The 144,179-nt window shown below is 26.8% G+C and overlaps 21 protein-coding genes across 21 annotated transcripts; 6 read left to right on the forward strand and 15 right to left on the reverse strand.

Moving 5' to 3' along the window:
* Window positions 1-17,784: 17,784 nt before the first annotated feature.
* Window positions 17,785-19,594, reverse strand: OCT59_001290 (uncharacterized protein). The gene has a single exon (XM_066139454.1). The coding sequence runs from the start codon at window positions 19,558-19,560 to the stop codon at window positions 18,148-18,150; it is 1,413 nt and encodes a 470-aa protein (XP_065988856.1). The 5' UTR covers window positions 19,561-19,594; the 3' UTR covers window positions 17,785-18,147.
* A 1,245-nt stretch (window positions 19,595-20,839) lies between these two features.
* Window positions 20,840-21,889, reverse strand: OCT59_001291 (uncharacterized protein; the record flags this gene model as incomplete). The annotated part of the gene is made up of 5 exons (XM_066139455.1): window positions 20,840-20,879; window positions 20,958-20,965; window positions 21,282-21,424; window positions 21,518-21,535; window positions 21,871-21,889. The coding sequence occupies 5 exons, from the start codon at window positions 21,887-21,889 to the stop codon at window positions 20,840-20,842; spliced, it is 228 nt and encodes a 75-aa protein (XP_065988857.1).
* A 1,561-nt stretch (window positions 21,890-23,450) lies between these two features.
* OCT59_001292 (uncharacterized protein) lies at window positions 23,451-23,910 on the reverse strand (the record flags this gene model as incomplete). Its single annotated transcript, XM_066139456.1, has 2 exons — window positions 23,451-23,621; window positions 23,743-23,910. The coding sequence occupies 2 exons, from the start codon at window positions 23,908-23,910 to the stop codon at window positions 23,451-23,453; spliced, it is 339 nt and encodes a 112-aa protein (XP_065988858.1).
* Window positions 23,911-24,161: 251 nt separating this feature from the next.
* Window positions 24,162-24,551, forward strand: OCT59_001293 (uncharacterized protein; the record flags this gene model as incomplete). The annotated part of the gene is made up of 3 exons (XM_066139457.1): window positions 24,162-24,171; window positions 24,271-24,428; window positions 24,519-24,551. The coding sequence occupies 3 exons, from the start codon at window positions 24,162-24,164 to the stop codon at window positions 24,549-24,551; spliced, it is 201 nt and encodes a 66-aa protein (XP_065988859.1).
* Window positions 24,325-24,537, reverse strand: OCT59_001294 (uncharacterized protein; the record flags this gene model as incomplete). The annotated part of the gene is made up of 1 exon (XM_066139458.1): window positions 24,325-24,537. One exon carries the CDS (start codon window positions 24,535-24,537, stop codon window positions 24,325-24,327), a length of 213 nt encoding a protein of 70 aa, XP_065988860.1.
* Window positions 24,552-31,931: 7,380 nt separating the features above from the next.
* Window positions 31,932-36,018, reverse strand: OCT59_001295 (uncharacterized protein; the record flags this gene model as incomplete). Its single annotated transcript, XM_066139459.1, has 8 exons — window positions 31,932-31,956; window positions 32,028-32,367; window positions 32,527-32,703; window positions 32,779-32,837; window positions 32,918-33,335; window positions 33,567-33,890; window positions 34,671-35,059; window positions 35,600-36,018. 8 exons carry the CDS (start codon window positions 36,016-36,018, stop codon window positions 31,932-31,934), a joined length of 2,151 nt encoding a protein of 716 aa, XP_065988861.1.
* Window positions 36,019-44,897: 8,879 nt separating this feature from the next.
* OCT59_001296 (uncharacterized protein) lies at window positions 44,898-45,689 on the forward strand (the record flags this gene model as incomplete). Its single annotated transcript, XM_066139461.1, has 7 exons — window positions 44,898-44,911; window positions 44,991-45,047; window positions 45,131-45,141; window positions 45,262-45,319; window positions 45,395-45,451; window positions 45,525-45,583; window positions 45,664-45,689. The coding sequence occupies 7 exons, from the start codon at window positions 44,898-44,900 to the stop codon at window positions 45,687-45,689; spliced, it is 282 nt and encodes a 93-aa protein (XP_065988862.1).
* A 4,080-nt stretch (window positions 45,690-49,769) lies between these two features.
* Window positions 49,770-51,491, reverse strand: OCT59_001297 (uncharacterized protein; the record flags this gene model as incomplete). The annotated part of the gene is made up of 1 exon (XM_025316160.2): window positions 49,770-51,491. The coding sequence occupies one exon, from the start codon at window positions 51,489-51,491 to the stop codon at window positions 49,770-49,772; it is 1,722 nt and encodes a 573-aa protein (XP_025181299.2).
* A 6,947-nt stretch (window positions 51,492-58,438) lies between these two features.
* On the reverse strand, window positions 58,439-59,853 carry OCT59_001298 (uncharacterized protein; the record flags this gene model as incomplete). Its single annotated transcript, XM_066139462.1, has 4 exons — window positions 58,439-58,819; window positions 58,893-59,306; window positions 59,384-59,637; window positions 59,706-59,853. The coding sequence occupies 4 exons, from the start codon at window positions 59,851-59,853 to the stop codon at window positions 58,439-58,441; spliced, it is 1,197 nt and encodes a 398-aa protein (XP_065988863.1).
* Window positions 59,854-65,942: 6,089 nt separating this feature from the next.
* Window positions 65,943-66,240, reverse strand: OCT59_001299 (uncharacterized protein; the record flags this gene model as incomplete). Its single annotated transcript, XM_066139463.1, has 2 exons — window positions 65,943-66,146; window positions 66,217-66,240. The coding sequence occupies 2 exons, from the start codon at window positions 66,238-66,240 to the stop codon at window positions 65,943-65,945; spliced, it is 228 nt and encodes a 75-aa protein (XP_065988864.1).
* A 3,454-nt stretch (window positions 66,241-69,694) lies between these two features.
* OCT59_001300 (uncharacterized protein) lies at window positions 69,695-71,649 on the reverse strand (the record flags this gene model as incomplete). Its single annotated transcript, XM_066139464.1, has 7 exons — window positions 69,695-69,785; window positions 70,043-70,309; window positions 70,933-71,029; window positions 71,125-71,154; window positions 71,239-71,383; window positions 71,448-71,482; window positions 71,559-71,649. The coding sequence occupies 7 exons, from the start codon at window positions 71,647-71,649 to the stop codon at window positions 69,695-69,697; spliced, it is 756 nt and encodes a 251-aa protein (XP_065988865.1).
* Window positions 71,650-71,733: 84 nt separating this feature from the next.
* Window positions 71,734-72,285, reverse strand: OCT59_001301 (Splicing factor 3B subunit 4; the record flags this gene model as incomplete). Its single annotated transcript, XM_066139465.1, has 5 exons — window positions 71,734-71,742; window positions 71,821-71,940; window positions 72,010-72,071; window positions 72,163-72,181; window positions 72,247-72,285. The coding sequence occupies 5 exons, from the start codon at window positions 72,283-72,285 to the stop codon at window positions 71,734-71,736; spliced, it is 249 nt and encodes an 82-aa protein (XP_065988866.1).
* A 717-nt stretch (window positions 72,286-73,002) lies between these two features.
* Window positions 73,003-74,187, reverse strand: OCT59_001302 (uncharacterized protein; the record flags this gene model as incomplete). Its single annotated transcript, XM_025325427.1, has 1 exon — window positions 73,003-74,187. One exon carries the CDS (start codon window positions 74,185-74,187, stop codon window positions 73,003-73,005), a length of 1,185 nt encoding a protein of 394 aa, XP_025181302.1.
* Window positions 74,188-75,465: 1,278 nt separating this feature from the next.
* Window positions 75,466-76,759, forward strand: OCT59_001303 (uncharacterized protein). Its single transcript, XM_025325428.2, has 6 exons — window positions 75,466-75,566; window positions 75,651-75,726; window positions 75,813-76,006; window positions 76,078-76,150; window positions 76,238-76,477; window positions 76,549-76,759. Exons 2-6 carry the CDS (start codon window positions 75,652-75,654, stop codon window positions 76,639-76,641), a joined length of 675 nt encoding a protein of 224 aa, XP_025181303.1. The 5' UTR covers window positions 75,466-75,566; window position 75,651; the 3' UTR covers window positions 76,642-76,759.
* Window positions 76,760-86,360: 9,601 nt separating this feature from the next.
* Window positions 86,361-88,524, forward strand: OCT59_001304 (uncharacterized protein; the record flags this gene model as incomplete). Its single annotated transcript, XM_066139466.1, has 14 exons — window positions 86,361-86,396; window positions 86,820-86,837; window positions 86,905-86,983; window positions 87,090-87,120; window positions 87,201-87,220; window positions 87,298-87,326; window positions 87,389-87,425; window positions 87,495-87,513; window positions 87,671-87,687; window positions 87,766-87,799; window positions 87,938-87,950; window positions 88,044-88,068; window positions 88,202-88,371; window positions 88,456-88,524. The coding sequence occupies 14 exons, from the start codon at window positions 86,361-86,363 to the stop codon at window positions 88,522-88,524; spliced, it is 597 nt and encodes a 198-aa protein (XP_065988867.1).
* Window positions 88,525-95,810: 7,286 nt separating this feature from the next.
* Window positions 95,811-96,122, forward strand: OCT59_001305 (uncharacterized protein; the record flags this gene model as incomplete). Its single annotated transcript, XM_025331852.2, has 1 exon — window positions 95,811-96,122. The coding sequence occupies one exon, from the start codon at window positions 95,811-95,813 to the stop codon at window positions 96,120-96,122; it is 312 nt and encodes a 103-aa protein (XP_025181306.1).
* A 6,653-nt stretch (window positions 96,123-102,775) lies between these two features.
* On the reverse strand, window positions 102,776-103,504 carry OCT59_001306 (uncharacterized protein; the record flags this gene model as incomplete). Its single annotated transcript, XM_066139468.1, has 5 exons — window positions 102,776-102,841; window positions 102,919-102,972; window positions 103,051-103,159; window positions 103,375-103,402; window positions 103,492-103,504. 5 exons carry the CDS (start codon window positions 103,502-103,504, stop codon window positions 102,776-102,778), a joined length of 270 nt encoding a protein of 89 aa, XP_065988868.1.
* A 4,516-nt stretch (window positions 103,505-108,020) lies between these two features.
* On the forward strand, window positions 108,021-108,399 carry OCT59_001307 (uncharacterized protein; the record flags this gene model as incomplete). The annotated part of the gene is made up of 3 exons (XM_066139469.1): window positions 108,021-108,150; window positions 108,231-108,279; window positions 108,354-108,399. 3 exons carry the CDS (start codon window positions 108,021-108,023, stop codon window positions 108,397-108,399), a joined length of 225 nt encoding a protein of 74 aa, XP_065988869.1.
* Window positions 108,400-122,633: 14,234 nt separating this feature from the next.
* OCT59_001308 (uncharacterized protein) lies at window positions 122,634-123,525 on the reverse strand (the record flags this gene model as incomplete). Its single annotated transcript, XM_025316161.2, has 1 exon — window positions 122,634-123,525. One exon carries the CDS (start codon window positions 123,523-123,525, stop codon window positions 122,962-122,964), a length of 564 nt encoding a protein of 187 aa, XP_025181308.2. The 3' UTR covers window positions 122,634-122,961.
* Window positions 123,526-129,360: 5,835 nt separating this feature from the next.
* On the reverse strand, window positions 129,361-130,884 carry OCT59_001309 (uncharacterized protein; the record flags this gene model as incomplete). The annotated part of the gene is made up of 2 exons (XM_066139470.1): window positions 129,361-130,516; window positions 130,622-130,884. The coding sequence occupies 2 exons, from the start codon at window positions 130,882-130,884 to the stop codon at window positions 129,361-129,363; spliced, it is 1,419 nt and encodes a 472-aa protein (XP_065988870.1).
* A 5,325-nt stretch (window positions 130,885-136,209) lies between these two features.
* On the reverse strand, window positions 136,210-137,655 carry OCT59_001310 (uncharacterized protein; the record flags this gene model as incomplete). Its single annotated transcript, XM_066139471.1, has 1 exon — window positions 136,210-137,655. The coding sequence occupies one exon, from the start codon at window positions 137,653-137,655 to the stop codon at window positions 136,210-136,212; it is 1,446 nt and encodes a 481-aa protein (XP_065988871.1).
* Window positions 137,656-144,179: the final 6,524 nt, after the last annotated feature.

The raw sequence follows: 144,179 nt of genomic DNA on the forward strand, positions 1-144,179 counted from the left end.
CACGGGTTTCTGCAATGTAATAATATTACAGAATTTATTTTTGAATGCTAAATAAAAGAAATCATTATTCATTAAAGGAAGAGATACTTGATTATTTTAATAATCAAAATAAAGAAATTTATAATTGGTTATCTTAACAATCAAGATTATAATTCAATTTTTTACTTGGAATTTATAGTTTTATAGAATCAAAACAATTGGAAATAGTACGATGGTATTTAAACTAGTATTTATTAATATTTTGAATAAAATCATATATTGGCACAATATTTTGTTAGCTATTGTTATAAATATGACTATAGAACTTTATGAAATGATTCATTAACTTTTGGATATTTTAAAAGGGCAGCCAAGAAAAATTTGGCAGTCACACAATGTGTATAGGTCATCATTATAGCAATGTATTATTTAGTACTCTGAGTAAATTCAAACCTTTCTTTTTACTGGCATAAAAAAGTTGCAAAGAATGGAAATAGAGAGATATTAATCTTGGCTATTATTATAAAGTTGGAAAGGTGTTAAAAAAGAAAAAGATATAGATAAAGCAATTGGTATAAAAATCTGTAGAACAAGGGAATAATAAATATGCTCAAAATTACTTAGAAGAATTAATGAAAACCAAGTAATTTATGTAAATTCATTTGTAATCTATTTATTAATAAATCATTTTTACTATAAATATAATGTAAGTGTTTTAAAAGTTCAGGTTTGAGGTGTATTCGAATCCAACTTGTGTGTAAAAGTCATAACTTAGACTCAACTTGATCCAATTATAGCCTGATTCAGTTTGACCCACCAATTTGTATTTAAATAAAAAAATTTAAATTTTTAGTTAAAAATATAATAAAAATATTCAGGACAGTATTGATTCATCTTGTGTATAGTAGAGTAAGGAATAATTTAACTATTGTTTGCTTTAGTCAGATTAGCTTTTTTGTAAAGCTAATAAAAATTTTGCTATAAATAGGTGCACGCATCTACACATACATTATGTGTGTCTCTACTTTGACACTACCATTCTGAAAAAATAACTTCCAACATTGTATCCTTGGAAAAAATACCATACAGGTATATTTTTCATTATATATGCTGCTAATGTTCTTCACAAAAATTTTGTAGATGACTTTTATCATGATTTTTGAGTTTGTAATAAAAGAACTTATTATATATTAGCTGATCAAAAAAATCTAATTTTTTTGGGGTGAAAAATATGATTTAGCATAATATGTTTCCTATTAAAAATAACTAAATAATTTCAAATTCAAAGTTTTTTGTATAATTTCTTTATTACTGACATCCCATTAATGATGTATGAATTCAGCTATGTGTTTTCTGATTTGCCAAAAATGAAATTCTAAGTATTTAATAATAATATTTGTTCTAGTTGAATCATTAAATCAATTTTGCACTTCAAGTTCTTAAATTGCTAATAGCCACAAATTTACAATTAATCAAAAATTCTTAGCATTATATGCAGCTTATCTGCAATATAATGATATAAAGTATGGCAAGCCGAGCTGGACTAAACTATCAGGCATTGGGCGGGTGAAAAATCAAGCATGGATTGACAAAATGTTACACCGTGCCTGACATCTTACCTGTTCATGCTTGATATTCATCTGTCCGTGCTTGATATTTATCTGTACGTGTTTGATATTTTTATCTGTTCATGCTTGATGTTTATCTATCACGTGCTTGATATTTTTATCTGTTCATGCTTGATGTTTATCTGTACGTGCTTGATGTTTTATCTGTACGTGCTTGATGTTTTATCTGTACCGTGCTTGATGTTTATCTGTACGTGCTTGATATTTATCTGTACGTGCTTGATATTTATCTGTATGTGCTTGATATTTATCTGTACGTGCTTGATGGTTTTATCTGTACGTGCTTGATAGTTTTATCTGACCATGCTTGACATTTTTATCCGTCCGTGCTTTATGTTTTTATCCATCTGTGCTTGATATTTTTGTCTGTCTGTGCTTGATGTTTTTGTCCAACTGTGTTTGATTTAATCCAACTATGTTCGATAATTTTATCTTTGTCAAAAATTAGTTTCTTTGTCAGCACAGGGTTGATATATTGTCGGTCATATGTTTTTAAGTTTAGCATAGTTTTAAAAAAAATTTTTTTTTTTTATTGGCTTTTTTTTATAAACAAATTTTATAGAGAATTTTTATTTTTAATATAGGCAAAGGCTTTGTTTGGTAGAATTTCTTTGGGAATTTTTTAATAAGATTTTTTTTGATAAAAAATTTCGTTAGAAAATTTTTTTCATTGATAGGGACATTTCTAAGTTTTTTTTTTTTGATGATAATTTCGGAGAATTTTTTTTAATAAGATTTTTTTTTTGACATATACTTAATTTGTTGGAACAATTTTTTTTTTTAACAGGAGAGATTTTTTTTTTTTTGATAGAGAATTTTATTAGAGAATTTTTTTTTTTTTGATAGAAATTTCATCATAGAATTTTTTTTTTAATAGGTAAGATTTTTTTTTTTTTTTTTGATAGGATCATTTCGTTAATAATTTTTTTAACAGGAGATTTTTTTTTTTGATAGAAAATTTTGGTAAAGAATTTTTTTTTTAATAGGAAGGAAGTTTTTTTTTTATAGAAATTCTTTTGAGAACATTTTTTAATAGGTAAGAATCTTTGAATTTTTTTTTAATAGGGAAAATGTATTTTTTGATGGAAGATTTTCGTTAAAAATTTTTCTTAATCAGGGATATTTTTTTTGATTGAGAATTTCATTAGAGAATTGTTGGTTGAAAAGCCTTTTTATTTTTTTGATGGAGAATTTTGTTAGAAGTCTCAATAGAAAATTTTATTGAAAATAGTTTTTTTTTAATAAGGGTATCGAGAATTTTGGCTTGAAATTTTTTTTTAATAAAGAATTTCATTAGAGATTTTTTTTTTTATAAAAAATTGATTGAAAATTTATTGGAAAATTTTTTATTAAATTTTACAATTTTAATAAATTTTTACTCCTCTTCATCTTCCCATCACTTCTTTTAATCTTCCATCGCTCCTTTTCGTCTCCCATCACTCCTTTTCGTCTCCCATCACTTCTTTTCATCTCCCATCACTCCTCTTCGTCTCCTATCACTCCTTTTCGTCTCCCATCACTCTTTTTCGTCTCCAATCGCTCCCTTTCGTCTCCTATCACTTCTCTTAATCTTCTCATCACTTCTTTTCGTCACTCATCACTCCTCTTAATCTTCTCATCACTTCTTTTCGTCTCCCATCACTCCTCTTCATCACCCATCACACCTCTTTGTCTCCCATTACTTCTTTTCGTCTCCCATCACTCCTCTTTGTCTTTCATCACTTCTTTTTGTCTCCCATCACTCCTCTTAATCTTCCCATCACTTCTTTTTTTTTATCTCCCATCACTCCTCTTTGTCACCCATCACTTCTTTTCGTCTTCTATCACTCCTTTTCATCTCTCATCATGTCCTATTTCTCCTTTTTGTTCCTATCACTTCTCATTACTCTTTTTTACTCCCTTTCATCTTCTATTACTTTCCATTACTCCATTGTTATTTTATTTTTTTTTCCTTGATCATTGTAATTTACTTATCTTTTTTATTTATTGTTATTGTTTCTTTTATTTGTACATTTCAATAAAAATAAATATGGTGATTTTATTCTTTAAAATCGTAAATAGACTTAAATTTTAATATTTGTAAATAAAATTTCATTAAATAAGATTATTTTGAATAAATATGTTTGCAAAAAAATTTTTTTAAAAAATATCTTTTTAATAATAACCGATCAAAAATTAGATACATATTTGAAAAAAAAAACCCAGGCGATGATCGCCCTGGCGATATTTAGCAATCCCAATTTTTATTTATATATATTAAAAGTATTTAAAATAGTAGATTTTCAAAAATGTTTTTATGCCAATTAATGATAAAAAGAAGAAACACTGCAAACAAATTTCTGCTATATACTTTTCTTAAAGTTAACATTATTAACTTTTTAATTTATGTCGGCTCATGCGGAGCTTTACTAGTATATAAAATTTGCTTAATTTACTATGCTACTTAGGATTCTATCATAGTTTTTTTTAATTTTATCTTGATCTTATTAATGTAATTTAGTATTTTTTTTAATTTTATAAAAAAAGATCTCTAATGAAATTTTTTATTTAAAAAAAAAAATTTCAAGCCAAAATTCTCGATACCCTTATTAAAAAAAAAACTATTTTCAATAAAATTTTCTATTGAGACTTCTAAGAAAATTCTCCATCAAAAAAATAAAAAAACTTTTCAACCAACAATTCTCTAATGAAATTCTCAATCAAAAAAAAATTTCCCTGATTAAGAAAAATTTCTAACGAAAATCTTCCATCAAAAAATACATTTCCCTATTAAAAAAAAAATTCTTTACCGAAATTTTCTATCAAAAAAAAAAATCTCCTGTTAAAAAAATTATTAACGAAATGATCTATCAAAAAAAAAATCTCTCCTGTTAAAAAATTAAAATTCTATGATGAAATTTCTATCAAAAAAAAAAAAATTCTCTAATAAAATTCTCCGTCAAAAAATACTTTCACTTATTAAAAAAAATTCCCAAAAGAATTCTTTATCAAGGAAAACTCCCTCCTATTAAAAAAAAATTCTTAACGAAATTCTCTATCAAAAAAAAATCTCACTTGTTAAAAAAATTTTCTAGTAACGAAATTATCTATCAAAAAAAAAATCTTCCCTATTAAAAAAATTCTTCAAATAATTTTCTGCAAAAAAAAAAAGAAATTCTCAATTAATTCTCTATCAAAAAAAAAAAATTTCTCCTGTCACAAAAAATTGTTAAGTATATGTCAAAAAAAAAATCTTATCAAAAAAAATTCTCCAATAAAATTTCTATCAAATAAAAATTTTTAACGAAATTATCATCAAAAAAAAAACTCAGAAATGTTCCTATCAATGAAAAAAATTTTCTAACGAAATTTTTTATCAAAAAAATCTTATTAAAAAAATTCCCAAAGAAATTCTATCAAACTAAGCCTTTGCCTATATTAAAAGTAAAATTCTCTACAAAATTTGTTTATAAAAAAAAGCCAATAAAAAAAAAAAAATTTTTTAAAACTACGCTAAACTTAAAACATGTGACCAACAATATATCAACCCTGTGCTAACAAAGAAACTAATTTTTGACAAAGATAAAATTATCGAGCATAGTTGGATTAAATCAAATACAGTTGGACAAAAACATCAAGCACAGACGGACAAAAATATCAAGCACAGATGGATAAAAACATAAAGCATGGACGGATAAAAATGTCAAGCATGGTCGGATAAAACCATCAAGCACGTACAGATAAAACCATCAAGCATGTACAGATAAATATCAAGCACGTACAGATAAACATCAAACACGTACAGATAAAACATCAAGCACGTACAGATAAAATATCAAGCATGTACAGATAAACATCAAGCATGAACAGATAAAAATATCAAGCACGTGATAGATAAACATCAAGCATGAACAGATAAAAATATCAAGCACATACAGATAAATATCAAGCACGGGACAGATGAAAATCAAGCATAAACAGGTAAAATGTCAGACACAGAGTGACATTTTGTCTAGCCATGCTTGATATTTTATCGCGCAATGTCTGATAATTTTGTCCAACTCGGCTTGCCATAATAAAGAAATTAGAAAACTAAGGCTGATAGTGATTTTACTAATAAATGATGGTTAAAATAAGCTGATTCAATTAATTCATATGATTTTCAATAGTGTAATCTTTATTTTTGTTACCAATATTTTTTTAAAAAATTTAGCATTATTTCTTATTGAAATGATAGATGATGGCAAAATAGAATATCTGTAGTTTTATATATTTCTTATTATATTTACTCTTATATATTTACCAATAAATTTCATCTTCTTCTTTTGGTATTAAAGAAAAGATATAGTAAGCCTACTTCAAAGAACCATTCTAATCTATTGTAGTATTTATTATAAATAGTTACACCAGCTTAATTTTTAAAGTTCACTATGTAACTTTTTATATATTTTTTCATTATCCTACAAATATGATATCTGGATATCTATCTAATTGCCTTTTACCTCTTCTATAAAACCATAATTAGTAATTTTATAGTTATTAAATATGAAACATCATATATATATGACTTCCTTTATATAAATCTTATGCAGCCAGTAACTGGTAAGCCTTTAATTGTAGCTAAAGTTGTTGGGATATCATCTACAGTTTCACCAAAATAAAAGATTCCTTAAAGTATTGAGAGAAATCTTTACAAAAGAAAGGAACCTTTCAAAGAAAAAAATTGTGGATTAAAAATAAAGCTTAATTGTTTTTTTACAAGCCTCCATAAATTTTTTTTTGAAAGCCATCATAATTTTTTTTTACAAGCCCATAAATTTTTTTTTTACAAGCCCTTATAAATTATTAATATTTCTATATACTGTGATGAAAAAATGGAAAAAAGGATAATTTGGTAGCATCAATAAACTTATATATTTCTTATTGTATTTACTCTTATATATTTACCAATAAATTTCATCATCTTTTGGTATTAAAGAAAAGATATAGTAAGCCTACTTCAAAGAACCATTCTAATCTATTGTAGTATTTATTATAAATAGTTACACCAGCTTAATTTTTAAAGTTCACTATGTAACTTTTTATATATTTTTTCATTATCCTACAAATATGATATCTGGATATCTATCTAATTGCCTTTTACCTCTTCTATAAAACCATAATTAGTAATTTTATAGTTATTAAATATGAAACATCATGAATATATGACTTCCTTTATATAAATCTTATGCAGCCAGTAACTGGTAAGCCTTTAATTGTAGCTAAAGTTGTTGGGATGTCATCTTCAGTTTCACCTTTAGTATTAAAATAAAAGATTCCTTAAAGTATTGAGAGAAATCTTTACAAAATAAAGGAACCTTTCAAAGAAAAAAATTGTGGATTAAAAATAAAGCTTAATTGTTTTTTTACAAGCCTCCATAAATTTTTTTTTGAAAGCCATCATAATTTTTTTTTACAAGCCCATAAATTTTTTTTTTACAAGCCCTCATAAATTATTAATATTTCTATACTATACTGTGATAAAAAAAATGGAAAAAGGGATAATTTGGTAGTACCAGTAAATCAAGCAGCAAGAGTAGGAGAATTACCAGAATTACCAAAGGAGAACAAGATCCAAATGATTGGATTAGAGAATTTGAAGCAATATTTACAGAAATAAGCAATATTATTGGTGAAATTAGCTGAGAATATTTTATATTTTTCATCAGTTAATTGCTGGATTATTTTTATGGTCTAATGAGAGATATAACAGAAATCAGTTGGTATTCTTCTGGAGAATTTGTAGTCTTTTTTTTGTAGTATTTTTTTTAGTGACTCTTTCAAGAATATTGACCAGTCATTTCTATTTTATTTTAAAAAATCCTTCTTTATCTTAATAAAGGCTACTTCTATATATCTTAATAGCCTTGGTGATGGGACATCATACAAATTATAACAGTATTATTTTAGGTCTAACTATTTGGGTATTTTTTTTGTATTTTAAAGCTTATTGAAATTATCATTTTTCAGAGCATGAGTTCATTAAATATCTCCTCCAGCATCTAGTAGATAGGTATATTATAAATAATAAAATCATATCTTGAATTATTCTGAATCTTTGGTTTTAATGTCCAAGTATCTTATTATTAGTCTTTTTTAATAAAACACATGATTGATAATCTGATTGTTGTTATTTTTGCACAGATTTTTTGGATTTATATTTCTTTTCATGATATTTTTATAGTATCACTTGGCTGAATTCCATTTCATCCTTTATTACATTTGTGATTGGTAATGTGTAAGCTACATTATTACCTTAATCAGTATAGCAGTACTTTTGGTTTTAGTACCTGTAGAGTCTATAATAAGAAATTCAAAGACAGCAGATGCAGTTTTTAAAGTAAAGCTATATATGAAAGATAGGAATACAGAACACCCTGATATTAAAGATGAAGCTTCAGAATCTTGGAACAAATTCATTGGAATTAATATCATCTTCCATACCCTATTATTAAAACCTGCATATTCAAAATCAAAACCCTTATCACTTATTACTATTGTTTCCTTAGAGATAGTTTTCTTCCAGTTCTTCCATGAAATAGTTTTTTTTAATAATAGGAAAGGAGCTGGAACTTTACATTTCATCACTGTGTTAATAATAGTATTGATAGATTAGGCATTATTTTAAATGTTCAAGTATAAACTTGTATTGGATTTCTAATTTAATATAAAAAGTTTGCTTTGTCTAACTTCTGTATTAAAAATTAAGAAACTAGCTGAAAGTGTGTTTGAAATAGCTGTAATCTTTCTTAAATATTTTCTTTTTTTAGAAATCTTAAATTACATAGGTTCTGGGCATTTATTGATAAAGTATATTTGAAATAAAATTTTCAGTTATTGCAGAAATTGCAAAAAATTTCCTGTATATTGTTTTCATTAATTTGTCAATATTTAACATGACTATTTTTTGCTACTATTTTTATTTTTTTTTATTGTTTTTATTATTATTTTCTCAGTCCATTTTAGTTCTTCAGTATGAGTAAAGTCTGATTCAACTGCATCACCTTTAATTATTTGAAAACCTAAAGAATTTCATAACTGAATAAGAGAAGCATCCAAAAGGATGATTCATCATTACTTGGAAGAACAAGAAATGGATGCGTATTTGAAAAATTGTGGTAGTGTATCTGTTTTCACCTTTCTTCATCTTCCATTTTCTTAATATCTGATTTTTTTATTGTCTTTTGTATTTTAATTTTTTTTTTATTTAAATTATGACTTTGGAACTCTTTGTAATACTTGTTATTTTTTGTTAGATTTTAGCTTCTATTTAACCATTAATAATATGGAAAAAATTGTTGACCATTTAATAATTGGAATATAATTTTTCGTCAGTTAAAATTTTTTGCATTAACATAGAATTCTTATTCTGGTTGTCTTTTTACTAATACTAATAGTGCTAGTTGCCTTTTTGTCAAAACTAGTTGTTGTTTCATTGTACTGGTTATCATTATGTGTTATTTTTCCTATTATATTGCTTTATTGTATTATATAATAATAACAATAAAAAAATATTATATTTATAGTTACTATAGTTCAAAATTAAGAACTGAATTAATATAAATATAAGAATAATATAAATTTAATATTTTTTTTTTTAATATTTTTTAACTCTAGTTAAGTCCCAATATGCATTTACTTTTTGTTATTTTTGAAGAATATTATTAATAATAATGAAAATGAAATTATCATCATTAATATTAGGAAATGATTCTAAAGAAAGTAAGATCTTGTATTACTTTTTCATCAATTTGTATTCATTATATTTACTGTGTCCTCTAATAAATTTATGTGTTGTGTAGTCTATTAAGAATTTTATCTTGAATTCTAACTTTTCAAATTTTTTTTATTTGCTACATTTATATATAACTCAGGATCTTTTATAGTTTACATATTCAGCCATAATTTTTTCATAATAATCAGTCAGAACTAGAGTAAAATTAGATTTCAATGAAGCCAATACTTTGTGTTATTTTGCTTTTAAGGCTTTTTGATTTTGTTATAAAGTAAAGGAGTGGTAACAGGTATGATGATAATAATATTAATAAAAAATATTTGAAAGTAAAAATTAACTATCTACTTCACAAATGATTTGGGCATATGGATTTTCTTAGATGAAAAATATTAATATTAGAAAATTATAAATCTAATATTAGTTATTATAAATCAAAAGTCAAAAAAATTACATTTTTAACTTCAGGGTGAAGATTGATAAATGCAGGTTTAGGCTTATTTTTTCTTGTCCATATTTCTTTTAATCTTTTCAATTAATTTGTTTATCTTGAGTAGTTTGTAAATATTTTGTTTAGCTTACTTTTTTAGAATTTCTGACTTGTTAAAATTTTACAGGCATGCACAAAATAAAGTATTTGGGAATTTTTATGTTCTATTGTATAAATACTAACAAATATCATCATATCATAATGCAATGGCTTTTTCCATAATTACTTTTTACTTGTTTTGAAGTTATCCAAATCAGTTGTTTAAGTCTAATAATTCTATTTCTATATTTAATGAATATTGCCATTTACCATTTGTTGATGGCCTCTATTCATTTACTGAAGTTTTTGGAATTTGATTCAATTTGGAAAATTTTTAATTTACATAAAGATTGTTCCATAAATGCATTATTAGCAGATATTATAGCTTGTTTCACAATTACTTTTAACTTGTTTTGAGATATCCAAACCAGTTGTCTAAACCAAATATTCCAATTTCCATATTTAATGAATATTTCCATCTACCATTTGTTGATAGCCTCTATTCATTTACTGGAATTATTTTAAACAATTTTTGAATCATATTTCTTGTTTTCGGAATATGATTTCAATTTGGAAAATTCTTTGTTGAAATGAAGATTCTTCCATAAATGCATTATTAGCAGATACTATATTTCTTTTAACTTATTTTGAGGTATCCAAATCAGTTGTTTAAACCAAATATTCCAGTTTCCATATTTTATTGAATATTTCCATCTACCATTTATTGATGGCCTCTATTTATTTACTGGAATTATTTTAAAAAATTTTTGAATCATATTTTTTTGTTTTTGGAATATGATTTCAATTTGGAAAATTCTTAATTGATATGAAGAATCTTCCATAAATGCATTGTTAGCAGATGTAATAGTTTGTTCATAACTTGTTTTAAGGTATTCAAAACAGTTAAATATTTCAGTTTCTATATTTAATGAATATTGCCATTTACCATTCGTTGATGGTCTCTGTCCATTTACTGGAATTATTTTAGAAATTTTTAAATCATATTTTTGCTTTTGGAATATGTTTTTACATGCTTCTATTATACTTTATTCTTCATAGTATATTAATAAAATATTTCTTCAGTTTTTTTTTATCTTTTATTGAGTTCACCTTCTTCAGTTATTGATGATAATAAAAAGTTATTGTTGATAATATATTAAATTTCACTGAGTCATAATTCTATATGCCTTGCATAATTATTATTAGCTAGAATTTAGAAATTCAGCAGATGAATCTCAAAATGGTGTTGATTATCTAATGATTAGATATTTTTTCAGATCAAATTTGAGGATAATTATAATACCAGTATGCTAAAAGGCTGGCTGATGTTCTAATATTTTGTCTTTTTACAGAATATTCTTAATTTCACCTATTGCTTCTTTCTTAGTTCATTAAAAATGGAATTATAAAAAATGTTGTAGTTATCAAAAATGAAGGATGAAATTCTAATTTCTTTTGGTGTTTTTATATTATATGCACTATTAATATATCTTTATCTAACAAATAAATCACTTTTTCCAACTCCTTCTATGTGAATACTTATTTCTATAAGGTAAGTAATTCTTAGTTAAACCTTTCATAATGATAGTAATATCATTTTTCGTAAATATTGATTTTTCATAATAAACATTAATATACTTTAGATATTTAATTAAAACCATTAATAAACGATTTTAAAATTTCAGCAATGTTTATTATAAGAAATTAAAGAATTCTAAATACTTTATGAAGATTTTTCTTAGAGTCATCATTATCAATATAAAGTTTTCTTCCTTAATTTTAATTGATGCATGCATATTAATTATAATATTGTGATTATTTTCTATCTCAATTATACTATTATTTCTCCTTTTTTTTTCTATAATCATTGATTACTTAATAATAAAATAATTTTTGTAAACTATTTTTAAATCGTTATTGTTCATTACTAAATTCATTTAAAGTTTAAATTTTTTAAATTCTTACTTTATATTGATGTATTATTTTTAGTATGTTGGTAAAATATCATTTTTAAATATTATCAATAAATAATTTAACCATATTATAATATAATAATAAGATTTGTGAATAAAAAATAATCATTATGAAAATATATAATTATTAGGTTAAGGGGAATGATTTTTCAAAGATATTAAAGAAATCAATGAACAGTTAAGACTTAAGAGAAAGAATTCTAGATATAAAGAATAGCAATAACTAATAAGTTATGATTACTAATTTTCCATTGAATTTATAATTTGCTAAAATTACTACTATAATTAAAGTTTTGGTAATTATTAATGCAATTCAATTTGATTAAAATTTGAATTTTTCAACTTCTGCTGTATTACCATATATAGTAATAATGTCATAAATAATGTATAATTGTACCCTGCATCAACATAATGAAATATATTTCAACAATATAATCAGTCTAGTTCACCAGCCAGAGTATATGAATTTCTTTTTAAGGGATGATCAGTTTTGACTTTTGAATGTATTTGTAAATTTAAAGAGTTCTTACTTCTGGTTATAAACTTGTACTATAACAAATCTAATGTTTGATAGTTAAACTGACGGTATAGTTACTAATAATTTATCAACTATTTAATGTTAAAAATGAGTAATTAAGAAGTAAATAAATAATTTGATTTTAAAACTTATGAGTTCATATTATAGTTTTTCTGCAATTTTTGTAATTTCTGGATGTTTTAGTATTTCTTGTAATGTATCATTAAAACAGAATAATAATTTTCTCCTAAATGTGTACTATTCTTTTATGATCTCTTATATATTTAAATTTAGATAATTATTCTCCAACTGCTAATGATTTATTATTAATTTGAAGAATGAAATCTTAATAATTATTCTGCTATTATTAACCTTCTAATATACTATAGTGTTGGATAAAGCTACTTTTGTATCTTCTTGGTAATTTAGATGATAAAGAATTTTTTTTAAAGAAATATATTTTTATAAAATAATTCAGCTTTTTTTATCCAATTAATTTAAAATCTATTGTATAATGCATTTTTTCCCTAATGAACCTTTTCTTGTCAATTGTATATTGATTTCTATCTAAGTGTGGAAGATCATGAGCAATAAACAGTAATGCGTATTTGACTTTATTTAAAACCTTATCTGATGATATATTCTAAAGAAAAAGTTCTTCAATTTTTAAATGAAAGCTTAATTATAAAGATGTGATATCTAATAAATGAAAAGTAAAAATGGGACACCTATAAACAGAAGAAAATGTGACTTTTAATGAAAATATAGCGAACAAATGTTTAAAGATGATAAAGAACCAAATTATATAAATAAAAATTGAGTTATCTATTAATATAGTCATATTACTATTTTAATATAGATGGTGATAATTATAAATATGGTAATATGGTAAATCACTGAAGTATCAAGTGAGAAGAGTTGATAATTAAGAAATAACTTAAATGTATAACTAAAAATTTTTTAAATTAAATGATCATTTAAAGATTATTGATTGTACAATATAATTGCATAAAATTTTAACAATCCTATATCAGAATATATTCTTTATTACTCTTTTCAAAATCAATATATTGATATTCTTGATTAATAAATTTAGTATTTATTTGCATATTGTTAATGTTTAATTCCATGACATTTGCGTTCAAAAAATGGATAGTTTTTGATTGAAATACATCCACCTGATCCATTTGTATTAAAAGTTAACAAGTTTAAATAATTTATTTAGACCAAACAATCATATACTTCTATATTCTTCTTATTAACATAAAAATATGATTAAGTGGATTTAGTGTGAATATGAATAAAGTGAATGTTTATTATTAATATTGATTATTTGAATAAATTACGATTAATCATAGTTTATCAATAATATGTTATTATTAAATTATACAAAAATTCCACAATCAACAAAAATGATTAAAAATAATTTTGTTAGACCATCACGGCTGTAGCTTAATCTTTGAAGAGAATCTATGATAAGAAAAATAATTTTTTATTTTATAATAGTGCTAAGGTGTATTTGGAATTATTTTTATGCATAAGGTATTAAGTGGGAGAACTTTTTTATTTTAAGAATAAGTTAATTTGCTGAAAAAATTTTTTTTTAATAATAGAATATTAACTTTTCAGTAAAATGGGTGATTGAATATAAGCGTTGAGTAGGCGTAAATTTTTTTAAGTTGAATAAAAACAAAGGGTTTATATATACAAAAATGTGGCAGAGCTAAAGGTGACGCGTGGCGCAATTTTTTGGGCAAAATTCGGGCTATGCAGAAACAGGGCTTTTACCGAAAATGTGTCACACGGTAATCCCCTTATTTGCTAGTCTAATTTACAAAGAAAGTTTTTAATAAGACCCGAGATATATATAAAGGGTAGGGCAGCGAGTACGTGTATCTTTAACCCAAAAAATCGTGTAGATCTTTCCTTTTTAGATAATTTCTTTAGATAATGCCAGCCAAAATTTTATTACATATTTAGTAACTGACTGAGATTAGCATAATTTCGGTCCCGAAAAACAATTTACTGAATCACTTGATCTTTACATATATATTTCGGGTTATATAATTATTACATACAAGTCTCAAAACGCTTTATAATATATGATTTAATTCCAAAGTTAAATTGAAAAAAGCAAAGCCCACTTCAAATATCTGATGACGTCAACATTTTAATTTTTATATAGTATATGCAGTATATACGCAGTATGTTGCTGAAAATTAAATTCAAATTACACATATTACACAGCTTTAAGATATAGTTTTTCTAGTTTATTAAGGCTGATCTTTGTATCGTTTCTTTTAAGTATATGTGTAATAAGATAATTTTTTCACAGAAGAAATTTTTTTCATAAACATTTTGATTATTTCTTTTGCCAGGATTTTTGACTTTTCTAAAAACATCAATAATCACTTGACCAATCGCATGAATTGACAAAGCTTTGTAAAATGATACATAGTTAAATAATAGATTTTTTGAGATTGAGTTGAATTAAGAATTCTCTTCTCAAGCAAATGACTTTTTGAATCATTAGGAGGAAAAATGATCAATGTATTAAGAATTGCCGGTTTTACTTTCAATCGGTGCCGACCTAGGTAATCGACTTGCCAATCCAAATATTACACAAAATTCTAACAGAAATTTCACACCAAAGACGATTGACTAATAAGCAACTTTATTTTTCTCTAAATACTCAAAAGTTTCATTAGGGCAATCGACAGGAAATTTACAAGATATCTTTAATATTATAGATATAATAAAACAAGAAAAAAATTTAAGGGTTTCATTCAAACACGATTTACACTTACCCGCCCGTGTTGCACTATTTCAATCGCTTCATTGTAAATTTACTAATAGAGATAGTATTACTTTACCGAGTGTGATATTTACTGCAGATCAATTGTTTACATACTTTTGAATTGAGGAATAAAAGGTCTAGGCCAGTCCACTCTTATTCGCATACTAGGAGCGTGAAAAATAGATTTACTAGATTTAAGCTTAACTCTAAAGGTGAAGCATTGTAATACAATTTTGTAAATCGTATGATTTAAAATAATACGTTTTTTATTGCTATGATTTACATGAAATAAGTGAGTATTCAAAACGTTCAAATGTTTTTGGCTAACACTAATAATTGAAAAAGATTATAAGCTAGAACAAATATCTGATTTAACTTTTGCAGAATTTTATTCATTAGACACAATATAAAATTTTAGAAACAATATAGTATAGCAACTCTTACTAGTTTACAACGAGTTATCTAAGTTTTTTCGTAGCGAAATATCGTCGATTCGGCGGTTCTATTTTTATGTTTTCTGATATTAATTCTTGACTATAAGACAAAGACGTTCTTTTCTCAGTTTTTCGTTCCGGTGTGGTTTCTAACTTTAATTTCTTGGATTATAGCTCTTTAGTAGCGCGGGATTGAAATCATCCATTTTTTTTTTAAGAGACGAATTTCGCATGGTAACAAATTCCGATTTTTGTATCATTTAAATTTGTTAAAATTTATAACTTTCTTACTTTTTTAAAAAAAATGGGATCAGGATTTAATTAAAGGGTTTAGGTTTCTTGATGTATGTTTCGTTGTTGCAAAATTTTCAATTTTTTTAATTTTTTTTGTATAATTAATTGCTAGTCCGCATGTGGGCGGTGCAGATCATTTTAAGCATCAAAATTAATTTCCGCGGAGTTATTTAACTTAGAAAACTGAAAAATTTGAAAAAATCGCAAAAAAATCAATAATTGCTTAAAATTAGGTAGTTTTTACAGGTTTTTGAAGTCATTAAATCAAATATAAAATAAAATCCGTATTTTTTCAATTAATTTTGTTTTAAAGAATATATTAATACATATGTAAAAGTATGTAAATATAAAATTTGAGGCTTCTAGCCGGTACTTTTATAAGGCAAAAAAAAGTGGCGCAAATTTATTCAAAATATTGCCAAATTTTGACTAATTAGCAATGTTTAGTAATATTAAATACTTGAATAAAAAAGATATAACCTCAAGGTTTTTTCAACAAAAATTTTAAATAATTTGATTAAAAATTGATCGACTTATCTATGGGGGAAACGCAGATTTCATATGTAATTTTGACTTGTTCAATTTATAGATGGATTTTTAAGATTTTGAGTTTTATAAGAATCACATTAAACATTTGGATAAAAAAAATCAAATCTCAAAGTCCTTTTAATAAAAATTCAATGGGAAACGCAGATTTCAAATTTGCGGTAATTTTTCTATTCATCACATGCGGATCGGCAATTAAATCATTAATACATTTTATTAGTCCGAAGTCCGGATGTCCGTCCGACACGTCAACAATGGGGGTCTTCACAAAAAACGTGATTGAGATTGAGATTGAAATTTAGTATAGAATTTCAATCTTACTAACATATTAAGATTGAAAATTCTATATGAAATCTCAATCTCAATCTCAATCACGTTTTTTGTGAAGACCCCCAATAAAACCTTAACAGCACTTCGAACTTAATAATGGTTTCCGTTCCCTAGTATTTTATTTTTATTCATCATAATATTAATTCTTTTTACTAATATACTTAATATGATGCCGTCATTCTGAAGATGGCGATAATGATTTAATTTAAGATTGTTCAAAAACGATAATTTTGTAACATCAACATTAATTTAGGTTTTTAAAGTGTGAATATTGATACTCGATAGTTCGATAGTTTTTAATTTATCAACTAAATAATTTACCGAATAACTTAAATTAATGTTACACCATAATACATTATTGTATTATTGTATAAATACAAGACCGTTGTCCGTGTGAAATGGATTCACCCACATACAAATTTATTAAAATCAGGTGATTTCACCGTAATAAATCACACGTAAAAAATTTTGTATAAAAAAATTTTTAATTTGAGTGAATTTATATATAGTTTTAATTAATTGAAATTTTATTATAATCTAAAATACATTTATTATGAATGGAAAAATCTATAATCTCGTTACATCATATTATGGTTCATGAGATTTTACAGACTCTTGATAACCACCACCACTGAAATCAAAAATAATTGAGATTGAAATGAACCAAAGATACTTACTTGGGTGATTTCTTCTTGAGTTTCATTGGGTTTCTTTTGGATTTCTTCCTTGGGTCTTTTCTTGGATTTTATTTGGGTTTCTTTTTGGGTCTTCTTGTGCTTCTTTTCTTTGATTGGAGGAATGTCAAAAAAAGGTTATCCGTTATCTGATAAACAAATAAACAAAAAAAAATTTAATCAGGTGATATCACCTACGGTAAAAATAAGTACCTTTATAATCTTATTATTTTACCTTTCAATTTGCAAGATACACATGGTACAATGGCTAATAATTTAATTAATAAAAAAAATCATTGAGTTCAATAATTGAATGATCCAATTATTGTAGATACTTTCTGGTTATAAGTTATTTATTGAATTTTATTAAATAAAAAAAATAAGTATGGAATTTTCAAATAGTATTGTACATTCTATACAATTTCTGGGTACTGTAGTATACTAAAGAAAATTATACCATAAGTTAAATATACTAACTATTCCCCTCTCATTTACGTATAGCGTTCGTATATAACTTTAGATGGGAGGGATACTTTATATACATACTAGAACTATACAGAAAGTTTATGAATAATATACTGTTCGTCGTTTTATAGTTATATTAAATATATACTGTCATCGATTTGACAATTATTAATAGCTTATACCTTAATAATCAAATGAAACTTAATAACTTATTTCTTAAATATGTAGTATTTATAGTTTCAAAAATTTATGAATAATACCAAGCTTTTTATATTTTTCTATCACTTCCATATTTCCTTCTTTAGCCTCTAAACTATTTTTACATCCCCTAAAAATAAAAGAAAACGGTCTTTGTGGTACACGATTTTTCCAATTAATAAAAAATTCTTCTAAATCTTCTGGAGTTAATTTTGAACTTGAATTATAAAATAACTTTAACCTATAAAAATTTTTTGGTGAATATTTTGCCAAAGATTCCAAAAGATCTTTTTCTTTTAACAGGTCGTTATCATGTCGAGTCCCAATACTTTCTAATTGTTGACAATTTTTAAGAATTAAATTTAATGTTTCAATCTTACCAAATAAAATAGACAATAATTGAAGATTTTGACAAAATTTAGCTATAGCTAAATTAATCGAATCATCAGAATTTTCACAACTAATATAAAATTCTTTTAAATTTTTTCCATTATTTTCTAAGAATTTAATTATTACATCACTTTCTGGATATGCACATAAAAATTTTAAAATTTGTAATTGAGGCAAAATAACATTCTGTAACTTATCACTGAGTTCATGAAAATAATCTCTATTCCGAAACGTTAAAACAAGTTCTTGTAAATTTATGAAATTAGTAATAAATGATAATGGCCCATTCTGATAATATTCTAATTTTAATTTAATTAAGGTATTTGAATGATTTGTTAATGAAGGTATGATATCTGTTTTCATATCTGTAATATCATGTTTTAATCTTAATGATAAACATTTTAAATTATTTTGTGAAGAAATTAAATCATTTAAATCACTTGAAATTGATTTTTTAAATTCTATTGTTAATGATTGAATATTGAAACTTATTTGAGATAATTTATGAAAAAATGAGAATTTAACATTGGAATTACAACTTAATTTTGAAAGTTTTTTTAAACAATCTTTTGCTTTAGGATAATGTAAAAATGATAAATTTATAGTGTTGGAATTATTGGTATAATAATATAATTTTTTCAAAGGAATTTTTTTCATAAACATCTTCATAATTTCTTCTTCAAGATATCTTTGACTTTTAAAGACATCAGCAATCATTCGAACAATTCCATGAACTGAAAGAACTTTACAAAATGATGCATAATCAAACAATGAAGTTCTTGAGATTTGACTTGAATTAAGGATTCCCTTCTGACGTAAATATTTTTTTGATTTATTAGGAAGGCAAATAATCAACATATTAAGAATTGATTTTTCCACTTTCAATCGATGTTCATAACCAACAAGGTTAATAGTCCAAATATTCCTCCACAATATTCTAACAGATATTTTACACCAAAGTCGATTAACTAATAAGCATGAATGTAAAGAGAATTTATCTTTCTCTAAATACTCCAAAATTTCTTTAAGACAATCAGCAGGAAGTCGAGAGGCCATTTTAATAATTAGTAGTAAAAAAGAAAATGTGTCCAAAATTTTTATTCCCAAATGTGAGTTGGCATTTACGCCTTTACGCCATTAGTAATCGTGCTACAAACAAATTACTAATAAATATTCATTTAATTTGCCTGTTAACTACAATTGTACAAATTAATGTTGTTTGTGTTCAAATGGTATTAATTGGTGTTACTAAAATTAATTTGCAGATCAAAATAATCTTCCTCCTGTTATCCTGTTATATTTTTTTTAATTAACTTTATAAATAGTGATGATAGGCGGTTTGCTCGGAAATGTTGATTATGTTGCCGCAGTAAAAATATTTCAATGTTTTTTACACAATGTAAAAATTCAAATAAAATTATTAATTTATAAGTAATGTTCAATAAAAGCTAATGCTTTTTATTATTCGATTATTTTTTTCTGTTCGCATTATATCAACGCTTAAGATTACAGATAAATCTACATGTAACCATCATGGACGAAAATTCAAGTGAAACCAATGTTACACAATTATGTTGTTGAAAATATTACATATGAAAATCCTATTACTATTTTATGAATGTAACATTTCTAAATTTTTAATTTCTAGTATTTTTTTTTAAAAAAAATACGATAAACATGCTAATAACATGTTAATAAATTATTATAATGAAAAATCCTCAAATTTATAATCATGCACGATCATTTTAAGGAATATTACAGCCGTTTTCAAAATGATTGATGCTATTTATTTATGATTAAATATTTGAATACCAATATTCGTCTAGTTTTCGTTCATTATTCGTCCCGGTTTTCATCCGGTTTTCATCCGGTTTTCGGTTTTCATTTTTTTTCATCCAAACATAACAGCATCAACCATTTTGAAAACGGCGATAAAATTTAAAAGTAATATAATAGTAAATTACTAAATTACGATAATAGAATTTTTTAATTTTTTATTTGCACACCTCAGATGAATAATAAGTATTTAATTATCAATAACGCTAATTGCTAAGGAAAAATCGACTAACAAAAGAAAAAAAAATGAAAAAAAAATGAAATGATAACCTACCCACTTTCTTAGTTCAAGAAGCTGAAATACTATGTCATACTAATTTTATAAAATTATTATTTATTTATATTATGATTATTAGAAATGAAAGATGGGATCGATAATCTGCAACTCACAATAACGTTATCCATAATTTCGCAAATTGCAGATAACTATAGTATTGCTTCAAATCCACAATATCACGATGCAATCTGAAAGTTCGTTCTGGAAAATTACGACATACGGCTATCTTTCAACTCTATTACAAATAATACGGTATGCAACACTAATCGAAAGGATTTTTTAAATATTTTTAATCGTGTATCTATTATCTACATGAATTTAATTAAATTATTTTATTTACTTATGACACTTTATTACTCTTAACGCGTTAGGTTTATAGTAAAATTAACTCTTTATTGGGTAGATATGACATATTAATAATATAACTAAAGTTTTCCGCCTGATTTCCATTAAAGTCGTGTAGGTTTGATATTAAATCTTAGAATATAAATGTATACGGTATTTCCACATAACAGGCTTGCTAAAGTTAACTGTAATCACGTTCGATATTTTTTAAGAAAAGAACATGTAATAATAAGATTTTGAATTACCGAGAATTTCACTAGGTTTAGATGATGATGGCGATGAAGGAAGAAGCTGGGTAAATAACCTAAGAATTATATACGATAACGAGCCGACCGGGCCTGAAAAAGTTTATCCCAAGCATTCTACCATAACAAGCTATGAAATCGTGTCCATCTCTGATGCCTGAAATGTCGTAATTATCATCAGAGTCATCTTCATCAACATCCCAAATCTCTAATTTATCTGGACAAGGAAAAATGTATGTTTCACGCCTTTTCTCGGTCAGAAGAATTCAGTGTATTAGAACATAATGCACTATTGGATGCGTTAAATTACCCTGTGAAGGGTTTAAGTCTTTTCAAATATGATCAACAGTATTACTAATTCGAGACTACGAATTCATCATGCAAAGCTCGATTATTTTTCGATCGATAACCCTCTATCCTCGCCCTCTTCTTCACACCATTACGCAGCGTTTGATATTCCGCGGACTTCTTGGACCAAAGTCGAGAAAGTCACGGCCACTAACCTTCTGCTTTCACATTATTTCCAAGTCATCGTTGTCAAGTCCGCTAACGTGAGCTCGTCATTTCCAGTAGCAGTAGTTGAAGCAGGCGTATTAGTTTCAGACAGTGCTTTTATAGGCTATTTGGCTCAGATAAAAATGTGTTACGTTCGGAGTGATTGACCGATGTGGAATAGAAGCATTTCTAGGGATTTTATGTCGCACAGACATTGCATCATCACACGACATTTATCGAGTATTCATCAAGAACAGTATCAATGCTTTATTTTTTTGCTGGAAGCTGGTTTATAGTATACAAAAGACCAAAATATTCCTAACGATCAGGTGCGGATGTTGGGATATCTAGATAGACTATAACATGAATGTCCTTTTCAGGTATGTCCTTGGAAAAACATTCGGAAATCTTAGACATTAGGTTCAACGCTTTCCATTTAGGCTCGTAAGTATTGCTTTAACACTGTGTATAGTTAACCGAATTTAGTAATCGGAATATTATCAAATAGGGGCGCATATGCTTTTTTAATTTCCTTTCGGAGTAAATGAATAGGTTCCTTGTCGTCAATCCTAACTATAACGATATGTTGAACCCGATATTCCCGACCAAATCACTAGGAACAGTAAGACAATTAAGTAGGATTACTGGCATTTTGTTTTTCCTAAATATAAAGGTCCATAATGAATGGATTTTCATTTGTATGGATGCAAAGAAGCTTCGAAACATTTTTCTATTAAAATAACATGTTCGTATACGCACCTTATTTTTTCGCGGGAAGGTTGACTGAACTTCTACAGTTATTGGCACTTTATATCTCATTACTGTAGTCCGCCAAAAATAAAAAGACCGAACGCCGAAGATAAGGAAGATGATTATCATTACCATATGATGCTTGAAGGTTCATGAAATTGGAAACTTGATTTCTTTTAGTTTAGCGATCTCCCCTGCAAGACTCAAAGTTGGATAACTCGTGTAGATCTCGGAAATTGCGAAGTCCTCAGCCCTTCGTAACATATGCTTTTGACGTTAATATTAACTTATAGAGTAGGCCCCGTGTCGCAACAAAGCATTTTCACATTCCTCTTGTGTTTGTTTGTATGGGAAAAAAGATAGAGGTATGGTTTTTGATTATATGCAATTAATATATCGCACGGAAGTTACACAATTTGTGGCTCAGCAAAAAAAATCTTCCGAGATGATGATCACCGCTCTGGTTCAACGATGACTGTACCATTGCATAAGTGAACGTCTCTTTATCGTCTCTTCGTTAAATCCAAATTGTTAATACTAACTGACTAAAAATTTCCTTTAATGCGGAAATGTGGTCGTGATTAGTTTTTGTCAAAGAGTTTGATTGGTTTCGCTTGAACATAAGGTACCCCTCTTCTGCGATAATTGACAATAGCGTAATTTTGCGCAGGAGAGGTATTGTTTCTAGGACAATGCCTTAAAGCTTCGGATGCAATAGTTATAGCGTTCGACAAATTTGTAGCTCCATGTGTTACCACTGCATACAGCTCCTATATTTCGTAAATATTGAGGGAGTAAATCGTACTTATTTAGAAATGCGTGGAAACATTTAATACCAGGGCAACCAGGCGTACCGGGATCTTTTAACTGCCCAGATGAAATTGCATCTTGTATCCATTTAAGTAACTGTTTAGCTATTTTTTTTCCATTGAACTAAATGCACTCGATGTTTCACATAGCCAGTTACGCTCCCAGCAAGAGCCTGTAAATCAGGTTTGCTAGATACATCGTAGCCATCTTTCCTTAACCGATTCTAACGCAAAATGGTCTGGATAATTAATTAATGCCCTCATTTTGCGACGTAAGCGCTCCTCTTTTTGGTTTTCATTAGCTACACGGGTTGTATTAGGATCTAACGTAGCATAAGTTATTTTTTCTGAAGCGTTAAGCTTGATATATATATATATATATATATATCGTAATTCTCTTCGAAGTCTGGAGAGGCGTGATGAGGCAGAACTAGCACTTGAGGTAGGCTGATTCAACTAAGACTTTGCGTATTGCTTTTACTTCCATTTCACTAAGATTGTCCTGAACAATACGCCGAACCAATTTTTCAATACTCTCTTCTTGCGAAACTTGACATACATTCACCGCACCTCCTTCCCGATTCTGTACTCTTTTCACTCTGTCTGTTAGAAGTTCAAGTAATTTAGATGCAAGTTCATCAGGGCTCATTCCCGAATGAAGCTTATGGTCTTCAACAATCTAATTCTATCGATATAACCTAATACCATGTCCGCAATTGTGACCTAGATTATACCAGTACAGGGTTATAGTGTGTAGATAAAACTTCAATTCGAAAAATATTTATGCAGGCTGGTAGGCAAAATGGACGTGCTTACCCTCGTCGCACTCATTAGCATACTCGAGGAGAATGGTATGATGTGGTGAAGAGGCGATCAATTGAACGCTTCCACATTTTTTTGATGGTCGAAGGTGCTGCCAACTTTTTTTCCATTCCAGATCAGTCTTTCTCGTACAGTCATATCCATATATCCTCGGGGGTCATCTTCAAATTTTTTCGCTCATTCACAGGTTCGGTTTCATCCTACCGCGCTAGTGTGTTGCGCTTATTTTCGTCCTGGATAGTTACGAACCTATCGGTGTCCCCACCGAGGGCGATTTCCCTTTTTCTGAGACGCCCTTCGCAATGCGCTCTGGCTGGGATGATTGTAGGCGTGAATCCTGTTGAGGTACGACTTCTTTACCTTTTTCGGGCGTCTGAGAAGGTTCGGGATTGGAATTGACCACAGGCTCAGGTTTTGCAACTGTTTGTTCGTCAGTTTGAGGAGGTTCATCCATTCCAGAGGTGCTAGATGTTGACGCTATCTGGATTTCTGGCACGTACTTCCGCGGTCTTGTTTTCAGGTAAGTCAGTTTGTAGAGTGTCAGAGAATTCTTTGATATCGCCCTTCTTATCTATATTATAAAAATAAAAATAAAATCTTTTCTTTTATTGACATCATTATTTTACACAATTTATTACACAATTTATTTAGATTTGTTGTAACTAATGGTTTATTAGATTATGACATTATGTGATAATCTATCTAATTAAAATCTATTTGTCATATTTAGATTACCCTGTATAAATAACTTGAATTGTGTAACATTGAAAAGTGTGATATTCTTGCGTTCGTAATTAATTAACTGACTATCTTTAAACTAATACATTTCCAGTTAATTAAAATTTTAACTTGATTTTTTTTATTCTGATGGATTAATACTAACAAAAAAAAGTATAATTTTTCTTATTAATTGCATTTATTTGCGGTCATTTCCGCTCTCTTAGTTACCACGAACCAATAATAATTTTTTTTTATTTTTCAGTTTTTACCTTAACTACCTTTTTAGTCTTTTTTTTTATTAATTTTTTTCTCTCTTTTTATCATTATTGTTTCTTTTGGTTAACTTAACTTTTTGCTTTGTTTATCAAATTTTTTTTAACCCAAAAAATTTAGTTTATTCTTTTTTTTTGGTTTGGGTCAAGACTATAGAACTATGTCCTACGGCTTTTTCGATGTTTTAGTGAGATTTTTTTTAGTCAATGATATTGTTTCTGACTAATAAATTTGTGAAAATTTTTTTTGATATTAACGAATTTTTTTTAGTGAGATTGTTTTTAATTATATAGATATTTTGTAATTAAATCTATAATAAATTTTTGATAAATCTATATATCTAAAAAAACTATATAACAAAAAAAATTTGTCTGACGTCTCTGCATAACTGATAATAATTTGAATTGTGTAACTTGAAATCCCATGCCATATAATTAAAACCCGTGACATGCCTCCACCTGATCTATTTATTCCAATCAAATACAATTTCAGTTAATAAAATTTTACCTTAATCGGAATTTTTTTTTTGATTATTAATTTTAAATTTTTCGTTTTTTTTCAAACTGAAAAAAAAATTTTTTCCCTTTCTTCTTTCGGTTTAGTTTTTTTCTTTCAAACCGAAAAATTTTGTTTTTTCTCATTCTTTCCCGTTTAGGTTTAATTTTTTTTCCCAAACTGAAAAATATTTTTCGGTACTTATTTTTTTTCAGATTCCTTTTTTTTTGAAAATTTTCCTTTTTTTGAACCGATTCTTTCTTTATCCTTTTTCTTCCCCCAAATTTATTTTTAATTTTTTTTTCTTTCAATTTTTTTTATAATAACATGTAGAAAGATGATTAAGATTTTCAATTAAATTGAACGCTGGATAAATAGTTTGATTTTCAAATTCATAAAAATCAAAAAAAAATTGATATTTTTACAATATTTTATAATTAATTAATTAAAGAAATTCTTGATTTAATAATAGACTATTATAACCAAATCCATATCCGAAATTCTCTAAATAATCACCAGATTTTTGAATAAAAAATTTAATTCAAATGGTTTAGTTAAATTGATAATTTATCGAATAAAAATGAGTATCAAAAGAATAATAATAAATGAAATGAGCAGATTTCTAATATTTAATTGTTCAAATATTTTTCCTAAGTTGATTATAAGTTTAAAATTGACGTAATATAAAATAATAAGAGATAATTATAAAATTTATAATTAATTAATAAAAATATTTGTAGTATTTTCATAATATTAAAGTTTTTTCAAAATACTTCTAAAAAATTAATCAATTTTTATTGATAATTATTTTTTCACAATTCCTAATTCATCCGAATTTCACTCTACACTCAAACATCAAATCATTAATATAAATAGCTACATTATTTAAAAATAATTTATTATTTATATCATTCTAATATTATAAATATAATTTAATACATATTTTTTGTTACCTAATTATTACCATATTAAATTTAAAAAAACTCATTGGTCCCGGTGCGAAGCAACGGGTGACAGCTAGTTAGTAATTAAAATGTTTACAATAACTCGTGATTTTTCATATGTTCTAAAGTACTGTAAGAATCGTTCTTCTAAAAATAGGAACTTCTAAGCCATATTTTTTAAGCCATATTATGCTAAGCCTAGTGTTATTAATCTGGTTCAGTCCAACTTGAGGCCAAGCTTGTTAAAATCAAACTAGATTATATTGCATCAACTTGAAATTACAAGTTGGGTTCTGAAATCCAATAGGACTACTAATTGGGTCAATAGAAACAGAAACCTCAAAAGCTAATGGGTTTTGACTGGCAATAATTTTTGATGTTTATTATTTTTATATAAATTTATTCATTTATTATCCCTATAATAAATTCTTCAGAAAAATAATCACGTGTCTGGGTTTCTTCGGAATAAAAACTAATTTATTCAGTTGGAGTTTTCAAAAATTTTTTTACATTTTTATAACCATTAAATTAAATAACTCTAATAGCAAAGTCATCTTAAAATGGTTCTAATGATTCCATAAATCTTTCTTAGATTCTATAAAATCTTTTTATAAAGTTAAAATTTATTTATTAGAATCATTTCCTTTTTTTAATAAAGTCAGAGGTCATTTTTTATTTTACTGAGTTTCTAAAATTCTCTAATAATATTTGAACAAACCTATCAATCTAGTACTGTCCAGTTCTCACATTATACTAAGCCTATGCTAAGCCATAAGCTCATAATATGCTTAAAGTATAATATGTTAAACAACTATATTATGCTTATTCTGTCATACTACACTAAGCCATATTATATGTCTAAGCCATATTGTGCATATTGTGCATATATTAGTAGCTTTTTCAAAAATTTGTTCATTCACATTTGAAAAATTTGTAAATGATAAGTAACAAGAAAAATTAGTATACTTTAGCAAAAATTCAATGAACTCATAATCCCAGTCAAAAGTATTGGATCACTTTAAAATTATCACAAAGTTTACAAATTTTTTATTAAAAAATTAATATTTAGTTGGATAACCATTGCTATCTATTATACTTTTTACTAAATTTTCTAAAATTCCTAGTTCAATTTCCTCCAGAACAACCATTAATCAAGGTTTTTTGGATGTGGAGCATATTTTCCAAATCAACTCATTAATAAAAGGCAGTAGATTATTTTTTAAAATCTCGATATATAGAACCCATTATTTTGCTAGATACTTGAATTAAAGGTCCAATCTTATTTTTTGTAAAACACCCAAACCTTGATTTCCTGATTTAACTGTAGAAATTACAACTTACATCATATTTTCATGAGCAAACCAGCAATTATAAGCATCATTTTGGAACAATAAAAAATGATTCCATATTATTGTATCCCACTCAGAATCCAATAATGACACCATTCTAACTTTTTTCTACCAGCATGACCATAAAAGCCTTCAGCATGTAGGGTTCACTTTATAGTACTAGAACTTACTGAAGTTATTGATGCCTCATTGAATTTTCTATAATTTCTAAAGATTGTTGTCTATCCTCTTTAATGATTTTTACAAGATATCTAACATTTCTCTTGGTGGTATACCAGACCTAGGAGTATTTGAAACTTGATGTTCTGTTTTATATTTCAATAATATTATGTATAATTGTCTTAGGATGGTCAAGAATATCTTTAATACTTCATTCACTATAATCACCTTTCAAGAGGCCATTCAAATTCACTAAGTTTGGCATTAAAAAAAATATATATTTGAATATTATTAGAGGTCTGTAGCTATGTGCAATTTATGTAATGATAATCATGTGGTTCAATACTTTTGGCTTGGTTAGCTAGTAAAGGCTTGGTTAGCTACTAATTGATTATAAACTTTATAATAGTTATACCAAACAACAACTGAGAGAGTGTAAACAAGATGAAAATACCCAAAAAGCACATGTTAATTCATATCTGTCAATTAATCCAAGTGATAAGGATTTTGTACATACTTCACTTTCCAAGAAATATGCAAGTTTACATATACGGAACCATAGTAATTATAAATGGAGAAAAAAATATGCTATGACAATATATGACAAAGATATTTTAAAAGTGAAAAATATTTATGTGTTACAGTTAGAAATGTTAGCTAAAAACACAATGTATTACAGTAATGGCTACAAGATATGAAAAAATTGTTTAAGATAAAAAATATTCAGCCATAGTTGTTATTTTTTACATGAGATTCTATTATATAATAAGCACACCAATTGCAGCCATATTATAATCTCTCAGCAATTAACACACTCACAGATATATTTAATAATTTTAATGAAGTTTAAAAAGTTATTTATTTAAGGAAAAAAAAGTATTAGCAGTGAAGAATTTGTAATGAAATCAACCTTCTATTTTAACCCTTAAGAATAATAAGTTAGAACTTCAGTTATCTGATATATTCAACCTATAAATTTTAACTACATTGTCATTTATGTTCAATATTAGAAAATTTATAATTGTGAGGTTGTTATTACATCTGGTAAATGGTCTTTCAAGGGTTGTTTAAACAAAAGGACAATTAACTTTGATTCTTAATTAAATAATAATACATTAATAATAAAGATAATAAAAACAAAAGGACCCATGTTATGAAAAACAACTGGTCATTTTTGAAAATAGTATTATTAATTACACAAAAGAAACCTAATTTTGTATTGGCAAAAGAAGCAGCAAAAACAAAATATGAATTATGGTGAATAATTTCCAGATAAAGATACTCTAGAAAAACAATTAGTTAATTGGAGAAGGAATTCCACAAAGTGAAATCAGCCAATCAATAATTACAAAGTTATCAGAATATAGACCAACAATTTAAAGAAAATAATAACTTACAATAACTTAAGAACTTGAAGTTTTAGTTCATTCTGGTAACAAATTACTTTTATTATATTTGACAACATAATAAGGATTTAACAACCTTCAAGAAGCTATTCCAAATGAAAATGAAAATCATTATATATTTATTATATTTATTATAAGAATCCTCACAAATTGGATGCCATTTTGGTGGCTATCAACATTTTACATGACTTAATAATAATAAAGAAAGCTAAAGCTCCTAAATATTGCTGTGTAGGAAAATTAGTTGTAAAGTATTACCATAATAGCTTGAATCCTTTTTTGTAGATATCAAAAAAGAAATAATTAATTGAAAATATCTTTAAAATATTAGAAAAAGGTTTTTACAACCAGAACTAAATCAAGATATCAAGATACTATTTTAGTTCACAAATTCATTAAAAAACTTAGTGTATCAAGTGAATCAAGTAGTTAAGACAACTATTTAGCCTTTGGAATCTGATGATAATTGTTACCAAATAACCTTTATTATATCCAAAAAGATTCAAAAAACATTTGAAAATTTTATGTTAATAAGATCACACAATAATTATTCAGTTCTTAATAATTACTATAATGGGAATTCATATTATAATATGATAAATAATAATGAATTCTTAAAGAGAAATAATTTGTGTTTAAAAAGAATTTTGTTATATATACTGAACCCAACCAGACTATTTAAAGTGCAAGTTTAAATGTAAATGTTATAGCATATTATTGTGATACAATTATAAAAACTCCTATATTTAATATCCAAATCCCAAATATCTTAACTATATAATATAAAATCAATATAAACTAAAATTACAAAAGAATTAATTCTAACGCAAAATCATCAGTATGACAATAACTAGCAATACAATCAGCCTGACCAGCAGCAATGAGGACCTGGATAATAAATATCAGTAGGATCATCAGAATGACAACCAGTGGGTTCTTCATACCAATCAGATTGATGGCCAGCAAGATGATTTTTAAATAATTTTTAAATTTGAACAGTTATATATAATGAAATTTGATAAACAAACTTTCTAATTGCTGACCAAAAATTTCCATTTACATATATACTTGTAATATTATAAAAAAAATACATTTTTTTCCCAAGAATTCAATTGAATTATTTTAAAGTTTAACTGCTTCAATCTTATCAGATACATATAAAACTACTGTATTTCTGAATATTTGGATTTCAAAACTGAAAAAAATATAAAAAATACGTTTTCTCTTAAATCTAGCAAAGGCATAAAAGAAAATATCTGATATAAATTCAAAATAAGCATATTGTCTCGAAGCTCTCTCTTAGAATATAATTATTATATATTGAATACTATTGAACAAACATTTTTTTTAGTATCATCAGTTAAAAAATTATTTAATATTCAATTATGGCCAGAAAAAAAAAAATTTCTTTTTTAATATCAGACAAATTTTTTTAGTATTTCATTAAGTAGAAATGTCAAATAGTCAAAGTATCAAAACGAAAAATTTTTTTTTAGTATCAAAATAATATTTGGATTAGCTAATTTTTTTCAGTATTCCATTGGAATCAGCCAGATTTTTTTTGAATTACATTATGGATGTAGCTGATGTCTCACTATACAATATTAATACTAAAGTTTATTAATAATGTTGTTACGTAGTAAAATTAATTTATACATCACTCTTAAAAAGGAATTAATTAATAAGATTAATTGGAATGTGAAATGTGTATATGGAAGGATAATTAAAGATTTAAGAACATTTTATAAGATTGAGTATACAAACCACCTAATATAACCATAACTCTAACTCTTTCTAAAAATTATAATCCAAGAATTCAGTTTACAAAACCAGCCAATACGAAATTTTACGAGACAAGTTATCAGAAACTTATGAAAAAGAAATTATTTAATTACAATGCAATATTGGTAAATCAGAAAAATTATAGTTTAAAAGGTTAGATTACAAATATTCTTAGTATAACTAGAATTCTTAATAGTACTCTTAGCATAGATATTCAAAATTTTCTATATTACAACTAGGATTCACCTGTTAACTACGTTAACAGTTAATGTTTAAATATATTTATATTAAATTATAATAAAAAATTTTTATTGAAAAATTTCTGGATAAACAACATTATAAGTATAATTAATTAAATTTGCATTATCTCCTAATTGTTTAATAATAAGAATTTTTAAATTTTTTCTTGATGTTATTCTTGAACATGCAACATATAATTGCCCATGAGAAAATACAGGAGTTGGAAGATACAAACCAACCCAATTTAATGATTGTCCCTGGGATTTATTAATAGTCATTGCAAATGCTGGTTGTACTGGAAATTGACGACGTTTAAGAGTAAAAGGAAAATTAGTATTTGAAGGTGATAAAGTAATACGTGGAATAAAAGTATATAATCCAGCATGTTTTCCAGTAATAATTTCTGCTTCAATAACATGCTTTTGAAAAGAACGACAAATTAATCTAGTTCCATTACAAAGACCATCAGATGGATTAAGATTACGTAATAATATAATTGGAGATCCTATTTTTAATGATAATTTATGAGGAGGAAGTCCTCCAATAGTTAAAGAATTAAGAAATTCTATTGGATACTGATGTTCTGGATTTGTTTGTTCTTCAATTATATCAGCACTATAATATTCAACTGCTTCTCCAGGAAACTGATCCATAATAATAGTATTAACATTATTAACATCAACATTTTTTGGAGTAAGTATAGCATGTTCAACCAAATATTGAGGATTAAAATGAGTTGTAAAATTAGAATAAATAAAATTAATAAGATCATTAATATTTTGTGATGGTAAAATAATATCATTAGGAAGTCGAATAATATTATTTTCTAATCCTCTAATAGTAGGGATACGTCCCTCTCCAACTTTAAGTAACCATTCAGCAAATTCCTTTTGTTCAGCAGCATCAGGTTGATTTTCTGTACGAAATAAACGCATATTAATCTTCAATGTTATTAATTTTACATGAGTCCATAAAGTTGATCTTCGTAAGCAAGATCCTACAATATCTTCACGATTTCCTTTTATTACTACTGGAAGTATTTGACGAAAATCACCTCCAAATACTATAACTTTACCTCCAAATGGTTTTTCTTCTAATAATGGATCTATAGCTTTCATAAGATCTTTTAATGTTCTATCAACAGCTTCAAATGCATATCTATGTGTCATTGGAGCTTCATCCCATATAATAAGTTTTGCAATTTGTAAAAGTGAAGCTAAATCTGAATTATGTTTTATAGAACAGGTAGAATCTTCATGGATATTAATAGGAATTTTAAAACAGGAATGAGCTGTTCGACCACCTGGTAAAAGAAGTGCAGCAATACCTGAAGAAGCTACAGCAAGAGCAATATCTCCATTTGAACGAACTTTTCCAAGTAAAGTACTATATTATATTATTATTAGTATATATATATATTGTATTGTATTATTAATAATTAGTAAATTAAAATAAAAAATGCTTACTTATATAAAAAGGTCTTTCCAGTTCCACCTGGACCATCCACAAAAAAAATATCAGAAGTATTATTTTCTACAGCTGTAATAATTTTTTTAAATGCAGCTTGCTGATCTATATTTAAACGGGAAAAATTATCTTCAGTAGATTTTGCAAGTTCTTCAATTTCATATTGTTGTTCTTCTCTAATTAAACGATTAGTATTTTGTTCATTATTAGGAGAAATAGTTGGAATAGGCATATTTGGAAATTCACTAAGATTTCTTCCATATTTACTTAAAATAGATTGCAAATGATAAAGAGCTCTATTACGTATATCATCTGTAAGTTCTAGAGTCATATTTCCAGTATTTTGACGAACTTGGAAAAGAATATCATCACTAAGAGTAGAAATATGTGTCTCCCAAAGTACTTCAGGTCTTGTTACTTCACAAAATAAAAGTAAAATAGCAAATAATTTACGTAATTGTATTCCAGTTTGTATTTGTTCAGCTTCCTTTAAACATTGATCCCATTCTTCATCATTTTGCAATAAGCCTAAAGCAATACATGCTTCTTTAAAAGAAGAATAAATAATTCCATTTACTGTACGAAGATTTTCAAAAGAAGTAGCACCACAAATAATATTAAGTAACATTCTTAAATAATATTGTTCACCTGCTGCAGGATGAACAAAATTCATACGACCAATAGAATCACCTCTTTGTCTTGGTTTCCAAATTTTAGTTTGATTATTATAAACCCATTGAATAGGAAAATCTGCATATGTAGTTTGTTTTGCATTTGGATATTTAGTGTTAGCATCAAACCATGCAGTAAGAGTAGATTTTTCTATAGTAGAACGTCTAATTATATCTTCTAACCGTTCATCATCTTGAAATAATACCATATGTTGACCTGGAAGATGAACACATAATTGTATAACATCAGGTTTTTCATTATGTAAACGATAATGAAATATTCTCCATGAAGCTTCTGATGCTGAAATATAGCGAGCATCAAGATATAAATTTATTTCATCATTCACAATTTCTACAGTAGCACGATCATGACCTTTGTATACATATTTAAAAAGATATTTTATAGCAGTAATTGATGAACAAATTTCCACATTAATATGACAATTATATTTGGTTGTAAGATAAGGATTATATGGTACTACCCAACGATTATCTAACTTAATTTTATTTACTTCTATAGTTTGATTGTCATTTCTTCGTCTATAAATAGGATAACCATCTTCATTTTCTATAGTATTTTCCTGAAAATTTCGTGGATATCTTTTAGAGCATTTTCCATCTTTCATACATGGAGCATTTAAATTAAGTATACCACATGGTCCATGCATCATTGTTTGCTTAACAGTGTTAAATGTATCAGGATTACTATTTTTATTAGGAATTTCAGCTGATATAATTGTATCATAATCTGCAACAGTTTTGGGTTTATAAGTTTGAGCAAGAATAAGAAGAACATGAGCATGTGGTAATCCACGTTTTTGAAATTCTATTGTATATAAATAAGCTAATACTTTTCCAAAAATATCTTCTTTTAAAATATCATTAAATATTGCTTTTAATTTCATATTAAATATACGACTAATTAAATCAGGACGATCTTGTGCAGTTTGACCCAAAAGAAGAGCATTTTGAATTTCAGGCCATTTTGGATTGCAAGTTATTGTAATAAATAAATCAGGTTTTCCAAATACTCGTACAATAGCCATTGCATCTTGATATAATTTATGCATTTGTCGAGGACCTCCAGTAAAACTTGATGGTAATATAATTCGTTGTCCTACATTTGTTGTTCTATCACCTGAAATCATTGCATCTTGAATTCCATTATATAATTCTGCACGTATTCGTTTTTGATTAAATCTTAAATAATTAAGACGTGTATGTTCTACTATTGTATACATATCAACAATCCATTGTTGAAAAAGTCGACCAAAATAATGTAAAGTTGTTGCTTCATTAGAACGACCAATTTGAAGTCGATAGGCAAAATAATTCATTGCAGTAACATATTTTTCATCTGTTTCATCATTATCACTATAAATTTCTAATACTTCATTATTATTATCATGTATAGAAATATTATCATTTTTATTATATATAGGTATTTTAGGATGCCATCCATCTTCACCTCTAGGAAACATAAGAACATAATGAAGTGGTGTATAAGCACAATGTAGTTCTGAAATTCGCTTTATATTACCTTCATGTGGTTGCAATACAATATCTCGATTTTGGTGTTCTATTTCTTGTCCATTACCTATCATAATAGCTGCAACTTCTGATGCATTTGGAGTATTATAACGTCGAGGATCCTTTGTTCTATTATTAGTAATTACTAATTTTAAATCTAATGAAGGATTATGTTTTAACAAATTTCCAGCTTGACGAAATTGATTAACATATGGATTAATATCATGTAACATTTGTTGTAATTCTCCAAGAATCATAGGATCAAGTCCAGGCATTATATTTAATCTATTTTGTATTTCATGATCAGTATCATAAATATATATTTGAGCAAATTGAGGTTGGGTTTCAGAATTGGGTAATAAAGAACCAATTCTATGATACATTTCTCCATGAATACGAAAAGTATAAATACCACTGGTACCAGTAATCTGTTGGTCAATTTTTGCTCCTATTGATGTAAAAGATAAAGCAGAATTATACATTCTAATATTTTGTCTAAATGTACATGAGCGTGGATCAGTTCCAGTAAGAAGTGTATTAAGAGGTGATGGTAATTCTTGAAGAAAAGGAAGTATTACTTTGCCTCTTGCACAGCAAGTACTAAATACTGGTAATTTTACTGATTTATTAATTCTTTCATCTAACCACATCATAGCTCCACACTCATTACATTTATAAGTCATATTACCTAATGTATGATGATGTAATCCAAGAGAAATCCATGGATAAATACGTGCTTTTGGAATTGGTAATAATTCAATAATTTCATCAGTAACTTCTTTTGTTCTTTTTGATGATGCTGTATTTTCTTTTTCAATTCTCCTTTTTCGCTCACGATAAGTTCGTTGACGATCAGCCTGAAGTATTTTTTGACGTTCTCTAAGCATTTCACTATTCATGTTATTTATATTTTAAAGTTTAAATTAATATAAATTGTAATTTTTTTTGGTTTATTTAAATAAATTTAATATATAATATATATATGATATTAAAAATTTGATTTTTTTAAATTCCACTTTATTTATATTTAAATTTAATAATTAAATAAAAAAAATTTTAAAATTAAACTTTATTAATATAACTAATAAACTTAATTTTTTTGTTTTACATATTTAGAATTTAAAATGGTTTTTTTTTTCTTTATAATCCTAAAAAAAATGCATAAATGGTCTTTTTTTCTTTATTCTTTATAATCCTAAAAAAGATACATAAATTAAAGTAAGTACTGCATTTATAGAAATCAAACAATTTTTGTTAAAATAAAAATTGGCCTCAGAACACTTAGGTTACCAAGATTTTCAACCTTAAGAATCAAAAATGCAATAAGTGGGTTGAGCTCTTCCGGCGGGGTCTACCTCATTAGAGTGTCCCTTAGGTCGTCAGCCATTAGCACCCAACTGCCTATGACCCAATGATACATCACCACTACCTTCCGATACCACAAGATCCCAAGTATTACATAGGAGCACGGCGCTTTCGCTATGTGCATACCCTGCCTCCATGATACGGCCTACCATATAGAGGTCTTAATGGTGCATTTCATCAGCGGGCCAAAAAACCCTCGAATGATCCCCCAATTACAGTAGTACCTTGTAATCTGCATATAGTTTCCGTTTTGGTCGGTTCCCACGGGTGAGTCTTTTTTCATTTTCATTGTTTCTTTTTTTTATTTGTTAAAGAAAAAATGAAATAAAAAAGAAACGGAGTTAAAAAAAAAGGAAATTTTTTTTTGTAAAACGAAAAGAACAGCCGATAAGGGAGGAAAAAAAATGTTTTTTTTTTTAAACGAAAAGGAATGGCCGATGAGGGGACAAAAACAAAATAATAATTTTTTTTTAAATGAAAGGACCGAAAAAAAACAAAAAATTAAAAAAAAAGGATTTTTTTTTAAAAAAAAAACGAAAGGGGGGGGAAGTTAAAATGAAAGGACCGAAAAAAAAACAAAAAATTAAAAAAAAAGGATTTTTTTTTAAACGAAATGAATGACCGATGAGGGAGGAAAAAAATGTGTTTTTTTTTAAAAAAAAAACGAAAGGGGGGGAAGTTAAAATGAAAGGACCGAAAAAAAAACAAAAAATTAAAAAAAAAAAGGATTTTTTTTTAAACGAAATGAATGACCGATGAGGGAGGAAAAAAATGTGTTTTTTTTTAAAAAAAAAACGAAAGGGGGGGGGAAGTTAAAATGAAAGGACCGAAAAAAAAACAAAAAATTAAAAAAAAAAAGGATTTTTTTTTAAACGAAATGAATGACCGATGAGGGAGAAAAAAAAATGTGTTTTTTTTTAAAAAAAAAAACGAAAGGGAGGGGAAGTTAATTTTTCATAAACGGAAAAAAAAAAATCTGATTTAATTGAACTATTCGAAGTGATTAAAAATAAGTACTTACTTTAATATCCCGCACCAAATACACAATATACGCCAAAATTTTCTTTGTTTTACGGGTTAACGAAGACTCCCTAATATTAACGAAATAGTTTAATATTGTTTCCATTCTCGGCTCTTCGACAATTTCGGCGCTTTGGAATTTAAGGTGAGTTCTTGTTTTTCGTTCTCTTTTTTTTCGTTTTCACTTCGTTCTAATTTCGTTTCTTTTTAGGTCCTGGTTCTTAGCATTTCGGCTCTTCGGTTAATTATCTAATCTATGAACTAACCGCGGAGAATCGGGATAATCAAACTGCAATGTTGAAAATGTTGGAGAAAGAAAATTAAAAAATTCTGAACGTCTTTAGAATAGGCTGATTAAGAGATCAAATACCATATAATAAACACCATCAACATGATTAAGCGTTTCGGTCCACCTTTCATAGAACGAAGGTACGTCTTTTTTTTCGTTCTTTTCGGTCTTGTTTCGTTCTTTTCGATCTTGTTTCATTTTTTTTGATCTTGTTTCGATCTTGTTTCATTCTAACTTTTCTCTGTTCTTAGGTCCCGGTTCTTTGACAGATACCACCGGATAGCTGGGATTATCTATTCTCCAGACCAATGCATTCGATAAAATATACATACCTTTATCACCAGGAATAAACTCCTTCGAAGGATAAAGCTCTACCTCACCATCCGGATTCACCCACTTATACATGTGATTAATTAAATTAATAAAGTAAGTTTACTACTCTCATAATATTATCAACCACATGTATACCTGTAAATAAAACGTAGTAAGAGAGCTCTTCGGTTCGAAGGTATGTCCTTTTTTTTCGTTTCTTTGTTATTTCGTTTCTTTGTTGTTTTCGTTTCTTTGTTTTCGTTCTTTTCGTTCTAACTTTTCTCTGTTCTTAGGTCCCGGTTCTTTGGCATTTCGGCTCTTCGGTTCGAAGGTATGTCCTTTTTTTCGTTTCTTTGTTGTTTCGTTTTTGTTCTTTTCGTTCTAACAAACTCTTTTTTTCCTCTTAGGTCCTGGTTCTTTCTTCAACAACTTCGGCGCTTTGGCAATTCAGTTCCACATTTCGGTTCTAAGGTGGGTTCTTTTTTGTTTATATTTGTTTTCTTTTTCGTTTTCGCTTCGTTCTAACTTATTTCCTCTTAGGTCCCAGTTCTTTCTTCGGCTACTTCGGCACTTTGGCATTTCGGTTTCACACACAGGTGGGTCCTTTTCTTTTTTTTTTTGTTTTCTTTTTCGTTTTCTAAATTATTTCTAACTTCTTTTTCTTTTCTTCTTTTTTTTTTGTTTACTTCTTTCAGTTCTTCTTTCTTTTCGTTTCTTTTTCGTTTTTTTCACTGCGCTTTTTTTATTTTTTTTTTAAGAAAAAGGAGAAAGAAAATGACTAAACGCGTAATTATTTTTGACGCGTTATATATACATAAATATCAAGATCGGTACTTTTGCGCACGATGTGGTCACACAATTGTAAATGGTTAATTTATGTGGGTAGTCTAAACATAACGCCCACGTGATTGCAGTGTTTTTAAATATTTAGATTATGACTAAAAGTTAAAACTTATTATTAAAAATTATTCAACTAGAAAAAATTGGTTACATAGCTATAAACATGATGAATTCTGATCTGAAATCACAAGGCAATTTATAGAGCTACTTAGTACCACCAATTCCCAAGTTTGAATTATTTGGAACACTATAATATTATTTTACTGTATTAGTTTAATTAGAGCAGATATATTTCAAAATCAGAATAGTTAAGAAATATTAAATTCTTAAAATAGTCCATCAAATGCAATTACTCAATGGTCACTTGTAAACTTTATTTTTCAGATTCTCCTTTATCAAATTTTTATAACATTCTTTACAAAATGATCCTATAATTTGGATGCTAAAAAGACCACCTCAAAGCATGAATTAATTCACATAAAATGCTAAAACATGAATCTTCTCTGTATATAGCTATATTGAATGAATCCTTATCCATTTGGCTTATTTTATAGAAAATGCTTTAATACTATTATTAAAATACTATAGCAAATAAGGAACAACCACTTACTTCACACCAGATTGGAAAATATATAAATGAGTTGAAAGGAGAATCAGAAAGGACACATCCACACTTTACCAGCATTTATATTCTGATGTGATCTTTAACTGAAGTAAGGACAATAGCTTATCACCTCCATTTAAAAAAATTTTTAAACCTGTCAGAGCTCTTAAAAGCCTTCAGTAATTTTGAAGTTTTTTTGGTTTGCTAGTGGTGATTAATTTTTTTTCGTATGTGGTTTGCCGGGCAGTAATTAAAAAAAAATTTTTGTATGTGGTTCACATAAGATTATTTACATCATATACATGAAGATTCTAATTCTTTAAGATATTGAAAAATCAAAATTGAATCAATCCTTTTACTTGGATACTCAATATGCTTAATATACTCAATATACTGAATATATGATACAAAAACATGATATGAAAAAAATTATGAAACAAAAAAGTTGTTAAATTAGTAAATTATATATTTATTATTATGTATGGTTAACAGTATTGTATATTAGTAATCACTTCAATCCAGAATTTTATACAACTGATCATAAAGTGGTATTCATGGAATTCTGGACTAACAACTTATTTAAACAACACTTTAATGCCAAACGACATTAACAAAACCGACAAAACATGATTTTCATGTAGTATATTCACTAACTCTTATTGATATAATAGAATTGATCACAGTAATAATAAAGTAAAAGTAGAGAGATTGAAGGATTGCATTATTTTTTCTTAATGCTTAATGAAAAACATGTTTCATTTTGAATATGACAATATAATAATAAAAATAATAAACCAAGTTATCAAATAGAATATATGAATAAAGTAGTAAACAAAAGTAAAGAATGAGTTAGGAGTAGAACAGAATAATAAGAGAAGCAAAAGGAGATTGAAAAAAGGAGGAATAATGATTTTGGAAGAATTAAAAGATGAAAGTTTATTTTAAAAAAGAATTTGGATGAGGTGGCTGAGTAATATAGAAAATTTTTGAAGATAATGAAATTCAAAAAGGAATGGTATAAACAATAAGAAAATTAAGGATAAAAAAAGAAAATAATCAGTGGTGGTTGAGGAAAACAATGATTTTAATTTCTTCAAAAATTTAAATATATTTATTTCTTTGGATAGTCCTTTATAACTCTTAACTATCTAAATCAGACATTATTAAATATAAGCTCAACAAAAATATAAAAATGAATATTTTTGTCTTTAAAATATAAAAAAATCAAGGTTTCAATTTAATGATGAGAAATGAAGTTATATTAAAGAGCTTTATAATAAAAAATTAGTGAAACCATAGAATATTATTATAAAAAAAAATTATTTTTAAAATAAAGCAAGTCTTACTTTAAGGTATTTTTAATACTAGATTAAGTAATGGTAGTAAAATCACAGCTTATTATTTTAACCTAAATGGAGCTCTAATAAAAGTTAATAGACCACTTTCACACAGAAATATGTTTAAAAGTTATTTGAAAGTCATTATAAGGCAATTCCACAAATTGGTGGACATCAATAAGAGAAGATTATATTAATAAACTTGCTCTTAAATACATGCAATAATAACTAACATATCTTCAAAAATAAAAATGAGGAAAATAAGAATAATAACAAGGAAATTAGGAAATAAAGAAATTACAGCAAACAATTAACAATATTTTAAAATAATAATTATGATTTTAGTAGTTTATAGTTAGTTATATAAACAGAGTATGATGATAAAGAACTGATGGACACATCTTCACAATAATACTGATATCAAATACATACACATACATGTATGTATATGTACTACAAGAAGGACAAGCCACTAAAGATTTTACCTCTGAAGGTTTTTGCAAATTAGCAGATTTTTTAGTAAATATCATGGCTCATAAACTTGCAGTTACTTAAGCCATGAAAACAAAAAAAAATTGAGAATTTAATTGTTAAGTCAGTATAGTCGCAATATTGAGTTATTTTCACTTTTATGAACATCTTTAATATTCAGGATCTGTTAAAAATAAATAGTGAATTTATTGTTTAGCTTGCTTATAACCTTTTAATCTCACCTTTTTGTTAGCATCTACCTTTCTCTTAACACCACCACTCTTGTCTTTACCTGACATTGGTACATTTTATTGATGATTATTATAAAATCTTCTATATAATGTTATGTCATAATTCATGTTGAACAAAAAATTTTAATTTTACACCATGTTATTCATGCAGACAAGCTATTAAGGTGTGCAAGGGATAAATATTCAGAATTATTAAATTTAGATTAATATTTGCATAAAACTGATAGATAAATTTGATGAAGGAAAAAAATAAAAGCTAACACAAGAAGTCTTTGTATAGAAAATACCTTTAGATCATAGGAAGATGTTGAAGAAATAAAAAGCACAAAAATCCACTCCTAAACTTTGATAGTAAATGAAATATGGATCAAAAAAGGGAATAATGTTAAATTAGTTGAATATAGCTTATTCAATACATTATATTAATCTGGACTTACAAATATATGAAGAATGGTTTCCCTCAAAAAATTTCTTTGTTTACAACAATTTCGTATAGAAGAAGAAATGTACAGTAAGATCTTTGTAACATAAACCTCAATCAGGGAATGGTATTGAAGACCAACAATTGATTATGACTCTGTTGGATATCAATCATATAGATTTCTTATGTCCTAATTTGTCCCTTAGATTTTCTTTAAAATATGAACTTTAAGAACAAATCATTTACTTATATTAATTGTATTAATTGTAAAAGAAATTCAGAATAAGTAATAATTAATGATAATAAATTGTATATTAATATAACATAAAATCGTTATCATTATTAAAAATTGGATAATTGGAAATTTTTTTCATAAGTGTTTAGTAAATTAGTAAATTAGCAAGAAATCAAGTAAATTTTTTCTTTTATAGATCTTTAATTTATTTTTTGAGACAATTATAATAAAACAATATTTGTAACTACTGTATAAAATAAATTATTAATTTTAATTAAAATCTTAATCATATTTAGCTTAACAAGTTACATAAAATATTAAAATCTTAAATATATATATATACTGTATATATTCTTCTAAATTCCACTCATAATTGCTGTGATTGTTGTCATGTTGTGACTAGGGATGGCAATGGTCGGTCATGGTCGGTTATCGGTCGGTCATAACCGGTTATGGGTCTTTGACCGACTGACCATTTTTGCTGACCGTTTTTCTGACCGTTTGACCGACCGTTTAACCATTTTTTTTAGTGAATTTAATTAAGAAAAAATGTTAAAAAGTTTTTTTTTTGATTAAATCCACTAACAAAAACATTCTACAACTTTTTTTATTGATTCAGCTCATAAAAAAAGTGTTAAATGAATAGGGTTGGTTAAATGGTCGGTTAACGATCGGTTAAACGGTCGATTAAACGGTCAGTCAAACGGTCGGACAAAACTGGTCAGTTAAATGGTCAGTCAGAGTCTTTGACCAACCAATATCAGTCACGGTTATTAACCGGTCATGACCAGTTATGACCGTAACTATTGCCATCCCTAGTTGTGACCCCATTTGAAGTTTTATCATCAGATAATCCTTCATTATATAAATATTGAATTACACTTTCTATTCCTCCAAAGCTTATTTATAACTATATAATAGAAAAAAAAAATTGAAAATTAATTAGAATCGATACTTTCGATATATTTACATATTTTTGTTTATTTTATTTTTATTCAAATTACTTGCCGGAATGATAGCATGGTGAACCTATTAATTGAAAATCACTATATTACAATTATAATTAAATCAAAAAATGTAATTTTTTTTACCTTTAAAAATATGCAAATGTAATAAATAATAATAGGCGTACATTGTAAAATAAAGACTAAGATTATAAGTTAAGACTTTTTTAAAGGTTCTTCTTTCAATATCGGTAATTTTATTAAACGAATTTGAAATGGATAAATTGTCGTCTTTAACATCGCGAATTACTTTTACTACATCTGCGTAACAAAGCATGATAGTTGTCAATGTGGTGAATATAACTAATGACAATATAAACCAACATTGCTACATTATTGTATCCAACTTTAGTACCGCACCTAAAAAAATTACAATGTGAATATCTTCCACGTAATGTTTTATAATATATGACATAATTATTTGACGTACGAGATCCAATAGATCAATAGGCGTTTGGGAATTATTAATGGTATGAAAATAATTGGAAGCCAAATTTATAATCATATTTTCCCAAAGTCAAATGGTGTTACAATAGATATACTAGCTGCAACCTATTAAAATAAATTCCGGTGATTAAGTTTCATGTATAAGATTCAGATGCTACCAGATTTATTTTATTAAAACAAAAAAATTTTACCAATAATATATTTGGCAAAATGAAGATTGTGAAAAACATTCCAAGGATTTACAAAGTAGAAATGGCCATGAAATGGTTTCGTTCTTATTTATGAATTCTGTTCTCTTTGAAGCTGCATATGACTATATAAATTGTCGATATAATTTAGTTTAAAATTTTAAAATCGGAGTTAATTTGATAATTTTGACAAAATTTTAAAATTTTATCAATTAGGCCGTTCCAACTTGATTATTTGTTTAACATCCACCACCCCCCTCTATTTTTTTAAAAATTTGAGATCTAATAAACACATATTATTAAATACCCCCTCCCTCTATTTTTGAAAAAATTTAAAAGCTAATAAACATATAATGATAAATAATCCCTTCTGAAATTTTCAAATTTTCCTATGTTTATTTATTGAGTTTGTTTAACTTAAACCCCCCTCCTCCCTTAATTTTTTCAAAAGGCCTGGATGTTAAACAAACAATTAAGTTGCAACAGCCTAATACTTACGAACTCCATTAAGATGGATGACGAATATAAATATAAGGATAATAATTATTATAAATACCATAAAGACTGCCATTAGAATAATTGATATCATGAATAAATTTTATTTAGTACCTGTAATTGCTATATAAAATGGAAACCTAAATGATAATAGTCCTCCGAAAAAAATCCGATCTGATCTGGATCCGCAGATTTGATCTGAGTCAGATCTGGTTCAGTTTTCAAAATTCTGATCAATTTCGGATCGGATCAGATCATAATACAAGAAAATCTGATCCGATCTGAACAGATTCGGATCAGATTTTTTTTTAAATAAAAAAACTTTTCCTGGACGAACGGACGAAGCCGGACGACCAAGATTTAAAAGAACGAACTAGGTAAGTTCATTTCTTTTTTTTTTGTTTTTTTTACTTGAGGGAACGTATTTAACGGTTCCCTTCTTTTTTAGTAGGAAGCCTGGATGAACGAAGCCTAACGACACGACCAGGATTTAAAAAAAATGAACGAACTATGGTAAGTTCGTTCCTTTTTTTATTTTTTATTTTTATTTTTTATTTAAGGGAACGTAATTAACGTTCCCTTTCTTTTTTAGGAAACCTAGACGTGAGATGAAGGAACGACCAGGATTTAAAAAAAAGAACGAACTATGGTAAGTTCATTTCTTTTATTTTTATTTTATTTTTTTTACTTAAGGGAACGTAATTAATGTTCCCTTTCTTTCTTTTTTTTTAGGAAACCTGGACGTGAGACGAAGGAATGACCAGGATTTAAGAGAACGAACTATGGTAAGTTCGTTTCTTTTATTTTATTATTTTATTTTTTATTTAAGGAAACGTAATTAACGTTCCCTTTCTTTTTTTTAGGAAACCTGGACATGAGACGAAGGAACGACCAGGATTTAAAAAAAAAGAACGAACTACGGTAAGTTCATTTCTTTTATTTTTATTTTATTTTTTTACTTAAGGGAACGTAATTAACGTTCCCTTTCTTTTTTAGGAAACCTGGACGTGAGACGAAGGAACGACCAGGATTTAAGAGAACGAACTATGGTAAGTTCGTTTCTTTTATTTTATTTTATTTTTTTTTACTTAAGGAAACGTAATTAACGTTCCCTTTCTTTTTTTAGGAAACCTGGACGTGAGACGAAGCTGAACGACCAGGATTCAAAAAAAAGAACGAACTATGGTAAGTTCATTTCTTTTTTTTGTTTTTTTTTATTTTTACTTAAGGGAACGTACTAATTAACGTTCCCTTTCTTTTTTTAGGAAACCTGGACGTGAGACGAAGCTGAACGACCAGGATTCAAAAAAAAGAACGAACTATGGTAAGTTCGTTTCTTTTTTTTGTTTTTTTTTTATTTTTACTTAAGGGAACGTAATTAACATTCCCTTTCTTTTTTTTTAGGAAACCTGGACGTGAGACGAAGCTGAACGACCAGGATTCAAAAAAGAACGAACTATGGTAAGTTCATTTCTTTTTTTGTTTTTTTTCTTTTTACTTGAGGAACGTAATTAACGTTCCCTTCCTTTTTTAGGACAAGGACCAGATCCGAACCAGATTCAGATCAGATTCAAATCAGATTCAAATGGATCTGAACCAGATTCGGATCAGATTGAACCAGATCTGATCGGATTCAGATCAGATCAGATCTATTAAAATAAAAATCAGATCGGATCAGATTTAAGCTGAATCCGGTCTGAACCGATCTGTTAGGAGCACTAAATGATAATGATATATTACTATGACCATATTTCTGTTCTTAAAGAACCTGAAAACTCAAGGAATTAATAACTAATGGAATAATCATTGCAATGTAAAAATTGGTTTTAGCGCCAAAACCATAAGATGAATGTCCTTGAGATTTACTTATATGGTTGATAATAAATTTTAAATATTATTTGATATATATATATATATATTAAAATAAAAATGAATTTATTATGATCATATTTGACCCATATCGTTATTTTTATCTTATCATTTTTTTATTTTTATGATATCTATGAGATGATGATAATTACTAATTGGCTTTTATATATTGTTTATGTCCAAAAAAACTGTGAATTATTGTTCGCTGTGTTACATTAAAAGAAGCTTACATTTTCTACATAGTAATTAATCATTTGTATATAATTATTTTGATGGTTAGTGCGAGAATTTAAAGTTGATACGATTTTAATATAAGTAAAATTTTTTTAATTGGTTAATAAGATTCACTTGATCACCATGAAGTTTGAAAACCCTAAAAATATTATAATAATAAATTTGTAATATTACAAAGTAATATTACAAACAAAGGGAAGTCAAAGCGATTGTAATTAATTTTATTAAATTAAAAATTTAACTTGTCGAAATGTTTAAAAAAATTCTGTTGAGTCGAGACTTTAGAACTTTACAGAATTGGTCGCTACTATGCCACTTGATACTAAAAAAGATTATGCAACGAATCACAAAATTATTTATTGAATAAACCTAATGAATTACATATATAAATATTTAAATAACGTAATTTTTAAGTAATTTGCTTTTTTAGAATAATATCAAGTAACAAAAAAATATATTTGCAACCATTCAAATGATAATATTATATAGCATAAGCAAAAGAGTTTTTCAGTCAGACAAGTATTTTAACCATAACCTCATAAATTATTCTACAAGGATTAATAAAAGAGTTTTTCAGATACTCGTGTTAAATCTAAGTTTACTAATTAAACAATGATTTCATACATATATTTATCTCAGGCTGGAGTAACAAGAAAACTTCACCAATTAACATTCATCATTTTTGGTCACCAGATCTAAAATTTATGTTAATGTTATTTTTCTAATGGTAATACTTATTAAGTAAGGATAATTAATGCAAGTAATATAATCTTTCATTTACAGGAGTCATCTGCCCTAAACGAATAAAACTTGAGTACATATTGTATGCCAATTTTTTAATGGCCAGAAAATAATTAGGAGTCACTTTTATTGAATAATTCTGCAATAATCTTTCTAACAGCCCTCACAATACGCTGAATTCAAAAGTCCATAAAAAAGTATGTATTTTTCTGAAGATTCGTGCAAGAGTGAGAGTGAATCAAACTATCTTCTCCGGAAGAATGTGCATCTGTTACCGAAATATATCAGCAAGTAAAAGTCGACGGTTGGTTAAAATAAGTCGTATAAACACCAGGTTATCAACGGGATTCTTACTCAATACTACTTATCCGGTATTGTTCGTTAAGAATCGTTAAAATAAACAACTACAAAATACGATAATGATAACACATGTCAAGTAATAAATGAATATTATATCAAAACACACAGAAACAACAATTATCGATACGAATCATACGATGTATAACAGTTTTTATTAATAATCGTTATGAAGTGATAGGTAGTATAACAAAGCAATAATAAATGATGAAAGGTGGTAGGAAAAGGATTTCTACTATAACTGATAAGAATACAACTTATAGTACTGACTACTTTTATCAACGAGTTGGTGAAAGGTATTTATATCTATTCTCCATCTCTTTTTCCAACACCATCTATTATCATATCAAAATCTAATCTACCGATATGTTTTAAACACATAACGGAACATGTTTCATTGTAATATGGCTGGTTACTATAATAGTGATAAAAATAACCCATTATAAGCCCTTCTTTTAATAAGTCACGAATGACAATTTCTATTAGCTGATTATTATTAATCAGGCTATCCTTCATTGACTCTTAATATAGATCTTATACACTAATAATCTTTAATAATACAAATGTAGACAATAAATAAAATAATATAATATAAAAATAATATAAAATAATATAAACAAATATGTGATAAAAATAATTATTCTATCGCTACATATGTAAAAATAATAATAAAAATAATAATAAAATTTATAAAATAAAGAATATTATCTATATGGCTAATTTAATGTACACAACCTGCGGTCACAAATCGTTATGTAATGATAGAAATCGACATGGACACAAATTATATAAATGTCAGATAACGTTGGACATCGGATGCACATTTTATCGCATAACACATCTTATCATGAAGATCACGAAAATTATTAACATGAAAGCCATCATAATACGGCTCTCGCGCCCAACAATGCTATAGTAACTTTTGACCATGAAATTTTTTTTTATATCTTTCAATATCAAAACATAGTACTTTAGCAAACAATTTAGTTAGCCATTCTTTCTTTTTCTTGTATGTCAATTTTTCAATTTATCTACTATTTGCGCTAAATTTACTTGGTAGTGCAGAACGAAAACAAGGAAATATATGTGTATTCTAAATAAAATGAGTTCAAATTCTGGATAGTTAATAATTTTCATAAATGGAACAAACATCATATGCACAGTATCGCTTCTATAATTATACCGTACCATGCTGTAAACGATGTTACTTTTTAATCTCTACGATAATCAATTTTACCAATAGTGTCAAATATAATTCCAGTTTTTTCGATTTACAAAAAATCAAGTGAAAAACTTTTTGTTTATCATAAGTATGTCGATAAAATAAAAAAATAGAGTATAATACTTAACTTTTCCTAAATTTAAAAAAACATTAAAATTTTGATATAGTTGATATTTCTTATTGAAATTTAATTTATTCAAACATTTCTTTTTCAGCAGGCTTTCCAATAAATACTAATATTAAAAAAATAAATTGTGTACTCTTTTAATTTATTTATTTTTAGATTATATAGATGGGTCTATTCAAGGATAGATGGTGGAGATGAGTACCATTGAGTTCAAAATCATTGAATACAAGACACAGATGAAATATCCCTTAAAGATCAAACAGTATATTGTATAATCATATAAATTGATCAATGCTTGCACGGTTGCACCACCCCTTTCTAATTGATTAACGTTAATCGACTAATTAACCGATTAAGAGTTTAAACCAGTTCAAGATTTCTGATAACAATATAGACTTCGCTACTCATGATAACTTTTAACATGGATAAGCATCCAACTTAGAGTTAGAAACGGCAAATATTATAGACAACCTGATAATTTTATTCGGATAAAGATCGCTCTATCAGGATTTCTGTTGGTAATTTATTCTTTAAAAAATAATTATATCATACACTTTTACAATTTCCTATTTCTTTTTCGTGTTCATTTAATTCATTCTTTCTTCGGATTTCTAGTCGTCACCAGTGTTGGAAATTTAGAATTTAGATTATTTTATAAGTACAGAATTAATCATATAAAAAGAGTGTTTTTTTTTAAACCCAATAATATTTATTTAAATTTACTATAAAATTGAATACAAAATGAATAATATATAATAATTCCCTTAATAGATAATACAGTAAATATAAATTTGAATATACATTATACATATGACATATCCCTAATACATCTCATCTATAAATTCATAGGCTTTAATATATAAATCATTATATTCTTTAACTTTAATATTATATGATTCAAATTCCCTCAATTCATCTGTCATATTAAACAACTCACTTTTATACTTATGTATAATATATGTACTTACTTGGATTTCTATATATCCTTCAATAGCTAAATATTCAACCCTTTTTTCTTTCATAATATATTCCTTTATATATGGTAAAATATCATCAAATAAATTAATAATTCTGAATAATAATTTCTTAATAGAAATATGTTTTAAATTTTTTAAAAATACATCCCAAATATTTTTTCTAATCTGAGTATTAAAATATAAATTCAAATATTCTAACTTACAAGGAAGAACATGTGCTAATCTTAAAAACATTTCTATTGTAGATTCATCTTTTTCATTATGCGGAATTAAAACATATATAGAAAGATAATTAAGGTTTTGACCGAAAATATTGACTGAATCTAATGCAATATGAGTTTTCTGAATACTAGTCGTATATATATCAAAAAATTTAATTCTCTTACAATAATTATTAATAAATTCTAATGCTCTATATTTTAATACATCTTTTACATTTGAGCTAAATCCAATATTTTCTAAATATTCCCCAAAATTTTGAAATAATAATTGCATTAATAATACAATTTGTAAATTTCTATTTTCATCACTCATGAACAAATCATGTTCATCCTTTATAAATAAAGATATTAATTTAAATGGTTTGTTAAGATCAATGATTTGTTGAATAAAATTAGAATTAAAAATAAGACATTCAAGTATATGAATTGATTCTAAAACATTTAGTTGTTCAAATGCCTCTTTTATATGTAATATATTCCTAAAATTAATTCTATAAAATATGATTACCTTTAAAGGTTTTGAACTATTAGAATCACCTATGATATTATAAAATGGTATAATATCTGATGAAAATGGAAGTGTATGTTCATTTATATATTTAACATGAGCAAAAATAATTTTTTCAAGATTTCTTTGTGAATTAATAATTTGTGATAATATAATGTGATTATGTTTAAAACTTTTATATCCTGAAAATCTAACATGAAGTGATGAAATTAAATTGCAATGATAATAAAAACATTTTAAAAATTTATAATCAAATTTATATTTTACAATATCTTCATTAAAATGAAGTTTTAAATTTTTTAGTTTACTAATGAATTTTGGATTTTGTAAGATTAATTTAAAAATAGAATTAAAATATTTTCTACTCTCAAGGTATTTATAAGCAATTTCAATTTCAAAAGTGTATAATTTAGCTTCATTTTCGATAAATATTTTAATTAATAATAAAAAAATACGTCCTTTTGAACAGGTAAACATTTTGTTAGCTTCAATCCAATTTACAATAATGGAATATATGTTTCGTGTATTTATACATTTTATAAAATTGGAATAATTAAATAATGTTTTTGTAGGAAATACATTATTACTAATTCCACATCTACTTAATTGTGCTTTGTCTTTTTCATTTATTTTTTGTAAGTAAATTTCAATAAAGTGAAAATTTTTAGGATTTTTCATTGAAAACGGATCTTTCCATAATAATGGAATCGCAATTTGACACCAAAATTTATTAACTAAAATACATGAACGTAATGTTGGAATGTCATCCCTAAAATATTGAATAATATCATCTGTTAATTCGGGAAGATTTCCTAATAATACTTTTGAGCATGCCATATTGCAAACGAAAGAAAGAAAAAAGGGAGGAGTTTTTTTTTGAAATTATTAAAATTAGGGTATATTTATAATTATTTTCTTGATATATATGGCGATCAGGTGTCGGCATTTCGGCTATTCCATTCCATTTATAGATAACAAGGAATCATCATTTAACCAATCGGTTTTCAGAAAATCGCAAATGGTTAATTTATTAATTTATTCAGCTGCGAAAAATTCATATGATTTGTGCAAATTTATGTCGATCATTATGATACCCTCCTGGCCTCCTTAAATAATACTCTTTATGTGAACAATAACATATTAATACATGTATATACCCCAAAGTTACATAATTTTTTACTTTATTTAACCACACCAAATTTACATTTTCTGCAGTCATGTGATTTAGTTATATTAATTCATAATTTGTTTAGAATCTTCCTTGCTCCTCCTACCATCATCATAGTCTTGAAAAAATATTACCTTGATTTCAATGGAATAGATAGATGTTCAAATCCAAAATTCACAAAATCCCAAGATAGTAACAGATTTTTATATGTTGTATGTGGAATGAATAATGATTGTTATGTTGAATAAAAATAATTTATCTATCGAACGCGAAAAAAATCATTGACTTTGTTCCCTAATTTGTTTAATAAAATGGTATATATAAGTTTTGACAAATTTCATTAAAAAAAATAAATAAATAAATAAAGAACAAAGAATAAATGATATAAATTCATCAAATTATGTAAATTATGTACTAAAATCTGATTTTTACTGAAATGTAATTTTTAGACGAAAAACTTTAAGCAACTATTATTATTATTTTATGTACTGTACTTTCCTTTCTTCAACTATTAATTGGCTTGATTCTATAAGGGATAGTGCCATTATAAATAAATCCTTATTATTAGTATTATAATAATTTATGATGATAATAAGATATTTATGATAATAAGATATAGTATTTATTATATAAATGAAATTATTATTATGCAAAGATAGATATGCCTGACTCTTAGTTGCACTTGGTGAGTTTATAGAATATTCGACAAAATAAATAAATCTAATGTTATTTTTTGTTCTTAACTGTTAATATGTTTGCAATTATCGTAAGAGATATTGTTTATGGCTGTTTTATTATTATAAACAAGAGAATAGGTTATTGAACAACTAGAAGCAAGAATAATTATAAAGTCATAAAAGTAAATTTTCCTTTATAATATTACATAATACATTTTATTAAATTTGGATACTATTCAACTAGTATACTTTGGATACAGTGAATAAGCTTTTTTTTAAAAAGTATATTTTATTTTTATTAAATTATTAAAATTTATATAAATAAATTCATATTTCATAGAGTTAAATTTTTGCTTTAATCTATCTAATTCTATTAACATTGCATTATTTACTTTTATTGCCTTATAAAAAATGTTTGTCTGATAAATATTCGGAATGGAGTCAATTTTCCGGACATTTGCACGAATCGCACGCTATTATTCAATATTTGTTACAATTTAACACAAGATGCGGAGATTGGGAATTTTTAACCACATAAAAAACGTACAATATCATGATGAATGTCCAATAAATGACAAGTAAATGTTCGGAACGGGGTCGATTTTCCGAACAAAAAATCGAACAGTATTTGGACAATATTTTTTTAATGGGTTGCATCTTAGTCAAAAGAGCAAATTTATTTCTACTACAAATTAAAATACAATTAATAGATATCACTATTCCTCATTCTAACTTTATATTCTATACAGATGGATCAGTTAAATAAATTTGCACAGTCCAATGTTTGCTTTCACCTTTCATAACGTTATATATAGTTGTCTATAATTGATGATCCAAAATATTAGATCCCGAATTAAAAAGTCATTTTGTTTCAATTTCCTACATGGGCTAACTACTGGAGGTTTCAGACGTTAGTTATAGCCTTATAGGTAGTAATGCAATTTGCTGAGTCTGTGAAAGATAGTGCATGTGCTGTTGTATGGTAATGTGATTATTGCTGTTAGATTACCGGCAATGCAACGATGACAAATACAATGACATAGCAAATGAACTAGTCAAGGCTGGTTCGAGTATTAAAGACCCTATTCATTAGGTCTCATACAATGGAACAATGTTTATGTAATTGACTATAACATTAGAAAATGGAGTAACACCATCTGTCATACAAGCTCGAATTTTCACATCAGTTAACAATTCTACATTAAACGTCATATCCTAGAATATAATATAGATTGGTATTATACCAAACGATGGATCAATCACAACCCTTTTGACACTCCAACGAATGATATACTCTCATCCCTACAAAGTTCACGTATCAAAAAGGCCAACTTTATTTATCCGACGGCTGGCATACTTCAACGTAATTATCTACGACTCTATCCATCAGGACCAATACTTTGCATAGATTGTACACAACACCTGAAACTAATGATTATGTTGGATTATGCAACCATCATTATAACAAAATTTGGGACATTTTACGCAAATTCAAGCCTATTTTGAAGGACATTAACTTTAAATATGCCACTGACTAAACTTTTGACCTACATAGTGTTCCGAAAGGGTCGGGTCAAACCCGGGTCATTTGACCCGACCCGTGTTTAAAATCTGAATCAGGTTTATCATTATTTGACACGAGTCTTATATTCAACCTGACTCGTCGGGTCAGGGTCACACCTTTGCTTGACCCGGGTTGACCTGGGTTGACCCAGGTTTAATCAAATATTTATATTTAAAATATTTATAAACGTTTACATTACACGATTTTTAATTTCTAACTTTGTTTGTGTATAAAATGAGTGAAGCTGAGAAATTAACTCTTGGAAAGCGAACTTATTTAAGAAGTCTATAACACTTGAGCAGATCGAAATCAAGATGTTCTACTATGATGGAAGATATATGTTTAATAATAACTAGTCTATTTTATTAGATTTTATTAATTGTTATGAAAATATACTAGTTAAATATAGTAAAGTATTCACAGTTTCACACCTAGCAGCAATGGTAAGAGATTATATTGTAATCATTGAATAATATTAAAATTGGTTAAATTTTTTTTTTACCTGTAATTGAAAGTGTTACAGTTGAAGATTTTTTCTGGAGGAACCGGCCAAAAGAAGCAATCTAAAACCAAATACAAATCACGCGTTATATGTTTGAAATCAGGCTGGGCGTAAGGAGGATTTAAAAAATTATAAAATATCTGAAAATTTTATTTGGACCCGGGTTATCCGGGGGTTAAACTATATCGGGTCAGATCAGAGGTCGGGTCATGTAAATATTAACCCGGGTATTTGTACGGGTTGGTTTTTATACTCAGGTCAAGTTCGAATACATCCTCAAACCCGACCCGACTCGACCCTTTCGGAACACTAGACCTACATCATCGTATCAACAATTCAACGTTTGTTGATACTATCAATGTCTTTACAGCATCCAACAATTTGTCAAGTGACCACCTTGTTTATTTGCTTCTTTACAATTTAATCCCAGCAGATTTAACTGCCCTATTTTACAATTATATAGGTAAAAGTCGTCTTCGAGACGCCGCCTTCAAAGTATTTATTACCACATTGATGCAAGAAATTAACACATCAATATGGAACGAACGTTCATCTAAATTCAAACAGTGGGAACTTCACAGAGAAAAAGAAGAAATGTTATTATGTTATTATAACCATTACTTCAAATGAGATCATAATAATGTCTCAGTAAACTACAACAACATCGCATCGATGATATAATTATGCATCATGCACCTTTCACAATACTTCCCTATATTCAACCGAGGGACGTATTGACAATAATGCACATATTCGGTAGACATCTAGTAATTTTTTACATTCTGGTTCTTTGGAAACATATAGAGATAGTTTATTATTTGATACTATAGATTTGTGGATTTATATAATATTTTTTATGATTTTTCTTTAATTAATAAATAATTCTATCTAGTCTAACTACATATTTTTATTTCTTCTATTAATTTTATACCTCGGTGGGTTCGGCTGTGCTTTTTAAGCATTCCGTTCATGATTCTATTTTACATCAAGGTGACATTACCCTCACGGCTATAGTGATTTGATTATCAGTTGTTAGAGTTACTTTCAATTCTAGTATATAGTTTCTTTGTGATTTTTTAACTTTGTCCACTTTGAGAAATAAAAATAAAAATAAAATAAAGGAGAGAATTTAGCAACCACCAATTATAATATACAATAATGTGAATTTTATATTAATATTTACCAATATAATTACTGCTGCACATCCTACAAAAAGGAAAAGAAAAAAATGTCAAATGTCTTTATTTTTTTAATTTTTCTTTTTTTTTTTAAAAAAAAATATAATCAAAGTTGGATGTATCAATTTGACTGTACATAAGAATGACTGAAGAATTCCTGAGTTTTAATTAGTCTAGTAACTCCATCATTGTTACCATTCTAATTAATAATAAGTTCCAATTCTTTAACTGATTAACTGATTTGCAAATTTCTTTATATTCGTATAACATCAATATTTGAAAAGCAATGCTTAGTAAATTTTGTATTTTTCATTAATAAAAAGACGAGTAATTTCATTGTAAACAATCAACACTCCAGCTAACTCTTTGGTTACATTTAAATTTAAATGTTTACAAAAATTAACATAATTAAATAAAGGTTTTTTGTATTAATTAATTGTAAGGCCACACAAATTCAATTTTTCGGTTCACGTAACATTGAAATTTAAAATCAACCCGGGGACCCGGGGTTTATTGTTTATTAGTAAAAAAAGTTTATATATAAAATCGTGACATTTGATTGGTTGACTTTTAAAAGGGAGGAATTTATTTTCGCTCTAGAAGTTCTCAGCCGCGTGATAAACTTACCCGCCAATAAAATTACGTCCTGATCACATGATAAATTTTTTATATATAAACTTTTTTTTATTGAAATTTGAAAAAGTGACCCGGCCGGGTGAAGTGAACCGAAAATTCGAATTTGTGTGGCCTAAAGTTCATATTATTTGTGAAATAATTACATCTAGTAGGAATTTTCCTTTTGAGTAATTTAATATTTCCAAGGATTTCTCCACAGAATTGGAATAGTAATCTCACACTGAGTTTTTTTATATATTATTTATTAACTAAAAGGCAATAATGAAGAGTATTTTTATCATTATGTAACTCTTTGAAAAATATTAAATAAAGAACTTCTTTGTTTAATTAGAACATTTATTATTATCTATTATTATTATTATTTTAGGTTAAAGGTTAAAAGTGCGCATAATTATTAATAATAAAATGAATCAAATTATATTACAAGTACCGTAATTTTCTGCAAAATTTGACCGCAAGTCCCAGGATTATGCCAAAGATCTACTGATTGCTCGCTCAATAATGCAGTAAGTCACAAAAAAATCTATCAGAAATTTTAGTTAAAAATTTGTTAAATGGAATAAAAATACAAAGAAAAATTTCACAGTAATTCATATGCATTTTACATAATAAAACTATTATTTCATAATAATGATCAATCATCTTAAAATTTAGCTGCTAATTCACATTTACCAAAAAAAAAAGAATTCTTTATAATTTTGCAACATTTGCGGCTAGATTTTTTGTGCCTTACTGCACTATGATTAAGAATTGCGTAACTATTGCGTAGTCAATTATCCACAGGCACATGCCAAAATCTTGCAGCACAGCCGCTAGTGATACTGCACTTGCAACGTGAATATGTCACAAATAAAAAAACAATTCATTTTGAATACTCTTTCAGTAAAAATAACTATTATTTTATAGTAGCCAAATTTAAGAAGTCAGTGATGTTCTTTAATTGGGTTATGGTACATTTCAGTTCGCTGAAGGAATGTTTCACCGAAGGGATGTTTCACCGAAAGGACATTTCACCAAAAGTGCATTTTATCGAATCCATTTTTCTGAATCATCCATTCCATTCCCCCGAAAATGGTAGCGATTAATATTTTTATAAAAAATATTCATCATGTAATGAAAATTAAAATTATTTTTAGAGGTCTTTTTTCCAGGACATTATCACTTTAACATTCAAGCAAGCAAGAAATAAATAACTTTATTTTACTAAAAACATTTATTCACGAAGAAGTAAGTACTAAAAAAAAAATTCAATAAAAATCATCTAATTCAAAAATTTTTCTAGAAAAGATTTCTTTATGTACTTAATAAAAAGCTTTGGCGAAATGGAATTCAGCGAAGCGCCTCTTTGGCGAAATATCCCTTCGGCGAAACATCCTTTCGACAAAAAGTCCAGATACCTTTTACTTGATATTCAGAGGGTTCCATAATGGTATTAGATTTTTCATTCTTGCCTTTTACTAGTTAATAGAACTTGGTGAGATTATTATTCCAATTTTATGGAAAGATCTCTAGAAATGTTTGTGTAAAAAGTGAATTTTCTGAGATGTAAACATTTATCATGCGGATCTATTAAATAATATAAAGAACTAAGCTGTATACAAAACCCGTGCAAAAATTTTATTTAATTATGTTAGTTTTTGTAAGCATTATTTACAATCAACGAGTTAGTAGTTATGTCTTATGTGGTATATTGGATCGAATATAAGTGATAGTAGTGATAGTGATTTAACTGGATTGATAGAAACGTACAGATTAATTAAAGAATTGGGACTTATTATTAGGTATATTAGCAATCAACATACTGTATTATAATGATGAGTAAAGGAATATAAATTTGTATATAATAAATACAAAAAATAGTTTATTAGCTTAAAATTCTACCTAGCAATAATACCATCTGAATTATTGACTAATATCGATTCATTTAAAGCAATTACTTTTAAAAGACTGCATTAAAAATTCATGACTGTTGTTAAATATTGAGAATATTGAGGCCAATGTTGTATCCTCCACAGAATGTCGTTAATGTTCCAGAATGATTTTTTGATCAACTTTAGTGCTAACTGAAACAAATATTTGTAATGTAACCAATAAAATCTACATAAGCCAAATTTTCAAAGTTTTTGATTACTCCTTCTCTTTTATATTCATTAATCACTTTTGTACAATCATCATCTATATCATTTCCAGTAGTAAACAGGGAGAGTGCATGCCTGCCTTTCCATTCTTCTAAGAATTCCTCCAAGTTTTTTAAAGAAAATTTAAATTTACGACTGAACCTAATTTCTTTTAAATTGGTTGGCATTGACCTAATTAATACTCTTAATAATTCTTCTCCATTGTTCAAAGAGCAAGTATCATCATCATCTAATATAACTATTAATAATGACTTTAAATTTTTACAAACTCCTAGTAGTTTTTCAAGTTCAATAAAATGCGCCTTTGTTGGCGAAAATGCAATTGATAAATATTCAATTGAAGGAAATTTCATAAATTTTACGAATAAAGTATACAGAATTTCCATTAAATTCATCATATTCGTAATCAATATTATAGGGTTCGAACAAAATTTTCTTGAGATTTGCTCCACTATTTTCAATTATACTAGAAATCACGTTTAACCTATTACCCTCTATATTAAGAATTTCAAGTTCGCGATAAGCTTGCATTTGCAATTTTTCCAATTTTTCTTCATTAAAAAAAAGATAAACATCAATTGTTAATATTTTTATATTATAAAATTTTGGAAGTACCTCTTGCAATAAAGTGTGTTCATAATTTTCCACATATCGGGCAAACAATTGAGATTTCAGCTTTTTTTCTAGCGCGAGAAAAACTTTTTCGTAAGGATCATTATCTGTAAAATACCCATAATCAAAATCATCATCCCATTGAAAATACTTTAAGTTCTTTTGAACCTCAATTAACTTAACAATCCCATGATTAGGTTTTATGTCAACATTAACAATGATAAGTCTCTGTAAATATTGACAGAATTGTGAACCATGGCTTCTGGAAATTGAAATATTTGGTGTTTAATTGATCTCATATCAAAATATTTCAATTCTAAACATTTTTTCATAAAGAGAAAGTAAAATTTTTGTTGCATATTAAATTGATTATAATCTAGATCTGAACCAATAGAAATTATTTCCTTTATAATATTTACATTGACACTTCTACAGTAAGAAAAATAATCAAACAAAAGTGATTGATTTGAACCTGAAGGTAATTGTATTTCTTGATTTGTTATGAATTCTTTGATATCGTCAAATAAATATTGAGAAATATTATGAATAAAGAGATATTGTTACAGTAATTAATACCATTGTAGCACCAGGGATTCCTCCATAAAATTGGTATCGCAGTTTCACACCAAAGTCTATTAATCATTAGACATGAAAAGAGAGATTTCGAATCTTCTCGTAATTCCTCAAATATTAAGAAAAGAATATCTTTGTTGAGTTTGGACATTTTTAATAAAATGGTTTAAAATAAAATAAACTCTACATAACCGAAGTATTTTCAAGGGTAATTTTTCAAAGTATTAATACAAAAGAAAATTTAATACTACAAAAGAAAATCACAAATATTACGACAAATGTCATGTGATTGCTATTTTCCGTTGGGTTTGGAATAATCCGCAAATTAAATATAAATCACGTGCTAATGGCCATATTCATTATTGCAGCAAGAATTATTAAACTTTTTTATATGATAGTTAAACTACTATATATAAATAACTTAAAAAATTCAAATAAAAACTACATTCATAATCCTTCCTACAACCACGAATACTCTGAACTTAATCCAGTAAACTCTGTTTGTTCATTTATATTATGCATTTAATAGAACAAACACTTTTTTTAACAAGAAGCCGCAGTGATGGCCGCAGCTGCTATAATGAATTCGGCTTATCAAATTATTTTTCCACTATTATTATTAATATTATCTTTAATCTTTAAGAATTCAGCCGCATAATTCAGGTTCGATTCGTCGATGACCATTCGGTAAAGAGTCTAAATTAAAAAAGTAAATCGAAATACAACAATCGTTTTTCAAAAATACGACTTCGTATAGAAGTCAAAATTAAGTTAATGAGAAAGAAATTGCTAGCAGTAACTACTAACTAGAATCAAAATTTATAGAAAACAGAAAATAAATAATCACAACAAATGATATCTTTATTCTACAAGAGCGAGTAGGGAACATTTAAATTAATGTTGAACATTTCTTTTTATCAAATTAATTATTTTTAGCCATTTTCCATGAATTTCTTTATTTTCATATTTTAGGTAATCCTTTTAAAACAGATTCGTATAGGTAGGTGAATTTAAAGTAATTTCAAGCTTAATATTTTGTTTTTATTTTGGCTCAAAACATTTGTTTGTTTTTTACTTATTTAAGTTGAATAGGTTGAATGTGTATTAAAATATCAATTATATCATGGACACTTCACAGATCGATGGTTTACACGAACTTAAGTTTATACTATTAAAATTTGTCCAATTTACATGGTGTACGCCAGATTTCAATGAAGTTTCCAGTTTTTTATAAAAAGAGTTCCGGCATCCTATAAAAAAGAAGAGAGAAAAATCCTTAGCATCCTAAAAAAAAAGAAGAGATCCTACGTTGATATGTTTCTTTAATTCAATTGAACCCACCACTCCCATACATACCTAAGTCAGATTCGTCAATCCGGTAATCTAAAAGAACAAAGAAAAAGAAACGTTACTTTAACCCAATTAAACCACCAATACACTCTCCTACAGGTTCGTTCAACTTTCCAGCGTTTCTTTAGCCTAATTAAACCCAATCCCCCTCTGCATAGCAACCTACAGTTTCAAGTCTCAAAGAGTTGGTATTTCTACCCGACGTCTGACGTCCTACAAAAAAAAAGAAAGAAATCCAGCGTCCTACAAAAAAGAAAGCGTCTTATATAAAGAAGTTGGCTACAAAGAAATAAAGAGAGGAAAAAGAATGGGGGAGAAAAGCGGGATAAATTTTTTTAAAAATCTAAAAAAAAAAAACGAATAAAAAAAAATCAATAAAAAATAATTTTCGATCAAAAGACCGAAATTTTCGAGAACGAAATAAAAAAAAAATTTCGAATTAATTAAATAAAAAAACGGTTAAATAACCTGACCCGATACACTTGAATTAGACTCACTCTTATCCATTAGAATAACTCTTTGTTTGTTAATTTTGTTAATTGATAATTGATCATTAATGTAACAATTGTAACATGTATCTTAAATTTAATTTACAAAATTTATAATATTGAAACATAGATACTGTACCATCAGATAAAATATACAAAAGATATACATATACAACATATAAAATAAATAACGGACAAATTTCCTACATGATTTTAATAAATAAATAATCCAATTCATCGGATGTAACAATATTAATTCCTTCAGTTGATTCTTTAATATATTAATAATTTTTATTTCTTCATTCATCCAACTGCAACCATCAGTTACTTCGTGTAGTATACCCAGAAAAATCTACATTCACAAATTCAGTTCTCAATATTACAACTCTTAATGATATGATTGTATTTACTAATGAAGATAATTTTCCGGTTATTAACACTGCATTAAATAAGACAACATAAGAGTAATTTAAAAATTTAATAATGCGCGAAATTAATTAAAATTTAATATAGATCTTATAAATGGTAGTGATATATTAGTTAAAAGAATTTCCCAACAACCAAAAAATTAATGCTCATTTTTAATGACAATTCAAGTATATTCCACAATATTTGATAAATTTGACGATAATGTTTATACGCACCAAAATATGGTATTAAAATAGCTTTCAAGTTTGGGATAATTGATTAATAACGAAAATTTGAGGGAATCTAAAGAAGAAAAAAGGAAATGTGAGGGTGAGAGGAATTTTTGAGAGGTTTATCACGAAATTCTTGCATTTTTCTATTTTATTCTTAACTTGTTTGTGGCAATTTCTAATTCATCCAGTCTTTCCTTGCAATTACGAAAATTATTTATTATTACTACAAAGATCTTTAATATCATTTTTAGTGCAATATATTGTATGATCAATAGTACTATATAACTAACATAAACCTCTTTTCAAAAGATACTTTCCAATTTATTGATTTAATTGACCATTCAGTTGTGATCATACCCAAATTTTTTAGATTATCAAGATTATCTATTGGGCGATAACGTTTATGTCAATTATGTGTGACAAATTTTTATTTAAAAGAAATTTCAGATCAGCGTGCTCTTTATTGTTAAAGTCTTAAAGAATCCAGTAACAGATTTACTTTTAAACATTACCTCTTTCATAAATTCAAATAATTAATTACTAATAAAAAATTTATAATGTGTGACCGACCCAATCGTACGAAATTTACGGATGTTAAAAAATCTTTAAATTTTAAAACTTCAATTAAAATTCCGTATAATTATTTAAATACAGTAAATAAAAATGTAAACGGGGAAGTACTAAGTATCTTATGATTGATTACATTATGTTGTTGATTATTTTTAAACGAAAATCTCACTAATATTTCCTCTACTATTAAAAGTGGTCACAGTTACTACATATTGTTATAGTTAAAGAATAGGTACTAAAAAAGATTTAAAAATAGCTGCTCCTTGGTATGAAAAAGCTGAAATATAATAGCTATGAACAATCTTGATATTTGAATATGAATTATATACATTATACAATTTATTAAAATTAATTTATCTTCGTGTATTCATTTATTTTATAATTTATTTTTATTTTCGTTTTTATTCTTCTTTAAAAGAACCTTCCCTTTCTTTTTCCTTATTATATTATTAATTAACAATTATTTTTCATTTTATGTATTCATTTTTTTTTTAAATAAAAAAATAAATTTGTAATATAATATAAACATTTTCAACATTACAATTTTCTATTATCGTTTAACCATTGGACATTACTAATTGCGCTAATAAATCTCAAATCTTTTGTTACCACATTTATTATTTCGATCAGGAAATGTACTTATTACTCCTCAAAAACTATTTCCAAATATGTGTTAAATGGCAAATAAGAAAACTTAGATCTCGAGAAGATCAAATACAATATCGATATATATCGATGATGCAACAATACACATGAGCGCGCTGTGGCCAACCCATCACAATTTCCACACGTGCACTACGTCCGCCGCAATCTCCTCTTCGGCCACTTCCTCAGAAAATACGATCCTTTGCAAGGTCATCATCAACGATTACGTCGTCGTGACTTACTCCGTCTTCAATAAAATAAAATCATTCATATCAGTATAACAGGCTTGCTAAAGTTAACTGTAATCACGTTCGATATTTTTAAGAAAAGAACGTATAATAATAAAACTTTGAATTACTGATAATTTCGAATTGCATGTTAGCATCAAATTATCCTTTGATTATCGTATATTGATTCATAATTTTATGTTTAGTAATTGATAAAATAATTTTTTTTTACGTTCATCTTAACACCAGTGTGGTCATTTGTCATTGGCCATTTGGCCTTAATTTATTCGGTCATTTCACTCATTTGATTCTGATCATTCAATGGTATCACTTACACCTTCAGTTTTTTTGGTCAACCAAAGGTTTAACAAGAGGATATAGCTTTCACGAACTTCGCTTCTACCAACAGAAATTTTTGTTATAATAATATGCGATATTGAACCTTGTTTAAATTTTGTCCCAGCCAGCTTGGAAGTTACATCGGCCAAATGCTTCCTTTACTATAACCATGAACATAATATGCGCAGTAGTTGGTCCATTAGCAGCTTTTTACAAAAGATTCCAGAGATGAAAGATTTAAGTTTTTATTTACTCATGTATAATATTATCATAATTAATCTTCTTTCTATGCGGATAGCAAGTTCAAACTTGACGAATAACAGAATTGGCTCCAATAATGGATCCATTGGTAATTGTCATAACTGATCTGATTTTACCGAGGTTTGTTGAACTTCGCTTTATGGTAATAGAACATCAACGTTTGAGTTTTATATAATGCAGATGCAAACGATGGGTATTTTGTTTCCTATCACCAGCAGGTATACCATCGATTTCATTAAAGATATGTGTTTCTTTTTCCGTAACCTCATTTGTGCTTTGATTGAGAAAATCACTAATCGACCTAAAAGTTTTTTTTTTGTTATTAACGGACTTCAAAAAGTTTTTTTTTTGTTCCCAGTATCATCAGTATTAGGATCAATCCTTTGAGTTAATTGCAATAAGATATTCCGGGAGAACGTTCTTTGATCTTAAATTAAGTCATCTTTGCAAATCTTCACGAGATTCTGATCACCGCGAAAATTTTTGAGAATTTGGCGACATTTTTCTTTTCATAATGGTACAGTTTTAGATAAGGTAGGTGAGGCAACTGTCAGGTCAATTTAGTACGTGGAATACAAAAGTGCGAGCGCAGAGAAAGGAACATATCTTTTTAAAACTTCCTTTATTATATTTATCAACTTCATTTTTTAAATAAAAAGAATCAAATAAAGAAATTATTTATTGGAACATAATTTCATTTAAAAATCTAAGCATTTACAGTATATTTTTTTTTAATGAAATGATATAATACAATTTATATATTTTACTTTCTTCTACAGTAAATATACATGATGTCAATTCTTTTTGTTCATTACACGATTTAGATATTATGATTGGTATTTTCTCTTATTACTTTCTCGGCTTTTTTAATACATCATAATGATCTGACCCACCCGGTTATGCTAAAGGATATCCAACAAAACTAGATATACAGTAATAAAATAGTTATGACATGTAATAGTGATAAAAAAAATATTATTAATTAAGTTATTAGTTTGATTTCATAATAAATTTAATGACATGATATTATCCGCCAAGAAATCTGTTAAATATCCGCGAAATTATTTTATCCGGATACTAATCACTAAATTGCGCATAATATATAAAATCTATTTTTAACCATATATTATAAGTAATTTGAACAGTTGTAACGAAATTATTATTTTGTCAGATATAAGTAATTACATAATTATGTTATATCCATCCCTTACATATTGTAATATATAAAAATGAAGTTCTAATGCTAGTATCAAAAGTATCACTCCCCAAAAAACATTTTCTGTATATTCAAAAATACTAATTATTATAATAAAAAATTTGTAAAATTGGTATGTCACCTAATAGTTATTGGCTTAATTGTCTTATTTAAGGCGTTTCTCTCAATATGATTTGAGTAGTTATAAAGTAGGAAAGTAGGCGCTTTAGAGTCATTATTTTTTCGGTAAGATAGTAGGATCAGAAAATTTAGATAATTCTATTGCGTGAACTTTGCTTCTCGTTCCCTTAAGATAAGTTCACGTTCTTTTAAAGCTAGTTCTCTTTCTCGATAGTATTCAAGTTCTGTAATAGTATTTTCCTTGGTTTCCTTATTATTATTATTATCACCGTCATCAGAAATTACAATTGTCTTAGATTTCTTTTGTGCATTTGCGTTTCAGTAGTTGATTTTGTTTTTTTTAATCTGTGCATTTGCTAAAATATGGAAAAAAAATAATCATCTTATCCTAATTTTGCTAGTCCTTCGCAGCCACAATGTGCAGAATTTTGTTGGCAGACGCCAAGATTTGAAGTTTCGTTCGAGAATCCTGAATGGAAAGCATTAAAATGGCCACAGTAATAACATTTTTCTGGATTGTCTTGATCGTTCAGGTAATTTTGACAGCCGCAATTTTTGTTTTGATATTGACAAATTCGAAGTGACATCTAGAAAAATTTAATCCATTAAATTAAATTAAATATATCATAAATTTACAATTTTTATGTACAATATTACCTTTACGTTTGTAAAATTGAACATTGCGGGCTATCACGTCCTATATTATATGTTTGATGAATGTTAATAGCTATGAATCTTTCTTTATCCAATCTTTGTTCTCCATAATAAATTAAATTGTAACGAATAATTTGATTTTCTCATCACGACTGAAGATGTAAGAAACTAAAACCTTTCCGACACAAAAGTCTGTGTCACAATCTGTCTTTTGCCTTTCGATGGAACAGAATGAAGCAATTCGGTTGTCTCTTTAACTTCTTTTCATATAAATGGTCCTAAATTAGACGCAAGCTAATAACATAAAAATTTTATTATATACTACATTATAAGAATATATAAAATAAATAATTAAAATGTTACATACTGTAAAATTGCTGTTACAAGTTTGAGATCTTTTCCTCGGCGGTTGCTTAAGGCGTGTGTTGCGCCGTTGCCTCTGCAACATTAGTATTATCAGGTGAAGTTGCATCATCAATTTTTGACATACATTTATTAAGTGATATAATGACTCACTTTTGAGGGTAGAAGGTAAAATTTAACCAAATTTATAAAAATGATATTAATAAACATTATAATAAAAGTAAAGAAATGGAACTTATCAAAAAAGATTTACTAACCTGCAGCATCATCTTCACCTGTCTGAATATTATTAAATATTTGGTCAAGTAAAAAATACATATATATCATTTTTTAAAGTATTATTATTATATTTTTTCTTGAATTTTTCTATATGATAAATAATTAAATATTATATAGTATAAAATTAAATAAAAGTAAATGAAAAAATTGTAATATCATTCTTACCTTTTGTAATGCACCTGGCATGATTTAAAAATTAAATGTTCTTCCCAATCCATTGTTCTGTCTATATTATTTAAAATTGTTGCCTGTAAGCGCAAAGATCTTTTGCTTGTGTATAGTCTAAATCTGCAATAATGCAGCCCCAACCGACTTTATAAATGTGTTTAAGCTGTGATGGAGTGCCAATTAATTTATATAAAAGGTTAAATAGAGTATTGAATTCTTTCATATGCAACAATTGTTGCGCAAAAGTAAAATCTAAATAATAAATAAGAATATTAATGTAATGCATAATGATCAATAATAATATATATAATAGAAAAACTTACTTAATTATGTTCGGTATTATAGTCATTTCACTGCTACACGTTTAAAAGAAAGGTCTATTTGAAAATATTCACACTTTGTCATTCAACTGATCGCTGTGAAATAGTACAAATTATCGTCACATGTTTATCTTCAAAAAAAAAAAACTCTAAAGAAAATATTATTAATTCCGTTAAAATTTTGATATTTATTATTTAAATTCATTTGCTATATAATATTTACCTAATCGCTTCACATAATCACAAAATTATTTAATGTACGTGAATCATTATAAACAACACCATGAAGTCCTTGTCCTTTGAGGGTGAATTTCTTTTTGTATCTTATCAACATAATATCGAAGATGATCATTATTATTTAAAGATATATGCACTTCAAAAAGACAATCAGTTCCGAAGTATGAGTATATCTTGATAAGATTTCCTAAATAATATTTAATTAATAAATTGAATAAAACTTTATTTATTACTTGGCTATAATATAAAAAATTTTATCATCATTTTCATGTTATAGATACTCACATATGATATTTAGCTACCTCTGCTATAAGATCATTCTTCATAAATAATATCTTCCTTATTAGTATTCATGGTTAAAAGTTTTATTCGAAAGAGAACGAGGGAAAAAAAAATCTTCTTTGATCGACTGATTATTATTTATTATTGTATGTATTACACAACATGATCTTATGTTTAAAAATTGTAAAAAAGCGTGCAGTATTTTAGTATTTAGTATTTCCAGTTCATCTTAACCCACTATTTGAACTATTGTTACTGCTCTATATACTTCTTTCTGAATATTAAATAAATCTATATTTAGTTTATGTGTAAGGTGATATGGTTGAGGACAGCCTCTGTATTTACATTTTGGCTAAATTTTCAAAGTACGCATTCCTGAAACAGAGCGTCCGTAATATTTCAATTTCATTATCAAGTAAACGAAGAAAGTAGAAATTATATATTAAAATCATTCTTACTGATTGAAGTGGTAGGTAATTTTCATTTTTATCTTTAGAATTTTTTCTACGACAGAATTTATAACACTGCCAAAAACATAGAATAATTATTAGACGAATGAAATGACACTAAAGAATAATACTGAACCGTTTAGGTGCAAAAATACTCCGATATCATCACTTATTCCATAATATTAATACAATAATATATATCTTTTACTCGGATTTTTTCTAATTGCACAAATTTAGAAAAAATATCCTGTAAAACAAACGGTCAAAGATAGACAACTTATTAGAAATAATAAGTAATAAGTCTCCTTCAACCTTACAAGAATTCTCTGGAGATGATTGGAATTTCTCGAAAAATGGTTTGTATGGAAAAAGCAAAACTAATAATAAGAAAGATTGAAATATATAATAGATTGTAAGTTTATGAATGGATCAGTTGGTAAAGGAAACGAGACACAGATTGTATGGGAAATGGTAATAAAAGAAGTAGACAAAACTAAAGCAAATGAATGTTGCAAGGTATAATAATTTTATCCTTTTTATTAGTTAAAGAAGAAAATGTTATCAATATAATAGCGGACAACTCGTTAATCTATATAATTGAAAAATTTAGTGACGAAAATGGCGAACGCAGAAGATTATTATATTAAATTATCATTGGATAATAACTTACAGTGACATGGAATGTATTGGATGATGGAAAGCATGGAAAAGATGACGGGACTAATATAAAAGTAGTTGATGATAATATGAAATAGCGCGAGCCTTAACAATTCGGAACTGAATAAATTTGTATTGCGATGGATAATATTTGGTGACTATCGAAATTGGGATTAAAAGGCTAATGCAAATCAAATACAAAAGTGAGTAATAACTTTAAAGAAATATTTTATAAGAATATTTTACAAAAAACTAACTTGGTTAAAACGGTTGAATTTATTTATTTCAAAAGAGAAAAGGAGACACTAGTGAATTGGACAACAATTTACGAGCGTATAGATTAAAAATCTAATTAAACAGTTACCAACATATAATATATTAGTAGAAAGAAAGATAGCGCAATACTTAGAGACGCATGTATAAGATGCGAAGACAACATTGAGAATATTCGTTTTGTAGAAAACTGATCGCACGTTTGGGAATGTCCTAGTAACCAATACGCAGAAGAAGAGATATTTATAAATACGTTGATATCATTAGAAGAAGAATATAAATGAAAATATAAGTACAATTCGCTATTATTTTTACAAGAAAAATCTAATATCCTAGTTATTAATAAAGACAAGAAGTTAGAAAACTAACTAGAGGTATTTTTAACGATAACATTTATGAAATAGCAAATTTTAAAGAAGAAAGACGTTTATTAGAAGAAATATGGAAAACATGCTATGATGATGTAAGAGATAAAATATGGTTGCAGCGTTGTAAAGAAGTTGGGAAAGCAGATGGAATTGTAGCAAAAGATAAAAAAAGGAAACTTATGGAAGAAAATAATAAATTAGACAGTGATACAGAAAAAATAAATAAAATTAAACAAATAATCGAAAAATAGAAAAAGATATTATAACAGATGAAATTGTTAGTAATAGCATAATGATTAATAGATCGTTTCAAATATTTGGAGTACACAGTATATTAATTATATTAGTTATAGATAGTTTATAGATAGGAAAAGTCCAGAATCTATATCGGCGAACAAAAGTTAAAAAAAAATGAGTTCACGTAGCCTCTTACCTTTCCGATATAGTAATTCTTTCAACATCTTGAGCCGAAGGAGCTTGTGTGCTGGAGTCGTCGGGAAGTTGATTGTCTCTATTTGATCGATGACAGTCTTGTAAGAATTGTCTGCTGGAGGCACTGGGAAATCCAATGCTGGTTGGTTCGATGACAGTTATGTATGAGCTATCGCTCGCGATGGTATAAGAATCGTTATCGGGAGGAGGAGTTCTTCGGAATAAACGTCCGGGGCGTTGATGATGTTTTGATCGTGTTGGGAAATTACTACGTAGGTGGGTTCGTATTAGTGGTTAGCGGTTAGTGTAACATCTTGCATGATCAAAGATCGTTTTTGAAGGTAGTGTTGTTGGAGTTGTATGGCACGGTCGACCCGTAATTATATTGTGGTATAGCATATTTATTTATTTATTTATTTTATTCAAAAGAGTAGTTAATACAATTATAGCTATATGTCTAATAAACAAAGGGAACTATCTGGTAAAAAGAACTAGAAATTCATCCCGTTACCAGGACCTCACCCTTCGGGAAGCACTATTTTAACAGTAAAACTACGCTACTGAGAAATTTTTAATAAAAACGATAATCTAACTAAAAAAAGCAAAATAGAACGTTAAAAAGATTATCTAATAGACCCAAAGGGGATTATATATTAAAATAAAATAAATCAATAGAATTGAAGCGTGAAGAACGCGTAAAGGAAGTGGATGATAAATCTATTGTTAGAGACGAAATCCAAGATAGGTTATGGAGGAAATTAGAACAAATCCAAAGAATAGGGCTCTTGTGTCAGTAAATGGATGAGTATAACCATGAATATTATATAGATCGTAACGAAGATTGGTATCGAGGTTATTATTGATGGAAGATTGTTATTGTTGTTTATTCACACGTTTATAGTCTTTAAAGGATTTTTTTGTGATGTCGTATGCGGTTTTCCACTTTTTCCAACAAATGGAACGTTCACGCCAAATGTGGAACATCTATCTAATATTAATATATAAATAAATAAAATTAACAATTTCACAATCACATGATTCGCATCATGAAAAGAACGAATGTTAAAAATCGTTTCACTATACCTAAGGAGAAAAATAAAGTCCAAGTTCGACCTGAAATAAAAAATTCGGAAAAACAAAATTAAAAAAAAAAACTTCAAAGAAAAAAGTTTCAAAACGAACCGATTTGAAACTTACTGATCGATCCCATCATCCGGGATAAGGTGGTTGTGATTGTTTGTGTGTTTGTCCCTGGCGCATGATATCCTCCATAAATGTTTGTTAGAGAAACGATTAGAGGTGGTATGCCAGGACAAGACATTCCAGTATTTATTTGTTGTGTCTGTGCGTGAAATCCTATCATTGGAGATGAAACAGTACATCCGCAAACAAACGGGTCGGCAGACTTTGATTTTTCTTCGCTTGGCTGTCAATAACCGTTCTAGGGGTATGCAAATAAAAAAAAAAAATGGCCACCCATTAAAAGTAATATACTCGATTCGGAAGAAAATACGAACCTGCAGCACTTCTATGTCTTTCCCCTTTACCATCCTTTTTGAACGCGTATGATACAGTAATTGGTATATTCATCAGATATTGCCCGTTCATCATTGCATCAATTGCCGCATCTGAAGAATCGAAATTGTCATATGAAATAAACCCATACCCTTTACTATTACCAGTATCGGGATCTCATGCAATCTAAATTAAATATTTTGACTTAATAAAATTAAATATGTAAATTGAATTCGATATTCGATTATTAGTCTATATTAATACCTTGGAAGTAATACCAAAAGTGCTGAACGTATCGTACAACATTTTTTCACCAATACCAGAATCCAAATTCCCTATAAATAATGAAGCGCTTACGTCCAAATTCTTTTTGCCCAAAGTTACCTAATAATACGACGAAACGTCAATGCTACACAACAAACAATAAAAACAAACCAAAATGTTTCCGCCTACTTTATTGACACGAATAGGTTTCCCATACAACTTGATTTGATTCATTATCTGCATCACCTTCACTCATATATTCACAAGACTCAATCTTGTAAGAAGAATCTTAGTTCTTTCCGTTCTTCAGAAGCCACCTGAACTGTTCTTATTACCACGAACCCGTTTCGTCGGGCAATACCTACAAGAAAAAGAAACGTTAAAACGTTTCTAAAATAAAAAAAAAGGACTCCCTTTCCCAATTACCTTATTATTCAAATTCCAGTTCGTAGGTTTGACCGGCATTCCCGTTCCTACACGAACAATATAAGCATTTTTTTAAGAAATTATATATTTTTGTATTTATATTTATTTATTTATAATAATAAACGAAATAATTTCTTTAAGTAAATATAAATATAATGGATTTTATGCGGATATACGTTTTAGTCAAGCGACAAAGTTGTGTTTGATTGAGAGGACATTGAGTCGCATTAGAATTTAAAAAAAATATTTTTTTTTTTCCCGCGTCCATAGAGCCAAAGGACGAAAGGAAATGAAAGGACGAGGAAAATGGGAAGAAAGGAAGTTAATAAAGTTTAAAAAATAATGCTTTTAGTGATCCTTTTTTAAACTTTTAATACGCGTGACGCGTGACATTTAATTAATGTACTATTCGACCATAATTCAACAAGGTTGAATAAATGTCTAATCGTAGATCATTACCAGAATATAGGCTGAATTTTTACGAAAGCGCCTACTTTATAACTACTAGAAGATGAAATCAGTTTGAGCACATTTTCTTCATTTTACAATCGATCAATCATTAGTTATGATTTAATTACTGAGAATCAGTTGTTTTTAAAAATTTAGATATAATTTATTAATATGATATGAAAAATTAAATCTTATTTATAAAAATGAATAAAATACTAGTTTAATAAAAAAAAAAAAGAAGAATATAAAAATTTTAATGATTTAAAACCACTTTTTCATTCTTATAGGTGAATTTGATCGGAAGTTTCATACATATTGTTCCCTATTAAGTACATCTTTATCGGACATATTATTATTTTCTTTTGTAAAATAAATTTTTTTCAAATGTACACAATTTGAAAAAATATTACCAACTAAATTAAAATTAATAGGGTTAATGACCATAGTTAATCTTATTATCTTTGAACAATAATTAGATATAATTCTAATTAAATTTTCATTTTCGATTCTATAATATCGAGACTCAAGTGTACGACATATCTTAATTTCTAAAATTTTGCCACCAGATCTTTCAATTATTAAGCATTCAATATTACATGGTAAGTATGAAGTTTCTAAATATTGTAAATTTGGAAAAAAGGACGTTCTTAAATAGAGCTCCCATTCTTGCCATTTTATACTATTATAAAATTCACCATCATCATCATTATATAAGATTAAATATTGTAAGTTCTCCAATGATGGAAAAAATGTGGGTGAAATTAATGTGATTGATAATCTCAAAATGATTTTTTTTAACGTAATAGCATTTTTACTGATCATATCACTTAATTGTGTACATAAAAGTGGTAGATTATTTTTCATCCTAATAAATGAAATTAAATCATCATCTTTACTATTTATTACTTCAAGATCTGTTATGTTTATGATTCCAAGACTAAATAAAAGTTCCGGATCCATATATTCTATATTTATTTTCAATTGATGTATGCCGGAAAAAAATTCTTTTACATTTGGACATAATAAAAATAACCTCTTATTTTTAATCCAATCGAAATACTTAATATTTTTACATTTACTAAAAATCAAAAGATATATTTCAAATTCTAATAAGATTTTTTTGTAAACAGAAGGAGAATCCTTCTTAAATGAAAGTTGTACCATATCTTCAATCCAAATCGGTGAAAGATGGGTAAAAAAATCCATATAATTAAATAATAATTTATTTGAAATTGGATTTGAAGGTAAATTAATATTTAATTCGGACAACTTTTCTTTTGGTAGAAAATGAAAAATTACATTGTAAAGTTTTTTACGTGATTCTTTTTTATGAGCGTAAGGATTATAAGAATAAAAAAAATATTTCCATAAAATTGGTATTGCTAAACAACACCAAGTTCTGTTCACTAAAATGCATGAATATAACGAAGCGGGGTCAAACCGCAATTCAGTCAAGATTAATAAAAGAATATCATCGATAAGTTTCGTCATTATTAATGAAGAAGGATAACGATAGAAATTATTAAATTGTGTAATAAAAATAAATAAATTCTGAAACGTTACGTTATTGAATACTAAATTGTACTGTAAAATAAAAGTATGAAACAGTATGAAACGATAAAATATAATTCATGCTTAATTTATAATGTTTGTTAAATTTATGGGTTGTACATGTGAGAAACGAAAAAATATGAATTGATCTACTAACAATAAAAAAAACCCCTTTGTAAGAAGATCATTATCTCCTATTTCTTAATTTCTTGTATAATTATTGTATAAAATTCTGATTATATGAAATATTTTGTTACAATTCAATAAGCTTGATTTGGAGTTCAAAAAATTATTTTATTAATTATAACGCTGATTGTTAAACTGATTGTTAAAATCATCATGCATAATTATCAATTTAAAGTGATCCAAATAACCTTCCATTTAGAGTTTTATTGAAATGTATAAGTACTTATATAATATTTCTAATTTTTTTAAGCCACTTATTTATTTATTTATGGAGTTTAATTTATTGAAGTGATTTGATCCATTTATGATTTTATTGAAAGTATTGAAAGTACATAATTTTCCTATATAACATGCCTAAAAAAAACTCCGGTAGATCTGAAAAAGCTCGGATATGGTCAATTTTCTAAGAAAAATTCTATAGGGCTATCAACTTTCAATAAAGATTTTTATGTCGTAATTATTAATTTGAACTATTGATTGTGTATAATTCTTTTTTGAAATTTCTTCAATCCTTTATAAAGAAATCCATTTTCAAATATCCGAATCCATAACAAAAAAAGTAAATAAGTCATAGATTTTTATTGTTTCCAATTTTAGACGTTAATTAAATTGTAAGGTTTCACAATATGGATTTTTGAAACATAATTATTATGACCGAGAAAGTCCATTGTTCGTATGTAGATCATTATTTTGTGGACGTACGAGTTGATGTAAATCGAAAGTTAATAACTGATAAGCCACGAATAAAATCAGTAATATGTTCGTTATTGTCTTTGTGTTGTCTACATTCGACACGCCGTAGGGTAGCTAGCGAAGGACATTATACTTTATGTATATACTATGATGTGTAAAAATTGACAAATCACGTGGGATTTCCGTCGCGTCATTTCTGATTGGATAAATTGCGTCAAAGCCATCAAAACAAACGCTTGCCACGCTCCGGACTCATAATGTTTTTAGTTGTTGATCATTTCCTTTTTTACTGACCAAAATAATCTATAAAATAGAACAAACCTCTGTAACGCTTTCTTCGTTTCTTCGTTTCTTCGTTATATCGTTTTATATCGTTATATACGTAAATTATTTATACACAAAATAAAATATTTCTAAGGCTTTTTACTTGATTTTTAAAAGTAAATAACGAATATGTATAGTAAAAGTATGATGTTTGATATAAAAATTTAGTATATTAATTGTTATCATCGTTATTTTTTTAGCATGTCAAATCCCGCTAGAACTATTACTGCTGAAAATATCGAAAATGAAACTGCGCATACTTATTATATAGAATATGTTAGTACCTCAAATTTATAACTTCTATAACTTCTCAAACACAAATTTGGTTCTAAATATTTAAATAAATATTTAAATTCTTTTAGGAAAAAAAACTTTCCAAACTTGCCTCCAGATTAGCCCATGGAGCTGAAAATCCAGCAGAGATAGTTATGGATTTTTTATATATATCAGATGCGGCTACAGGAGCTAATAGTGACTTGTTAGCTCGATATAAGATTACACACATCATAAACGTCTCTCCGTGTGTAAATTTTTTTGAAAAAAATGTTCCTCAAAAGTGAGTGATTAAATAAATAATATTTAATTTTATTTTATCTTTTTTTTTTATTAATTTTTTTTTTTAATTAGGTACCCTAATTGGGATCCTCCCAAATATTTAAGATTAAACACATCAGAAATAAATATAGCAGAATTTTTTGATGTAAGTATACTTTATAATTTTTAATAATTATATGAATATTCTTGTTTGGATGATAATAACAATAATTAATTCTTATAAAATTTTTAGGTTTCGAATTTATTTATATATCAAGCAGCACAAGAAGGTGGTCGAGTTCTAATTTATTGCTGGACGGGAGCATCGGAATCTGCCACATTAATGTTAGCTTATTTAATGAACCATTATTGGCTCACCTATCAGGATGCTTTTAATTATTTAAACGGAAAATCGATTATAGATCCACACTCGACTTTCCGTTTACAATTAATTAATTACGAATTAGAATTATTAAGAGCTTGGAAGTTTCCGGTAAGTAAATAAATTTATTTTTGATTTGTTATTATAATCTTTAAATAATATATGTAAAAATAAAATACTAGGTTGACGATGATGATGACATTTCCGAGCGTGATGAATTAAAATTTGAAGATTATATAAATTATGACGATGAATCTGAGGAGATAACAAAATAGAAATTAAGTCATTATCAAATTTTTGTAAATAAATTTATAATATTATATTTATTGTATTATCCGTAGTATTTTTTTTTTTTTTAAAAAAAATAAAGTAAAGCTCAATTTTACTCATTTTAAAATTCGTTAAAAAATAAAGAAAAAAAACATTAGTAATGTTTCTAAAACAAAAATAAATTAAAGAAATACCTTCATTTCACCCAATTTCAAAGTTTAAGAGGCTGTTCATAAAAAAGGAACGTTCAGTTAGTACGTTAGTAACGTTCCTAAAACAAAAATAAAATGTAAAAAATAAAAAGAAATACCTCTATTTCGCTCATTAAGGTTCAAGAGGCTGTTCCTGAAAAAGGAACGTTAACAATGTTCCTAAAACGAAAAATAATAATAATAAAAAAGAACAATGTGCGTCAGACAATCATTTGACATTTCGGCGTATCCTATTCAAGTTCATGTAAGTTGCATGGTTACGCATAAAAAATTTCCTGATGTTCATCGACGAAGGAAGGGTTTTTTTCAAAATTTATTAAATGAAATCGAATATAATTTAAGTCGGTGGATTAGGTTTTTTTTATAATAGATATTAAATTTTCCTAATTTTAATGAGAGGAAATAGATACGGAGAAAGATTTTATATTAACATTTTTATTAAGATAGAGGGGAAGTGTTTTTTTTTTTTCATGATTAACATTTCTCATGATTAATATTGAATTTTCTTTCATGAATTTAAATGTATGTCTGGAGGGAAGTATAGAAGAGGGTTTTCTTCTTAGGATTAGTATTGAAGAGTTGGGTAATCACCAATTTATATTGATCAAATGAGCACGTTTTGTCTATTTCTTCGGATGATGTTACAGACACCGAAATTGAAAAAATAACGATGAAACAAGAAGATATTTAAAGACTAGCGTAAAAGATGTTTTGGAAGGACGTTTATTATGTAAGAATATCTTACAATATATTTAGGGAGTTTGGCTTAATACAAAGCAGCATCAATGTGAATCTATAGAAAAATAATGTTCCGTTCCGTTTCCAATTATTTGCTAGGTACAAAAGAATGATCCTCTCGTAAGGTAATATACAGTATTTATATATGAACATGTATTCTTAAAATATTTTAAAAATAATAAAAAAGGACTACTAGAAATTAATTAGATTTATCATAAATCAAATTTTATACGATTAGAATTATATATGAAAAGACGTGATCCGCTACTTTTTGATAATAAATTTTTTACCGACTTAAATAATTAATGCATCGCGTGAAACTTTTTAAGATACATATTATGTTAAAATATAATTGAAATTTCATAAAATTTATTTATACGATAAATAAGAAAACCGGATTAAATATACATGATAGAATTGCTATCATTCTCAGTTAAACGAGAAAATCTATACATGAAAATTTTTAATGCTATACTGCTATACTTTATAAATTTAGAAATTGCTAGATAACTTGATAGACTTTGATGTTCAATAAAAAAAATTTTTAAAATTAAAAAAATTTTCCTAATCACTTTTATTATTTATTTAAGTAAAACAAATCAAAATTCAAAAATAATCTATATAATAAAAGCTTAAAATAGAAACATGGGTGTTAAAATTTCGATTAACCTCGTAATTTACCATCTAATAATCCTGGAAGACATATTGAACGCACCTGTTTTCTACAAAAAGGAAAAAAATGAAACGTTAAAATGTTTCTTTAAGTAAATTCCAATCAAATCTTCTATTGCAACATCCAAGTCCTCCAAACAATGTTGCTCTTAACCTGCACCTTTCAAAACGTTCAGGTAGGAGTATCTAGGGTTAAAGAAACGTTAGTAAAGGTCCTACTAACGTCCCCTAACTCCCAATTCCCAACGCCTATCTTTCATTCAGAATCCAAGGCCAAATCTTCGTTCAGACGTTCAAGTAGGTACAGTACCCACAAAAAAAAAGACAAAAGAAATGCTTATAAAGTTTATTAACATTCCCTAAATCACCACTCCCTAATTCCTACCTTCCATTGAAACCGATCTCAAGTTCTGAAGTCAAATATCCAAGGCGTCCAGTAGGTACCTACAAAATAAAAAGAAATCAAAAGGAACATTAGTAAAATTGCATTAATGTTCCTTAAATCCTGCTTCTCCAAGTCTACTTTTTAACTAGAAAACTTCGAAGTTAGATGAACTTACTAATTTCATTCGTCTTATACTTCGAAATTGGTATGGCTGGAAACGCTCAGATAGTACTTAAAACTTTTCTTTGAAAAAAAAAAATAAAAAAAAAATTTTTTTTTACAATTTTTTTTATTTTTTTTTAATAAAAAATAAAAAATAAAAATAATAAATAAAACAATAACAATTTTTTTTTAATAATAATAAAAATAAAATAAAAATAAAAAAATAAAACAATTTTTTTTAATAAAAATAAAAAATAAAAAAATTTTTTTTTTCACCTTTTCTTTAAAAAAAATGATCGATAAAATTTATCAATCTCAATGGGGATCAAGTTTTTATATCCACCGTAGTATAAAATGCATTACTATACTATACAACATCGGAGGTTATAATTATAACTATATTATCTATAATTTTCGAGGTAATGTTAAAAACTTATGGAGAAATATTAGATCTACATTCTGCAACAGTAGAGTTTAATTGCTGGAGGTTGGAATAGGGACTGCAAATGGTGTAACTCATTAGATGTACTTGAAGAATTAATATCACCTACTGTTTCTTTAGGATAGAAAGATAAATGCTTATATAAATATACAGTATATATATATATATATTAATAAAATAAATTAAGATGATATATATATTTAAGAAAAGACGAGCCACCTACTTAGATTATGTATCAAGCAATTACTCGGGAAGCGGTAAGATCTTTAAAATTTGCGAGGAGGTACAAGATATGGCAAAAAGAAAACCAAACCGAATTGATCCTAAATATTTCACAAATTATTAAAAAGAATTTAATGTCGACATGTACCGTACGAATGCAATTACTCATGAATAATAATCAGACACGTACTTAAACATCCAACTTATTCATCACGTTCAACTTCGATCTATCCGAACTACTCATCCAATAAGTATTATTCTGCATCGACACAACTGCCAGTCCAGTCCGAAGCCACCCTTATCACAACAGATCATATCATCGATTTCAACCATCAAGATAAGTATTTCTTTCTCATTTGCATGCTCTTTCTTTACTTGAAGCTTTATCGTTGGAAAAAACCAGTAATCGACTTATTTTTGTTGCTACTTTGATAAATGGACTCCAATTATTTTGTTGCTTTAGTATCACTAGCATTAAGCTCATCCACTTGTGCCCTTGAGTATTTGTAATAAGATGAACAGAAGATATTATTTTAATTCTGGAGTAATTGATCGTGGATTTTAATACCCTTTTGCTCACGTCTCGTTTTCTTGAAAGACGAAAGTTATTCTGATTTAAATCGTCGTCGTCATTAATCTCCGTTTTTGAAAGTTTTTGGTAAAACTTGGAATTTCTTCGAGATGATGTTTAATCGTCAATTATCTTATGATCATCATCAGCTGCTAGTCCATGTTCACACATCGTACGATATAAATCTAATTATATTCCCGTTATCGCCACTTGTCCAATATATTGTTTCATTATAATGATCCCAGTTCATCAGCACTATTAATATAATATAACAAGATTTTCATTACTAAGTGCTTCTAACCGCAAGTAATAACGATAAATGTTTTTAAACCCTATAAAATCTGTGTCATATATTATTATACAATTTGGTGTACTTGAAGTTAAACTCTTTTGTTTTTATATAATCTATTTATTGTTACCATTGATCTTTTTCTTTAAAAAATGATGCCTAACAATTAATATTTTTTTTTAGGATAACGACATTGCAGTTATCTGTTTTTCTGTTGAACGCTTCCATTTCATTGTTATCCTGCTTATTATCATTTCTAAACCAAAATATTATTATATATTACCCATTTCATCATTAGTTTTAGTAATTAATTGTTTTTTATATATAAGTCCTCATTATTATTATTAATTTTGTACTTTTTAATATTGATAAATAATGAGAGTCAATTTTCAAAAGTTCGTAAATTACAAACGATTATATATCTAAGAACATTTTTGTTTATTTAACTTGTGATGTTTAGTCAAAATAGGATTGGCAAAATCTCCATAGATTTAGATTAGTGGATAATCTAAATTCCAAATGAATATTGTCGCTTACAGTGTATTACATTACATATGCAAGGACTTCTAAAATAGAATCTGTCATGCAAAAACAAGTTTCAAATTTGGAAATTTGGAGCTTGCTAATCGAAATCTGTTGTACAGAATTTTTTATTGGTATATATTTACTGTATATCATCTTTAGCCGCTAGTTCTTTTGTAATAATTTTAACTAATGTAATTTCTTTTTTAGATATGTTGTTTATGAAATTTGAGCCAGAATGCATAATATTTGGAGAATATGCAAATTTTTTTCTTCAAACTAAAACACTTAGGTGGCGTAACTGGTAAAGTGGCAATAAGAATTCTTAATACTCTATAGGGACGTTATGCGTTAGTTTTCTGCGATGGATATGATATGTTTGTACTGAAGAAAATACTTTTCTTCTAATTAATTAATAGACAAATTTTGAGCTAATCCTATTTGTTAATTTTAGTTTCTCCAATAATGATTCTTTAAGAGTTAATGATAACGATGTACTTTTACCGTCAATTGTTGAGAAAGATATTTGGACAAATTTCTGCAATTTAATATGTGGGTGACTCTTTTTTACGTAAAAAGATCTGTATATCTTTTCTTATTTTCTTGTAAATTCACAAAATAATATTTACGTACAATAACAACAAAAAAAAATTCATTCATGTGATCAAGTTTAACGAAATATAAAATATATTATATACATAAATAAAATTTTAATCATTCACTATAATTTTGGAAATATACTCATTAAAAAAAAAAATATACCAGTTGGCCACTGCATATAGTATCCCCCAAAAATAGTACCCCATTATTAAGACCTGGGTATTATTCACCACCCATGCTACCTAGTTCTTGAATAATACCCGGGGTATAACCTTTAATAAATTATCACTTTTCATATAATTTATATCCAAATATAGTACCCGGTTCCTCACGAAGTACCCGCGGGTGCTATTCAATTTAAAATATCGAGTTCTTGAATAAGACCTTGGGTACTATATGCAGTGACCAACGGTATTTTTTTTAAATCATGTGAACAGTATCATATTTATCGCGTGACCAATTAATATTGTTTCTTATTGTTACAGAAAAATTTTTTTTTGGAAATGACTTTATTGAATTTTATAAATCTGGAACAATCAAAATAAATTTCCCAGATGCTATTATATTTTTTTTTGTACTAAACTCTATTTAGAATTTCTTTTATTTAAAATCCTGTTTCCCAGACCAAATTATTTATTATTTTTTTTTTTATCTTTTAAATCATTATTAAAACATTACGCACTATAAGCCCTCTTTCCTGGTTTCTACTTTTTTTCACGAGGAATTTTCTAAAAAAATTTTTTTTATTGAATAATGAAACAATATTATCGGTTTCTTCTAAAATGGATTCATTTTTATTATCGGATCTAATTATCCAAAAAAAGAAAATCCTACCGAATGCACGGGTGACAGGCGGATCTAAATTCCGAATTCCGAATTGTTCCTTGTTTTTTTTATAGTCACTAGTCACCCGAAAAAACTTAGTCATTAAAATTCGTTAATTAATTCAATGACGAGGAATTTATTGATATATTTTTTATCATTGTATTAATAACTGATAGCGTTAATTAACAATTAAATTGCAATTGACTTGAGGAAGAATAAAGCCTTTATTTTTTTTGTTTTTATCAAAATTCCGCGATTCAAACGCATAAATGATTCATTAAGATAAAATTTCGAAAATAAAAAACGTCGATATAGCGCATAACTTTATTATATTAAATATTCTTTCGAATAAAGAATAAATAAAAAAATATGTAAAAAATATATTTTACATTTATTAACATTAACAAAGAAAATATTCGTTCGAATAAAGAATCGTAAAAATCGATAATTTAAAATACTTGATTTTCGAATTGAGTATGCCGTAACGCCGGGTAGTCGTATTTCGACACCGTTTTAACATTTTTAACTTTAATATTTATCTTTCTCATTTTATTATAGATTGCTGGTAAAGAAATGCGAGACTAAAATAAGAATTTCGATATCATAATTATTACGATCATATTAAATCAATACTTACCCCAAGTCTTGGTATTAAAGCGAATAAAGGAATATCACAAATTTATCCAAATATTCCTTTAATACTATCCATTATCTTTGTATAATATTATGCGCTTTAAATCGCATAAATTATTCAAAGAATTTTAGGGCTATCCGTAAATAAAAAAATATTTATTTAGATACTATAAAAATCTTGATAAATTATTAACATTATTATTTATTGTTTGCTTTACCTGTGGATTAGGATCTTTAATCGTTAATACACGACGCTGAAATGAAGGAATGTAGACGTCTAATATATTTAAGATCCAAGTCCCAGAATAATGATGGTGGACGGAGTAGCTCTATATATATTAAAAAAAAAAAAACTCTGTATGCTGATGTGACAATCAAGTGTATACGTTATAACTGTATATATTATCTTGTTCATGTAAGGTTATCTAGGCTTTATCAATACAATCGTATTTATTTACACAGTATATAGTAACAAGATTATATATTGTTACATATGTATTATATAATTTATATTATACATTTTTTTATAAAATGAAATTTTCAACTACGTACAATACATAAACATGTCTAACGTTCTCAATTAAATGAATTGTTCTTGTTTTTGTTATATAATATCTCAAGTTCGAATGGATTAAATTAAAATCCAAGTTCCAAGTTATCGGAATAAATAAAACGAAAAAGCAAAAAAAAAAAAACGAAAAGAACGTCCTCTGGCAAGTCACAAAAGTCCTCTGGAATGTCACAAATGCACAACATTTTTTCGCCCGACATAATTTTAATCACATTTATTAGTTTGCACTATAAAAAAACGCCATCCTACCTTAGAAATTAAAGTTTTTATATAGTATAATTAATTATTAGACGCGAATTAACTTTTTTTGATCATTAATTTTCTTATCATGTGCAAAGATCATATGTAAAAAGTTCTTATCAATAAAATTATTAATTAAAGTTTTTGCTCTGATACGTTCTTTCCTTTATCAATCTAGAAAAAATGAGTTTTGATAGAAAGGAGAAAGAGAACTCACAGCGGAAAACCCAAAATAAGTTAATTCATTGAGAAAAAATTTTCATTTAAACAATCAAAAGTAGATTATATCAGTTTCATACATACTCATCAATTAGCAAGAGATAATCTGATATGTACAATACAAAGATATCATATAAAATTATTAAAAGGGGAAGACGGCAACGACGGAAATACCAAATTAAGTTAATTTATTGAGAAAATAATAATGAATTTGTAGGAATAAGTTTCCCGATAAGTAAAGTTATTACTATTAAAGAGATTAATCTGAATGTAACCCGAATTTGATGGAAGGGTAAAATATCGGTCAATACGAGACTGCATCTAATCCATTGTCCCACTATTGACTGTTTATGTTACCCTCCCATTTAATAACTGTATTATTATGCATGCCACTCAAGGTCATGTCTAATTTTAAGTTATTTTATAAATGTTTAGTTTTTTAAATAAATAACGTGTTGTAACCAATATTTTAATCCCACCTTCTAATAGGATATTTATGTTTTACTATATGATGAATTATTCAGCATATTTTATTTTTAATTTACCTACCATGTTGAACTACCGACAAAACATGGTAAATCATAAGAAGAAAAGAAAATATTATAACTTTTTTTTTAAAAAAAATGAATACATTTTTTTATTTGATTAATATTTTAATACTATCTTTAAACTTAAAAATTCTTTGGTGATAAATATTCCACTTATAAACTCATTGTATCTAAAAATACATCTCTTGATCGATTGGTTTTGGGTAATAAATTTTCGTATCAACGTTTCGATTCTAACGGGTTGCGATCCCTTTCTTTCGTCGATCAATATATAAGGTATCTTCAAATATAAAATTGCGCTTTGCGCCTATATAATTTTAATTTTTAGAATCTCGCATTTTTTTAACGTACCCATATTCACTAATCACAAAATTCTTCTTTTACAGTATTAGATTGAACTTTTGAAGATATATTAGAAAATCTTTACAAACATCATTTGAAATAAGTAATTCAATGAGAATAAGTGCCATGATTTATTTATTTAATACATGGTTGAACCAAAAGAGTGATATTTTAGAATTATTAGAATATCAATTTTTTCTAAATCATTTTATTTTTATAATTTTTTTATTATTATCGTATTATTATTCAGAATTCTGTATACAGTCAGAACTCGATATACCGATATTCGATATACCGATACATTATTAAAAACTTGATATACCGATAAAATTTTACATTCCCACTATATGTGAGGACATATAAATATCGGTATAATTTGATATAACGATATTTTTTAAATTTTTTCTTATGAGTCCCGACATATCGTTATATAAAGGTTTGACTGTACGTTATAATTACTTGATGATTATGATTACAGGACAATTACTGGACAATTACTGAATGATTATGATTATAGGACGATTCCAGGACAATTACCGGACAAAATTGTCTTTTTTATTAGATGACCTGCAGGGGGTAGCACAATTTTGAAAAGCGCAATAATAAAATTATATATAAAAGTTTTTAAAAAATCAGGAGCCAACGATCGATAGGTGTTCATCACCATGAAAATGAATTCGTTGACGGATACCTTTTGATTTTTTTCTATCAATATAATCCCTCGGTTCACGTTCAATTACAGGTGTATTTTCGAAGAAAAAATTATATCGATTCTGAATAATGTTTTTATTTTTTGTTCTTATTTCTCGTCAACTATTTTGCGCATGCTACTGCAGTTCTTTTTATTCAATGTTGTATTCTGGCTTTTCACCATTCGGAGAATGCAAAATCATTCACATATTGTTCATATACAGTAGGTTGGAATAAGGTAATTCTTGGAATATTTTGGCTCGCGAAAATATGTTTGTTTCATTGTAAAGTAACGCGACCGTAATGAAAAAAAATACGAAAATATTTATATTTAGGATTTAAATTTGATGTGAAAAGTTGCAAGTAGGCTTTTTTACTGTGTTTTAACCTTAACCGAAACTTGTAACACTATTGTGACATTTTTGCAAATGACGTTGTGTGCCAGGTTCGTGGCACAGCAAATTTTAAAAAAAACATCATTAAGGATTTTTTCTTTGACATGAAGTTTTTAAACTTATATAGTAGATGTAATTTCACCTGCTCTGCAAGTTTAATTAGGATTCGGAAGAAGGTTACGAATGCCGATTTTGACTTTACATATAAATGATTGATTCTACCGTCTTTGTCGATCGTTTCCAAAAATGGATTTCGTGAAAGAAAAATTTTAAGTATCATTATTGACTTATTTAACAAAATTCGCCTAAGTAAACTTAAAAATTACATCTTTCTAGTAATTTTTGAAGTTAAAAAAATTCTCTCTGATTATCGTTGCGCCACAATTTGCTGGCTGCGCACGAACCTGTCAGGCTGTCACACAAAAAGGTGCTAAATTACTTATAATATGACTGACGCAGAAAATTTACATCATATATGTGACGTCATTTAGGGCTAATTATGTTTTTAATATCGGGGAATATTTTAAATTGCCGGAAATTAATTTCCGGTTAAATAAACAAGTACTATAAAAATTCCGGAAATTAACTGGATTTTTTATATTACCATTATTAATATTCCGGCGGGATATAAAAGATAAACATTTACCGGGTTTATTATATCAGTCACGTGATATAATACTAATAATCGATCTTTTTTTACTAAACTTTTTTTTTAATGAAACTTCCTCTCCCTTTTCTTTCGTTCCCCCCTTTCCCTCTTTTTTTCGTTCTTTCCTTCCTCTCTTTCGTTTCCCTCGCCTTTTCTTTCGTTTTCTCCTCTCTTCAACCTTCCCTTTCACCTAAATTAAACGCTTCAAAGTGAAAAAAATAAGTCTAATTTTTTTCAAGTTACGTTCTCGTTTCAGCGAATCTCTTGTGGAAATGTAAAATTTTTGGGTTTTCTAAGTAATTTTTTTTTCGTTTTTAGTACTAATCTTCCTTTTTTTATAGGGTTTGTCTTCGTTCCGGCCTTCAGACGCTCGGGAATTTTGGTTACTTTTTAGATGGCCAAAAAACGCGTTGAAATTCGGTAAGAGGAGGGATTTTTTTTTTTCTATTTTTAAAAAAAAATTTTTGGGAAGAGGCGTATTTTTCATTGACAAAACGCTTATTAACGTTTCGGGGGTTTTTTTTAGATGGTTTTCTGGATCTCTTATCGGGATTCCGGTTAGACATTAATTTTTTTTTATTAATTTTTTATTTTTAACGAACTTTACTAAAAGTTTAGTTCCTTTTTCTTTTTTTAGGCGGATCTTTCAGGCCGGACGTTAGTAAACTTCTTTTTTTTAAATATTTTTATTTTAACGAAACTGTTACTAACGTTTCATTTTTTTCTTTTTGTAGACAGTCAATCCTTTGGAATATTTGGACGTGTGCGGATAGTTTTTGACTTCTGTAAATAATTCTTTCAACTAAACTTCTAACGTTTCATAAGCTACCGCCTACCGGTCTTCGGACGCGTGGAAAACTCGGTAAGGGGTTTACTTTTGTTAATTCTTTTAATGAAACGATCGCTAACGTTTCGTTTATTTTCTTTTTAGACTTCGGAGCATTTGACGCGTAAGGTACGGGGAAATGGTGAGTTTCGCAACTAAAAAGTTAGTCTTTATATTTATTTTTATATTTATTTTTTTTTTAAAAAAAAAATAGAAACGTTTATTAACTTCTTATTTTTTACTTTTTCTGTAGATTTGAGTTCGAGATACTGTACCTTAAGTTCGGAACGCCGATTTGGTATGTTTCTCGAAACTTCAATTTTTTAGTAATTTAATTAGAAACGTTTATTAACGTTTATATATATTATTTTTGTAGGGTTTCGGTCTTTGGTTGATGCGTGTTCCGATTCGTACGATTATACTTTCCTTTAAATTAAGACTTTCTTCTAAGAGTTAAATTATAATATTGTAGCCGCCTGTATAATATCTTTTTATACATGATTTTGATATTTTTGATTTAAAATAACTCAATTAATTAATTTTTTAAGGAAGGTGAAAAGGGTAAGTTTCGTGATGTTCGTTACGAAACTTTCATTTTTTTTATAATCTTATTTAATTAAAAACGTTAACGTTTCTATATAATTTTTTTTGTAGGTTAGCGAATTCAATGATAAGCGCAGTCCTATTTACAACATATATTACAGTTTTTTCACAATTTAATGGAACTTCTTCTTTTTTTGAATCGGATTATAATCATAGTTTACATTCACCACCACCATTTTCAATTGTATTTACCTCTGGAGCTATTGTAGGAGCTGCGCAATCTCTAGTTGCCGCACCATTAGACTCTTTAAAAGTTAGATTTGAAGTAAATGATTTATTAGAGGGAAAGCACAAAAGCATGTTCGTTTTTGCTAAAACTACTTGGAAAGAATTGGGAGTTGCAAGTATTTATCGTGGAATTGGCTTAACGTTGGTAAAGGTTTGTGTTAATCAAATTAATTTTATTATTTATGTTTTTATGCTTTTTTTGATAATCTTAATTTTTAATTTATTGATTATATAGGATTCTTTATCTTGTGGATTGTTTTTTGGAATTTTTGAATTTGTCAAACAACAATGTTATAATGCATAACGCAACGGGTGTTGCGAAACTTTCTTTTCATTAGAAAGAAGCAGATTCTAACGCTACTTACTTCATTTTTTTTTTGATGTTTCAGAATTTTGTTCTAGAATATTGGATATGGTATGTTTCATAATTGCAAAACTTTTTTAAATTTGAAACGTTTTCTAACGTTTCTCTATTTTTTTTGTAGTTTTTGGATTTTAGGTTTGGAAAACTGCAATGAGCATCTAGTGTTTTTTTTGGATAATTAGATTAATATAGATCTTTAACAATTAACATAGATTTTAATATAGATACTAGTATAGATTAAATAATGTATCTTTTAATTAATAAATAAACCGATTATAAACAATTACTACAATTAATAAATTTAACGCTATTTAACAAACTATAAGATATCTAATGTACTGATGATTGTTACTAAATTAACCTAATTTAACACATCATCGATAATTTTTATCATGTGATCTTTTCATCCCGACAGTCTATCTATTATTGTGAATTTTAAGTGAGAAAGTAAAATATAGAAATAGAATGCTTTTAATAGGATAATTAGGGTCTTCTATTATAACGTATTTTAACTATTTTAAGGGCAGTGAGCCCATTGAGTAACCCATACCCCTGAAAAGAAAAATGAGAATAATAGCATCTAAACACATGCTTTTGACCGACAATAATTTATAAAAATTTTAACTTCTTTTAGAACCTAACTTCCTTAAACGTTAATTTAATTTTTTCCACTTTTGTTAAACCTTTCGGTTAAATTTATTCCATCACTCTTTTTGGAATTGCGTAACAGGTGATGCACAGAAATCGCAGAAGATAATACTTAAAACTGTTGTATTAATGATTATGTAAATTTTTTAAATTCTTTCTTTAACCGATTTTTCTTCGAAAGTTCAAATCTATATGAATACGTTTGTGAAGGAAATTACTTGAACCAATATCTGATAAGATTCGTAACACGACCAATAGCTAAAATACAATACACTGTATCCCGATTTCATATTTTTTGAAAACATTATAACAAAAATTATACAATATTTATTAAATCAGACACTTTATAAAATATGTACCTAAACTTTTTTTTTGATAGTAGTTTTTTATTCTTTATAAAAATTTGAGTTAAAATGTTTCAATGTTACAGTTAAAAATTCTTCATATTTCATTATACCCTATCATAACAAATTCTCAATTTCAATCAAAGTTTTTTGTTTATAAATTTAAACAAAGAATTCAATAAAAGAAAAATGGATTTATAAAAAATGGACAAATTGATAAAATTGAAGTGTGGATAATTAAGCATTGATGCTTCGCCGAATGTATTATTTTTTTCCATGGAGTCAGGCGTTAAATTTGTTGCAGAAGGTACCCTAATAGAGATAATGGCGCATTTATTTTACTTTTTTTTTCTTCAAATACAATTATGAAATATTGTAACATTTATTATTATTATTATTATTATTTGAATGTTCTTTGATCATTTTTTGACGTAACAAGTGAACAAATCGTTCCGTTTCAAATTTTATTTTTCCGATATTTTAATAAAATCTTGAAGTTTAGCTCAAATTGAATCGGCGTGTGGCTGTCGAAAATTTCTTATAAAAAGGCTCTGAAATTCCTAGCGAATTACAATTAAAATACGCGCAACCAATCTAAATTTTTATTAATATTTCTAATAATATGGCCCAAAATAGCCTTGATTGGGCCATTAGCATAAATGTTAACGACGATGAACGAGTTATTGATAAACTATTAAAAGTTCTTATGTTAATATTGATAAACTATTAAAAATTTTTATGTTAATAATTTTTATGATTCATTATTATCATAGAGTTATTACATAAAGAAATTTAATTTATGGTTCTTTTTATTAAATCTCCTTTAAACTATCGCGCACGCGCTTGATGCACCAAAGTTCTCAAAACATGGTCAACAACCGATTATGGTATTGACCTAACAAGTGCTTTATAATAACTAGTATATTAATAAAATAATAACTTGTATAACTTGTAAATGATAAATCACACACATTATTTTAGATATGAAATTTTTTTAACACGTTTAAACTCCCTACTAATTGATATTCGGCTAATTACATAAATTATATGCAATGTGAAGAACTAGGTAAAACCGATGGAATAGATGTATTATATATATACCTGACCCTCTTAATATTAATCCTGATTCTATATCAAATGTTGAAAAAAAATTCTTAAATATATAGAAGATATACTTTTAAAATTTCCTAAAAATTAATATTTTTTTTCTAAAAAAAAGAATTTGGTAGTGCTCCTAACGGGTCAAGTCGGGTCGGGTTTTGTAGATATGTTGTGCCTCAGATCGATTCTTGCCTCAGATTGAAGCTCACGCACCTCAGATTGAGATTGTCATCTGACGCACCTCAATTGCTAATAAAAATGTGCTATAATTAAACATCAAAATTTCCAATTTTAATGTATTTTTAAGTACTAAGTAAACTTATTTATCATTACAATCCTATAATTTCAGATTAATTGGAATCATACTTATTAAATCTTTTCATTTGAAAAATGACTTAAAATTTAATGATTTTTCAGATAAAACACAAATATAAACTTCAATATAAATCGGATTTACATAAACATTTCAGGAAACATGTAACTCATTATGGTGCACAAGTTTGCTTATGTTACAAAAAGTGGTTTAATTAATGAGAAAAAAAGTTTACTTATAACAGACTTTATTGAATGATTCAAATGAGGTGCGTCAGGTGACAATCTCAATGTGAGGTGCGTGAGCTTCAATCTGAGGCAAGAATCGATCTGAGGCACAACAGATATACCCGACCCGACCAAAGTGAAAAGGTCTTGACTCTAAACCCGACCCGAGTATAGTTCGACCGGATATCCCGGGTCTAAACCCGAATTTTCAAAGGAAAAAAAATGAGCAACCACCATTTTTTCGGCATTATAATGAATCTTTAATGAAATTATAATAGATATAATAGATTTGTAATATTATGAAGCTTTGTTATCATTCATTTATTATAATTAATTAGTATTTGTTCAATAACTCGGGTCAACCGGGGGTCACCGGGTCATAAAAATTATTGAACCCGACCCGAGCTTTTAAGGGTCGACCCGTTCCGTTAGGAGCACTAGAATTTGGGATACAATTATACCTGCAGTTATAAATGACTCGCCATAAAGGAAAAAATCTTCCTTATCTCCTTACTAGCTTTATGATAATAGGTCGAATAAAATAATTCTTCGGGAATGAAATTTTTATATAATACATAGTAATGTACAGTATATTGGCGGGACAAAACGATTATATATTATATCGTACAATACAAAATTTAATTACTACGCGAAATTTACGAAAATGTGAAACTAAATCTTTGGCGAATTGATAGTTAAGGAAAACTAGATATTAAGCCAGATGTTAAGAAACGAAGACCGTTCACGGCACTTCTTACTGTCTTCCTAGCATGTTTAGGATCCTGAACATGTGAATTGATAAAGAGTACACGTGCTAATCTGATAACTCGTGGTTTTTTTCTCCGCACTTTTGTTTTCCACCTTTAAAATAGGAGTATATTTGTATTTTTTATAATTTATATAATGTAAAGTTTAATGAATAAAAAGGGAATTTTTTATAAGTAAATATTTTTCGTGCCGTAATTTCTAAAGTAAGAAAATAAAAATATTAGTATAGGGTTACTTACCGCACCCTCCCATATTAATCTTGCTCATAGTTGCGCACTTCAACATTGGGCAAGTTCCACACGAGCGATTATCTGTTCAAAAAACAGTCACGTCGAATCACAAAACGTAATTCACACTTTTATCAACTCGACTTACCCCACGACGTCTACAAAAAATTTATTTTGGCAATTTAAGTCAAAACTACGTTATTAAAATGTTTGAAACAATTAATTTTTGAAAAGAATATTAAGGTTATTTTCGTATTTGAATCCAAAGATGAATGGAATAATTTAAATATAGATAGCAATTATCGTAATTGGGCGAAGAATTTATCTCAAATTACAAATAGTGAATTTATGATCAGTTATCCAATCTGTAATTTATCATTTAGATTAATTAAAATGAGTTGTTAGTTCATATTATATAGAGAACTTCAAATTTTTAATCATTTTTTCAATTATATGATGAGAATAATAATTTTTTATTAAGAATAAATAAATAAATAAATAAATAAATTATTCAAGATTTATTAAATTTTAAGTCATGAATGAATACACAAAAATTAAATTAAAAACTTCGCATTACTATCAAGAAATACAAGTCAGAACCCGATATAATAACGATGTGGTATAATGATTTTTTAAAAGATTTTATCTTATACATGTTATCTATCGAGTTCTGACTCATTAAGTTTGTTTAGAAATTAAATTTATAAATTATAATCCCCTGTCGCACTAAGTGTCACTCATGGCTGAGTTTATAAATGACCAGGACTCAATAGATAGCCGAGAAATTACTAATTTATAGTTAAGTTTAAAATAGTTAATATTTAATGAGTGACACGCTTACCCATTTATTTCATGGGAAGGGGTTTTCTTCCCGAAGGGAAAAAGCCCTATTTATTCCCAATTCCCCATGAAATAAATAATATAAATTTTGAGGATAAACTAAGGTTAAAGAACTGGTTATATGAAGGGGGTATAAAAGTAAAATATATATATAAAGGAATGAATAAAATGAATGAGCGAGGATTGAGGATGAGGGATAGGATTAAGGTTGGTTAGGGTTAAGATAGGATTAGCGAGGATTATGGTTTAAAAGAAAGGAAATTGTTCTGTCTGGTGTTTCATTTATTTGTAAGTGATTTATGATTATAAAAGAGTAATGAATCAGGTGATTGATTTAGTTGCTCGAATAATTTGTGTATAAAAGAGTGTATAAATTAAATTTTATTATGAACAATAGGAAATCAGGTGATTGAACCAGCAATTTGAATAATCTTTATGTGCTCAAATAATTTTGTGTATAAAAGAGTGTATAAATTAAATTTGATTATGAGCAACAGGAAATCAGGGATTAAACCAGCAATTTGAATAATCTTTATTTGTAAAAATTATGCTCAATGGTGATTTAAACCAGTATTTTATTTTATTTATAATTTGTATAAATGAAATAAACGGTGGGGATTGGTTGATGAATAATAATATTATCATGTTAAGAAATTGGATAAATAGGTTAAGATGAGAAGTAATAGGAATTAAGGAATGGATAATTAGGTTATGGTTAGGGTTAGAGTTAGGGTTAAAGTGAGAAGTAAAAGGAATTAAGGAATGGATTAGGTTAGGGTTATGGTTAAAGTTAGAGTTAAAATGAGAAGTAAGATGAGGATGAATTTTTATATGAATATGCATATTTAATTTATTGATTCTTTTTGTGTTCTTGTTTTTTTTTTTTGTTTTTTTTTGTGAAAAAAAAATATTGAAATATTTTTGCCATTTCTCTAGGAATTTTTAGAGCTTTTTTATAAGAAAAAAAAATATTTAACAATCATGCGGTTTGCAGAATTTTTAACAATAAATTAAATCATAAAAGGCATCAGATCATCAAGTATGTTACATGATGTTACATAAAATTTTATTGTTTTAAAATTATATTATTATCATTGCTGCTATTTTTGCATTTGCTTGCATAATTGTCATTATTTATATGTAAATATCTACAATAACAATACTTTTTTTATTATAAAGTCAGATAAAGTAGAATTTATTTTTAGTAAATATCGATTTTTTTTTTGAATGATCAAAAACTTCAGATTAAAATTGATCAATTTATTTTCTAAAAATGTAAATTAATAAAGAAAAAAAAATGTCTTTAATAATGAAAAAGAAAATGAGTCATAATATTTATGCATTTTATTCACAAAGAAAAAAAAAATACAAAACTTTATTTGGCAAATTTATCCTATGTGATATAATCAAAATTTATTTATTTATGTAGGAGTAATTGTCTTACTTGCGATTATTAAATCTTTAAAACAATAAAAATTAAAATTAAAGTCTGTCCATACACTGCGGCAATCACATTATATGATTATAGGTCATCGTCATTGTACAGCATGTACAGCATTTCATGATCATCATACAATTATCGAAATTTATAGTACAGCTATTACAGCTATAATAAAAATAAAAGAAAAAAAGTTCAAAATTGTGAGATAAATTTTCAAATGTTTTTTTTTTTTATATATTTTCATTTTTTCTGAAAAGAGAAAATAAAAGATAAAAAATATGGGACTGCTTTTTCTTTGATAAAATGCTCAATTTAGGTTCTTTATTTTTATTTAAAAAAAAGATTTTATCTAAAATCTAAAAATAAAACCACAAAAGATGACATATGACCAATTCTGAAACGCCAGCATACATCGGAGTTCCTAAAAGTGAAATATTTTTTTTTTAGAATTATCATTTAAACCTGTTAGAAACAAGCAAAATTGATTAACTTACTAAAGATTTTGAAAAGTATTTTTTTTTTTATTGTGTAAAAATTCATTGTAAAATTTTTTGCTACATATTTATTCGTCTATTCGCTTATTTTTATGTTTCACATATGTTTGTATCAATTATTCCATAATTAGATTAAAATAAGCAACATATTTTTATAATGAATAATTCTTTTTTAAATCACTTTTTGATTGTTCCTTTTACAGAATTCCATATCTTAAAAAAGTCTTATGAAATACGCCCTTGATGATCACATTGTTCTACAGCATTTTTTTACGTAATTCATTTAGATGCCTTATGGAACCTCCTTTCCATCTACTGTTAAAACGCGAAAAAGGAAACTCAATGTCTTCCACGTGATTTATGGCCAAGATTATGCTTATGCGTTCGGCCAAGGATCTGCAAAATTTTAAGGCATTATACCGACATTCAGTTCTGATTAATACAATAAATTAATGCATGATTTAACATTAATAGGGTAATTTTATGAAAGAACATCAATAAGATTTATAAAATTTTGTTTGTACCATTTCCAAATACATCATACAATAAGTAAACAACGAAGTTACAGTATGTGATCATGTCACCGATCAATAATTTATTATTGATCACATCAATAAAAATTATTTTAGAATCCTCAATGCTTACTTAATTATATTATTCTTAATAAAGTTATTAATCAAAGTGGTTATCACGATAAAAAAGTCATAAATTTCTTTGTCGTGAATGTAATACCATTTATTGTAAAAATAGATGAAAAACTCATATATATAAGAGCCTAAATTTATTTCAGAAAAAAAAATCAACATTTTCGAAATTTAATAAAATGGCAGGAATTGATTACTTTGTAACATCTTTAATCAATAAAATCGATAGAAGAAATCTTTTTTTCCACTTAAATGATCCAGAATCATATATTTCTCTTGTCGGCGGGTCTCGACCAAAAAAGCCACCCAATTCATTTTCAATATTCAGGAAAAACGTATGTAATGAAGCAAGACGACATGAAGTTTATAATATGCGTGTAGTCACCAAAACCGCTATCATCTTATGGAATCAAGCACAACGCAATGAAAAAGATATTTATAGAAGACTATCTAGTCTCATTCATGAAACTTATTTTACAGAAGAAGTTTAATACTGTAAATTTTTATTATTTCTTTTTTTTAAAAAAAAATAAAAAAAATAAAATTGATATATCTATCAAGCATCCGAGAGAATAATGATGGCGAATCTTTTTTTTATTCTTATCGCTATATCTCATATATATAAATGTTAACATGGATATGAGAAGAACTGAAAATTTTTTTTAAATTTTATTAATATTTTTTTTCATTTTTTATTATTTTTATTTTTATTTTTATTTTTATTTTTTTTTATATAATTTATTTTTTATATATATTGTATTATTCGTAATTCATAGCTATATATTTTTTAATATTAAAAATGTATTAAAGCGATACTTTTTTTTCTAAATGTACGGAATTGATAAAAATCAAATAAAATATAATTAAATACGAAAAATTTAAACGTGTAATAAAGTTTTAATAAAAAATTATCATGTAGATACGAATTATTGTAGAGTCATACAAACTTGTTAATGTTTGAGAACATGATTTTTTTAAAACATACAGTATATATACTGTATATATACATATAATATAATACATATATATGAACAGCTTCAAGCGACAAATAATACATTATTACGAAACCTTTATACTTCATGCTGATAGGTTAATAATCTGGGTACATACAATAAAATATTACTAATCTTCAATTGGATTAATTACTATGTATTTATTTTAAGTTTTGAAGGCTGCACTTCAATTTTATCGAGTTTGACATGTAAACTTCTATCCTGTCGTTTTTTGTCGCTAATTTTATTAGATCTTTTTTTAAAAAATTTTTGTATTAGTGAAAAAATATAAACTTGAGAATCAAATATTACATTAAAAGCATCAGACGCGAAGATACAATATCATACTATTTCAACTCTCAAATTAGTTTATTAAGCGTTCATATATAATCATGATGTTCGCTACAATAAGAAAATAAATTTCGATATAAACTTTTATATAATAATACATTTCCATCAGTACTGTCTAATTCGAATCGTAATATTTTTAATGAATTGATATGGACAATTATTTTAGATTTGGATTAAAAAAAAAAATATTTCTTCTAAAACTACGGTGACCGTTAAACGTCCGAAGCGGGCGTCAAGCTGCACGTTTTCCAAAGTGAAATCTTATTGGTGTAATATTTTGCAACGATTTATAAACATCACGAGCACAACGTCTTTCACGTTGATTATGAGTTTCATTTTCTCTAATTTTGCGTTTTCTAAGTGTTTCAGGATGAATAAATATAGGCTGGCTATCCATTTTATATTTTTAATTTATTATTTTAAGATTTTAATGATTAATGACGAAAATAAGTTACACAAGATATAAATTATATTTTTTCATATATTATATTTTTTCGTTTATTATTAATGAATCTTAAATTGCATGAAGAAATAATTTAAAAACAACTAAATTTAATAATATACATCTTATGAAGGTTAAACTATTTTAAGCTTAAATAAAGTATATATATGTCACGTTTATATAAGTCACAGACACACATTGCATGCTTTTGCGTAGAATGTCGGACAATAATAAATTGCTGACGATTATTTTATGTATGGTGATACTATATTCTATTGTTTTATCACCAAATATAACTACGGTAATTAACTAAGCTAAGTCATCTCCTCCATCTCTCTATCGAGAAAAATCGAGAATCGCCTATTCATGAACTGTATCAGATGTTATTTTTGTCACTCGAGTAATTTTGCTTATGCTCATATTCTTGCTTCTCTCCTAAATCCGAATTTATATTATATATAGGATGCGATCAAGTTGATAAGATTTTAATAACTAATAACCAGGGAAACTTACTTTAATTATGTTTTTTTTTAAATTGTGCACGTAATTTTCAAAGTTACTTCGTGCTTGCATTTTTTTTGCAATTATTTCTATAGTTCTTCAGCTTCGGCAGCTGTCATTATTTAAAACAATATGTTAAAAAAAAATGAAATAATTTTAATGTAAATATTTAAGATTCGGTATAACCCACGCTCAATTTCTTTCAATAAAAGTCAATTAGTTTCAAATTTTGGTAATAAAAATGCACTACCAACATGCATACCTTTAATACAAAGTTGAGACTAAGATTGAAGGTGACTTTAATGTTTGAATTATTTTTTTTATTGAGAGATTGGAGAGAAAGTAATGGTAAAGTTCGCCTTCATATACTAATTAATACAGATTTTTTTTTTAGGAATACGATCCGAGTAAGAAATTTTCTTAATGAGAACTATTAGACTGAAGTTTGAATATTTTTGGCTTTTTGATGGGTATTATGGTATTATACTCAATAAACGGAGTTATTACATCACCAGAAGTCACAATATTAAAAGCATTAACATCATGTAAAAGAATATCTTTAATCTTTTCAGTAGTGTTCTCTAGTAAAATAGCGGCTTGTAAAGCAGCACCATATAAAGCAACAGCCTCATCCGGATTGATAAATTTGATTAATTTTTCTTAAATAATTTTTTTATCATCTTATGAATTCTGAGAATATGTGTTGAGCCACCAACCAGAACAATTACATGAACTTTGACTTTTTTGACATTCAATTTTTGTATCATTAAGTGCTTATTGCAGAATAAGACAAATCTTCATTCAATTTTTCGAATTCGTCACGGTTTAAAGAAGGATAATAGTGCCTTTGATGTAAAGAAAATTTATTCTTTTGTATAAAGAGGGGTCGAATTGTCGGTAAATTGACATAAGGAACACGTAGTTTTTTAAAAGAACATTTTTCGGTATGATTATAGAGACATGAATCAATATGAACATGATTATACTCTGAAAGTATATGTTTTGCACGTTCACAATTGTGTTCTGAATTCTTGTACGAAATGATTTACTAGATGATTATCCAAGTCTTTTCCACCAAGATTATTAATAATAAAAAATCTTTTTCATCATTATTTATATTAACAACTTCAATATCATCATCATCATCAATGATTTCAACGAATACTCCGATAATGACGACAACAACTACAACAACAATTTCACCAGAAATTACTTATTGTCATCAGCAATCAATACCGACTATAATAAATAATTATTAGAACCTTTTTGAATATTTATGTATGCATATTTATTTAAAATATATAATTATATACATACCAACATATTCTTCTGCCATTGTTTTTCTTCTTTCAAATACAGAAACTAAAAAAAGAAAATTGGTTAATTATGTTAAAAATAAAGGTGAATAATCGTATTAATTCATAGAAGTAGCTTACAGTAATTAAATATGTATATATTTCTCTCGAAGTTTTAATTTTGAATTAAACTTAGGATTCGATTTCGTGACAAGAAAATGTTTATCAACCCTTGTGTGAAATATATATATTCATTGTTGAAAAAATAAAAAATAAAAAAAAGTACCAACTTTTTTTGGAAAAACAGGAAAAAGGATTTATTGTCAAATCAACCATTCTCCATTTGGGTATAGAATTCGGGTTTTCGGCTTTCAGTTGTCTGATAAAACCGATAATCATCAGAACAAAGATCATAATAATAATAGAAGCCAAATAAAGAATAGGAGATTTTTTCGTAATTACCCTTTTTTTGGGGTTTAAAAGAGATTCTGTAAGTTTGTTCTAGATATCTAAAAGAATTGACAAATTTACACAAAAAAAAAAGTGCCACTCTTTTTTTACTTAATTTTGACTAGTTCGAATGATGATTATTAATAATTTTAATATTCGGATTTCGGAATCTTAGTCAATATGAACAAATTTGGAAAAAAAAAACTTGTTTATCCAATATTTTTTAAAAAAGAATTTTAGAAGTTGTATTTGAAATTTCACGTTATTTTGTCTCACGGATCTGCATACAATGAGCTGAGAGTTTGACAAAGATTTGATAACGTAAGACACAAATCACCAGAAGTGAAAAATCACTTAAGGTAGAAATCACCCGGAGTGATATCTCTAATTTAGCTGCATACTTATTCTGCAGAAAAAAAATAAACAGGTTTGATTCAAGAATTTTTTCGGGAATCAACTCCGTGATGAGGTTATCGCAAAAATCTTTGATTTTTTCCTGATTGTTAAATTTTATTTTCAATCAAATAAACTAAAAACAGATTTAAGGTTTCATAAGGGTATTTTGGTCAAATGCCTCATTATGCAGGTTTTTTGATTTTCTTATAGATGTGATGATCCTTAAATAAATTAGTATAATTGAAAAGCGACACAGCAACTTAATTTGGTTAATTAACCTTTTTCTTAAAAGCCTCAAATTTGAAAAGAATGTGAATCAGTGATCAATTTTTTCCAACAAAAACGCTTTATATATTAATTCATGAAGAAAATTTTTTGAATAAACTTAAATTTAAAGGTATAATTTTTTTATAATTATTAAAAAAAAAATTTATCATTCAAATATGAAAACTCATACTAAATTACTAATAACACGATAAGTTTAACGGTGTCCGCTCGGTCATGTGATACTAATTTATATTGATTGGTTACTTTGTCAACAAATGATTAATACTGGTGATACCCGGGTCTTATAACGTGGGTACTAACTTTGGGGGAAGCAGAGATCACATTTAGCTAATGATTCATTATTCAAAAGTGGTCAATCGATTTGCGATAGTAGCAGCTCACAGAGATCAATTGTATCGTCAAATCATCCAACATGGTTACTAAGAATAGATACCACATCCTAATCCAGTGATAACAATCAATGTTGAACTTTTCTGTATATTCTTTCCCTTCTAAAACACAGGAAATTCTTTAAAGTGAAAAGGCTGTCTAGCAAACTTTGAAGATTGATTTAATAAATTAATAAAGTCAAATTTTTAGTAAATATTATATAATATAGTATACTACTTTATTTCTTTTGTATTTTCATTTATTTCTCCCTTGAATTTGTATATTTTGTAAATAATGAATCAAATTACTTCATCTGTCCTAAATTACTGATTCAAATTATTATTTAACGAATTTTATTATGGATTAATATCCCGAAAAATTCATGAGAGGCAGTAGTAGGAAGGTGTAATCATTTTACATTTTCGTTTCGCTCCCCAATTATTATTAAATTACCCAACGTTTCACCCGAAATTTTTCAAAACAGAGACGAGATTTATCTGCTTCAGCAATTGATCCATTATCCTCACGCACTTGTTAAACCAGAAAGATCAGAGAAAGATACCAAAATTTATTGGAAATAAAAAAGAAGAAATGGATCAATTGAAAGGAAGGTTTTAAAGGAATAGATGAAATCACAGCTAAGAATAATGAAACTCAATAATTATTTAGAACTTATCAAGGAATATTACGTGAAGAAAGAACAGGAATTACTAGAAGTACGAACAAATCGTTCAATTTTAATTTTAAAAAAATCTGTTCACAATAATTTGTGGCCATTTATAGGGGAAATTGGGATTTTCGATAACACAAAGCAAAAGAAATTTTTGAAGATTAAGATAGGAAATTTAAATTTCTTCAGAGATAATATATACGAATTCAAATAAATTTTATTCGTTAGAATTACATAAAGATGGAATCAATTTTTGATCTTAAACGTAATTCCCTTTGAATTATAATCCCTTTTATTCTTTTTCTTGTTGATTTTTTCTTAATGTATGATATAATTATTATATAGAATACTAGAAATATGTAATTATGTCTAATCATCAAACTATAAATAGATATTATACGGTATAAATTAATCAGAAGACAGTAACATCTTCACCAATGTCAATGCTGAATTACGCTACAATAAGCTAATTCGCAATTTTGTTATATTATATATTACTATTATTATGATAAATAATATTTGATGTGCTAAAAAAATGACTTTTCTCCTTAATCAAATTACTAGATGAATCGGTAAAAAGTATCATCCAATTTCGTAAAAGTTAACCAGTATAACAATGGTTCGAACTCTATGCTTGAAAAAAATTGCCAATACTAATAATAAAATATACGTGTGATCTCTTTTCCTTCTTGCAAGGGCATGGAAACTAATTTTATATATTCTGATCCCCATCCTAAAGTTTGATATTTCGTTTCGTCCCTTCACATAAAATGAACGCATTTTGGTACTTCTAACTTTTCTTCTGCCCTTATCAATTTCAGCAGGCAAATTATTGATGCATTGCCATAATTTTTCTGGTACTTTCGCCATTCCAGATTTTTTCGCGTCGATTGCTTCCATCTAACTTAACAGTGAGGAAGAGTTTCAACCTCGGGTTCTTTTGGATCAAAAATTAATTCGTCTTTGTTTTCTTTGCTGTTTTTATTGAGAAATTTAGCAAGCTCAGCGAGCGATTCATTTTTAACAAATTCGTGAATCTAAAAATTAAGTTTTAAAATTAATGTATGCATTAATTTAAGTTTAAAAGGCAAATAAGGAAAATTCAAACACCTACTTTATTAGACATGCTAAATTTTTATTGAAACTCAATATTGTTATCAAATTTGTTTGGCCTAGAAACCTCAGTCATTATCCAGTTCGATCCAATCAGTATATCAGTAGGTTAAACACACCAACAGCTAATAATTCCAATACTTTGTGATTCAACAGAAGACTTCTAAACACGTAATTATAAAGAAGTCCTCTCGCCTCAAGATCATAAATTATGCAGCTCTTTTGAGGGAACAGTATGAAGCAATTCAGTTGCTTCTTTTCCGTTTTGTGTACAGGGTTACAGTATTGTAATGAATAATTCGATAATTTTTTTTTTTAATTTTTCTTTTTCATCACGACACGACTGAAGATGGAAAGATTTGAAGTTAATATTGATTTTTTTTAAAATTATCTAAACTTTATATTTAATAATAAACTTACTTTTAAGAACTTCGTGAAATGATCGAAATAGTTTAATAGTTTGTCAGTATATCGCTATTCAGACAACTATAGCTATAATATACTGCTCTTCACCCTTCCTTATTTCTCTCGTCTACAAAGAAAATAAAATACATCAAATAATAATCCTTGATCAACTTCATAATAAGAATTTAACGTTTCCTTCCACATCACGTGGTCAACGAATAAATAGGTCGCATGTTGCTCATATCTTCCCCATCTCCTTTAGCTACAAATAGAATAGTAATTCTCGCTATACAGTATTTAAACATAACACCTATTTTCCTTCAGTTCTCAAATGCCAATTGTTTACTTCTTAGGATTTTGAATATTACATGATTTTGGAATATTTCTGCGAAATCAACAGTCATTTCAAAAGTGTTCACAACAACCTATGATATGAAGCCAAGGAAGTAAAGGATAATATTCACAATAGACTTTTTACTAATAATAACATCAACTCTTCCTGCAAGAAAATACCAATAAAATCAGATCACTTTCTGGTTAAGGTGTTGATATGAAACCATCATAAATGCAAAAAAAAGTATCAATTACCGTACGAATTCATTCAATCGGGGTAATAATTTATTAAACAGATATCATCATTTACCTATTAAAATAATTATAATAAAATTAATAAATTAAATAAATAAATAGAGTCCTTTCAATATCTGGCTGTGTTTTAAACATTACCTTAAATTTGATATAAAAAGCTCTATATAATCTTAATTATCCATCATTGCGAGTAATAATTAGTTTTGGGAAACTAGATTGAACTGATGTCGTGCCAAATGTTAAGAAATGAGCGCCAGTCACAACACATCTTGCTATTTTCTTAGCACGTTTAGAATCCTGAGCAAGTACCATATAAATCGTTCTTTAAAGTATTTGTTGCTAAAGTTGGAATTCAGTAGCACTATCTGATTCAAATGATCAAGTTATGAAGTAATATCCATATTAAGTTTAAAATGTCATTCGATCGAGGTAATAGTTTTATTAAATAGCTATCATTATTTACCTATCAAAATAATTAATAAATTAAATATTATAAAAATAATAAATAGAGTCCTTTCAATATTTGGCTGTATTTTTTATGATTTAAACATTACCTTAAATTTGATGTAAAAAGCTCTATATAATCTTAATGGATCCATCGTTGCGGGTAATAATTAGTTTTGGAAAACTAGATTGAACTGATGTCGTGCCAAATGCTAAGAAATGAGCGCCAGTCACAACACATTTTGCTATTTTCTTAGTACGTTTAGGATCCTGAACAAGTATCACATAAATCGATCTTCGAAAGTATTTGTTGCTAGAGTTGGAAATTGGAATTCAGTAGCACTATTTGATTCAAATGATAAAGTTGCGAAGTAATATCCATATTAAGTTTAAAATGTCATTCAATCGAGGTAATAGTTTTATTAAATAGCTATCATCATTTACCTATTAAAATAATTAATTATAATAATATTAATAAATTAAATATTATAAAAATAAATAAATAGAGTCCTTTCAATATCTCGCTAATTTAAACATTACCTTAAATTTGAGATAAAATTTCTATATAATCTTAATGATCCATCATTGCGAGTAATTAGTTTTGGAAAACTAGATTGAACTGATGTCGTGCCAAATGCTAAGAAATGAGCGCAGTCACAACACATCTTGCTATTTCTTAGCACGTTTAGGATCCTGAACAAGTACCACATATATCGATCTTTAAAAGTATTTGTCGCTAAATTTGGAATTCAGTAATAGTACTATCTGATTCAAATGATTAAGTTTTGAAGTAATTTCTATATTAAGCTAATATTTCATTCAATCGGGGGCCTCATTATATTTGTTGTTTCTAATATAAGCAAAAATTTCATAGTATATGAAATTTGTTGTAAGCCATAATGATCCGTTACGACAAGATAATAAAGGAATAATTTATAAAGAAAATCCATTATATAGTAGATACTTTTTTTTTAGTAAGAATTTGCAAATGTAAATCGAAAATTTTTTTAATAAATATTTTGAATTTAAGGGTAAACCAGTTATTTGTTGCAGATTTTACAATGGGGTATAACAAATCCTATATAAAAGGTAAAAGTAATTAGAATTAAGTAAAAAAAAACCAGGAAATCCAAAATTGTTACCTACTTCATTAAAATTGGGAATACCGTTACTTTCAATGTAATATCCATTTCTTTTTACGTAGCTTTCCAAATTTTATGATGAAGATTATTCTAGTAATAGTTTATTAAATAGCTATCATCATTTACCTATTAAAATAATTATAATAATATTAATAAATTAATATTATAAAAATAAATAAATAGAATAGAATTCTTTCAATATCTGGCTGTATATAATTTAAACATTACTTGAAATTTGATGTAGAAAGCTCAAGAAATGGGCGCGAATCACAACACATCTTGCTATCTTCTTTAGCACGTTTAGGATCCCGAACAAGTACCACACAAATCGTTCTTTAAAAGTATTTGTTGCTGAAGTTGGAATTTCAATAATAGCACTATCTGATTCAAATGAAGTAATTTCTATATTAAGTTTAAAATATTAATTTAGTAATTAGGGCAAATATTGATTGCGGATTTTGATAGAGGAATCTTAATAAATAATAAATCAAACATCAATAAATTTAAATATTTTTACTTGCCGATGCTTCTACTCTCGTCCAACTAAATAGTAGGTTTTGCAGTAGGACTTGTGTCAGTGCCCATTCTGGCAATGGGATTCTGACTTGAAGGCGTTCAGCCACTATTCAGATCAAAGAAGAGAGAACATCTAGATTCGATACCCAGGCACTTGATTATTACACAGTGCACGTGCTAATCTGATAACCGATATCTTGTGATTTTTTCGACGCAATAACCAAATCGTATGTCAATATTACCATTATGAGGCTTTTACACATTTCAATGTCTTTCATGATAAGAAATAGGATCAATTAATTATGAAAATGTCTCAGAACGCAAAAAGCATATTAATAATATTTTAAAGTCCGATGATTTAAAGATTTAAGAAAATGATGTACGGTATGTACGCAAGTTATAAACAAAAGTTTTTGAATAATTATTAATTATATATTTTCTTAATTATAATAATTAGCCAGAATTCAGACGAAAGACTCGCCGATTATAATTCCTCCAAGGTTTCTACTTCACAAGAAACTCTGCTTAAAATCTACTCTATATAGCTCTCAATCATTACGGCTTGATCGAAAAAAAAAACACCAAATTTGAAAACGAACCAATGTTAGCAACTAAGGAAAGAACAAAAGCTCTCTAATACAACAAGTTCTACTACTAGGCATTCGAGAAAAATTGCAGTAGTAACACAAAAAGCGACAAGTCCAAATCCGTGGTTAAACATCTAATGGCAGAGTTGAACATTCGTAAAAAGACCACTCCCATTGGCATGACATATGAAGCAACGAAATCTATCTATTCGTACTGTTACCTAGCTAGCGGCGTATCATTATACGGTCAAGGAAACCTTGATTTGGCGATAATTAACCGAAAAGCTCTAAAACAAAGATTGCTGATGATGGTTGATTTTGAGAAGAATCAAAGTTACTTTACCTCCCAAGAAAACGAAACGTGAACAAAAAGTTGTATTATATAACCTTCTAATAATGTGCTATTGAATTTTCCCGATAAAAAAAAAGAAAAATAGTACAGATGATGATGGCGATGAACAAGGTATTGGAAAAGGACGAACGAATATTACTTCTAATTAAGTTCAAGATGGTGATTAGTACTATCTCTTTAGAAGTTGAAGAAAGAAATACCTTAAAAGGCAGAAATGTGCTTACTTGGCAAACTTTTGTTTTACTTCCTATCGTAAAATGTTAAAACAAGCAAGAAGCAATTGAGAATAAAGACTAATGAGTGACATCAGCATCTGCTAGTGCTATTGTAAGAAGTGTAATGGTGATTTAGTTGAGACAAGAACAAGAAATGCGCATGAAACTGAAGACCTTCTACAGACGATATATCTATGAAATCTGTAGAAACTAAAAGATCTCAACAACATCATAAGCGTCGTGTTACTTTACAACCTAGTTTTAAACTTAATATGTTGTGATTGAACAGGATTCAAGACTAAGGAAAACAGAAAAACTACTTTTAATTTTAGAGTTGATTAGAATTTCTTTCATAATATGGTATTGATATAAAAAAATCTCAATCCAAAAATCTCTAAATCAAAAGCTCCCATTGTTGCAGTCGCTTCACCTGCCTTACCCGAAACTATTGCTCAATTTTGTACAGAAATGTGGTAATCAGAATCTCAATATGAAAGCAAAATATAAGAGTAAAGAATGGATAGCTGCAATATTAATAGGATGCAAAAATGTTAATGGGATGCAAAGTGGTTCTTAAAATTGGAGTCCGTTGTCAAAGTAGCAACAAAAAATACGTCGATTATTGGTTTTTTTCAGCCATTCAATTATAAACTTCAAGTAAAGAGCATGCAAATGAGGTGCGGAAAAGAAACACCTATCTTAATGGGTAAAATCAATGATATGCTTACGATAAGGGTAGTATCGCTGAACGATCAAGAAAACAAGTACCCGCTGTTTTCATCTGCAATGATATCGATCACTCAATGCTCAAAACTCAAATCGTCAAGACTCAATAATTATGACAATTGCAAACGAGAGCGAATTCACAAATTCGACCAGCTGATGTGGGCGAACTTATTTGAGAAGATAATAATTTTTAACTTGCTAGTCGCATGGAGATTTGCCATGATAGTATTGATATGATGAAATAAAGACATTAGATGAATGATGTATCTTTTGTAGAAGTTGCTGAATCAATGTCTTACGAAGATACTGTTGTCTTGGATCACAGAAGGAGTGGAATCTTATGACAATCACAGATTCCTTTCTGTTCATGGTTATAATAAAGGAGGTCAATTTGGACAATATAAATATAGGACAAAACTCTAAATTTCTTTCAATTGACAGTGAATCTTAATTACTTTAAAGTAACATGCGAACTAAAATTTCTGCTGGTAGAAGTGAATTTCGCGAACTACTCTTCAAATAGCCTTTGGCTGATCAAAAATTAATGATGTACATGATGCTATCAAAATTAATGGATAATTCGACGCTTAAACATATCGAACGAGCTATTAGTATAACTGCCGATATAGATGATTTTATTGAGAATATTTTTGATGAGGATGATACAATCGTTGATGGTAATGATTTTACGATTGCCTCATTATCCAAGATAATTTGTTAGCAATTTCAAGTAAAAAAAATATAATTTTTGTAACAGGAATGCCAAATGAACGACACAACAATCAACCTCACCACAGAATAAGCAGGTCAAAGTTCAAATACACGAATGAGCCGCTGTTTAGATTCTTTACTCTATTTGATACATATTATATATTATTAGGCGAGTAGTTCTTCCCACTATGATAAATGGATTAGATAGGTCTTGAGGATTAATGAAATGAGATGTTTGAGTGTTCTTCTGATTACTCATGGGCATTATTGCGTTCATCGGTATATTTTTTATCACTAATCGTCTAATATTCGAACTAATATTTGACTATCATTCGTGCCAATATTAGTAATATAAACTTTAAGCCGAATTATGGTCTAAAGAATAACCAACATATATATATATATATATATACAATTTATTTCTAAAGTTTCAATATTTATTTATTAATTTAGTTTTAATATTAATTTCAATTTTAAATTTATTAAATTTATTAAACACTTTAAATATATACATATTAGCATCTATCTAATATAATCATAATTATAAATAAAAAAAGAGTCAAGTTTGGTCCACAGTTTCACAATCACACGATCCATATCCTGAAAAGAATGAACGTTATCTCATATAAGAATATCATCTGTTCCAAAAGATGCTAAACCTAAAAGTAAAGAGAAAGTAACATTAATGAAATGTTTCTAGGTTATCTTCCCAAATTCATACTTCCCAAGAAAAGTCTATCCTACCTATAAAAAAATATTCCAAGTCCAATTCGTTATACCTAAAGAAAAAAATCAATCAACGCTCATCCCGGTAAATATACTTGTTAACTGTTAGTTCCAAAAGAACTTGCCTCTTTTCGGTACCTACAAATAGAAAAGAAAAAGTAGTTAGTTTCTTCAAAGCAAAATTAAAAAAAAAACCTTAAAAAAAGGTTTCAAAACGAACCGTTTCAAAACTTACCGATCGATCCTACCATCAAAGTTCAAGGAAGCCGAAAACTACAAAAAAAAAGATAAAAAAAATGAATAAAAAAATATAATAAAAAAATATAATAATTATTTTAATGAAATTTCGGAATTTTTTTTTCGAAACTCACCTGAGAATCCGGTCTCACGCGTCCAGGTTCTGGAAAAACTATGGCTTGAAACTTCTTTTGGAAGCTCTAGAACGTGTACAGAGTGTAGAAGGTGTCTCATATGTAATTGATCCAAAAGCCAAAGGATGCTCTTTATGGTACTATATACTCTTGATCCTACTACTCTAGATGGTTTATTTACACATCTTGAGTAAAATTGTGGACAATATTCGTGGTGAAAGTACAAAAAGACATTGGATTATTTTTGATGGTGACGTAGATTCTGAATGGGTAGAAAGTTATGTCACTAAACGTTTGGTTATTGGTGTTATTTGGAGATTTCGTACGTGGAATTACAATTGTACCGCATGCATCTCCTGGATCATCTGTTATTGACTCCTCCCGACTGTCTAAAAAAAGAAGAAAACGAAATATTAGTGAACGTTTCATTAGACGCGTTATCCTGTACGAGGAAAAGATTACCGAGTTTAAGACCAAAGAATAGCGACTTTGTGATCGAGCTTTTGAAGTTAAAAAACGAGAACGCGAATATCAGACAAGGAACTTAAATATAGTTTTCCATCGAATTCCCACGCGTCTCCCGGCCATCTAAAAAAAAAAAGAAAATGAAACGTTAACGAACGTTTCACTAAAATAATTTATTTAAAATAAAGAAAACTCTACCCACTGAAATCTATGTCCAAAAGAACTGAAGAATCGCCTACAAAGAAAAAAACAATTGTTAGTGAACAGTTCGTTAAATGAATAAATTAAAGTAAAAATACAACCACACTAAATCCAGCACGTTCAAGAAACAGTAATTACAATTTCATTAAAACAAAAAAATTTAAAAAAATTTAGAAAGAAGTAGTCTGAAACCTAAAGAAAGAAAATAAATGAACGTTAATAAAAAAACCGAAACAAAAATTAAGATAATGAAAAAAATTCGAATACTAACTTTCTTTTCCAAAGAGAATCATCAAAAGAGAAAAATCGCTGAAACATAAAAAAAGAAGAGTTGAAGACCTAAAAAAGAGAAGACGAAAGTTAATAAAGAAAATGACAAAAACAAAATAGAGAAGGAACAGGCGAACACAACAATTAAAAGAAAAAAACTGAAAAACTTACGAAATTTCGCGTCCAGGAGACCAAGAGAGAGCGAAAGAACCACTCAAAAAAACAAAAAATAGTCCGGCGTTTTGATAAGGATTTTTTCAACAGAAAGAATGAGAAGCGGAAAAGGAGAAAGAAAGACGAAGCAAAAGGAACGAAGGAAAGTAAGGGAAAGAAATAGTAGTTTATTTAACGGATATTTTTAGCAAATTCGAGTAACGTCTAATTGCAGATTTTTACTAATTTAGGTCGGATATAGTTCTAATTAATTGTATCAGGGTTGACTAGGAAAATAGAATATAGAAAGAAATAGTTAATGGCAACAAATATTTTAGACCATATGAACCTATGGTGTTTAATGAAGTTAGGAAGAACATATAAATAGTAAAATCGATAAATTTATAGTTCGTGATAGTAGTATTACGGTAATTATTTAAAAGACCAATTGGAAATTTTTTAATTATAGATCAACCAAAATATTAATAGATTGTAAAGAACAAAGTTATCTTGAGGATAAGACGATAAGTACTAGATATATAATTTTATATCGAGTTACAAAATAATATTGGGAATCAATTAAATGTATTTAACATAGGAAATCGCGATTAAGGAATTGATAAATTTAATGATCTTGTTAATATTTAATGAATTGAATTGAAATTAATATTCCTAAAAAGATTTTGAATATGATTAATAAGTTTATGACCGAAAGTAGCGAAAGAAAAAGTTTAAATTATAAATATTTTCTTGAACTAGTTTTTATTGGGGAGGGATTGGATTTTTAATAATAAGTTATTTATAACATGGGATTTGACAAATTTAGAATGAATAAATTTGTATTAAGATGGAATAATAGCGTTATATATGGCAATAGAAACTTGATGAAAAGATTGGATCAAATTGAATATAAAGTGAAATATTAATTAGTTAATAATGTTTAGTTTCAGAAAAGGTGAAAGCAATAATAGAAATTATACTAGTGAACAATTCGATCATATAAAATTAAAAATTTTTTTAAAACAGTTACCGACGTATGATATATTGGTAGAAAGAAATTGAGGAATATTTTTGTATGTTTGAAGATCGTACCTATAGGAAATTCAAATGTGTTCATATATCTAGACCTGTAATGCTAACAAAAAGTGGTATTAGTCTATTAGATACGTTATATGATCTGGAATTAAAATATAGAGACACAGATTCAAATAAATTCAAACAATTAATTGTCGCGATAAAAGTTGATTTAATGAATCTTTTGAGAGAGAATTCTAAAGTTAACAAGAGGTCTTTCAGGAACATTGTTATTTAAATATACGACAAAAAATTTGGCTGAATCGTTGCGAAGAGACTATAGAGTCAGAGAAAAAAGCAGGAATCACGGCAAGAGATAAAAAACGTAGATAACTAACATGAATCGGATGGTGAAGGAGTGGAGCGTATTGAGAACAAAAAATAATAGAATAATCAAGTTATTAGTAATGATGTATTGATAGATAGACCGTACAGTAACATATGGGATATACATATAGTGATAATTTAATGTAAACGTAACTTAGAAATATTTATGTAGTAAAAGATTTTATGGAAACGCAATTTTTGGACAGAAAATGAAGTTTTCCTTTAACTATCGGTTTGGATGAAAAAAATATAAAATGTTTCCATATAAGATGGTTTGATGGGAAGCTAAAGGTCAAGGATATTAAAGAGCGTTGTAAATGGAAGGCATATAAAGTGCTTTACAGTGGCTATAATCAAGGAGTAGACAAAGGTGACCAATTTTTGAATATGAAAAAAATGTACGTTTTGGAAAGAAATGGTTTAGAAGGGGCTTGGATCATCCATGGACGGCATCGAGTTCGACGTAACGGTTTATCGATTGTAAACAACGTTAACACTACAACGAAGCGAAGCGTAACTCCGGAAGATAGTCCCTTACTAGAAATTAGATAACCACAAATGATCTTATGGATGAATTGATGGCCAAAGATATATTAAAGACGCCACCGTCAGTTGAGGAGGTTATGGAAACGGTCAATAAATTTCGTATGGGAACATTAAACGAGGACAACTGTTCGATCATTTCACAATCAATTAAAAAATACACTTAACCGGAAGAAGTGGTCAAGATAATTAGAAAATTGCGGGATGTTTTACATATTTTTGTATAATGCGAGCTGTACGTCTCTCACTCAGCAGTATAAGTGTTATTTGGCCAGATCTGTTTCATGGTTTACACGCTGATAAGAAAGAAGACTGTGTAATTCAAAAAGTTTATCAGACGAAGAATTTTATGATTTACTAAGAATTGGTTAGCTCAAAAAAAGATCTCGGATGAAGAATTATACGTTTATAATCAATTAACGCAAGGTTATCGAACCAGCCGGAAGAAAAAATGATCAAATCTACGGATGGCATAAAGAAGGGAAGAAACGCGTTATGGAACGAGAAGAAGAGGAAGAAGAGGAAGAGGAATGACAAACGGTGCAGAAAAAAAAGACGAAAAATAAAAATAAAATAAAAAAACGAATTAATGTAGTATTACTTTCTTGTAAACTTTATTTTAGTATAGTTTTTAGTATAGATTGCTCAAAATATTTAGATAGTTATAGTAATTAGTATTTCAATAATTTAGTATTGTCAACATTTAATACAGGATGACAAAAACCGTGACTTAAAATTTCCTTTCGAGTTTCAACTTGCAGAGAATTTTAATGGTTCTAGGCGTCTACGCAAGCAATGCATAAAAGAGTTGAAAGCACGTTTCTAAAAGGAACAAGAATAAAAATAAAACTAAATAAGGTTCTTATCTCTATCTTGAAAGTAAATTTTACATTCTAATAATATGTGATATATAAGTTTACTTTTCAGATATCAAATACATGTATTTTTGCGATATTTTAAACTAATTATTATGTAAAATCTAATCTTATAATTTTTAAATGTAAATTATTAATTCCTTCTTCGTCTGTACTGTTATCGTCTGTACTGTTATTGTTTACCTGTTAAACCTTTTATTTGTCCATCAATCTCCCAAGCATACATATCTCAAGATGGGAGAACCATTGACGAATATGAGGTTTTTTGTTCCTCCGTGAGTTTCTTCCATTCTTGGGAAGAGTTCTGACTGAAACAGACAACTCCAGTACATCGGGTTTGTTTCTTTTAAATTGCCAACCCTTGTTTTGCTCATCTTCTTTATCCCACTTTGTTGTTTAATGCGAAGACAATGAGTTTTTTGTGTCATTGGAATAAGGGAAGAATCAGAATTTTGTGTACGTTGTGATTATTGAGTGATTTTAATTATAGTTTTGTAATTTATTTTATTAAGTAATGGGTAGGAAACAGCGATAATAAATATGAAATTACTTTTTAACTTGTAAAACTTGTAAAATGGATTTGGTATTATAGCTGTTTTCAAAAGTTATTATCCAGATAGGTACAAATAATAATCTAAGAGTATGTAGCAATTTAAAGTTTTTATCAACAATCAAATGTCTAAAGTCCTTTTATTAAACTTCTTTAATTATTTTAATTATTAGTAAAACTAAAATATTTGTAAATTAAAATATGTATGAATTTTTTTATATATATGAGTCAATAATAACTAAAATATCTATAATTTTGGATAAATATTTTGCTGATGCAGCCTTAACAGCATATAGAGTTTTGTCCATTAGAATTAATAATTTTTTCATTTTTTCATTATTAATTTTTTCTTTTTATCCTTCTGCAATTCTCTAATTCATCTTGAATACCATCTGATCTTTACAACAACTTTTGATTATTAAAGGATATTACAAAACCATACAGTTTATCTTTACTATTTTATGTATTCTTAGTAAATATAAGTAGTAAAGAAAATAAAAAATAAATGTAAATATTGAAATTATTGAAATAAGAAGTATCAGTAATAAAAGAGTTAGTTAAAAATACAAATGTATAGACTAGTTAGTTAGTTAATGATAATTCAGTTTCTATTTTACTTTTAGTATAGTTTTTTAGTTTAGGTAGTATGCATTTGTATAAGAATGTTTGTGCAAAACAAATAAATATTTTTGTTCCCCATAAGCCTTTTTTACAAATCATCTTAAAAAAAAATGAAATTCGCTATACCAAGATTTTAAAATCATGAACACTAGATCTTTTTAGAGCAAATTGTTTTTTTCAAAATTTTGAGATCCAAGGCAATGTGGATAGAGTTTTAATTTTATTAATAAATAATCCAAAATATAGTGATATAGAAATTATTTGTGAAGATAATATAAATAATATCCAAATAGGGCAATTTTAGCAGTGAGGTCAGATGTATCCCTGTAAAAAAAATTCTGGAAAAACTCTGATAAATGATCATTTTCTAGCTTTTACTCTGAAGAAACTCAGACACGTGATCATTTTTCTGAAAAATTTTTATAGGGTACTTGATGCTCTGCTTTATAATGGAATGAAAGTTATGAAAATCAAATTCATTTTCCAACATTTAATTCTTCTGTAATGAAATTATATTGGAATATGCTTATACAGGTTCAGTAGAGAAAAATCTTTAACCTGATAATATTATAATTCTAGTGTTACAGATTATTTCCAATAACCTTTTTTACTTTTTGATAATATCAAAATAAATCAAATGTAATTTCATTAGATGTATGTTGTTGCATTCATGATTATGAGGAGAATTTTAGCAAATCAATAAAATTGCTATCATTCCAATTGATCTTTTTTTATATCAATATATTAAGCTAATTAGTATATGAATAAGAGATCTGATTTTGATAGTATGATTATTCTGCTGCTATATTGGAGCCATTAATAAAAATTTCTTATTGGTGCTTTTAAGGTAATTGATTATTTGCTTTGTTAAATTAGTTTTTCCTGTACCAGCTGAACCAGTAATGAAGAAAAATGGATGCTTTTTTTATCTTTTAAAGAACTCTAAGATGAAGTTATAATATTATATACTTTATATTGATCTTGTGAAGTGTTTAATAATTCATTATCTGATATAATTATAGGTTTGGAATTAAATTATAGAGCTGTTTGCTAATAATATCTTTTATATTTTGTTGTATTGATATTAGTAAATTATTAATTAAATTTCTGTAATTTCTTGAATATAAGGAATGTGACAAATTGGTTGCATTAATTATGTGTGTTGTCATTATATATTCTCTTAGAAAAAATGCTAAAATGCTAATTGGTAAGTAGAGTGATTTTCTTTTAGTTCATTTTCACTTCTGGAAGGTTTATTAAATAACAACTGTTAATAGAAAGATGGCTTTGCATTTTAATAGTTAAATATTGAAATCTAACCAAACTTGGGATTCATTGCTAACAACTGTCTGTTTGTTATTTTAGCAGGCCGATCAATATTGTTGTATATATTGTTCAACCATTCAACCATCTTATTGATAGGCACATAAGGTTCTTGTTTTGTAACATATTTGCACATATATTTCTGATGACTTTCCATAATAGTAAAGTTGATGCATGGTAAGTAACTACCAATGATCTTTTGGTTTTGTTCAACAATATATAAATCTACCTGTATTATTATTAAAATATATTATTTCTGAAAGTGGTTTAGGTCTTAATGTTTCTGGAATATTTTCTTCATCATAATACCTTTGCCAAATAAATCTTCAATTAAAGTACTTACTCTATGAGATTTGTCACCATATACAAGCTCATAAGGAGTTTTTTTGTGAGAATAGCAATAGGAATGATTTATATATAAAATAATTGAATAGAGCCTAACATTTGCCTAATCTTTGCTGTAAAATCCCATAAGTTGCCCTTGACTTTGAAATAATGTGAATGCCCATGATTAATTATTTTTATTGTTAGCCATAATAAATTAACCAATTCTTTTATTATTATATATAAGTCAATAACAAAATTGTTACCAATTATGTTTGCTATAGAGGAAATTGCTGGAGTATATCCAGGTGGGATAGAAGATGGATCCCAGAATACTTTACTTATAGGTATAGTTATTTGATAAGCTGCCAAGTTTGTGCATTGCAACTAGAAGGATCACAGTGAATTCTTTTCATTGTCAGACTGAAGTATTTTGGGTAGAGAACCTAGGAAATGAAAACTTTTACCTAAGAAAATCATGTAAAATGGTCTTGGACATGACAAATATATTTATATTCTCCATTAGCATCATATTATAATAGATCAACCAAATCCATCTGTTAATATTAATGTAAAATTTATATTAATTTTAATAAAGTTTTAAATAGAAATTAAGAAATTAACTATCTGAATATGAGAAGATTCTTGTGTAATTAACTTTGCAGCCAAAGAATGAAATGAGGGTTTATTTGTATAGTTGTTAACAAAATTTTCAACTGAATTTTGCTTTATCTAGTTCTACCTTTCTTTAATGGATTTCTAAAGCTGCTTTGCCTTGCATATTGATCTATTTCAGTATTTGTTCTACATAGAACTTCATACATATTTTCAAGCATAAGAACTGGTTTATTATTTGCTTTAACCATTACTCTAAAATCTCCAGGAACAATTTGTTTAAGACAAAATTGCTTTTTAGTCCAATCATAATAAGTGTATTTATCACAAGTATGAGAATCTAATAATACTGCTTTTATTTTATCTAACAGTTCTAAATTTATTAAAGCTTTATCCCATTTACATTCTAGAAGTTTATTAAGGTAATTATTTACTGTATTGATTCATATCTAAATAATGAATAACAAATATTAGATTTTAATAGATTTATAAAGAAATAAAATTATTATTTACTTACTTATTATATCTTCAAAATTTGACTCTCATAAGCAATACTTAGTTAATTATATAAATTTTTATAAGTTTAAAATCTATATATATTGAAATTTATATATGCAAATTACTCATATTTTATATTCTAGATGAGTTGCTTTTCTTCAAGGTAAGCACTTTCCGGTCTGTTATAATGGACTCACTATATACTATGCAAATCTGTCTCTAAATCTTTGCTAATCTTCATAGTTTACAGGTTGATATTGAATTATATTGATATTATCTTTTTAACCAGAAATAATATAAATTGTTATGAAATCATAATTGTTTTAACTTTATCTACTTTAATAAATGTAAACTTTTTAAGTATATGAACAATATCAATTTTACTACTAAATGATTAGACATTTCTATGCAATTTTGCCTTATATAAAAGAGTGATTTACCACAGAATATATATTACTTTAAATGCATAAGGATGAGTTTGGTTTCTTACATCTTCACTTATTATATATAAAGAGCATATTTATGAATAATAAATTATAAATTTGCTTGCTCTGATTATGACTGAAAACAATAATTTAAGCTATATAACCACTAGTCTGGTATATTAATAATATAATATTATTTTACTATAAAATAATAAACTATAAGATAGGATGTGATATTGTGACAGGATTAACTGTCTATCACTATTGGATTCATTGTATTTTTAATAAAATAGATGATACTTAAAAAATTGTCTTTAATATATTTTAATTCTAACTTAACAATTTGGAAATATCCTATTATATCCCAAATTTCTATATTTTTTCCATTTATTACTAATCTAATGTGCCAATAAAAATCACATAATAACTCTTAACAATGTGAATTTTAAATCCATGGCAAAATCTTGTATTATAAAATTATATATTTAAATCATAATAATTTAATGCCTCTAAGCTTTTTTGACAATCCAAGATTGGCTAACTTGATGTTACCCTCATGGATCAATGCATTACCAAAGTGCTAAATTTTTATAAGTATTATAAATCTGGAATGGCAAGATAGTTTCTGGCTATATTTGATAGATTTGAGTATTCTGTTCCATTTATGATAAAATATGATAAGCATTATTAGTGTGTTTTTACTATACTAGAATATCAGTTTTTTTTTTCAAAGCTACTTTTTTGTTTATTATTAAATGTTGAGTTTATTCTTTTTTTTGGTTTTTTCCTTCTGATAGTATTGAAAAACCTTGCACTCATTCTAACAATTTTGAACTTTTATCATGCCAGAAATGTACAATATTAGGACCTTCTTTTTTTAGCATAATTCAGTACCTTTTTTTACTGAAGGATTTGAAAAAACTATTGACTTTCATACCAAGAGGTTTGTCATCAACAGGTTTAATTCTGTTTCCAGGATTAAGAATATGTTTCTTTGGTAATTATATTCAAAAAATTGAGCTATTATTAACAGATTTAAATGTTTTATAATTTTTTTATACATTAAGATATTTTAGGATATGCCTTAAACTATATATACATGCTGTATTCAAATCAGCTTTTTTTTGCTTCTTTTCTATCTGCAGATTATAATTTATACATGAATATAAATAAATTATAAATTATGAACAAAATTCATTTTTTGTTTTTAACTTTAGCTTTGAAAGATATTTTTTTTCTGTATTAATAATTATGCAAAATCCTTTGAGAAAATAGAATAAAGCAATTTGGTTGTTTTGTTTTGTTTTATTTTTAGATTTTTAATAATAACATATTGGGTAGGTTGTATTCCAACATTAGATGGTTGGTGAGAAGATATAGAGCCCAATGTATGGTACTGACTACTGAAGTATTTTTTTATATATCCATTGTGTCTTTCCAAATTAATCAAGTGATTGTCTATTCTAGGAACTATATCTTTTGTCATAACACTATTTAATTCTCAATAATTGACACAAAGACGTCTTTCCATTTTCTTATGAATAAGAACTACAGGTGCAGCCCACGGACAAGTAGATTTCTTAATCAATCCTTCTTGTAGCATGCGTTGAATTTCCTTCTCAATAAAATTTCTATATTTTTTATTCTGTCAACTGCAGAATATTTTCATACTGCTTTACTATTACAGTATCTTGTATTAAGTTTTTTCGTCCTAACTCTGATGAATTCCATACAAAACTTCCATGATGTTGAACTAGGAATCAGAACAATAGTAATTCTAAATCAACAGGAAGAGTTTTGACTTTCATCTTGACAGTAGCATGTGTAGTTTCTATCCCAGGTCTTACTTCCATATGATAATACTTGATTTCCTTATATTTGATTAAATATTTGAAAGAAATTTGCAATTTCATTATAAAATGTTTAACTGAACTTGCATTGTATTATAGATTATTATATTACTGTAAATTTTAACTGAATTTTGTGTGAATGATAAAATTTTAAAGCATTATTACAATACACTTAATTTTAAACATTTGTTTAAAGTAAGCAGTTAGGCTTAAGTCTTAATTGATAGGTGTTATAAATTGTGGGTAACCATGAATGAGAAAATATAATAATAATAATTTGAGTGTGAGATAAAATAGTTTGACTTAAACTTATAATATGAGAAAGTTTGAAACTATTTTGTAGTCTCTAACTAAGGTTGTATTTTATTTTATATTATATAAGAATGGTATAAAATAAATAAAGAGGAAATAAAATAAATTTCCCTATATTATCATGTATTAATTATATTATATTATATAAGAAATACTGTATATTATAAAAAGAACCTTTTTTTTATTAAGACATCCTATTATTTAGTATGGAAGTACTGTTAATAGTTTTAGAATTGGATATAAGTTTGCTTGTTTTCATCCTTAAAAGGTATCATTTAGTTAAATACATCCAGTTATCCACTAATAAATTCAATTTTACAGTATGGTTGCTGGTAAACTGTTTGGTCCCAAATACTTGTAAGATAAGATCTTGTATCTTGGAGTGTAATATTACTAGGATAAGAGCAATAATTCTATAGGTAATTTTAAAATAAATTATGAATTTAATTTTTTTCCCTCCTTATTTTCACTGCAAGTTCTAGTGGTCCTTCTTGTAAAGATTATTAAAGAATCAGAGAATTTTTGCTGATACTGAATGCCAAATGTGATACTTGTGCCTCAAAAAGTAGTTGATAATACATATCAAAAACATCAAATGAGAATAATGCTAAAATTGATTACAAGGTGTTGCTAAAAACAACCTGTTTTAATTAAAGATTCTATTATTCCTCCAAATTCAATAGAACCATTTGTCTTGTATGATTAGCAAAGTAAGTTATTAAGAGTATATATAATAAAGTAAACTATTCTCTATTTAAATAAAGCCTAATTTAATTAAAATTTGAACTGGGTTATTATCATAATAGATTGTTTCTAACACATTTATATATATTCTGACTTCTGAGACATTGTTTCCCACATTTAATGGATTATTGCTACTATATTAATCAATATTTTATTTGTTATAATGTATTAAAATAAATAATAATAATTTAAAAACCATTGTTTTTTTTTAAAAAATAAGGGTAATAGTAAGAAAAGAAGGAGAAAGTGAATCAAACAATTTGTAGAAGACAAAGCCCTGTATATATAGTAACAAAGAAAAAGAAAAGCCACATAAGAAAATTTGTCATGTAACAATTGGTTTAATTTATTTGTCTCAGCCCCAAAAACAAAAGCCTCTGTGTATACTTAAAAAAAATTATATGATCAAGAAATATTTATTTCTCATAATATAATTTCAATTTACACTACTAATTAAATCAAGAAATTAAGAAATTAACAAAAAATGCATGTCTTTACATGTTAGTATTTCCGCCTAAAATAAAAATTAAATGTGTTATATTAACTCTTGTAAATCAGTAAATATAAATCAGATAAAATTGAGGCTTATTCCAAAAACAAAATCATAGAGAATATTGAGAGTATATAAAGTAAGAAAGTAAAAAATTATCTTTTTTATAATTATTTTTATTGTAGTAAACCTTATTACAGCAAATTTTTAGTAATTTGCGAATTGTTATTTTGGTGTTTGTTTGTTAATTAATTACATTTTCTAATAATTAATCCTTTAACTTCTTTATCATTTATTTTTAACTAAATATATTTTAAAAGATTGCATAATGATTGTGAAATAATCATTATGTAAAAAACACTATAAATGGAAATCAATAGATGTATTCACATTGATGGACCAGGCAAAAAAATGAGTGATCGATATTGTGAAAAAATACAATTTTTTTTAATAAAATATTATTTAAATATAAAAATAATGTTTACTTAAAATATAATTGTATTAAAAAAAATTTGATAATACATTAAACTCTGTGTTACCAAGAACCACAAATTTAAATTTCTTAATAACACTTAATAATTATATTTTTCAGTTATTTTCATATCTCACAATATGTATTTAAACTATTTGCATTAGAATCACAGATTACCAAAAAAAGTGGCATTTTTGGTATATGGAGTTTAATTCTTCTTAATTTTGATTATAGATTATAAATGTAATCCGTAAAATTCTTGTAAATATTTTACACCATTTTCAAATTTCCAATGCTTTATTTTTACAAAGAAATTTATGTACACACCAAATAATAGTACTTTCCAAATATTTACAAGCTTAGAAAACTTTTAGCCAAATTTAGGAAAAATGAATTGAAAGCATTAAAATAGTTTTTAAAATTTGGATAGATTTAATAAATTAAAATCATGATCAATGCTAACTTTATCACCTACATATAATTCTTTTTTTTAATAAATTTTGTTTTGGAAATGCATACTTAATTTATAAAATTGATATTTTAATTCTTCAAAATACAAAATATTCATAAAGAGATAATTCAAGTTTACTCATTCCACCAAAAAATACTGTATTATTTATAGAATAAACTTCACAAAGATTAGCTTTTGCTAATTCCTTTTGCTCATTGTTTGAAAATATTGTTTTTTTCTTATGTGGATCTAAAAGTGCAGCAACAAGAAACACATTGTTTCAATTACTCCTAGTTTAATACTATAATAATAAAGTACTTCAATTAGTAAAAGATATAGAAGATATAGAATTCCGTTAAAAGACCTATTACAAAATATTGAAAGAAATGTTTGATCAATGATACTAAGATTTTGATTCTTTGAACGAATTACTGAAGAAGATAGATTTAATAAGAGAAATCATCTTTTACAAAATCATCAATTAATACTTGATCTCGGAACTTTGGCACACGTTAATATATCAAGCGCGGATGGAGGTTATATCAAAAATCAATAAATAAACGGTTTAGGCTAATAGATCAAGAACAATTTTTTTAGTTGACTGGTTCTTCAGTTTCAAAAAATGTATCATTAAATTTATCATAAATATTAAATACGCTATAAAGTTAAATTCGTGATCATAGTTTGTGCTGCGTTACAAATTTTCGATTTATATTTCATAGACTTGAAGTTTAATTTTGCATTATCATTTATGTTGCGAGTAAGATTTTATAGAATTATTAAAATAGAACAATTTATTAGATTAATAAAATACATGAAATATGAAATAAAGAATAAACTATTTTATAAAAACTATTTTTTTTTTTTTTGAAAAATTACCACTAGCGATGATTCATCACTGAATCAATTTATAGAAACCGAAATAAGAAAAATAAGAAAGATAAATCTTTTTAAACAACCTAAACCTTAACAAAAAACAAATAAAAAAAATTGCTTTTATAGTATTATATTAATCTGAGGTTTCTCAAAAAATTTACAAATGAACATTTTATATATATATATATATATATATAATAAATAATAAAAACGTAAAATTATTAATTTTTTAAAGCTCTTCTAGTTGTACCGATGGATCTTCTTCTCTTTGAATCCCAGCAATCAGGATATTTCTTAATTCTAACATTGACGCAATACAAGTAATTGTTTCCAGCGTCATCATCCCATCTGAATCTCATTACACAATCTTTGTTATCACATTCATCGTGTGGTACTTCAACAAATGCAGTGAATAAGCCTTTTTCCATACCACATGGGCCTAAGTTCTCGAAAGTTTTGAAATCTTTATCATATTTATCACCATACCGAGATAATTGCATTAAACAGTCTCCACCATGAGTAATAGTTCTATTATAGGCGATTAAAATTTTCTCACCAGGTTTGTATGTTGTAACTGGGCCTGGACTATCACCGGCAATACCACAGGGAAATTCCTTGGTTGGGTTGGAAACCTTAGCGATTATATCGGTAACATTTTGACCATATGGAAGTCTGGGGGTAGGGCTAAGAAGAATACCATGAGCTGAAACTCGTCCAACGAGTCCAATCAAAAGCGTGAAGACAAGAACGAAGTTGATAGCACCAGAGATTTTGGATTGAACCATTGTAAGATTTAGTAACAAATATTTTTCTTTGAAAGTTTTTTTTGTCGTATTAGAGAACAGTTTTTAATAAGTAAATTTGAATTCTATTATTTTTAAAATAGAGATCAGTGAATATTTTGTTTCTTCAAAGTCAGAAATTTTTAGGGATTTAAATATCTTTTCAGAAGACAATCTGTTAGCCAATTTGATTTGTTTGCATTGTGTAGTGCTCAAGAATTTTTTTCCTTCAAAGTTCCGGCGCGTATTTAGTATGTATTTTCCCCTTCAAAGTTTCAGCGCGTTATTTTTGATTAATTTGTATATTAATTTAAACAATTAAAAAATTTTTTTCATTCTAGAAAAGTTATAATACAAATATAAAAACTTTGTTTTTTTTATTTATATTCGTTTTTAATTATTATTTGTGTTATGCAGATAATCGGTATCACATATATGAAACGATCGAAATCGAAAATTTTCAACTTAAAAAAAAAACAAACATGTGAAACGGAATAATAGTTGCATTTCTAGAATTCCGACAAATTGTTGTTGATCCAATTTTAAAAATAGATTTTGGTGTGATAATTATCACGGGACTTTTAATTTCGTAACGGGAATTGAATTGATTGACAAAATATTTATTCTTTTCTTTAGCAATGGAAATAAATTAACAAAACGTTTTAATTATAAAAATTTTCTTTGTAGGTACTAATTTTAGAGTTCTAAAAATTGAACTTTATTGTATATTCAATCTCTAATTATGGAAATAATTATACGGATAAAATTTTTACGACAATATTATTATATTTTAATTCCTATTACAAAGAATTTATTTAAAAAAAGAAAAATAATTTATAAGTATTTTATTATTATCTATATAATTATACTTATAATAATATCAGAACTAAACGTCCATTGATAAATATTTCAATTAACATCTAATTCATAGTCATGAAACAGTTAGGAAAAAATGTTAGCCTTTATGTTCGATGAATGCAAGATTAATTAAAGTATATGTGATTTTTTTAATTATTGTTAAAAAAAGGGACGGTTACACAAAAAAGAATTTTAAAGAAAAAAATATATTATATATTTTATAATATTTTTATTACAAAACTATACCTAACGCTAATATATCAATCGATTGATTTTTTATTAGGGAAATTTTATTTAATTGCCGATCCGTCTAAGCTGTATAAAATACATATAGCGAGTAAAATCTAACGCGCGTACAATGCAAAGTCATTTTTTTCCTTAGTAAAGTTATAATTATTTTAACATATTATTTTTCCTTGGTTTTTTTTTACATATATCATATGATTTTTATTTTATATAATGGGTTATTCCCTTCCCTAGTATTATGTAGTTTTCTCACAATTGTGCTAAATTTAACCTTTAATTAACCCCCGAAAAACTGCCGATTTTAGACAGATCGGCAATTAAACATGTGCTAAAAAAGGATAATTTTTGATTTGTCATTGTATGATCTTCGAATATCTTAAATAGCATGATTTACTAAGACAATACTTACAATACTTCTTTATTATTAGTACTTCCTTTTACTATTTTAATTTACTCTAAATTTAAGAATATCTAAAAATGGATTTGTCTTTTAATCCTAAATTAATTTCATTTTTCATTCGTGAATTCAAATCTTTTTTAGTCTATATAATTAAAAAAATTCTGTAACGTTTATGAATTGTGTACCGGGCGGTCGGAAATATTTGATCTTTAATCTGTATTATTATGGTTCATTTGATCGGTAAATATAACATTAATACCGAATTGCTGATCGTTGCTTATTTTGTTACTGAAATTAAAAAAAAATTAATTAGCCCGTGCTTTGATGTTTTATCTCCCGTGCTTGATGTTTTTATCCATCTGTGCTTGATATTTTTGTCCGTCTGTGCTTGATGTTTTTTATCCAACTTTGTTTGATTAATCCTTGTCATAAATTAGTTTTTTTGTCAGCACGTACAGCCGTACAGGGTTGACATTTTGTCGATCACATGTTTTTTAAGTTTAGCGTAGTTTTTAAAATTTTTTTTTTTTTATATTTTACACGAAGAATATTTTTTTTATCGTTATGATATTTTCGTTAAAAAATTTTATTTGATAGAAATTTCATTGGAGAATTTTATTTATCATATTTTTTTTTTTGACATATACCTAATTTGTTGGAACAATTTTTTTAACAGGAGAGATTTTTTATTAATTTATTTATTTTTTTTTTGTAGAAAATTCTTTGGAGAATTTTTTAATAGGGAAGATTTTTTTATTTGATGGATAATTTCATTAGAAAAAGAATTTTTTTTTTAATAGGAGGGAGTTTTCCTTGATAAAAAATTTCTTTTGGGATTTTTTTTAATAGGTGAAAGTATTTTTTGACGGAGAATTTTATTAGAGAATTTTTTTAATAGGGGATTGTTTTTGATAGAGAACTTCATTAAAGAATTTTTTTTTAATAAGGAAAATATTTTTTTTGATGGAAGATTTTTGTTAGAAATTTTTCTTTAATCGGGGATATTTTTTTTGATTGAGAATTTCATTAGAGAATTGTTTGTTGAAAATTTTTTTTATTTTTGATGGAGAATTTTGTTTAGAAATCTTTATTAAAAAAAAAATTTCAATCGATACCCTTAAGAATTTCATTAGAGATCTTTTTTTTTATAAAAAATTGATTGAAAATATATTGGAAAATTTTTTATTGAATTTTACAATTTTAAAGAACTTTTATTTTTTTTTTAATTTTATTCTTAGTTTTATTTTATTTATTTTATAGTACTGTATTTTCTTTGTTTAATTAATATAATTAATATTCTTTTTGATCTATATTAGCATACTATTTAATTTTGTCAATTTTATCTTGATAATTATTTTTTTTAAATTCATTATTAGTTTTCAGTCTTGGTATTTCTTATTTCTTTAATTTTAATTCTTTTTAGTATTTTTTCTTTGTTTTATTTGTTTTATTTTAATAATTTCAGATTATATAATAAGAAATTTATCAATGAAATTAAGAAAATATTAAAATTAAAAAAAAAATGTTAAAAATTAAAGTTAAAAATGGAATCAAAAAATACCAAATTAATGTTAACATATACTTTTTTAAAGAGTTTTCCTTTTTTTCATTAGTTATATTAAATAATTGGCATAAAAACATTTTTTGAAAAACTACTATTTAAAATTTTAAATACCTTATACATAAATAAAGATTATACATGAATAAAAATTTATTATTAATTTTATATTTTTTTATTAAATATATATTTTGATTTTTCATTAATATTTATAATTATTATTTCTTGCCATTTATTTTTTTTAATCCACGTGAATACTGAATACGTTCACGATAAAAATTACTATTCGTGGGCCAGAAGTAATTCTAAAAGAATCATAAACAAAACTGCCATTTAAGACAACGCCACCCTGTCGAAATAAACAGATCGGTGGAGGGCACGAACAAACCTACCCACCCACTACGCACTTAGGTATAAAGGCAAAAAGGACAATATAACGAAAAGCGAACAGAATAGAGTAATAAACCAAAATAGAAACATTCTATCTAATCATATATTCGTATTTTTCTTTCATCAATCAATCGATGCAATACAGTATGTAAATCCTGCCATGTATAGTATGTTTTATTCTGAGAAGGTCCGTCATTGTTGTTTTGTGTGATGGTAGAGTATCCTAATCGTGGACCAGAGTCGGTGGGTAGGTAACAGTTGGTGCTGCTGTTTCAAACAGCAGATACGTAAGAGTTGTCACTTATAGTACTAGTAATAGTTTCTGATTAGACGGAGGAGTCTGTCATAAAAATATGGTAGGATTGTTAATAATTTCTTGGTCTTTCTGAGAGATATAGTAACTCACATTAGTGATGTTATGTGTAACGTCTTCAATAAAAGTATGTCTAGGTACGTGGTGTTGTTCGTAAAAAGACATAGCAACTCCATATGCATAACTGTATTGTGGGATTGAACTGACGTCATAATCTTATAATCAAAAAGGTTAATATTGTAGGTGTGTTTATAATACACTCGAGAATCACCTGGAGTACCAGACGGTATAGAAGGTAAAGACTTTTTCTTTTTGTTACGCTTTGCACAGTCTTGTCTGTTTAAGATCTGCTGGTAAGCGGAAAGATGTGTCAAGGTGGGAAATATAGCCTATATGTCTATGTTCGTATTTCGTCCATACATGATGTATTTGTTCCAAATCTTTTCCAGGAGTTTGCGTGAGGACAGGCTTGTTTTGGTGATTCAAAGTGTTCCTTGTAAGTCAATTCCATCTTTCAATTTTTTTGGGTGAACATATAACACCAAATTTTAGTTTAATTATTATTTATTATAATCTAGTAGTAATTATTTAAAATATAGTTCAAATATTGTCTGATAGAATTCTAAACATCTTTATTTTTATTAAAAAATTATTCTGTATTATATTTCAGCAAATATTAAAACTAGAACAATAAAATTATTACCATTAGATTCATCTATAAATTTAATAGTATAAACTTATTGAATTTGGATTATTGGTTAGCTAAAAAGCAGGAGTATGTAGTTTAAAATTTTGAATGAAATTCCAAAGATTATATCTTATCTAGAGCTCATATTTTCCTGGCACTTATAAAAAGACAAATACACAAAGACATTAGCTAAGTTTAGTTAAAATATATATTAAAATAAAAAAATAAATTAATTAAAATGAATAAAAAAAATTAATTTTGATGTTTACCTTTGAAATTCTGTACAGAAACTGTCCAGAAAGCCGTAAAACTACAAAAGAAGCAAATGCTAGTTAACGTTTCATTTAAAAAGATAACAAAAGAGAAATATTTTAAAAATACCTTCAAAAAAGTTTACTTTGAAATAGAAGACCAGCCTTCAGCCTCTGGATCTAAAAAACAAAAAGTATAAAAGCAAAAATTTTGACAAGATCAGCGATAATTTAATACTTAAGTGCCTTATTATATACTAAGTAATCCTAAATATTGTATATTACAGCAAATAAAAAATTTTCAGGAAGGTGAAGATAAAACAGTTGGAGTATAAATGATTATAGAAAGCAAATTGAAAAAGCAAAGAATTTACCTTTCGATGAGTACTCAAGTAGCATTTAATAGGTGAAATCAAAAGGGACTCAACTTCACTGAAGGGAATACTTTATTGTTAGATCAAATTTTGTTCTTCTGCAAATAATATTATTGCAATATGAAAAACATGGATTCTTTTGGTGTAATTCTCCAAAAACAAAAATAATATAGTCATAAATTTTTTTTTTTGTTTTTGTTATGGATTTAATTTTAGATTGTTTAGGTATGTGTATAGATAGGGTTCTACCATTTGATGTACATTTCATAATATATATATCACATGTGACTACTATGACCCGTCGTTCTGATCAAAAGTGACACCAGATTTATCCCGACCTATATCAGATATTAATTCGTTAAACTTCACCGGTAATTATATCACGCCTATTGAATCTATTACTGAATGTATGTAAAATATAAATAATTTGAATTGAATGTAATTTTTTTTTTTTAAAAAAAATTTTTTTATTAGAGTAAATAAATTTAATTCTTTTAATTTTTCTCAATATATAAACAAACTCTAATTTTATATAAAAATAATTATAAAAATAGGATATTAAAAAAGCTAGTACATAAGCTATATAAAAATCAAATTCTTAATAGTGAATTATAATTAAATTTATTTGTTTATTTGCATGTAATTTTTTTTTATAATAATAAATTTTTTTTTTATAATACCTCTCTTTATTAACAAGAAATATATATATATATATAATCATACAGAATATATATATTGGCACCTTTAATCATTAGAAATATTAATCAATCTTTTTGATTTGAAATACTTCATATTCTTCTACAGAAAAAAACCCTTCGGTTTTTCTAATTAATGTGTCATAATCTCCAGGATGACAACAACCCTGCATGTAACTTTCTCCATACAATTCAAGGTCACGATTACCAAATACTGGTCCCGAGAAAGAGTCATTTTCTATAACATTTTTTTCTTCTTTTGGTCGGCTTAAAATATAATCTTCAATATTTTCCTCAATCTTAATAAAAGAGAATAAAAAACTATCTATCATGTCGCCAATTGCAAGATTAGATTTCCATTCGATCGGATTATATCCACCAAGGATTTCGTTGCTATCTTTCACTTTAATAATTGTTATGGTACGAAATTGATTATCACAAATCTCATGGAATTTACTAGGCGAGAAACCATCACGAGATCCACGAAGAATCAACTTAAATTCATACGAATTTTTCATCTTGTCAGTGATTTCTAATTTATCAATCCATTTCGATATTAATTCAGCATGTCGGATTGTAATGATTTTTGAATCAATACTTTTTGAACTAGTCTCTTTGATTATTATCATTGGTTCTGGGTTATTACTTGACTGTTCTATAAAATATTTAAATAAATTTTTACGCAAATCTTTTGGTATAATTTTTTTATACGGATATACATTATCTAAATATTCTTTAGAAGTTAAACTAAAGAAATTAATAAAAGGAATAAAATGATGTAAAGTATTTTCTAAAGTAATAAAATCTTCTTTTGAATAACTAGAAAGAACTGAAGGAAGTCTAGGATTTTGAGCGATACCCCATTTAAGCACATGTTCCCAAACTTGAATAACATTCTTTTTAATATTATTATGTTGAATAAGAGAAATCAAAAATTTTTCTGAAAGCGAAATAAAGTTAATTGAATTAAAAATTTTTTCTGGTTCTTTAGATATTAATTCTGTACAAAAATTTTGTAATTCCAAGAAAGAATCATTCTCAAAACTTGTTTTATATATCAAGTTAAAATTTTGTTCCATCCAATTTTTTTTATTTTCGATTAAAAATGATTGTAAATGAGAGATTAGTTCATTAAGACCAAGTTCTCTGGATGCAACCAAAATTTCAATTATATCCGAAGTATCATATTCTTCTAAAGAGACTCTTCCCCCATAGATATATCTAAAACGAAAATATTAAACGAAAAATTTGAATATATTCGTAAAATTTTTAAATATTTTTTTTTTTAAAAAAAAAATCGCTAAATTTTTTTACTTCAATTCTCACCTTAAGATTATTTGAAAAATTCCCGGTGAAATATTTGGTAATTTAATATGTGTCAAACTTCCATCATTATTTCTATTAACGTTAGTAATTGATAAGATTCTACGCAAATAAGAGGAACGATAATTCAAAATGACCATATGGGTACGAAAAATTTTTACGTAAGGGTCATTACCAACTTCAATAGTTGTATCATAAAATTCACCATCATTTAAAATTTCAAGAAAATTTTCAGATAATTTTGGTAAAAATTTATTATCATACATTATTAGTACTTTCGAGAAATAAAGTTGAACTGTGGGCGCTAAGGCCGCTAAGCCATAATAAATATGATTTATCGGGTAAATTTCGGCCCCAAAAATAAGGTTAATCACATGATTATTAATTCAAAATTCACCCGAGCTGGGCGAGTCTGGGTCCGGACCGGCACATGATTTTCGTTAAACCCAGCTTTTCGTAATTCTGGCCAAAATCCAATTCCGGCTGAAATTAAACCTGCAAAGATTAAGTTGGCCGATTTTTTTGTTTTTACAACAAAATGATATAATAATAGTCCGGGTCCGGGCCGGACCGGACCGGGTTGTAAAATAGACTAGGTCAATGCAGACCTTTATTTCCAAGGATTTCTCTATAGGAATTTTACACCAAATTTTATTAAAAACCAGGTAAAGGACGTCTAAAATTTATTTTTCTTTTTTTGTGGTATAAAAAGGACGACTGCAATCCCTATAAAAACGAAATGTGTTGAATTTGTTTTTCATGAGTAATAAATGTCTAAAAAAGCACCATTTTGTCCGATTTATGTCTTATTATAAAAAAACGAAAACTAAACAAAATGGTGCTTTTTTAAACATTTGTTATAACACATGAACAACAAATTTATAATAATACAATTCGTTTTTTATAGGGAATTAATTTGTCATTATTATTATTTTTGATAAAATGCATGATTATTCAAGATTTAATAGTAATAACAATATGAGATTCTGCTTTATGGTTGAAAAGTGCGTTTAAGTGATATTTATATACGGTGATATTTATATATTTTACAGTCTATAACTAGGAAACGGGAATTATTATAAGCCTGAATTGTTGCTTAGATGTTTTATTTGATTATTGTACATCGCCACGTACTGGACGGACGGCAATAGAAAGTACGCATTAAGATATTATAGGTGGTATATATTATATAAATTACGCAATATTTATCAGAAATTATGTAATATCCAGGTATTCACACAGTTATGTTATATAATTTTATTAATTAAATACTCTTAAAAAGTATGTTTAAATCTAGGTTGCGAAGTGATCAACTTTAGAAGTTTAACTTTTATTGAAAAAAATTGTGCGTTAGCATAATTTGAATTTACTATGTATTTGAATTGGATATTTAACATTCCAGTTATCAAAAAATAGTTTTAAGCATCCCATATAAGTTAAATAAACAAACCAATTGGTGATGATCTTGCTAATATTTCTAAACACTTACTAGTATTCCAACGATGACCAGAAATTCTAATAATAAATAATCCATATATTGACAATTAATTAATTTTAATTTCTAACTTAAGATATTTAAGTTTTTGGACATTTTGTATCCATCTAATTCAGTAATTCTAAACTTTTAAATTAATAAATATGATAGAAAATATGTGGCAAGTTATATATTAATTGCATATTTAATTAACAATTTTCAAGAGCATTATCTATAGTAGAATAACTGAAGAATTCCTGAGTTTTAATTAGTCTAGTAACTCCATCATTGTTACCATTCTTATTAATAATAAGTTCCAATTCTTTAACTGATTTAACTGATTTGAAAATTTCTTTATATTCGTATAACATCAATAATTGAAAAGCAATGCTTAGTAAATTTTGTATTTTTCATTAATAAAAAGACGAGTAATTTCATTTTAAGCAATCAACACTCCAACTAACTCTTTGGTTACATTTAAAATTTAAATGTTTACAAAAATTAACATAATTAAATAAAGGTTTTTTGTATTAATTAATTGTAAAATCAACACCTTGACTGTTCATATTATTTGTGAAATAATTACATCTAGTAGGAATTTTCCTTTTGAGTAATTTAATATTTCCAAGGATTTCTCCACAGAATTGGAATAGTAATCTCACACTGAGTTTTTTTACATATTTTTTATTAACTAAAAGGCAATAATGAAGACCCTATAAGAAATATGTATACGGAAAGGATACGTTTTGTATACATTTTATGTACGTTTCTATAGTTTCCGTATACAAATTCCGTATATTTAATAAGCAATTCATTTTTGAACATTTTTTAAAAAAACTAATGTATACGGAAAAAATTAATCATACGGAATGTATACGGAATTTTTAAACTTAATATTTTTAGAAAATAATTTTACAAAAATCTCGTATCATAACACGAGATCACGTGATTGTTTATTGTTTTGTTATGATACGTTTTTTGTTTTTTATATAAACCCTTACTTTGATGAGTTTGATCTTTCTGTCTTTCCCTTCCTTCTCTTTTCTCTTGTCTTATTTTTGTTATTTTTTCTAAATTTTTCTTCTTTTTTCGTCACCCCCCCTATTAAAAAAAAATTTTTTTTTCGTACCTCACTTTAAAATTTTTTTTTTCATCACTCTCCTTTAAAAAAAAATTTTTTTTTCGTCACTCCCTTAAAAAAAAAAATTTTTTTTTGATTTTATTCTTTTATTCCCACTATTCCCACACTTCTTTTTTTTTAAAAAAAATTTCTTCTTTCTATTTCTATTTCCTCTTTATAAAAATTTTTTATTTTTCTAACTTTGACGTCCTCCCTTTAAAAAAAAAATTTTTTTTTTAACTTTCCTAACTTCGTTACCCTCTTTTTAAAAAAATATTTTTTTTTGATTTATTCTTTATTCCCCTTTCTTTTTTATTTATATACTGTATATCCCTTTTTTTATTTCATAGGCCAGCAGATTTTTTTTTGTGAGAAGATTCAGTTTCTTTTTTCTTTTTTGTAGATCAGTTTGGGAGTCCTTTCCTTTTTGTAGGATTGTTTAGGATTTTTTTCTTTTTTTAGGTCAGTTCAAATTTTCTTTTTTTTTTTTTTGTAAGTTGGGTTCAGATTCTTTTCTTTTTGTAGGTTGTTTCAGTTTTGTTGCTTCAGAGTCTTCTTTTTTTGTAGGTCAGTTTTGGATTTATTTTGTTGTTTTGGTTTCTTTTTCATCAGATGCTTCATAATTCTTTTCATTTATGTAGGTCAGACATTCTGGAGTTCTCTTTCTTTTTTTGTAGGAATGCTGACCTTTGGTGACTTGGACGATTGCAGATACTATATGAAGGGGGGTTTTGTTTCCAATTAAGTTAGACGTTCTTATGTTTCTTTTTTTTGTTTTTTTTTTAGGTTGTTTGACTCCAAATGAACCTGAACTTATAGATAATTTTGGTTGCAATAGGTGGTTTTAATAAGGAGGGAATTTTCATAATGTATTTGTATTTTGTTTATTTTTTATTTTTTATTTAATTTAATAAAGTAAAATTAGATTTATGTAAATATATTATAGTAAACTGTAATACAAATAGTAAATTCAGTGACCAAATCGTATAAATTTCGTGATAAAATCAGTGATCAAATCATGTAAATTCCATATGAATTCCGTGCAAATTCCGTATCCAAACCATATTTTTAGTGATACGGAATTGTGCATTTTTCCGTATCCTATTATGATACGTTATTTCTAAGGAAAAAAAATCGTATAAAAACTTTATAAAAAACGTATCCCGATTTTTTTATAGGGAGAGTATTTTTATCATTATGTAACTCTTTGAAAAATATTAAATAAAGAAAATCTCTGTTTAATTAGAACATTTATTATTATTTATTATTATTATTATTTTAGGTTAAAGGTTAAAAGTGCGTACAATTATTAACAATAAAATAAAATCAAATTATATTACAAGTACCGTAATTTTCTGCAAAATTTGACCGCAAGTCCCAGGCTTATGCCAAAGATCCACTGATTGCTCGCTCAATAATGCAGTAAGTCACAAAAAAATCTATCAGAAATTTTAGTTAAAAATTTGTTAAATGGAATAAAAATACAAAGAAAAATTTCACAGTAATTCATATGCATTTTACATAATAAAACTATTATTTTATAATAATGATCAATTATCTTTCTTAAAATTTAGCTGCTAGTTCACATTTACCAAAAAAAAAGAATTCTTTGTAATTTTGCAACATTTGCGGCTAGATTTTTTTGTGCCTTACTATACTATGATTAAGAATTGCGTAACTACTATTGCGTAGTCAACTATCCACAGGCACAACGTGAATATGTCACAAACAAAAAAAACAATTCATTTGAATACTCTTTCAGCTAAAAATAACTATTATTTTATAGTAGCCAAATTTAAAAAGTCAGTGATGTTCTTTATTTGAGTTATGGTACATTTCGCTGAAGGAATGTTTCACCGAAGCAAGGGGATGTTTCACCGAAAGGACGTTTCACCAAAAGTGCATTTTATCGAATCCATTTTTCTGAATCATCCATTTCTTCAAATTCCATTCCCCCGAAAATGGTAGCGATTAATATTTTTATAAAAAATATTCATCATGTAATGAAAATTAAGATTATTTTTAGAGGTCTTTTTTCCAGGACATTATCACTTTAACATTCAAGCAAGCAAGAAATAAATAACTTTATTTTCCTAAAAACATTTATTCACGAAGAAGTAAGTACTAAAAAAAAAATCCAATAAAAATCATCTAATTCAAAAATTTTTCTAGAAAAGATTTCTTTATGTACTTAATAAAAAGCTTTGGCGAAATGGAATTTAGCGAAGCGCCTCTTTGGCGAAATATCCCTTCGGCGAAACATCCTTTCGACAAAAAGTCCAGATACCTTTTACTTGATATTCAGAGGGTTCCATAATGGTATTAGATTTTTCATTCTTGCCTTTTACTAGTTAATAGAACTTGGTGAGATTATTATTCCAATTTTATGGAAAGATCTCGAGAAATGTTTGTGTAAAAAGTGAATTTTCTGAGATGTAATCATTCACATTTATCATGCGGATCTATTAAATAATAATATAAAGAACTAAGCTGTATACAAAACCCGTGCAAAAATTTTATTTAATTATGTTAGTTTTTGTAAGCATTATTTACAATCAACGAGTTAGTAGTTATGTCTTATGTGGTATATTGGATCGAATATAAGTGATAGTAGTGATAGTGATTTAACTGGATTGATAGAAACGTACAGATTAATTAAAGAATTGGGACTTATTATTAGGTATATTAGCAATCAACATACTGTATTATAATGATGAGTAAAGGAATATAAATTTGTATATAATAAATACAAAAAATAGTTTATTAGCTTAAAACTCTACCTAGCAATAATACCATCTGAATTATTGACTAATATCGATTCATTTAAAGCAATTACTTTCAAAAAGACTGCATTAAAAATTCATGACTGTTGTTAAATATTGAGAATATTGAGGCCAATGTTGTATCCTCCACAGAATGTCGTTAATGTTCCAGAATGATTTTTTGATCGACTTTAGTGCTAACCGAAACAAATATTTGTAATGTAACCAATAAAATCTACATAAAGTTTTTGATTACTCCTTCTCTTTTATATTCATTAATCACTTTTGTACAATCATCATCTATATCATTTCCAGTAGTAAACATGGAGAGTGCATGCCTGCCTTTCCATTCTTCTAAGAATTCCTCCAAGTTTTCTAAAGAAAATTTAAATTTACGACTGAACCTAATTTCTTTTAAATTGGTTGGCATTGACCTAATTAATACTCTTAATAATTCTTCTCCATTGTTCAAAGAGCAAGTATCATCATCATCTAATATAACTATTAATAATGACTTTAAATTTTTACAAACTCCTAGTAGTTTTTCAAGTTCAATAAAATGCGCCTTTGTTGGCGAAAACGCAATTGATAAATATTCAATTGAAGGACAATTTTCATAAATTTTACGAATAAAATTTAGAGAATTTTCATTAAATTCATCATATTCATATTCAATATTATAGGGTTCGAACAAAATTTTCTTGAGACTTGCTCCGCTATTTTCAATTATACTAGAAATCACATCTAACCTATTACACTCGATATTAAGAATTTCAAGTTGGTGATAAACTTGCATTTTTAATTTTTCCAATTTTTTTTCATTAAAAAAATGATAGCCATCAATTATTAATATTTTTATATTATAAAATTTTGGAAGTACCTCTTGCAGTAAAGTGTGTTCACAATTTTCCACATATTGGGCAAATAGTCTTAAACAATTGAGACTTGCAGCTTTTTTTTCTAGCGCGAGAAGAACTTTTTCGTAAGGATTATTATCCGTAAAACACCCATCATCAAAATCATCATCCCATTGAAAATATTTTAAGTTCTTTTGAACCTCAATTAACTTAATAATCCCATGATTAGGTTTTATGTCAACATAAACAATGGTAAGACTCTGTAAATATTGACAGAATTGTGATAATCCGTAAAAGTATAAAGGATCAATGGATGTATCACATTTTAATTCACAAAGTAATTCAAATCGAACCATGGCTTCTGGAAATTGAAATATTTGGTGTTTAATCGATCTCATATCAAAATACTTCAATTCTAAACATTTTTTCATAAAGAGAGAGTAAAATTTTTGTTGCATATTAAATAGATTATAATCTATATCTGAACCAATAGAAATTATTTCCTTTATAATATTTATATTGATACTTCTACAATAAGAAAAATAATCAAACAAGAGTGATTGATTTGAACCTGAAGGTAATTGGATTTCTTGATTTGTTATGAATTCTTTGATATCGCCAAATATGTATTGAGAAATGATTCTGAATAAAGAGATTTTGTTACTGTAATTAATACCATTGTAGCACCAGGGATTCCTCCATAAATTTGGTATCGCAGTTTCACACCAAAGTCTATTAACCATTAGACATGAAAAGAGAGATTTCGAATCTTCTCGTAATTCCTCAAATATTAAGAAAAGAATATCTTTGTTAAGTTTAGACATTTTAATAATATGGTTTAAAATAAAATAAACTCTATATAACCGAAGTATCTTCAAGGATAATTATCCAAAGTATTAATACAAAAGAAAATTAATACAAAAGAAAATTAATACAAAAGAAAAAACCAAAATGATAAAAAAATCGGACTATTTATAGAATACAGAAACTCCGGCTAATTTGTTAAATTTGATTACTTTGTACCAACCATAAGCTTGATCAAATGATACAAATAATGTAAATAATGTTTCACAGAACAAAATTAATAAAACAAATATTACGACAAATGTCATGTGATTGCTATTGTCCTTCGGGTTTGGCATAATCCGCAAATTAATAGAAATCACGTGCTAATGGCCATATTCAATACTATCCGAAGTTGGCACATGTACTACAAATTTCTAGTTGTGAAACTTCGATCACATGGCCCATTTCCAGTAAATTTATCACAAATTTCAAATAAATGTAAATTTTGGATATTCTCGGAAACTTGTCCCGTTTCCATTAAGTTCCCACCTCATTTTTGATAATAGAAACTTCATTTATATGTTGTTTACATTTGTATCACACCAAAATATAATAAAATAAAATCTTACTTATTTTTCCGTTAAACTGTGATATTTTGTTTATTATTTTTAAAAAATATTTTATTACAATTCAATGACATTAATATAACATTTTCATTACATTACTAGCAAATTCATTTAAATTCCTATTATATTTAACGAAATAAGTAATGACACCGACGTTACTCAAATTAATTGCATATTATCCTAGTAAATGTAATACAAAATTAGAAATCTTTTAATTATTAATAAACGAAAAAAGAAATACTAAAAAATTACTAGTTCTACCATTAAAACGTGTTACTCGAGTGGTTGATACCACAAGCTTTTTTTACTTCGTTTATTAGGCGGGCTTCAAAGATTCTTCTGATTCAGCCTGATTTCCTTACTTTATCTGTTCAATTTCTTTTTGTAACTATTAAATGTACTATAGAACTTTGAATATAATTTTTTTGTTCTAATAAAATGTACAAATCAAGCTTATTGATAAATTTAATATACTGTATGATATATGTATTTTATTTTTATTTTACTATACATTAAACATATTATTATTGTACGCTATAATGTATTTTATCTTATGATGTATGCTTAATTAATAACAAAGTAAAAGTTTTATAATACATAATATAAAGTCATTGCTATCAAAAAAGGAAATTGATGTAATTGTATGGTAAACCTTTCAAAAAAATTAGCCTAAGTGTGCATAGCTCGCAAAAGCTCGAGCTGGCTCGCCTACAAAGTAATAAAATAAAAATTAATGATTCAGATTGGTTACTAGTTACTACGGTTTCGTGTCGGTCATATGACTTACCGATATTCTGATTTACGCTGTAATGCCAGAGTGAATTTATTAATGTGGGCGCAGTTTTATAGTGTATAAAATTTTTTGTGATTTAAAATTGTGGAATGTTACAAATGTAACATCCGAAAGGACGTTAAACGTTAAACTAAATAATTTGGGATTTGTGTATTTGTTTATATTCAGATTTTGGGAATACATGATTTGAATAGTATTTGAATAATTAAATATCAGGAACCAATGATAGGTAGTTTATACTTCAATGAAGAGGATTATAAAAGGAGTAATATTTGACTTGATGAAATTAGGATACGAATTTTGGGAATTAATTTTTGATATTTAGTTGTATTAAAACAAGCATATTATTATATTTATTTGCATTACTAATAAAATATTATTTGTTAAGACTAAGGTGGCAACGTGATTTATCACGGGTACAACAGTTTACCGATTCGATCAGTCAATTTTTATATAAAAAAAAAATTTTTTTTTTACCGATCTTTTTTTAAATAATAATTTATTCATCATTATTATTTAAAAAGATGACGGAAATGGGAGAGCCATCGAAATGAAGCAAGAACAGCCTTTCATTGGAGTTATGCGGTAAGTAGTTTAATCTATGGTTATGAATTGCATTATGAAATAACACCGACGCATTTTTTTTATTTTGTCCTTTCCTTGGAGTTATACGGTAAGAAGTGTAATGTATGGACAGTATTGTTATGAAATTGCATTATGGAACAACACTACGCAATTTTTTTTTATTTTTTAGTTCTTCGGCCTTTCCTCGGTAAGTAATGTAATGTATGGATAGTATGGTTATGAAATTGCGTTATGGAACCCACTAACGCATTATTTTTTTATTTTTCAGGTTTCCGGCTAGTGGAATAATTAACCTTAACCCTCTCACGAGGATTTTTTGAATATAAATCTGGAGCATCTTCACCTTCTTTATAATCAGCAAGAATTGCCGCACATGGGTTGGTATAGTTTTAGAAGTGTGTGGTTGTATAATAGCATTTGAAACAATACTAACGCCAATTTTCTTTTATTTTTTTAGGTTTAGGTTTCCGGCTATGGAATATGCGGTAGGTGTTGTTTGGTGAGTGTGTGGCTGTGTAATGGTGTTATAAAACATCATTAACGCCATTTCTCTCTTTTTTTTGAGGCAAAACTTAAGTGAGCCAGGATTTATCATGGCTCGGCTTGGCTCAAAAAGCTTGAGCTAATATTTGCCGTGGCTCAGTTCATTGCGGACTCAGCTCTCTTAATTTATGCCCTGGCTCAGCTCGTGCTAGCTTATGGGGAGCTTTAACTACTAGCAAACCACTATTTTTTTAAAAAAAATAAAAATTTATTAAAATTGTAAAATTTAATAAAAAATTTTCCAATAAATTTTCAATCAATTTTTATAAAAAAGAGACCTCAATGAATTCATGCAAAAAAATTCTCGATTCCCTTATTAAAAAATAACTATTTTTCAATAAAATTTTCTATTAAGACTTCTAACAAAATTTTCCATCAAAAAAATAAAAAAACTTTTCAACCAACAATTCTCTAATAAAATTCTCAATCAAAAAAATATTCCCAATTAAAGATGAAAATCTTCCGTCAAAAAACATTTTCCCTATTAAAATTTCTATCAAAAAAAAAATTCTCAGCGAAATTATTTATCTTCCTATTAAAGAAAAATTCTTTAATAATATCTTCTATCAAAAACAATCCCCTATTAAAAAAAAATTCTCTAATAAAATTCTCCGTCAAAAAATACTTTCATCTATTAAAAAAAATTCCCAAAAGAAATTCTTTATCAAGGAAAATTCCCTCCTATTAAAAAAAAAATTCTTAACGAAATTCTCTATCAAAAAAAAAATCTCACTTGTTAAAAAAATTTCTGACAAAATTATTTTTATCAAAAAAAAATCTTTCCTGTTATGATAAAGGTATATGTCAAAAAAAAAGAAAATCTTATGATAAAAAAAAATTCTCCAATGAAATTTAAATTTTTTAACGAAATTATCCATCGAAAAAAAATTCTCTAACAAAATTTTTTATCGAAAAAAGTTTCTATCAAAAAAAGCCGCTGACAAAGAAACTAATTTTTGACAAGATAAAATTATCAAGTATAGTTGGATTAAATCAAATACAGTTGGACAATAAACAGGTAAAATGTCTAGCCATGTTTGCGCACAATGTCTGATAATTTTGTCCAACTCGGCTTGCCATATTTTATGGTTAGATTGAAGGTCCTGAAAGTGTGATTTGAGATGATCCGAAGTATTCACGTCGGGTAGTTGGCCCGTTTACTAATCAGATTCCGCGTTTAGATTTGGTTTTTTTCCCAAACCGAAAAATCATTATTATTTTTTTTCATTAAATAATCCTATTTTTGACCATTATTAATTTTTTTTTTTGAATTTTTTTTTCTGTCTTTTGGACTGAATTATTGTCCTTTTTTTTTGGTACTTATTTTTTTCGGATTCATGTTTTTTAGGAATTTTTTTCATATTAATTAGTGAGATATTTTTTTTCTATAACAATAAATTGCTATAATGAATTTCTTTGAGATATAGTAACAATATATAAGTATTTTTTTCAACAGCAGAGGATGTAATTTTTTTTAATGCTACAATGGAATTTTTTTAAGATAAATACAATGTGACAATAAATCTACTTATACAAAATTGTTTTTGCAATGAATTTGTAAATATATAAATAAATTATAAATTTCACAGTACTGCAACATTTGTTTGTGTAATAAATAAAATTTGCATTTAATAATAATATTTCATATACTGTATAACATTTGCACACAATTCATTGTTATTACATTTTATTTCCTACTAATGCCATCATAATAATAGTAAAAAACTAGACCCATTTACACTGTATGGTAAATAAACATAAGTGTGTTATTATTATTCTCCATCATGGCGGATTTATAAAATACCCCAAAATTTGCCCATCATGTCAAATTAAATAAATATTTGACAGTATTTTAGTCAATTTAAGTCCCAAATTTATTAGTGAACAGTCAAAAATGAGCTCTAAAAAATTTTTTTGTACCCCAAATCTTGCATCTAACCAATTTTTCCAGTGTTAAAGGCGCGTCATTATTTGACATTTTTTAGGAAAAAAGCTTAATGTTTCTGTAAGTCAATTTTAATTCCGATGGCACAGTAGAGTTCCATAAATCCGCCGCAGTGCTTACTTGATGGGTAAGTATCATCCCCGGCGCAACGCGACGGGTTACGTCTAGTCACTTATTAAATCTAAATTAAATATAGTAAAAGATCTTAAATTTTTAATTCCAGATTCATGAGTTGTAAAAATGGAAATTTTTGGTAAATTAACGTAACTTTCTGTGTTATATTTACTTCAAATTCCTGTAAGGTTTCTGAGCTTTTTTTAAATAACCATATAATATATATATAGCATCAATAAACTTTTCTCATCTAAAACTATAATATAGTCTTTTGTATCTGAATTTTGTATTTTAGAAAAAATTATACCTCTTGAATTTTCAATATTGTATGATTTAACCCGTTAAATATATAAATATTATTACAATAAAGATTATTAAATTAAATTACATTCAAAAATAGATTATTAAATTAAATTGCAAGAATCAAATATTTTACCTCATTTAAAAAATTCACTGATAATATTTTGTGAATTATTTATGCATCTTAAAGAAACATTCTTATTAGGTGTTCTTTCATCTTGCTTGCCATATAAATTCAATGGACCATCCATCCATATTGTTGAATATATTGTAGCAGAATCGTGTTTGTCTACTTCTTTGATATTATTGAACTGGTTACATGTATCCATTTAACAAACTTTAATTGCATTTCTTGAATAAATTCAATCAATCTCTTTATTACACTGGTCCAGTTTTTAAAGCTTTGTTTTAAATTATTCATTTTACATGGGTTACACCATTTTCTTCTTATATTTGCATATGTTCATTCCATCACAATTTTTACAAATAATATCATGAGACATTGAGACAACAAAAAAGGGGTCGGCGTAATGTAAAAAAAATTACGCAAGCGTGATGATGATCCGGTATTTATTTATTTTTATGTCAAGGCAGTCAGGTAATGATGATCCGGCAATGCTGATCTTTACTCAATTTCACATGATGTTCAAACATTGATAAACTGTAAAATTGATCACATGATGGCCCATAACCTTATGATAAATAAATAATTGTACCAATTAAATAGAAAGAAATCTTGAAAATATTCATGAAGCAAAATTTGTTCAATTAAATCAGAAAAAACTATCTTAAAAACAAATATTTTAGTCTCGGATTATAAAGCACTTACTAATAACTCTAAAATCATATAAATTTAATATACTTATAGTATTTATAAAAATGTATAATTCTTACAATAAAACTGTTCTATTCAGTTAGTTTTAATAAAATAAAGTTAAAGTTAATAGCTATACTTGTTAAACCTAAATAATGCCAAATTTTTGTTGAACTTTACAATCTACAATTTATTCTTCTGCCGGCAAAACTAACTTCTACTATTAGAAAAAACAACAAATAAAATCATGTGCTACCTAATTATCCAATCATCAATATGTATGCTTCGCTTGGAAAATAAAACTTATGTGATTAAATATACTGTATATAGATATAACTTTAATAACTTTAGTAACTTTTTGACCTAATGAAAGACGATTAATTGATTTATTGTTTATTGTTAACATTGTTTCTCCAAAATAATAAAATTTACCTATTTTACAATTACCATTTTATTTTCCAATGATAAACATATTAGATTTTCCCTCTCATAATCTATACAGTATACCATACGTCCTTATTGAAACATTAGACTATGAAAATATTAAAGTAAATATTTATCAAACCGATTTTACCAATTAAGCTTAGGATACACTTTAAGAAATGAAAAAAATTAATTTTATGTGAATCTATAAAAAAAAATTTATTACTTTAAATAAAATATCTATTTTTTTTTTCTTTTATGAAAATTTAATACTTGAAGTTTATCAAAATGAAAAAAAAAGATTTTTTGTAAACTCTCACCATACCATAGTGAAATCTAACGACAATAATAATATACATATGCTTAAAATAAACGATATAAAGATCTTTCTTAAGTTTTCTGACTTAAACTCGAAAAAC

The sequence above is a fragment of the Rhizophagus irregularis genome, chromosome 1 (genome assembly GCF_026210795.1).
Source record: "Rhizophagus irregularis chromosome 1, complete sequence".
Lineage (NCBI taxonomy): Eukaryota > Fungi > Glomeromycota > Glomeromycetes > Glomerales > Glomeraceae > Rhizophagus > Rhizophagus irregularis.

Bases quoted from the DNA above. Each gene is read 5' to 3' on its own strand.
- OCT59_001290 (XM_066139454.1), bottom strand. From the start codon at position 19,560: ATGGCCTCTCGACTTCCTGCTGATTGTCTTAAAGAAATTTTGGAGTAT.
- OCT59_001303 (XM_025325428.2), top strand. From the start codon at position 75,652: ATGTCAAATCCCGCTAGAACTATTACTGCTGAAAATATCGAAAATGAA. The intron at 75,727-75,812 runs GTTAGTACCTCA...AAATTCTTTTAG, and splicing joins ATACTTATTATATAGAATAT to GAAAAAAAACTTTCCAAACT. The intron at 76,478-76,548 runs GTAAGTAAATAA...ATAAAATACTAG, and splicing joins TAAGAGCTTGGAAGTTTCCG to GTTGACGATGATGATGACAT.